This window comes from Hydra viridissima, unplaced genomic scaffold (assembly GCF_058129835.1).
Source record: "Hydra viridissima isolate aposymbiotic clone 2 unplaced genomic scaffold, HvirCarnegie_v1 scaffold_6, whole genome shotgun sequence".
NCBI classification, from domain to species: Eukaryota; Metazoa; Cnidaria; class Hydrozoa; order Anthoathecata; family Hydridae; genus Hydra; species Hydra viridissima.
In genome coordinates, this window is record NW_028324305.1 from 16,603,298 (window position 1) to 16,745,797 (window position 142,500).

The window sequence follows — 142,500 nt, forward strand, 5'->3', positions numbered from 1 at the left end:
CAGGTGTTGCACAGAAAGAGATGCAAGTTGTCTCCAGAAACCACTGAGAAGTTGGTCTTCATCAATGAGAACTTTGATCTGTTAAACTCTCTTGTACCAGTATGGAAGTACCGCTCCATGGAAGAGCAAATGAAGAGCTCTTCCATGGAGCGGTACTTCCATACTGGTACAAGAGAGTCTTTCTGGGTCAAGTCTAGCTGCTCTTCGAAGAGCAGCTAGACTTGACCCAGAAAGCAATCAAAATGATGATGATGATGATGATGGCGATGATGATGATGATGATGATGATGATGATGATGATGATGATGATGATGATGATGATTTAGCACAAAAAAATTAGAATGAAAGATTGGAAGCGGACAGCTAAAAATTGCTTACTCGGGTAGCATTCGAGGATTATTTTAGATTAGATAATTGATAATATACAAATAATCTTTTTCACATGTTTAAGGAATTGGATTTTTGAAATCTGGATTGATTATTAAATAAATCCAAAGGTATTAGCATATTTTTTATATATTTTGTATTTCTGTAATGTTACTGTTGTAATGTTACTGTAGCAACATATATGATTAAAATTCAGATTAAAATAGATTAACCATATCTGGTTAATATATTTTAATGTGAAACGCCGCGCTGGTGAAAAATTAAATTTTTAGTATGATTTGTTTCGACCATAAATATTTGACCCAATCTTTCTGTTGTGATATGTTCGATCCTAGAACGGAATTAAGAATTATGGCATTGAATTATTTTCTATTCCTTTATGTTGTAGACCATTAGATCATAGAAATTTATGCTACAAATGATTTACCCAACAAAAATTCTACTTTTCGTTCTACTTAACTTAATTTCTAATGTGTCACTGGACGCCATTTAATAAAAACCACTTTCAGTAATAAACATTAAGTTTGAGGAGACCGAAAATTTTGCTCTTCAAATCAAACTGAAATGCGCCTAAAATTTGTAAGATTGATTTTTCTTTAAAAATAAGAAACAGCAAACGTCTCAGATATAAAGTTATGTCAAAATGATTTGAAACGTTCCGAAAAAATATCGTGTGGTTTTTGAAACTTTTCGATATTTATTTTGTATTAGATATAACTATATGTTAAGACCACTCTTTTTATTAAAATTCAAAATCGCCTATTTTTTTACGTCTTTTTTTAGATTAAGTTGTTAAAATCGGCTCAGGCCGTTAGGAGGACAATTCAACTGTTTTTTTTAAATAAAAACTAAAGCACTCCAAAAAATTTTTCTTTCTTTAAATAATTATAACAGTTGTGTTTGGCTTAATTAAAATTCAGGTAAGTCCACTTTTTTAATAATAATAAATACCTGTTATGTAATTAAAATATCGTCTAGCTAAAATGTTGGGGCTAATTGTAGCAAATGGAAAATTTCGGCTTCGGTATCGGTTTCGGCCGAGACCGAATCCGAAATTTCGGCTTCAACAACCTTTTACTTTTTCTGTTTCGGCCGAAATTTCGATTCAAACCACTACACAGTGGGCCAGAATTCACTTTTAGTAGACAAAACTAATAACTGGTTATATAAAAAAGATCTCAGAGCCATTTTCGCACTGTTTTCTTATTTGAGGATTACGGTTTCAACGTTACATTACTTTAAAATCATGCTTGCTATGGATACCTAAATTGCTCAACAACATTTTATTACCAAAGTAAATATTAACAAGACAATAGAAAAAACTTTTAAAATATTTATCGTATTACCCATAATTACCAAATTAAGTATTTTTCATACCATGAATGTTGTGGTTAGGGTTGGAACTTTTATTTGGTTGATAGGGCCACCTGAAATGCCTAGCAACCATTCATTTTGCATAGTTGCTAGCTTAAGTGACTTTCTTAAAACAACGAAGTTATAAACTTGACTAATATGAATGAGACAGTCTGGTTGAAAACTATTTTATGTACTTGAAAGATTAAATAAATAGCAAATTATTAATTTTAGGTGTTGTTATATAGTTTCAAGGCTCAATTTTATATATCTTGAAACTACCTTTTTTCTTACCAACTCTTCTCATAATATTCTCTTTAAAATCTACAAATATTTATCTCTATAATTCTCTCATAGGGAGAACTTCTCAAAAGCTCCTAAAACTCTTTTTTAAAAACCAAAAATAAAAATTTCTTCAAAAACTCTTTCTTAATAGATTTTAAAAAATTCTCTTTTAAACCGCTACAAAGCTTTGTCAAAAACTTCCCAAAAACTCCCTAAGGTTTTCCTGACAAAATTTGTTTATCTGTATTTATTGAAAAGCTTTGCAATATTTCATCTCCAATTTAGCCTTACTTTTAAAGTATATCGACAGAGTTCTGTTAGCAGTTCTTGTAATGATGACAAAACTTGTATAGTGAAAAGACCATAGATGTCTTTATAAGGAAGAAGGTGCGAGGGCAGATAATATAGTCTTAGAGGTGTCTAATTGAAACATTCTGGGGTTATAAACGGACGCTCTTAAAGCGTTTGTTGAGGCTCTTGAAACGTTTGTTGAATTTTTGTGAACAACGTTTGGTGGTTATTAAAATGTCAAGTAAACTTTTTAATTTGCATTTTTCAGCTGCTGTATGATGCTGGGGTGGAGTTAAGCTCCATTATGTTCTTTTACACTGGGTTGTCTTCATTGCTGATTGTATTTGGAACAGTTTTTCTTTTCCCGTCCCAGAGTAGTTTGAAGAAATGGTCAACTGAAGAGGAACTTGATGGCCTGCAGCATTTCAGTCTTGATAGCACAACCCCACTAAAACGATTGGTTACGACAAATAAAACCTATTCTGCGTTTGATAGGTACTTTTTTTAGGTTTGTTACGGTAAGATATACTTTGATAAAATGATACATACTTAAATAAGATGATAATACCAAGTAAGGCATATTTATTTAAAATGATAATACCAGAAACTTCTTTTTAAGGATGCTTACTGCTCCTTTCAACTTATTAAAAAGTTTCGTAGAAATATTTTTAAAAATTTATAGTAAAAAGTAAACACAAGTCCCACTCTTGTGTTTTCACATTAAACTAACTCTAAAACAATCATAAAAGGTTACTTAACTTTTAATTTTACCCATTTATTAGAAGCACAATCAGACAGCTACCTATAAAATGGAAGAATGCTCTAACTTTATACTCCAATAGCAGCTGTAATCAGCCCTGTAACCAGCATCATTTTTATCTGAGTAGTAATCTTTTTTTAAAGACGCAAATTTTTCATGAATTATCCAACACTTTCATCATTTTTTTTTTCAAAAAATCATAATGCTTTACCTTTATTCCGCGTAAATTTCATATTTTCTATTCGAAAAGAAGAAATATGTAACATTTTTTATTTGAAGAGTTATATCTTACATTAAACTTTAACATTTTTGACCAAATGAACAAAAAAGCCAAAGAAATAATTGTCAAGAAAAAGCCTTCAAACGCTTTTTGTTATTTTCAACAATGATCAACAATAGTTCTGAGAAAAGCATTATGGGTAATGAAGGCCTAAGTAAACAATCATTAAAGTTTATATCATGTTCATTATGAACACAAAAGTTTAAAATAATTAAAATAACTTCATTATTGTTATTCATTTCACCTTTAGAAGCAATTCAATTATATCAATCCACTCTTCAGTGACATCCCAAGATATAGAAAATCTCCTAAATGCAGAAGATGACTTGGACCTAAGAAGCAATTCCAACAAACTGCCTGATAAACACACAAAACAAGGTAAAGCTCTTTTACTTTGCGCTTAAAAACTTTTTTATTCAAAGTTGGGTGTTACTTTATTTATTTTTGTTTTATAGCTTCAGTCCTTCAATCAGTTTTCACTCCACTTTATCTTATTGAGCTGGTATGCTTGGTGGCTATACACTTGAGACTTTTGTATTACGTTGGTTCTTTACAGCTAAGTTTAGAGAGATTGACCCAAAACGACTTGACTAAAGGTGAATGCAATTTTTATGAAATGCTGAAGATTAGTAGGCTCTATAAAACTAATACCACTGGTCACTTTCGGAATTGAATTTTTGATTAATTGAATTTTTAGTGAGTAAGTACATCAACATTTTTGGATATATTCAGTTTTCTGGGATAATCATCACACCATTCATTGGCCTAACTTTCAGAAGGTTAAAAAAGATTGAGAAGCAAAAGCTTCAAAAAGGGGAGATTTACATTTACGAACTTCGCTCTTCGATAGCACCATATTGTATTACAAACATCTTAGCCCTAACTTTCTGTTTGTTCGATCTTATTAACAGTATGAAGCTTCAGGTAACAAATAAGTTGCGTTTGTTTATTCTTTTGGTCAATTACTTAAAAACATCTTTAAAGTTGTTTAGTTACCTTTAATCTTAGTACGTCTCTGAATTTTTTAAGATACCGTCCTATATCCTCTGCACAGTTGTGAGAGGCTTCTTGTATGCAAACCATGCAACCTTCATCGGGATTGCGTAAGGGTCTTTTTTTTCCTATTTTTTCCCTTTTTTTGTTTGTTTCTTTATTTTGAAATGAGTTTTTAAAATATGATTTGTATTAACTATATTAACTTCCGTAGATACTTCGGTGCTCTTTATAGTATGACGTAATAAAAAAAGGTTCAATGCAGAAGTACTGTTGCGTCACAAAACAATTTCCAGTCAAAAGTTTCGTTCGACCGTAAATTTCCGCTGAAACAGTTTTTTAAAACGTTTGACAGAACGAATTTTAATTAAAACTGCTTAGGATAATTGTTTTTTGAAACCAAGCTCATAAAAAATGTTCATCCATAATGTTAATATTTTTCAAAAAATTCCCTATCATCAAATCAAAAAATTTAAAAACCAAAGTTTTAAAGATACCCAAAGGATTATAACCTACCTTACTCCTCCATCGAAAGCAGCTAGGCTAATAAGATGGGACAGGTTTACAAAACAGTCCTTTTGCAGGTGAAACCACCTATGGACTAACAGGTCACTAAAGACATATTTTGAGTGCCCTATTAGCTTATAGATGATTTCACCTGCAAAAGGACTGGCTTTGGGTTACTGCTCTCTTTCTAAGTATTTTGCTTTGGACCCATCATTAGTTTTCTTATTGTAACTATGGAATAAATTATAAATAAAGATAACAAGTTTATTAATTAAATAAAGATTATGAACTTAGTAAATAAATAAAGGTCACAAATTCAATAAATTAATAAATATGCATTAATTTTTAACGGAAACCCTCTTTCTCATTGGGTCCTTTTTTCGATTGGGGGCTACTTTCATCTCAACTTTCTCTACGGACTTTAAAACTCATAAAACTAATGAGTTTTAACGTCCGTAGAGAAGACTGTTACGCTACTTCTAACTCCGGAGATTGTGATCAGGCTTTGCCATGGTTATAAGTCTAGTTAAAAGTTTAAAGCAAAAGCAGTAACATCCACAGTAGCTGCTTTTAAATGGTTTTTAAAAACTTAAGATACATATGGGGCACCTGCCACCTGATTATCTAAAGTACTCTTGAACTAATTTCTATATATTAATACAATTTTTGACAAGGATTATGTAAAAGAACTAAAATGCAATGTTTTAATAACAGAATGTGACAATAAACTTATTGACTAGAAAATTTAAAAAATTAGGGCTCATTACGCGTAAGTTTTTCGGATTTTTTAGGTTTATATAACTGGATTTAAAAAAAAGTGTGTTGCTAATACTTGTCTTTAAGCATGAAATAATTATTATTAGATATTAATGATACTAGTGGCTGTTATAAATTGCTTGATCTTTGATCTGCATTTGAAAAATTAAAGTATCAAAATGCATCTTAACAGAAACTGAGTATAATTTCATCATGGGTAATTCAGACTATTTTTATCAAACCATGTTAACCATGCTCCTATAAGTTACTTTCACATCTTTAACTTATAGTATTTTAGATTACAGTATTTTAAACAATCAGACATCAATTACGTTACTGATTAATCTTTTGTACAAGCATCCTCAACTTAAAAACATACAAAATGTATGTATTTAAAAAACAGGCACTTGAAAATTTAAAAAAAGTTTTTCTCCGTGATTTAAAAAAATTTTGTGAAGAGTTTTGAAAGTAAGATAAGGAAGATGAAACCACAAACTTTTTTTCAAAGATGTCAAAGTTTATTGACGAATGCTATAAATAATTTAAACAGATAATACAACATTCAATACCATTTGAAAAAAATTGCTGCAACTGTTCAATAGTTTTTTTCTTTCAGATTTCCAGCATCTCAATTTGCAACATTACTTGGACTGAGTCAACTTATGGCGGGACTATTTGGGGCTTTGCAGTACGCCTTCTTTGCTCTAACTAATCATACCTTTGGAGGAAATTCCTTTTGGGTTAGATTTTATTGATTCTTAACCCTCCTGTTCCTGGTCCAGTTGTCATCATTTTGTATACCTTTGTACCTTTTTTTTATACAGTTTACTTAGAAAGGTGAATAAAAGCATATTTCACTTTTTTCTATTGTTGGAACCAATCTAAGAAGAATCATAAAATTTCAATTTAAAAAAAAGCATTTAGTGGATTTTTGTGGGGTTTTAACACAGTGGCGGGTCATTTTGACCCGAGGATAACAAGAGGGTTAAACTTTTTATAAGACTTTTATAAAAGTATAGACTCTAAACTTTAATGAACTAGCTTATTAAATAGTTTAAAAAAAATTTTTTTTTTTTTTTTATAGTCAAGCCTGATATTACTCGCTTTGGTTTCTTTCGGCAACGTTTACCCGATATATGTTTGGTGGATTTGTCGTAAAAAAGAATCTATGCTTAAGAAGCCTCCTCTAACTACTGAAGCGTGAGCAAGCAATGAAGATTAAGTCATCTAAATATTTAAAGTTAAAATTGTTAATGAAGCACTGGTAAAAAACGAAGATCGAAGAAGTTCACGAAAGAAGAGTTATCTGAAATTTAAGTTTTAAAAAATACGAGTAATTGAGTAGGTATATGACATTTGGTATAAAATGTTTTTGCAAATTCTTTTGAATATCTAAAAATTGTCTGTGAGGTGAGCAAATTAGACAATTACAGCGAATGGTTTATCTTTATGTAATGTAAAATTGTTTACTCGGGTAGCATTCGAGGATTATTTTAGATTAGATAATTGATAATATACAAATAATCTTTTTCACATGTTTAAGGAATTAGATTTTTGAAATCTGGATTGATTATTAAATAAATCCAAAGGTATTAGCATATTTTTTATATATTTTGTATTTCTGTAATGTTACTGTTGTAATGTTACTGTAGCAACATATATGATTAAAATTCAGATTAAAATAGATTAACCATATCTGGTTAATATATTTTAATGTGAAACGCCGCGCTGGTGAAAAATTAAATTTTTAGTATGATTTGTTTCGACCATAAATATTTGACCCAATCTTTCTGTTATGATATGTTCGATCCTAGAACGGAATTAAGAATTATGGCATTGAATTATTTTCTATTCCTTTATGTTGTAGACCATTAGATCATAGAAATTTATGCTACAAATGATTTAACCCATCAAAAATTCTACTTTTCGTTCTACTTAACTTAATTTCTAATGTGTCACTGGACGCCATTTAATAAAAACCACTTTCAGTAATAAACATTAAGTTTGAGGAGACCGAAAATTTTGCTCTTCAAATCAAACTGAAATGCGCCTAAAATTTGTAAGATTGATTTTTCTTTAAAAATAAGAAACAGCAAACGTCTCAGATATAAAGTTATGTCAAAATGATTTGAAACTCCTCTAACTACTGAAGCGTGAGCAAGCAATGAAGATTAAGTCATCTAAATATTTTAAGTTAATATTGTTAAAGGAGCACTGGCAAAACTTCTTTTTTTTAAAAAAAAAAATGGAAATCGAAGAGGTTTAAGAAAGGATAGTTATCTGAAATTTAAGTTTTAAAAAATAAGTGCTATGAAGCAGGTATATGATGATTTGGAAAATACTTTTAAAATTCTGAAAAATGTCTGTGAGGTGACCGAATTAGACAATTAGGGGAGAGTGGGGTATTGGCGAACAGCTAAGCGGGAATGCGAATTAAAGACAACTATAACTATATATTGATGATATTTATTGCTTATCATTTAGTCTAACTATTCAGTTAAAAACACTCAAAAGCAATTTTCATACATCTTATAAAAAAATAGAAAATTCGATCAAAAACAAAACCATTGGTGTTCGGAATTACCCTACGTACGTGGGGTAATTCCGAACATACCGTGGGGTAATAACAAACACTTTTGGAGTGGATAAAATGATGATCAAAGCAAATCAAACTTAATTGAAGCGCTAAAATATTATTGAATAAAATTTTAAACAAATCAAATGTTAAGAAAGAAATATCAACAAATTTTATTCAAACAAAATAAAATGTTACATCAATGAAATGTCAAATATCTATCAATGTTATTCAAACATATTGTTACTTCCATTTATTAAGTGCAAAAATCACAGAGAAAACCTCTAGATGTGCTTGCACAACTTGTGCACTTCTCGTGGGACCACGACTTACATTTGTAACACATAATCCAGTCTTCCGTTGGTGGATCATGATACTTTTCTTCACAAATTAAACAATAACAATCAGTTTCTTTATCATCTCTGGTTATTATTTTCTTCTTTGGTTCATTATTAGCCTCAAACTTATTAAAGTTGCTTCCTACCTTCTTTTTTTTAACAGAAATCTTTTTTACTTCTTGTTCCTTCATACTTTTCTTTTGCTCCTTGTCCTTTAAAAAATCTCTCATTGGAGAACTAGTGATAATAGTCGAATGTTTCTTTCTTAGACTTTCTCTGGTTTTCCTTTTTGGCAAATTAGGTACAGAGACAATATTCAAAAGAGGTATTGACTGATTTGATCTATTTGGTAGCAGTTCAGGGGAGACATTCATATCAGGTGACAGACTTACACTAGAAGGATTCAATGACAGATTAACTAACACTTCAGATGATTTGGCTTGAGTATCTGATTGATTCATTGCATTTACCTGGGATTCTGAACTCATAATGTTATCAAGTAATGACGTTTCAGGTGTAACGATACTTCTTGGAAATAAATCATTGAATTTTGTGGGATCTAACGGATAAATACCAGCTCCTCGAAATCCATTGACTGCTTTTTCAATATTGCTGAGACGATTAAAAGCTTTTGTAAATAGTTCAACAATTTCATATTGAGTAATTCTTCGGCCTACGTTTGCTGCCATAAAAATTTCACATTCCCTGTTATATGCAGATTTGAGTGGACCAAAGTATGTTAAATCTAATGGTTGCATTCTATGGGAAGTGTGTGGTGGAAGGGATAACAATACAATTCCATTTCCACGACAAAGTAGAAAGCAATCAAGACTAATATGGCTCTCATGGTTATCTAGAATTAATAACACAGGTTCGTCTTTGGTTGGTTTAGCAAATGACATAAAGTGATTAAGCCAGTCCACAAATAAATTTTCATTGATCCAACCTGAGTCACTGACCGTGGCAAGCATATCGACATTGCCTCCCCGCAACAACTGATCATTCATGCGTTTTCTTTTAAATACAAAAAATGGAGGAATATACTTTCCTGAAGCACTGAATGCACAAACAACTGTAGTTGTTGAACCCCTTTCCCCACTGGTTGCCATCCCAACTTGTTTCTGGCCCTTAGGGGCTAATATTTTGGAGTTTCGTTGAATATTAGAAATACCGGTCTCGTCAACATTATATATATGATTAGTGTCGAAGTTATAAGTTCTTTGTAAAGTTTCCAGATTTTCAAAAAACATTTTTACTTCTGTTGCATTAAATCCATTTATTCTGTTTAACGAAGTGGGCTCAGGTTTTCTCAATGAAATATTTGAATTTCTTTTTATGAAAGAATAATACCAGTCTTTACCTGCCAATTGGGTTGTCCTATTAAATTTATGGTTCAGGTTATTTTGTTCAGCAAATTTGAAAGCAATTTGTCGCACCATTTTAATTGTTAACCCATAAAAAACCTGGCTACATTTGACAATATATTCCTTTAACTCTTTTTCTTGTGCATCTGAGAATATACATTTTCTTCCACCTCTTGGTTGTGTTATGAATTCTCTCTTGCAGTGGTCAAATAAAGTGGTTTTAGGCACCGAATAAGCTAAAGAGGCTTGACTTAATGACAAAGTTTTATTGTTCACATCTTTTATGGCCCTTTTTAAATCCTCTAGTCTATATTTTATTTCAGTTTTTCTATTATAATTTTGTGGCATCTAAAATGAAAAAAAAAAATTTAAATAACATATAAATACATATATATATATATATATATATATATATATATATATATATATATATATATATATATATATATATATATATATATATATGTATATATATATATATATATATATATATATATATATATATATATATATATATGTTTATATATATATATATATATATTAATATATATATACATATATATTTATATATATATATATATATATATATATATATATATATATATGTATATATATATATATATTTATATATATATATATAAATATATATATATATATATACAAATATATATATATATATATATTTATATATATATATATATATATATATATATATGTATATATATATATATATATTTATATATATATATATATATATAAATATATATATATATATATATATATATATATATATATGTATGTATGTATGTATATATGTATATATATATGTATATTGTAAATGTTTAACTTGCTTCAAAATGTAATTTTAACTTTGAATAATAATAAACTAAATAAATAATTTATAATAACTTTATTTAAGAAACGTCCGTGTGTACACTAGAATACTTCGATATTTTCTCAAAGTATTTGAAAAGAATATAGCGTATCCAATGAGATATATTTAGTTAATATATATCATCATAGTCATAGTATTTAAATAGTCTGGAAACGCGGGTCGTCTTCTATGGATTTCGTTCAATAACTTGAACATTTAAGGGTGACCGGACTGAGAGTGCATCAAATAATTTTAAAATGACTTTTTCTGCCGCAGTTTCTAATAATTTAGATGAATTTGATGCTGTTTTAGCTGCTATTGATGAAGATTTGTTGGAGACTGATCCTAATTTTAGTTCAACTGTTGAGTTAGCTGTTGGAAATATTCCTAACGCAAATGAAGAGCGTGTATTTTTGTGTTTATATTGCGAAAAAAGATGTTTATCACAAGGTGGTTTAACTCGTCACCTCAATGCCAAGCACAAGGACAAGCTTATTGATAAACAGTTTAGTAAAGAGAAAAAAATAGCAGAGCTTATTCTTCATTCTAATTGCTTTCAAAATTACTTGATTCAGAGTGCAGAAAAGCTTGCCATAGATGAATGCTACCCTACTAAAATAAGAACTGAATTTAAAAATTTTAAATTGACATGTATAGAGGTCAATACAGCTTATTCTTTAATAAAAAGTATTATTGAATCATTTGATGGAAATGCTGAAAATTTTTACCCAGCTTTCTACAAAATATTTTCTGAAGCACCAAGTCCTTTTAAAAATCTTAGCCAAAACTGCACTCTTCTTTTAAGTTTTGAATCTTGTCTTGGCTCATCTGACTGGCGCCTCCTTTAATAATGATGTTTTAACATTTAAACATGAATCTTATCAGTTTACTGAAAAAGAAAAATCTATTATCGCTTATCTTAGTGGTTATGTTTTTGGTACCTTTTATCGTAGAATTAGATTTAGTTCTAACATGTCTAGTTTGTATCATAAACAGTGTTTATCATTTTTGCTTGCTGGTAAATGTACAGGAGAAACAATTTCTTTGCCAGAGCATAAACATGTTAATTTGCATGATAGGGGTGGTTTATGGAAAGTAAGTAAAGAGGTTATTTGTATCTTTACTACTGCAGAGTACCATTTTATTTCTATGGCAAAAAAGTCATCTCATACTATCAATTGCAAAGAAATAGTTGATACGTTAATTAAAGACTCTTTTGTGCTTGTTAACTTTTCAAAAATTATGCATAGTTCAACTGATAAAGTTCAAAAAGAAATAGCACTTAATTTATTAGAAGATCTTCTAACTCTGTATATACGTGTTCGTACATTTTCCTATGTGAAAGATAAGTTGCAAGCTTTCAAGATTTCTAAAAGTCAAACAAAATCAAATGCATTAAGAAAAGCAATTAAAAAAAAAGTCTCAACTTTGGAACAAGGACATTAAAGACTTGGCATGACTTGGACTTATGAAAACGGCTATTTTCACAGCCACATATCTTTTAAAAATATTAATAGCATATTACTAACTACTCCTGAAGTAGTAAAATGAATACTTAATGACTTACTTTTATGATGTATAAGTTTATGATATATTTCATATTGATATTGTATAAATCAACTTTGATATATACAATATCAATAACAAAATTAATATAATTGTTTTTTCAATTTTAAATTAACAATAACACATCTAATACTTTATAGTGTTACCATTTTTTTAAATTGTAAGATAAATTTTGATATAGACAGATCTTTAAAATTGATTATTTTTGACCAATACATTTATACCAAAAAATATTTTAAAAATAGTGTACTACATTTTTAAAAAAGAAAATAAGTCGAAATCTATATATGTTAAATTTTAAGTGAAAAATATTAATAATTGAACTCATCAAAAAATATTATCTTATGTTTAATACAGTTTTTACTTGGTTTAAATTTTTTTTTAACACGATTTAATACTATCACTCGTATTATCTGTATAGCTAATTACATTTCCAGTTACAGGAAGAAATACTTTCTGATTTCTTATCATGTTATCATTGTAACCAAAGTCATTAACAGATGGATTATCTTTTCGTGATCCAAGTGATCGTTGGCGTCCAAAATAATTTTCAATTGGATCCTGACAAAAGCGTTCAGTTAAAACATATTTTACATTTTGCTGCAGTAAAAACTGAACAGATTCTATAATTGAATGAACTGTAATCTTCAAACCTTCATATGTTTGATGGGCAATGAACATCTTTGATTTTGAAATTTTTGAAATATCTCCAGGATGCTCTTCAATAGATTTTAACCAATCTTTAAAGTATTGCAAAAAAACACTTTGTAACCAAAAAAACCTATCATCATTTAATGATGAGAATGGAGCTAGATTTGGTTTTAGATCAAATTTATGACCATTTAAACTTCTTATATTCATTATATCAAAGAAGCTATCCATTAAGGCACAAAACTTAGCAGTGCCTTCAGCTTCAGGTGGTCCGTAATGTAATAAAACTTTTGATACAGTAGAACTTAGCACTTGAGCAGCAAGTTTAACATTCATTATTGAATATGGCGTCAATTTTATATGTTCAAAAGTGAGTTTAGGCAAAATATGTAAGCCACATTCTCTGTCCTCATAAAATATATCAGCAATATGATTCCACAATATGAACATACCACCATTCCACATATATCTTGTTCCTTCTGCATTTTTTGAGTTAGATAAACAGTTACGAACTGTCTTAATTAAATGTGGTGGGTCAGATATAAAATAAATAAATCGTTTTTCTGAACTAAAATAGTTAAGGGTTCTATATGTGACATCAACATGCGGATTCATATCATCATCACGTGTCATGGTAAAATGCATTTTAAACAACTTGCGATTTGCAGAAGCTCCATCACAAGTTACAGCAATAACTTTTAAGGAATTTAATTCACAAATTCCAATTGCTTTCCAAAGCAATGGAAAAATTTGACAAGCGGTGGCTCCAGTTGTTGCAAAGTTAGCTAAACTAAATTTAAAAGGATTGACAATACTACGAACAAGAAATACTAAAACATGGGTAGCAAAATCATCTACTTTTGGCAAAGTTGCTATGTTAACATCAGCATCACCAAGATCAACATAACCCACAATCTCCCCAGTGTGCTTGTCCCAAACTAAGTTTTCCTGAATTTTCATTTCATCCATTAGAATGACAATAAATTTTTCTTGCTCCGAAAAATCTTTGGTTTTTTCTTTTAATTCATCAATTATTTCCTTATTGAATCCACGTTTAGGTTTAATGTAATTTTTATAATCACGTAAGCGACGACGACTTGGAAGGACAAGAAAACCTGTTCCTGATTTCTCATTGTAACGTATATCATCATACATTGCAGCAGACTTTGATGCCAGTGAAAGACAGTATCGAATTATTATAGGATGATATCTTACATTAGTTGGAGATAACCTCAAATATTTTTGCTGCTCCTCCCAAAATAGCTTCATAAAAGGTGAGATTTTGTTTTGATCTGCATTTGACATAATTGATATTAAATCATCACTTAAACTTGAACTGATAGTCAGGGCAGATTTTGAAATTGAATTTTGTAAATCAATGATTTTTTCTTTCAACTCCTTATTTTCAATTCTATAGTTTTGAATTGTTAACTTTAGGCGATCTGGAGAAGTCAATGATATTGGTGCATTAAGTTTAGCAGGCTTTTTCGCTACACTGTGCTTTCTTTTTGATGATTTGGAAGACTTAGAAATTAAAGTTTTTTCATTTATAATACAGTTATCACAACATTTCAGTTTGCTCAAAACTGAACATGTACTTGATCTGAAATACTCAGTTTGATAAGTACCATGAAAGTTAAATTCTGTTTGATTATATATTTTAGGGACACAATGTTTGATGGCAGACTTTTTTGCTTCATCGAGTGAGACTCCTGGACAAATACTATAACTTGAAATAACTTTGATCAAGTTTGACAAAGTGATATTTTTCATTGAACTGTCATAACTTTTATAAACTTCATGGGTTGATGGTAAACGCCAGGCATAAATGCGAAGTATAAATGTTAAAGAAGCATAAATAAAAATGTCTGTTTTTGTAACTGCATGAATTTCATCTTTTTCAAAAATATGAACGTGAGAAATATTATTATTTATATTCCAACCAGAAGGAAGATTAAGATGTACTATACGCTTAGTAAATTCTTCCATTGATTTGTAACATTCCTGGATTGAGTTTGGTTGAGTATTTAAATTGGATTTCTTATCAACTATGATTTCTGCAGATTTACGAGAAGTTGTGCTTAAAATAAAATTATCAATTCAAGTAGTTTATTTGCAATTATACAACAGTATAAACAAAAAACTATTTTCATATATATATATATATATATATATATATATATATATATATATATATATATATATATATATATATATATATATATATATATATATTCTTTATTATTTTTCAAAATAATTTTATTTTACCTTGAAATAGAAAAACTTTTTTGTGGTAAATTTATTTTTGGTATTGATCCAGGAATAAGTGTAGTTTTTAAATCATCTAAAATTATAAAAATGTACCTGAATTTTCTTGTTTCCAGTATAGATACCAACACAATGTTAATACTGATATAATATTTGTCAACTAATCCAGCTAAGTAAACTTTATATAAAATATAAAGTTTATTAGGCTCTATTAGCTAACATTTCAAATAAATATATTTTGAAGATAACGTATTATATCTGAAGTCATCCATCTAATTATACAGTCAATGAAATGCTTCCATATATTATAATTATATGGCATATACAAACCAATTTCTTGAAGCAGCAGATATATTGAATATATAAAATACTCCAATTTACTCACGACGAAGAAGTTGATCCTTTGTGTAATGACGTTCACAAATATAAAGATTTCTTTTTTCGATTTGAGCTTTTAATCCTTTGTCAATCACTCTGTCATGTGTAATTACACTTATTAACTTCTGTCTCCAGTTTGCACTATATTCGTCATCTTTTGTTGGAATACGAAATATAGACAATCCAACATGATTTCTTGATACTGAACAACCAAATATAGCGCAATTGGCTCCTGGCATTTTCAATATTTATCACAGAGTAAATGAAATTAAGTAGCAGCTAAGTACTATGTTTACAATTTGATGCACTCTAAAGTAGTCTGAGCACTAGTATTGAAAGGAACTTAAGTGTTATGAGAAAACGGCCCGCGTTTCCAGACTATTTAAATACTATGACTATGATATCATTGAGCATTTCTGATATCACACGGACGTAGGCGGTGACATAAGCGTTCGTTATTACCCGACTAAGATCGTTCGTTATTTCCCAGCGACCCAACCAAATGAAATTAAATGAATATATTGAGGTTGTATTAATATACCCTAAATATAATACGTGTTAAAAAACTCCATGATTATGATACTTTGCAACTACATAAAAAAAAGTTTAGGTTTTATATACTTAGTATAGCCAATACATAAATGTTTCGCAAGTAAAAATTACATGAAACAAAGAGAAAAACTTAGAATAGATCTATCGTGAACAACATGCGCATCTATACTACACTACTGTACGTCTGGAACTGATCATGGAACACACTCTCGCCAGGGGGAAAAAAATTTGTCAAGTTTCCTAATCGAACATGCCGTAATGACCTTGTTCGGATTTACCCCGCGTTCGCCAATACCCCACTCTCCCCTACAGCGAATGGTTTATTTGTATGTAATGCAAATGTTCTAGTATTAAAAAAGTAATAAATCTCCGAGTGAAGATAAAAGTTGTACAACTAATTAGAGGAATCGTAATAACAAATATGTTGTTAACTCTGTTGATAAGTCCAAGATATTATTGGATAAGTGTATCAACCTAGCAAGTTTAAAATGAGCATTAGATGATGGTGTTCCTAAACAAGATTGGATGGCGGTTTATAAAATGTAAAGAAGTCAAAAAAAGTTTCCTTGTGTTTAAGATGTTGTTTAGTATTTGGATGATGAACGTTAGATGATTGTGTTCTTAAAAACGATTGGATGATGGTGTTCTTAAAAACGATTGGATGATGGTGTTCTTAAAAACGATTGGATGATGGTGTTCTTAAAAACGATTGGATGATGGTGTTCTTAAAAACGATTGAACGACGGTGTGTAAAATATACAGAAGACTAAAAAGTTTCCAAGTGTTTAAAATGTTATTTACAATTAGTGCAGCAAATGGTGTGCATGGTCAAAAGCTAGCAAACCATTTGCTAAACTGAAACAAACTTTTTACTCTCTCAGTATTACAGAGTTTTTGAAAAGTTCTTTCGTTTCATTTGCAATTTTAAATAGAGAGTTTTTTTTAGTCAAAAATCGTTCTGCTAGATTTTAAAACTAACTTGTGCGCAGAAGGTAAACACCAATTTTTATATTTTAATTTAATTAGAGTTTCAGCATTCCTTTTTTTATGTCAACCTTTTTCTTACTCCGGCTTTGCCAATACTTTTTCAAGAGTTCTTTTTGAGAGTTTTGACCAAGTAGGAGAATAAAGATCTACTGATGATGCATGATTTTGTTTATCAAAGTTTATTTGAATGAACAATCGGGGAACAGGTAGTTATATATAGAATGGCTAGAAATTCATTCCCAGTAATTTTTGAACGTCCTTAGACGTCTGGTGGATGTTTATTGACGTCTAAGGACGTCAAATGTTTACTGGGTTAGAACTCATGTTTCGAGTGAGCTTTTAATAAACGAATCCTAATTTTATGCAATTAAACATTTGCAGTTTTTCTAACGATTGCTTCAATATAACGAATTAATGAAGATCTCCTTTGGTTGTTTTGTTAAATATGGTCCTTCCTGAACATAAAAATATCAAAATCTTCCATCATAAGGAAAAAATGATGAGTTCATTTTCTCTTTAATATGCTGACTAAAAATTAGATCTTTTGTCTTAGGAGAAAAAACATTAACATGAGAAAATAAACTAACGTTTGAGCAGTTATAAGGTTTACCGCGAGCAATATCTGAGTGACAGTGGTTTCAATATTTAATGGAAACTGCAAGATCTTTCTATATTAACGGATTAGCTCTTGGTCAACCAATTAAATCTAGTAATGCTACCAAATGTTTGCCTATTAGTCTAAAAGTTGTACAAGAACAAAGTGGATTCTTTCATGTTAGAAGAGAAAGACTTTTAAAATCAGCTTTGTTCAACATTTGTTCATAATAAGTCTTTTCAATAGACATGGCTGAGAAGTATTTAAAGACTGAACAACATGATGACAAACGCCACAAATATCATGAGGAAGAATATACTCATTCTCAAGAAATCCATAGAAAACTTAAATAGTAATCTTTTTTTTTATTTTTCTGGCAAAACTCCCCCTCTGCACTCGTTGAGTGCTAGGGTGACGCTGACTATTCAAATATGATTAAACTGATAAAGATTTTTCACCTGATTCAGGGATGCAAAATCTTAACAGATCTACCAAACATGGTTTCAGAATAGTTTAAAAAACCAAAAAACATTGTTAATTTTTTGGAAAACTTTTGCTAAAGAGATTATTATATCAAAAAATTTTAAATCAATTGTTTTCTTTTACAATCGAAAGGTTTTAATAATTACATAAGTATATTCAAAAGAATCCACATTCATTAAAACCATCAAAGTTTTTCACGGATAGCTATTTAGGATCTATTCTCCTTTCTATTAGTAGCGAAGACATGCAGCAAGATTCTTATCTTTTCGAATTTCCCAATTATTCGAAATAGCACCAATTATACTTTGTTAAGAATAAAAAGGTTGTCGTTAACTTAAAGAATTAATGTAATAAGAAGTTAATCTCACAGTGTTTGGTTTTTTTCGGGGAAAAGACACTCAAGGTGTCCAAGGAATAGTCGTAATGAAGAACTAGTGTCATGAGCTTTTTAAGGAGCTCTTAGTCAAGCGCTGAGAGTCTGAACTTCAAACTCGGTACCTTTATTTCAATTAAACAACAGGAATCACAATATTCAGATTAGAGTTTATGAGCTGAACAAACGTTAATTGAAACCAATTTAAGTAAGAAATTGATAGAGCAGGATGAAAACACGACACTTTTGTTCGCCGCAGGATCAGAAACCTCTAATTTTCAGACACTAAAAACCTTAGATTTATATTTGTTTCTGTATCTGTAAGAATGGGGTGTAGTCCCTTCCAAACAAAAGAGACTTTAATAAATAGTTTTTCGATTGTTTGACAAACTTTAATATTACGTTATTAATACCTAAACTTTTTACAATAATTGCAATCTTAAGTTTCTATAGTAGCAAATGAAGACTCCACGGGAAGAAACGGCAGGGTCACATTTTGAGATAAATCATTATTAAACTTTTAAACCTTTATAAGTTTCGAAGTTTTAGGAAAACTTAAAAAAACTTTAAATATGCATCAAACCATTTATTTGATTTGAATTCAAATACAAAATATGCTATTATGGTTAGTAAAGCTAGAAAGTGTAAAAAGTCGAAACTTTCAAAATATGACCCTGCCGTTTCTTCCCGTGGAGTCTTCAAATGGCTGCTGTAGCAACTATAAGCCGGCAGGCTTATCAGCAGTTACGGTATCAAAGATAAAGGTCGAATCTTTTGCATCAAGTTTTAGAAGTTATTTTTCAGTATCGACAAGAGTTAGTATCTGTTGCTGTAATCAAAAAAATTTCTTAGTAGTATGCAACATTGTAAATGGCCATTTTAAATCTGTCTTTGCTTTCTTTATTTGTTTCAATTTGAAATCAAAACAAATTATACTTCTATTTGCTAAACTTTTTAAATGAAAGTCAAAAAAAATGGCGAAGCTACTTATTATCTTTATAATCATCACATTATCCTCTGATGGTAGGATAATGTAATAATTACAAAAATGATAAGTGCCTGCCCCTCTGATTCATAAGAAACTCTACCAAAAGAGATTTAAGTTTGCTTTGACTTTGCAAAAGGGTTAAAGGTTAAACTCCATAGCGAGTTTATCTCAAAAGACGGCTTTTCATCAAACTAAGTTTGACTTTAAAAATCATAAAAGGTATGAAACAAATGAAAATATTTGAGAATAAATCTTTAACAGTACTAGAATTTTACCATCACTTGCGGTAGTCACATTAATATGCTGGCCCATAAAGCTTTGTACATATGATTATTAAATGGTATTAAGACCAGCAAACGAACACGGTAATGCTGCCAGCCTGTCCCGTTAGTAGAACTGCAAAATAAATTCGGTTAGCAACATTAAGTAACAGAGTATTAAAGCAAATGATAAAAAAGAAAATCGCATCTCAACCGTCGTTAGGCGCTAGATAGAAAATAGAATTCTCTTGTGGGTCTCAGTAAGAATATAGTTTTATAGCGCCATAAAATGATGAAAAAACAGCATTTGTCGACATACTGATATTGTACCTATAAAAGACTTGAGAAGAATTCATATACGGCTCAACAATATAGATCGATTGATTAAGGAAAAAGCAAGAAGTTGGTATTTCATTTTACAATTCTTTTTCTAAGTTTTCTCAATCCTTTTTTTTTTTTTTTCGCAGCTAACAAAAAACGTTCAAGAAAGGTTCGTAGAGCGTTAGAAACGGTCGGGCACGTTCTAAGAACGTTTTAAGAACTTTTCCAACGTTCTTCGAACGTACTTGAACGTTTTGTGTTAGCTGGGTGTGTTTTAATTCAGATGTTTTTCTCAGCACTGTTACCGTTTTAAGGGGATGGTTTTCTCTGCATGTGTTTCTAATTTAACTGGTCAGTGAGAGGCTTCCAAATTTAACTGGTCAGTGTTAATGGACTACATTTCACTTCAGATTTCTTTGTAACTTTGGATGTACTTGGTTTAAAACAGACACAATCTGCCGCTTACCATCAAATAGAGAGTTATTTACAAATCAAAAAACGGGGATTCAAGTCAGTTTGAATATAAAAAAAAAAAAGAGAACTGTGATATCTAACACTTACTACGATAACCGAAATGCGAGTTACTTTTTAGGGAAAAACACACACAAGACTCGATAATCAATCCGGAAAACCGGTCAGAGAACAACCTGTTCCTGACATTTTTCTCTTGTTTTTCATTTGATTTAATAAAACGATTTGGCGGGTAAATAGTTAATCAATTTCCACTGTGGAAAATATTACTTAATTGAAAGTTATCAGCTATCAATGATACAGGGCATATGCAGCGCATGTAAAGCAATTACATGCTGTTCGGAACACTTTTTGATTATAAATACTTTGTTTCTTATTTGTAATAGTATAGTAAGTACTATAATTTTCTACTGCAAAGGCCTTCCGCCAAATTATCTTCGCGGAAGGCCTTTGCAATAAAAAATTTTAGTAATCTTATAAAGGGCTCACGTGGAAACCTGACAACAGGTAATTCCAGTTCTATAAGAACTTCACTCTTTTTTTTACAACCCCGATGCAACTGCTTTTAAATATTGAAGTCTTGCCAGTGGAGCTGTAAATGTAAAAAGTGCACTACCCGAAAACAAATTGCAAATGTGCAATAATCTTGGTGAGCCGGAGTCAAAAACATTGGTTGAGAATGATTTCTTTAGGGTCAATGTGCGTTCTAAGTTGAACAAATTAATGTTTAACAAAAGAAGACTTTTGTTAAACATTAAAAATTGTTCAATTTAGAAAAAAAAAAACTTTAAATATTAAACTTTTTACATAAGCTATCCCTGCATCCGCATAGACTTTAAAAAGATTGTAGATATGCAATTGCAATCTTTAGACTGACGCAAATTTCTGCTAAGTTGAATGACTGTCACAATGGTATTGATTATGATTACACAATGTTGATATTGCTTTAAAAGATACACAAGATCCCGAGAATATCAGTGATCAAATTAAAACTAATTACCGATGTGTAAGAAGCTGAAAAACACTTAAAATCCGTTGAATTTCAACAAAAACTGAAAACAGCAGTTAACATTATGCTATACGTGGTATGAGGTACACTGTATTCATGTTAAAATTTACGCATAATTTACGTATAATTTACGCATAATTTGGAGGAAAAAGATGTTAAACATAGGTTTAAAAAAATATTCTTAGGGCACATCATGTTTTAATGTCGTGTGGGATAATTTGGTATTAGTTTCGTTCAAATATATCATGTTAAAAACGAATATAGTTTATTAGAACGAAAATAACATTTTAGAGATGCTCGCGAGTAACACTTAAATTACAGAATGTACAATCGCTGATCGTTAGTTAAAAAGGCTTCTTTTAACATACAACTGAATACTCAATTTCCCTTAATGAAGACCGTATTACTGTTAAAAAACTTAGATGATAAGTAAGTTATGGGAAAGAGTGAGTTTCTAAATTTCCTGTCAGCAAGTTATCGAAAAGTTTCTAAAAACTTTATTGAAATTTTTATTTCACTTTGAAGTGTGGTTTTGCAAAACTAAATCAGAATGGTTGATAGTTTGTCAAAGTAATTTTCATCGTTATTTTACCAGAGTTTAAAAGACTTTCAAAAGAGGTTGGTACAAAAAAAAAATATGCAGTCAAAAAAATAACCTCCAAAATATTCTCACGTTCAATAAATTTCATGGTTAATGCTTACGGAGCTTCCAACAAAGTTCTTGGGGTGTATAAATACTTACATATGGAAAAGTAGATATGCAAAGTATCGAAATCGCTTAGATTTGTCCGAGAGGTATCAAATTTTTAGGATTTTGATAAATACCAACCTTAAATTAGCAAGTGTGAACAAGGATATATTTTCTTTTAACATAAAAGTTTTTAATATAACGAAAAGATAAAAGTATAAAATTGAAAATGCTTTCCACTGAACAACATCATCATTAGACGTACTTTTATTTAATTGTTTTCTTTAATTTTTTGTTAATATTTTATTTTTAAAATGTTTCTTCAATGACTTCACAAATGTTCGCTATTGAAGTCGACAGTGCAAAAGTTCGGGTCTATAATCTTGAAGGAATTTGTTTAATTTTTATCTTGAAGCTCTGTTACATGGGAAAAAATGGCATGTATTTGATTTTATATGGCTATTTTTTGAAGGATATCTACATTTTGTAACAGCATATTGCACTCATTACCTATAAATTGACTGCCATAAAGGTTTGCATTTGAATGTTCAGCTTTGCAGGCTGAACCTTGCTTCTCATCAACACTGCAGCGGATTCTTGAACAGATGCTTAACAATCCCAAAAAAAATGAAGCTTCTTTTTTGGTATTAAATCCAGAACAAGTTCAGAGTTTTTACTAATGACCAAAGAAGCTTCAGCTATATTGCTTCTTCCTCAGATTTCTTGAGACTTTGGTATAAAGATTTTCTGAGTTAATGTCATATGAAATCAAGCAAACCCTTAATGTTTTTGTAGGATTTTGGAACTTCTTCTGCGATTGACATAATTAATTGGCGCTTGAATCCTGTGTCTTGCGCTGTCGAAGTCATCATTAATTTTAAGGTTTTCTGTTTAGGGTTGGATGTTTCATCAATTCCCTGGGATGTGTTAATAGCTAGAATTGTTTTTAAAAATGATTATAAGGTGATTTATTAAATATTCTCTTTCGAGTAGCACGTTTTTTAACTGTTTGCAATGAAGAGGAAAAAGGAAAAAACTCATTACTGAAAAGAATTTAATGAAAGAAATTAACCTGTTTTAGAAAACAAAGAAATAAATAATCTTTGAATACGATTTCATTATTTTTTAAAAGAAAACTTTTTTTAAGGATAAAGACAAATAGAAAAATAAAAAATTGTTGTTTACATGCAAAGATTTACTTACATGCAAATATTTATATACATACAATGATATTCGTTAACGGTTTACCGAATCTGCATGAATATAGGGTTATTATTATTTTTTTTGTTTTGTTTTTTTTTAAATGCAAATAAATCGAGTTTTTTAAGAAAAAGTTAATAAAACAATAATACTTGTTTAATATATTCCCAAGATAAATTTCCTTGCTTACCTTTATAGAATATTAAGATGGGGATGGGTGGGTGGGTGGGTGGGGGAAAATTAAGATGGGGGTGGTTTGGGGTGGGTAGGGGTGGGGAAGGGAGGTAAAGAAGGCACTTATCCCATTTTCATCCTCCTAATACACTCTGTCTGACCATCTACTTGCTCAGTTTCAGCAGAAGAACAGGTGTTTTAGGTCTCGTATTCATGTTCTCAAAGAATTGCATAAATATAATACACAAAATTTTTGTTTCAATTTTTTTATGACGTCGGAACTCACTTCACCCCAAATTTCTAATTATTAACCAACTTATGTTTTTATTTTTATATCACTCTACACATTTAGTTTTAAATTCTATAAAAGTTTGAATTTCTAATTTACATTCGTTTTGTATTTCTTAAAATTTCTTAAAATGCCTTCCACCACTATAGTTGTCTCTCCACTTAAATATGTTTCGATGGCTTTTTTTATTTATAGACGAAATCTTTCAGCCTTCTTTTTAATTAAAAACTTTTGCTTCCATAATGGTTAAATATCTCACAATGCTTAATTATATAGTTGACGTCATGAGCAGAACACCAATAATTAAGGACAGCTTTAAGGATGATGCTGCACAACATTAACTAAAGCAAATACGTTTGTAATTCTTACTGGAAGTTTTTAATTGGTAAGATTTACTTTATTAGATTTTTAATTCATTATTTAGATTTATTATTTACAATGGCGAATATTGTCATAGCAATTGTCAAAATGTCATGCTGCGATTTCTTTTTAACTATTATTTTTCATCTTTAGCAATAACAGCCTTACAATAACAATCATAAGTTTACCGAAGATAGAGTTCTCAAACGTTCAAACTTTACGAAGAAGAGCACAATGCTAATGTTAATCTTAAGTAAGGGTTCGTGTTACGCTTTTCCTCCGTAAAAGCAGAATGTCTGAGAACCCTAAACGTCGGTTTAATGTTTTTTAAGCACTTTTCTGAAAAAAGAGTTTAATTTTTTTAGCGTTATTTAATTTAGCGAAAAGTCCATTATGTTTTACCAAAGTCGAAGTAAAAATTATCTTATAACTCTGTTCGTCTTTGGTTTAATTGAGGTACTATTGTGCGGAGGAATAGTGTTTGGTTGGGCGAGTATCGTGATTGTCTTTAAAGCCAAGCAATTTTACTTCGACAAATGCATCGAAATCCCCTAAAAGAACTCCAACAATAGTTTTGACAACTTATATGATACAAAAACCCATGAAAATCAGGCTTTCGATTGCTTGTTACAAAACGATCAGTTGAACTTGGTGTTCACCATTGCGACGTCTTTTCTTAACGCTGCTCAATTTCCGGTGGGACTCTTTATTGATAGATTTGGACCAAAAACTACAAGAATATTAGGAGGGTAATATAAATATTACGAAACTACATTTATAACTTTTTTTTTTTTAAAGGTAAGTAAAAAAAAAAAGAATTAGTACAGTTGTGATGTATATTGGTGTAGCGGTGGCTTTGTGCCTACTCATGATTGGCTCACATTTTTTATTGGGAAGAACAAAAAAAAAAGCAAATAAGTTTGTAAATTATCATGAGCTGTCATTTTAAAAACCCTATGTTTCTCTCGAATACTAACTTATTGCCTTACCTAACTCACTAGGCCAGTGTCAATCCCTAAATTACCGTTGAGATTTCCCAATTTTCGAGTATTTCTAGTTTTTCTACAAAATTGACAGAAATATTATGAAACAGTATTTTAGCCTTGTATCCAATATTGAATTTTTTAATTTCTTATTTGATGAAAGTTATCTCAAACAACCCATTTATGAGGTTTATTGAAATTAAAACAAAAAGTCTGTAGGTACGAGGTTGCATTTGCACCACTATTTTTTCGTGCATATCATGAAAATGTTCACTGGTTTTTTTTTTCGAATTTCTCATATTTGATTTTTCATTTCATGTTTATAAATCATAGTGCTGTCTACGTGATTGGTTGTTTGGGATAAGGTCTTATTTCCAAAGGTAGGTTGTGTGAGTAACATTTGTTTATTGCTCAGCATTTGATTGCCAATTCAACATATCATTTTCTTCAAAAATTAATATGGTTCAATATCAGGCTAGAATACCGGAAAAGTCGGTTTCTTAAAAATTACAGTCGCCGAATGTATTTATAACTCTCATGCAGAAATAGTTTTAAACATCGTAATTAGAATTTATACATACATTTAAAACTTTAAAACTTAAATTAAGTTTTAAATTCAAACTTAAAAAAAAGCCCTTGCAATCTTTCAATTCTTTTTCACTCACTTTAATATTTTTTAAATTTTTTAATAAAAATTTCGTCCACGTTTGATAAAGCTTTCAAGTACTCACATTACAAAAGTTTAGTCAAGTTTATATTTATAGCTAACAAATGTTAGTGATAAAATTAATTACCTTTTCTGAGTATTCATTTTGTAATGTTTTGTTAGGGTATGAAGATTTCCTATTCCCAAGCTTCACAGCCATTGGTTTTGGTGGCATAGTGCTTGCAATATCAATTTTTCAGGCATATAAACTACTTTTTTACATTATATTATATAATATATATTATTTATATTACATTGTATATATATATATATATATACATATATACAAGATGTACGATGCTTTTTCGACTTTGGACTCGTTATATTGAAGTACTATCCCAACTCTAATTGCTCATTTTTTAAATTTTCTTTTTATGATCTCATACATTTAGATAACTGTAGAATCCCGGGAGTTAGTTTTTTAGTTTTAAAAATTGCACTCGATTAACTCCACCACAACATAAAAATTGATAACTCTCAAAGTTTTGTATAAAGGTTTTTTCTAATTGAAACAATATTCAAACTAAGTTATGGTCAGATGATTTACCAAATTAAGGATACTTATTTCTTATTATAGATAAGTAACATCGCTTTTTGGCAAATGAAGGCACTAGCGATGTGCAGTTTAAATGGGGCGTTCGATTCTTCGGCTGTAGTGTTGCTACTCTTTAAGGTCAGTCAAGATTTTTTTTTTTGCATGATTGCACTGCTCTAATCAACTAATTGAAAAAAAGGTATTAATTTGGTGGATGAATGCCATAAAAATTTAAAATAAAGTTTTTTTTATCAGTTGTTACACGATTACAGACTTGAGTTAAGAACAATCATGTTCTTTTATTCTGGTATTGTGTTTGTGTTAATTAACCTGGGAACAATCTTCCTTGTGCCTCCATATCACATTTTAAAGGAATGGTCAAATGAAAACGAACATGAAATTGCTGATGATACCGCGCTTAAAGAAATCATTCCAAAAGATGAAGAAGGAAGAAGTATTCTAACATTTGAAAGGTATTTTAAAAACTTAAAATGCATTTTTGCTGATTTATCCAGAAGGGGAAGTAAGAAGATGAAAAGAAAAATGATTTTAAATTGGTTCGTTGAAATTTTTTTAACAAAATTCAGGCAAAAATATTTTTTACAGAATTAGAAGAATTTTTATTGAAAAATGTTTTCCTTTTTTAGAGTTTCCGATGCACGAAGAAAATTGATGGAAGATGAAGATGTATACCACACTGAAATGCAGGTCACTTCAAAAGAAACGAATACTGATGACAAAAATTTGTCATTCGAGACACAAGGTTCAAAAAGGTTTTTGTTTTTTTTTCCAATTTTAAGCGTATTTTAATTATGAGTGACTTTATACCTAACTTAGCTGTGTTTTTTTGTTTTTTTTCTGGGTTTTTTTTGTAGCATCCGTAATCAATTCTGTCTTTACTTCGCTTTATCTTCTCGAGCTGGTATGTCTCCTTGTTATCCATTTGAAAATTTTATGCTACGTTGGTTCGTTGCAAGGTGCTTTAGAGAAATTGATGCCAAGCAATTTTAATGAAGGTGCGTGTGAACGTAGGTCACGGTAAAGTAATACTTTCTCTTCCCATCACCTACCCCACCCCAATTTCTTTTTTAGTTAAGTCAGTTTAAAGACTCATACTCTTTAATTACCACTACTGGATTAAACACATTTTGCTAAAAAAAAAAAAGCAAAAAAAAAACCACGAATTTTTCGAAAATATTTTTATCCTTAATTTTTTGGTTCAACCGTGCTTTGTAAAATTAACATCGCAAAAAATTAGCAATAACGAGACCATTTCTCAAATAAGAAGAGATGAAGCAAAATGAGGTTTATAAAAAAAGCAAAATACGTAATATAGTTAAATAACATTTTTAGATATGCTATAACTAGTACTCAAAAAAAATAGTCGTTACCCATCCACAATTATCATTAAAAAAACGTGAACCTTTCACCGTTTGAATTTTGCTAAAAAGTTGCTTGCATCCGCATATAGTTCTTAAACCAAAACTGATTGGTATAACGAGGAAGGTGACGATAGAAAATCATCATCATAAATTTCTAATTTTAAAAGTATCATTTAAAGATATTTTCATCTTATTATGAAAAGTGCCGAAAGTATGAAGGTGGACACAACGTAGCACAATTAACACTTGTTCAACCATAAAAAAAAAAATCACACAAACAATGTGTAAAATTTATCAACTGGAAGTTTATCTATTGCAAGAACAGGTTTTATATCTCAGGTGTCAAAATTTCAACTGAATTTGGTGTAAAAGTTGTAAACTGACTCTGGTTTCAGAATCTGATTCCTATTTCTGTAAGCAAAGTTTGCTCCAGATTTATTATTTGTTGGATAATTTAAATGATATTTTTTTACAAAGATGCTTCTTTCTTAATTAGAGCAGTAACAATCATAGCAGCCAAGAGAAATTTCCGGCCCCGTGGAAGTTTTCTTAAGGGGCCCTCATTATGATCAATTACATACCCAGGACCAAAAAAAGCGTGCTCTGGTCATTGAAAATGAAAAATAAAAGTTAATTAAATCTTTTAAAAGTCAAAACTATTTAAATATTTTAAAAATTACTTTAAAAATTTTTTGGAAACACGAGGGAACCCGGGATTCTTCCCCGTTCACCCCCCCCCCTCCCCTCTCGGCGGCCATGGTAACAATAACTTATTCTTATCTTCGCTTACGTGTGTATAATTTAATTCCACTTCTAATTAATTTTTTTCAATTATATGTAATAACAATTAATAAAAATATATAACAAAATAATTTTCATCTCTCAAATTCCGTCTACTTTAATGACCCGAAATTTAGATTATCATCAAAATCGATCATTGAAAAAGTAGTGAGTTACATATATTATATACATTGCTCAAATAACCTGTTAGGTTAATAAGTTGATTCGCCGAAGTAAACCGTTGTTTTCGAAAAGAAAAAAAAAAAAGCCACATATTTGGTGAAGAAGGTTTTTTGAACAGTTTAAAGGATTTTTTATGGGGTGAACCAAAAATAATCTAAAAAATTTTAGCGATAATTTTAATTTGAAGGTAGAAAATTTTTCAATAAATATATCAGTTCGGAATCCATCGAGTCTTTCGATATATACTTAACATACACCATAATATTTTTCTAGCCTAAATATAGAAAAGTGAGGCCTCCACTTTTAGTGAACTACTATCCTCTTCCAGTCCGCTCCTATTTTAGTACATAATTTGAATCACGCGAAGATTTTTTGGTGCAAATGCAAAGAGCACTTAATTACATTAAATAAAACGTCGTAATTTTTCTGAAAATAATTGTAATTACTAGAATGAGTAAACTTTGTTAACTTTGATAACAAATGTTGTTGATTTAACTGTTGCATATTTTTGGGTCCAAATTTACAGGAGAAATTATTTTATCGGGATATTAGATAAGAATGGGAAGAGTTCCGAAGTCCTAACTTTCCAGTGTACGAAATTCCTGTTACACTGGTCCTGATATGTTTATATGTTTATTGACGCGGCTGCGTAAATATAATTTAATTTAGTTTAAAGTTTTTTTTTGAGGAGATGTCCCATAAAAAAATCTAATTAAATACTTTTCTTGATAAGTTTATGCTTAAAATTTACATAACATTGGGGTGATTAATGAATACCAAAAACAAAAAAAGGGTAAAAAGCAAAGGGAAAGAGAATCTTAGTTAACGATCTTTATTTTAACCCTAAGTAAATTACCATTTGCAAACCACGTATTGTAATATTGCACGTTGGTATTCAAAAAATTTTTTGTTTTAAAACAGATTAGTTCTATGGCGTTTTATTCAGAAATCAAATATTTGAATTTTCAGTGAATAAGTACATAAACATATTTGGATATGTTCAGTTTTCTGGAATAATTATCACACCTTTCATCGGCCTCGCGTTTGGACGATCTGAAAAGCAAAATATCCAAAAGTTTACAAAAGAAGAATGGCACGCCAAAGAGCTGCGATCTTCCATAATTCCTTTTAGCATAAACAACGTTTTAATTACAGCTTTATGCTTCTTTGATGCTATAAATAGTATTCATTTACAGGTAACAGAAGATTCTTTACTTTAATTTTAGTTGTTTAAAGTGACTTTAAATCTTTTAAAAGATCTTTAAAATTTTATATATTATCTTTTTATTATATTTTATAAAACGCTTTTTTTCTGGGATTAAAGAATAAGTGCAAGTTTATCATTTTAAAAAATATAAGATCATTTTAAACAATATAAGATCATTTTAATCAATATAAGATCATTTTAAACAATATTAGATTATTTTAAACAATATAAGATCAAGAGTAATAGATTGTTTAGACAATATACTGTGTTTAAAAACATATAAATTAATTTCTTTAAGATACCTTCCTACTTCATCTGCACAGCTGCAAGAGGCTTCTTGTATGCTAATCATGCCACTTACATCGGAATCGCGTGAGTAACTGCAATATATATTGCTTGCAATATTTATCGCCTAATATTGCTGCTCTTCATTCGTTGCAGTTTTTGCCTTTTAGCAAAATCTTTGTTAAACTATTAAAACATGAACTTTAGGTAGGAGTTTCAATGAAAGTTTTACTCACATGCACTTATTTGAATATTAAAATTATTTAAATACTGACATTGTAATGTTTTACTGTGTTTTAGCCAAACATAATATTGCTTACCTTGGTTGTTGTTGGTTATGCACATCCAGTAAATGTTTGGAGAAATTATCGGAAATTGAGTCGCAGATGAACTTCTAGGGTGTTGTGCGAAAAGAAAAATATGCCCAGATGCGACTTTACATTTCGTCTGGTTAGAATTATTTTGTTCTATCTCCCATTTTAATCGTTGAAAGAAAGTTTTTGATTTTATTCTATAAGTAAAGATTACTTAAAATTTTAGAATTACTTTTTTAAAAAATAACTTATTTTCAAAATAACTTATGTTTAAAGACACTATTTAGAAAAAAAAAATTTAAAAATAAAATGTATTTTAAAAGTGAACATTACTTAATGAAATTAACAATTCATTTTCTTCCAACGTTTAAAATGGGAGATAGAACAGAATAATTCTAACTTGACGATTTGACAAAGCGGTAAAACTTAAAGAAGATTTTAGTGTATATGAGGCCTAAAGTGAACTTTGATGAAAAATCTCATTTTTTAGGCTATTTCTAAAGAGATAAAATTATTTTTTTTTTACTTTTATGCAAGTTTTTATCTTAGTAATAGAATTAATACAGTGTTGTTATATAATGAATTATGTGTGGCTGCAAGGAATGACATTAAAACTATAAGCACCATTTTTGCAAAACGGACAAAGTTTCTGAGAAAAACAGTATAACTTAAAAATAATGAATGCGTCTACGCGTGCGAGCAATCATTGCAAACCTGCTTTATGTGTTATAACCTTTAAGGTAGGCAATTTTTATTTTAAAAGATGCTGCTTTGTTAGCAGCTATCTTCAAGTTCGAAATAAGGATGAGCAACTTAGTATTTGCGAATTCAAAGATTACGATTAAATTGGTCATAAAGTATATTAAAAACATTTTGCGTGAGTGTTATCAAAGAGTTTGTGGATCCAAGATCTATTCATATAGCCCAACTTTTGTTGAAGATACTTATTCAATTAAAGAGAAATTTATTAAACGAAGCAATTAGATGACAAAACAAGTGTTCACTAATGCGTTTTTTGTTAATACTAATGTACACTATTTGGAATCTACAATTGACTCTTTTTCCGCAATTCAAGTTTTTCTTTCTCCGAAAAAAATGCAATTTTCTTAATTCAACCGCTACATCTTGGGTATCATTCAAGAATTATCTCTAAAAATCAGAAGTTGTCATGAATGTAGTGTTATCAATGGTCATTTTAATGTGGCTATGTGATGGAAGAGAAAGAGCTTCTAGTGTTTGATGCACCTTTCAATCACTCAACATCAGACTTTTTTTCTCAAGAAGTGCGGCAGCTGCCACATAATTGATGTTAAAGATCTAAATGGTAATTGCATACGCGAATTATCCGCGAATTCGTGTAACAGCATCTAGACACATTTTTTTTCGCGGTGCTAATTAAATTTGGATCCAGTTTTTCTTTTGCACAGCTTCATCTGATCCAGATCTAGTTATCTAAAAAATAAATGTGCAAACCAACTAAACTTTAATTGAAACGATGTATTATTTTTTTAAAAAGACAATTGAATGTTCTTGTTATATGTCTATACTTGGCATTTACGCTTAATTAGAACGCAAAATGTTAAGCAAAATATTTTTTTTCAAATAAAAGATTTTTACATCGTTTTTGTTGGCTTTTGCAATTAAGTACTTTAGATGTTAATTATTTGTTGCCAGAACTAATTCTAAAAACAAATATAAACACACTTACTGGGTGTTGAAAAATAAAACACAAGTTACGACTGATAATCCCCCACCCCACCCCCACCCCCTCTTTTCCTTGCACCATTCTCTGGATTCTAAAGACCCACCACAGTAACTTACCCCGAACCCTTCCAACGGATCTTGCTAGACCCTTGTGAAAAAAATCTTTGTTAAAAAAATCTTCCAACAATAATGACATATGTTTTTGAAAACTATAAAACCTCCAGTTTTAGAACTTAGAAGTAGAAATAATTCGCTGACGTCCTGGTGAAAAAACTTGCATTTAAATTTCATCATTTTCTACTGTCTTTTTACTTACTCAACATGATTTACTCATGAGCATATGCAATTTTGTTAACAAATGATGCTTAGTCAATCTTTCTTTAAAAGAGTGAGTTATAAATGACAATGGTCCTTGTTAGAATTTTAGAGTAATCTTTTTGAGCTCATTTTCTCAGAGTTGTTTAATGTTGATGTGTATCCACTCCAAAGCCTGTTATATTTGCCTTAGATAATGTTGAGAAATTCATGTCATGTATCCAATGAACTCGATTTTGTTAAAGACCAGTGAATTAAGCCAGCAGATTGAGAAGGGAAGAGAAAAGTGTATGCACATTGGAGAGAGAGAGAGTAAAAAGACTTCATAAAAACTAATGCTATTTTTATTTGACATTTTATACTCAGATAATTTGTTGGTATGTTTTACTAAAACATATCCTTTTGGTGAGACTCTCAAACCTATTTTGCTGTAGCCCTCTTTCTTTCTTAATTTTCATATAAAAAAAAAAACACTTCTATTCTTACATAGGAATTAATTTTTTTTTTAAAAATTTGATTGAGGTAATTCTACTACAAGTGTTACTAAAATTAGTTTATTTACTTCTCCTTCATGTTTTCGTTGCTAATACCCCTTAGTAACTGAATTTTCATCTTATTGATTTCTCAGGATAATCAAGTATATCAAAAATACATGTTAAAGCCCCCCTTAAAGTACATAATACAAAAAAAAAAAAGGAAGTGCAAAGGATTAAATGACTTTCCACAGTTTCTAAAAGTATTAACACTTTTTAAACTTGGGTATGATTCACAAGCATCTTTAAATCTATTTATTTTTTTCTAACATTTTCTACACTTTGGCACGTATACCTTTTGAAAACTGTTAATCTGTCATTTCTAAAGATCCTACAAAACATTTGTTCCTTCAGTGCAAAGCAAAACTTTCTTTTTTTGTTTGATTTCGTTTTTAACTTTTTCAAAAGATTTTTAGCAAAAGATTTTTAGCAAGTTTGAAATATTTTTTGTGCTTTAAGTCCTTAATCAAATATTTCCGATGTGAAATTTGTTAATTCCTGGCGAAGTAAAAGTGATTTTTGATGTTCTTTGCATGCAAAATAAACGATGGATGTATTTTTAACAATATACAAATAACTGTTGAAATATTTACATTCAGAAAGGTATAAGGAAATCAGATAAGAATGGTAATTACCACCCTCAATAGAACAGGTTGAGAAAATTTCATTCTTAACAAATAGGTAAGTAACTATCAAATTACTTTTCAACTTTAGTTTACTTGCTGATCAAACACTTTCTTATAGTGGTAAATGATCCATTATTACGAATATTGTGTGAGGAGGTAAAAACGAAAGTTTTTACTTAACTCATAAATATTCTTTATTCGAACGAAGAAAAGTACGAAACGGCTAAAACGCAAGGCGGACACATCTTCAATTGCATGAGAGATCAACAAAGTTTAAAACGGTTTTCACAATAAATGGGAAGAAACTCCTTTCTCTACACCAATAAAATGATAATAGTTCAATTTGTAGATTTTACGACAATATTGTAACTATTTTAAGAAGTCGAGACAAGAGACGAACGTTAATCAAAAGATAACTGGTAAAACCTGTTTCAGAGTAATATGACTCACAGGTCGAAATAAAAACACTAAACGAACTTGAAGATAAAAATTGTCTATGCTAGATTTAAGAATTATCTGCGGATACAGAAAAAGAGGATTTTCTCGGGATAGAGAAAGACATGAAAAAAAAAATTTTTTAGAGACGAATTTTAAGAGGTGAAGATAAGATTATTTAGACACTGCGCATGAGTTCGAAAAGTTTTAAAAGAGAATTTTCTTCGAATGAAAATTGGTTTCGTGTTGCTATTTGTGTTTGTAAAATATTAAAAGAATATGTTTGAGTTAAACAGTTTGGAATATTTGTTAAGTGTTATAAAAGACGAGAAAGGCCAGCAATAAGTATTATTATCATGTATACTTCGATTAAGGAATTAGTATATAGCTATTATTTGCATTTAGATTTTGTTGTTAAAGCTTTACGTAGATCTAAAGAGTTAGAAGTCAGCGAGTCCACCGATATGTTATGTGAGTCCACGAACCATTCACGAATTATAATACGAATTATATACAAATTACACAAGAAGCATATGAGAATACCATTTGACGAGACGCACACACCCACTATTTAACCATTTTCATATCTTTCTAATCCAACAAGAAGACGATAGAAGCATTTCATATCTTTCATAATCCAACAAGAAGACGATAGAAGCATTTTCATATCTTTCATAATCCAACAAGAAGACGATAGAAGCATTTTCATATCTTTCATAATCTAACAAGAAGACGATAGAAGCATTTTCAACTTTTAGATTTCGGTAATGAATGGTCGTAGCTTATTAAAGAAATACGGGATCTCAGCTTAAGATTTTTTACATTATAATGTGTCAACACGGAAGAGCATTTTTTATCTTTATTTTTAACATGAAACTGTTTAGCTATTTTTTCTTATGGTAGCGCATAATCTAGATATCTCATTTACATCTATATGTGATTGTGCTAGTTAGTAATCAATGTTGGCTAGGTTCTCGTTTGGTATCATAGTGTTTTAAATTGTAAAATGTAAATAATTCTTTATATAATTCTAATAAAACTTTTGATTTTGGTTTTGAAGGTATTGCACCCAAGTTGCAACCAAGTTGCATGAAGTTGCATCCAAGGACAAAACCTGCCTAAATTTTAAGGGAGATTGCTTTTGTTAAAGTCATTATTGTTCCTTTAGAAAAGATTACAATTAGTTTAAATAGTGAAATATATGACATTCGTTATCAAACTTATAGTCATGTCGAGCTGAATTAATAAATTGTACACTAGGTTAGGGTATTTCTAAAGAGAATTTTCTAAAACAAACTTTATAAATTATATGTGCGATGAGTAATTTTAGATGGAACGTTGCGTCAATAGCGTAGCAGAAAAACGCTACTTTTACCTATAGACAAAGTATTCTGTAAGTTGTTTTAAAATTTACAACGTTTGAAGAACGAAATTCTTCCAAGGAAGTTTATAAAATGTTTAACAAAAGTTACAATGGTTTTGCGATATAAAATTTCAATAATTCATGTGAACCGAGTGTAATTGCACGGAAAAACCAACACTGGAAAAAATTTTAAGAAAAAAAATATGAGCAAAAAAAAATTTCCGGAAGAAATTTTTTTTCTCAAATTATTGGTTTAATTAATTAAAAAAAATATTTGATTTTTTTGTTTTTTTTTCTTTCAGTCCAATTAAACTATTCGAACTTTTTTTTTTTTTCTTAAATTTGGGGCCCATTAAATTTTTTTAAACTTGGGGCCTTGAATTTTTTATTATTTTAGTATCAAGTTGTCAAGAACCTTATCACCTAAATTTTGCATGACTCAAAAATTTTTGATTCATGAACAGTTTTTTTTTTAACATTTATTGTTATCTAAAAGTAGAATCATTTAATCTACCAATCATATAATCTAGCTTAATCTATCAATCAAATAATTCAACTTAAATCCAATAGAAAACTTTGTGTTTTTGGTTGAGGGTGTTTTCATTTTCACCCATGAATATTATTGGTTTATTGGAAAAATATCTGATTAGTTTCCCATTAAATACGCATTGCATAATAAATGTTTAATATTTTTTTCATAAAAAATATAGAATCAAATGTTGGTATAAAATAAATATTACATTTAATGCATTTGTCACAGTGTTTCATTTATTGCAGATTTTTTTATAATATTAATATAATACGCAGTGTCCCAAAAAAAATGCATGCACACTTTGTTAATATATCCTTTCTAATTTGTTTACGTGTTATTTGCGAACAACCCATTTAAAATAATAGTGAATACAAGACCTAACTTGTTATTAATTATTATTTTATGGAAGATGGAGCAGCTTCTTTTCTATCATTGTGACTTGTAAGCTTACCTCGATGAAAATCTACAGATGGATTTGGCCTCCGCATTCTCCAAACTTCATACCACTAGATTTTTTTTAGGTGGGGATTTATCAAAGATGAGTTTTATTTTTCAAAAATGAAATGGCTCTTTATGTTTGCAATTCCATTGCTTTGCGTTATCAGCAATCTTTGAATAAAAATTGGGACAACTTCAGACACTTAAGCTAAGTAAAAAAATTGTCCTTTTAATCTTTAGTACATCTGAATGTATATCCATTTTACAATTACATAAATTGTGCATACATAATTTTGGCACACTTGGTTCATTGCTTTAACCCCCTCCCCTCTTTACACTGTCCATTCGGCTCTTACCATCAAGCAATGAGCTTGTATTTTAACTTGTACACAATATTAAAAACGTTTATGTAGCAGATAAAAACAATTTCTACATAAAACTAATCATTTCTTTCATAGAAAGAGCAATAAATATATTAAGTTATTAGCTTCTTAATTTTTTTTTTTTTTACTATTGATTATTCGGAATGAATTTTTCATTAAATGAAACTTGGTTTGAATATATGTTCCATAAAGCTACGAGATCCATAACGCACCTCCAATGAAACAATCTCTAATAAAAGGAAACGCTTCAAGTAAACACGGCATGCAGCTCCAATTAGATATTCTCTTAAGAGTTTCATGGCTTCTTTTACTTCACGCCTATAATAATAAAAGATAAAAAAAAAATTACTAACATTAAAACTTTTAACAAATGAAGGGATTGAGAAAGCCTAAAAGATTTTTAGGTTAAGAATAGTAAGACTTCATTTCCGACAAAAAAAAAAAAAACATTGCTTAAACATTACTTTGTTCACTTATTTTCAGACTAAATTTGATTTATTTCGCTTTTAAGCGTTATTTGCTTAAAAAAAGCACCTGTAATTGAGAGTACGTTATTTTAATAACACATTAAATTGTAGCAAAATGGAAAAAAGTCCAAATGTTTAGATTCTTTTGAAAGTTACGGAGTTGTTAACATTAATAATAGTTAAATGTTATTATTCTTTACAAACAAGTAATTTCTAGATAAGAAATCACCAATAAACAAGTTATTTACCAAATTTGCTCAAGTATCAGGCCTCTTTGTTATTGAAAGTGTTCTTATGGTATTTTCATCCTTGCTTCTTCGAAAAACGCTTCTACGTTTTTTAGACAAATGCTCTTCGGGTTCAAAAACGTTTTTTTCTATGTTAATTTGTACCTTTAATTGGACTTTTTGGCATTCTGTGCTGTAACATCGAATTAAAGAGTTCTCTTTTATCCTATCTATTTCAAGTCTTTCTGAAGTTTGAATATGGTTGTGGTTTAACTTTTTAGCCAAAAGATTTTCATCTTTATTATTTTTATCTTTTTCAGCTTCATTATTTGGTTCGTTTTTTTTTTTACGTTTCGTGTTCATTTTCGTTTTTTTGTTCGTGTTATCTACGTAATTATTCACAATTTGTTCCGACTTTTTATCTCCATCATTTGTGATAATCACTTCGATGGAATGTTCATCTTTAGCTAGAAAAACATCATTTTCAGAAATAGAAATACTTTCAGAAAAAGTATTGTTTTCTTTCAATAGCTGTGGTCGTTTTAAAATAGTCTTCTGAGTTGCCCCATTTCTTTGATTTAAGCTATTAAGGTGTTCACTTTCTTCTTCGCATGTGCTTAAAGATGCTAAAAATAAAAAAACGGTTTTTCTGTTTATCTTTTTAACTTGAACAAAATAAATAAGTTTCTTTAAATTTTTTTTTTGTTTAATAAGTTGTTTTTAGTACAAATTTAATGAGAATCTTAAAGATATTTTTAATTAAATCGAACACAATTAGCAGTCATTAAACCGAACACAATTAATAAAGATTAAGAAAGATTGAACGCGAAAGATGCTATTAACAAAAAAATGAGCAAGAAGTGGAATGAAACCTCTAAGCAAGGTAAAAAAACCTTAAAACAACAATTTTAACATGTAAAAAAAAAAGGAATACGAAATGATTTTTTCTTTGCTTTTTTTTTGAGAAACCCCCCCCCCCCCCTCTATCTTTTCCTACAAAGTTAGTTTGATCTACACTTAGTTAATCAAAAAATAAAAATGATAATAAATAAAATATTGAAAAAAAGTAAAATTAAGAAGATTTTTGTGATTAGTTTTAAACCATTCTTTCTCAAAGAGTCATATCTTTTATGTCGAGCCTGTTTGATTCGTCTCATTAAAATAAATCTATGGTTTTGGTTACTTTTATAGAACTCTACTAATGTAAACTTCGACTTATATATACAAATAAAAATTGAATAATACACAATGATACCTGCCATAGAACTATCGGAATCATTGACTGTTTTTATATCTTTTTCATAATTTCTTAACAAAGAGTTAGTATTTCTGCTGCATTCAACTTCAGCTTCTTGATAAACATCATCCTCAAACTTAATCAGTTTTTCTTTTTTCCTTGATATCCAATGCTGTTTTTCATTCGTTTCGAGTTCTGATGGAAGTCGAGAGCGATTTGTTTTGCCGAAATTCTCTGGCAGCAAGTCATCTGACAATGACGTCACCGTTTCTTTTCTGCTACCGATTGTGCTTTTTTCCCTAGTCAGGCTTTTTTCCCTTAAAACACTGCTGCGGGTCCACGGGTCTAAAACTATTTTAAAAGACGCCTCACAATGAATTGGTAAGTAAAATAGTTGAACAGCTCATTAAAGAAAATTAACAGATGCTATAAGTTTCGTATTTCAGACAGTTTCATAATCATTCTTACCCCAGCGGTCTTGCTCCGGATTTTTGTATCCCGCTATCGTGCACCATCGTCTAAATAAATATATCACTCCGCGTCGGTATGGTTTGCACAAAGTTGCATACGCAATAGGGTTGAGCATAGAATTGACAACTGCTACTCTCATTGCAAATAGATCCAATTTTTCCAACTGAGCTTTCTCACCCAACTGAGCAGAGAGAACAACAATCTATTTAGAAAATGTATTTAGTAAAGATTTAGGTAAAATTTACGCTGTTTGGTGATTACAAAAATTGTCACAAAGATTAGCATCAAGTGGGATTGAAATCTTTTTATTTTATCAATTTTATCATTTTATAAAAACTTACCAAAAAAGGAAGCCACGTAAACCAAAATATGACTATCAACACCAGAGTTAAATATGAAAACATTTTCTCTGTTTTCAAATTCCATTTGGCTTTTGTTCTAATTTTATTTGCCATTTTACGATGGCGCTTAATCAGCTCTCTGATCTTATAAAATACAATGACATAAGAGATTAGAACTACAATGTTCATGGTAAATCCGTACAATACTATAAACAGCGAATAACCAAAAGTGCCTCTAGAGTATTTGGAATAATCAAAGTGGCAATAAGCACCTTTAAAATATGGAATCATTCTACCTAATCCAAGCAATGGTAATGCCGAGTGTAACCCAGTGAAAGTCATTGCTATGAGTACGGATAATTTAATACTTTTTGTTGTCACGTAGTGTCTGTGTACAAAAGGCTTGACAATAGCCAAAAATCGCTCGAATGCCATGAAAGTCAGAATGAGCATTGAACCAGAATTTGTGGTGAACGCAATCCAACCATAAAAATTACACAAATGACTGTCTAAAAAATTGCATTTTTAAAAATCAGCATTTACAAGAAAAGTAAAGCGGTAGATTTTACATGACAATATTAAAATTTTTATTATTTAAATTACATTAGTTTAGTTTTAAAAAAATATCATTTCATTATTAATACATGCAATTGATTAAAGTACGTACGTCCACAAATCGTGTATGCGCATTTCGAATAGTTTACAATTACTTTTCTTTTCTATGAAAAAGCGCTTATTGCGATGGGTTTAGACAAGGCAACGCAAAAGTTTATTTATCAAAGTTTCAGTGTTAAAAAAAAGTATATTAAGTTATAAAAGCATTTCCCTTGCAACTACGACCGCTTAACATTATTTGGTAAGTGTCAGGACTATGATAAATAAAGCTGTAAAAATAATATGGAACGTACAAAAATAATATGGAACGTACAAAAGCTGTAAAAAAAAATATGGAACGTACAAATGAGCGGAACGAAGTTATCTTACCGATTGTCAAGTGCCATTCCGAAAGATAAATATACACCGTTATTGGCACAGGGACCAAGCCTTTACAAAAATCTGATACAGCTAATGCGAATACATATATGTCTGTTGCGTTTTTGTTCTTTAGTTTTGATATTACTGCTATTGCCAGCGCATTGAGCAGTATAATAAACACGTTTATTACAAGCAAACTTCCTCCTAAAACATTGTCGTGTATGCCAAACCCAGATGTATTTCGACTGTTCGACGATTTATTCATTTTTCGCTCATTTTTTCGTAAAGCGAAAACAAACTTGCCGGTATAATTTATCATATAAACTTTTCGTTATACTAATGTTCATCTTGCAATCTGAAAACAAAAGAGAAAAAAAAAGCTGGTTTTTTAAGGGAATTTAACAGTTCGATGTTTATCTTTGTATTCAAATATGTTTCGAACCATTGTCCACTATAAATAATACAAAGTCAAATAATAAACATCAGGCCTTAACTAACAAATACATTTTTTTAATAAAAAGCGATTTTTTAAAAAAAGAACTTTTAGATATGCGGAATATGTTATAATATTGCCACGTGTTTTATTCAAAACGTGTGTAACTTAGATTGCATAAGTGGAAAATAAAGTATATCAATAATTGTTTGTAACCAACGAGGTTCAAACTTTACTGGAGATAATTTCTACATGTAAATCAAACTTTGCTGAAAAATTATCTACGTGTAGACAAAACGTTAAACGAAATTGAAGCTTGGAATTCATAAGTGAGGTCATTATGTTTACATAATTTGATTTTGTAACAAGAGACAAGAGTGTTAGGTCAAAATAAATATTACAGTTTCATCAAACACATAAAATAAATTATTATAACAGCAGTTAAATGTACTATCATAGACATTAAACATCTCACGCTAGCATATTTTAAAATTTTATCTAGGTAATAGGAATTATAGTCGTCTTGGAGTCGAGGGTGTTTAGTAGCAGCTTCTAATATCAAAGTAAACGTGTTCTTATACAAAGATGATAACTTGATGAACGTAATGAAACATATATGAAACATATATGAAATATGCTCAATGAATTGCAGAATGTTGCAAAACGTTTTTTTATCTCCCTAATGTTTTTCAGTTGCACTTATCTCTCTGCATTAAAAATTTTTATAGCAGTTATTTCGAGATTTTTGAATGAAGAGATAAAGATATTTTTTGGTTTATGGTTTCTAATCTTTCGGAACGAAAGCATCACTAGGTTCACTATTCACATACATCTTCAAGTAATTAAGGCTGTATGGTTTCTGTCTACATTATTGGTCACTGGATCTTCTTGAAGTACAGACAAACGATTCTTTCGAAAATCATCGTAGGTTTGGAGAGTAGATGGAAGTCGAAAACGACCAATTTCAGTATCTGATGTTGATGCATTTTGCTGAGATAGCTCAGAATCGTTTTTCTTCTCCGTGTCTCGCTCCTTTTTCTCAAGCAATACTCTCCTGCTCCTTCTTGCGGTGCTTCTGCGTTTCCACGGGTCTATGACATAAAAAGTGAATTATTTTGAAATGCAGGATTACATAAAAAACTTATTTTCCAAAGTCCATTTGACTTTGACAAAATGATAATACTGCTTACCCCAAACATCGCTGTCAGTGTTCTTTGCTCCAATCACTGAAAACAATTTCTTAAAGGAGTAAATTATTCCACGCCTGTAGGGTTTACAAACCGAGGCGTACGCGATAGGATTTAGAATGGAGTTTATTACTGCGACGCGTATGGCGAACAAATCAAGTTTGTCTGGTAAATTCCGAGCACCTATTTGACTATATAGCACAACACTCTAAAACAATAACATCAAATATCTTTTAAAATTCCAATAAAAATAAATCAAGGAGTTTGATATTTTTAAACTTAACAATATTTTTTGATAATATTAAATGACAATATCGATTCGATAACATTGGCTAAATCGATATCACATACCGATTTGATACGATTCGATACGATTCAAAAACACTGACTATATCGATACCATATATCGATTCGATAACACCGGCAGAACATTTGTTTGCATCGATTGTCAAAACATTATGTCTTATTTCATTAGCTTACCTTACAGAGTAATGCTCAGAAAACAAGTTCGTAAATGAGTTATCATTATAATAAGATATATGAGATATTTATTAGAAATTTAAGTAAGAAAAAAGTTGTTTACTTAGGTCACCTTTTCTATATGGTTAGATACATCATACCAGGTAGTTATTTAAAGTGTAGATATGTATTGAGCTATTGCGTAAGATTGTCTGTAATTGGGAAGTCGTTTGTAAGCAGGGAAAACCCTCTTTAAAGATGGAGTTATAAAATTGCCTGAACGTTGAGTCGAAACGATAGAATATGCAGTATACTTGCTTGTGCAAAATTTTTTAGAATTTGTATTTACTGAATTATTGATATAATACAGAATGAACTTATGCAACAATTTAATACTTAAGTACCGTCTTATAAGAATATTACTTACCAGAAATGGAAGCCAGCTAAACCAAAAAAGTAGCATCAGCACCACGGTGAGGTAGGAGAACATTTTTTCTGTTTTCAAGTTGATCTGTTCTCCTTCCTTACTGTAATTATGAGACATTCTGCGGTGTCTACGAATTAAGTTCTGAATTTTGTAAAACACAAATCCATAACTAACAAATACAATAAGAATCATTCCCAGTCCGTAAGTTACTATAAATAAAGAATAAAAGGTAGTTCCTCGGGTATGTGTTGAATAATCAAAATGGCAATAAGCGCCTTTGTAGTAAGGCAACATTCTTCCTACTCCAATCAGTGGTAAAGCCGATTGAATAGATGTAAATACGATGGCGATGCTAACTGCTGTTTTTACTCGAATGATTGTTACCCATTTTCTGTGAGCAAATGGTTTAACAACTGCAATGAACCTTTCAAATGCCATTAATGTTAAAATAAGCATCGATCCAGAATTTATTGCGAAAGCAATGTAACCATAAAAATTGCACCAGAAACTATCTAAAAACAAGCCAACCTATTAAATAAACTAATCACTTTAATAGAAAGGATGAAAATAACTTTTAAAAAAATGTTAGAAATAAGAAATTTCGAAAAGAAAACTGTATATAGATATGTACAAAGAGTATCGCGCCAGATGAAGCTATTTATGGCCACAAAAATCAAATTTAAAGTTTACTGAAACAATAATGAAAATGCAAAATAACTTCAACAGCGATTAAAAGGTTCACAGGTTGGGCATTTGAAAATAAATATTTAGCTAAATAAATAATGCACTCAAATGCATATCCTTTGAAGTGAGTGAACTTCTAAAAGATGACCAGGGAATTTCGCAATATTTAACAAAATCAGGGCTGGCAACAAAATTTGGGCTGGATAATTATGACTCAGTTAACATACCATATTATCTTCGGTTTAAATATTTCATATTCTTACTCTTAGTCTTAAAAGGAAAAATACCTTTTTTAAAATCTTCAAAGGTCGATACTCTTTTTCTGAAGTTAAATAACTAAAATCTAGAAAAACCTATCGATGTTTTGAGAAAAATTTATCGATGTTTTGAGAAAAACCTATCGATGTTTTAAAATCTAGAAAAACCTATCGATGTTTTGAGAAAAATCTATCAATGTTTTGAGAAAAACCTATCGATGTTTTAAAATCTAGAAAAACCTATTCGATATTTTGAGAGCTTTAAGCATAGAGTATAGAGTTCTATGCCAATTTGTTACATTAAAGTTACGAGTCGAGTTTTGGACAGTTTTAGTTTTGAAAACTTGTAGAATTATTTTAGTTCATAACTCAAGCAATAATAAGTTTTACGTTATATAATTTACGCTAAAACAGCATTCCGGACATATCTAAAATAAATTCACTTCGTAAGGAAACCATTACAGTCGGCTCCAAAACGTTGATACGCCTATCAAAACTCCTTCATTCAAATTTAAGAACAGTACTTAACACGCATAATTGAAATACTTCGCATAGTGCTGCGAAAGATTTTATTATTGCTCTATTATTGGCCATTGCTATATTTATCTTTGTAAATCATAAATTATCTGAACATAGGAATTAATAATCCTCAACAAATAAATAAAAGTTTGTATTAAAATTGAACATGAAAGAGATTCCTAAACATACCTTGCACGAAATACCATTCCGTAAGATAAACATACACTGACAGCGGCACCGGTATTACTCCTTTAAAAAGATCGCACATTGCTAACGATAGGACAAATATATCGACTGCATTTTTGTGTCTGAACTTCGAAATTGCAACAATTACCATGGTGTTAAAGAATATAATAAGCACGTTAATGACAAGTAAACTGCCACCAAGAACGTCATCTCGGATTCCAACAGTCTTGTTTAATGTACCGTTCATTTTTGCTTCAAAAAAAATATTATACAGTTAAATTTACGTCTATATAATACGTCTATACTAAAATGTACGTTTCTCTTTAATTGTTAATTACTAATACCGACTGCCTTTTTGCTTTGACTAAAAATATCTTTTGCTTTTCTTAGATCTCTTCTTTTTTTCTCCCAGTTTTCGGTACCATTATTATGATTCCATTATTGGAGATACGTTAGTAAAGAGGTCGAGAAAGTATAAAACAAGATTAACATAAAGCTTTTGCTTTCCGCTTTTATATGTGCAAGTTTGCGAATGGCAGATACTCTCATTTTATTAGAAGGGACTAACAAGGTTTATATAATTAAAATTTCTAACAAATATCTTCTCAAAAATGAAATATACTCGTTTTATCTTAAAAACCGCAATAAAATGAACTTTTAAAAAAAAAAAAATACTCCTTAGAATTTAAGTGGAATTCCTCGCTCACGTTACAAGAAAAATAGAAGCACAATAAACAAGTTCATCTCCTATTTTAAACCCATGAATATAAACAATCTTCTGACAAATGTTTTTCGAAATTTTAAAATTTCCGAAAACTTACAAAAGTTTTTTTAAAATTCAAAAACCCTTTAATCACACCTTGAATAAAAAAAGAGAACATTTCGACTTTAAGTCTCTTATTAAGCGGCTCAAAGTATGTTTTAAAAATCTCTTTCCTCTTTGTTTTTGCTGAAAAAAAAAAATGTAAACTTGAACGGTGCAACAAAACGAGAAGTAATAGTAATACGATAACACTGTCAAAGGTTATAGTATTTTAGTTAACCAAAACAGAATATATTTATATGATCAATATTTATAACTATTTTGCTTGTTGTGATAGACTCAAACGAAACCAAACCATTTTAAAAATTTATCTTTATTTATTTGCCGATTAACGCTATTGAAAAAACATAATCAACTCTTGTCAATTTTTTTATATATATAAAATTATTCATATGAAATTAATGCAGCTTATTTACATAAGGACTTGATTTTTGTATAACTATTGAATTGGAGATATTGTCATCTAAAATCTAATAGATATATAATATGTACAAAAATATTAAGCACAGTATAGAATTAGACACAAACAAATAAACAGTTACACACAGACATCCATATATGTATATGTATATACATATGTATATATGAATTCATGCTTTCATTTAATTTAAAGAAACAGATTAACAAAGGATAATGATTAACAGTGATCACTGTCGTTGCTCCTCCAATGAGAAACAAAAATGTTTAAGTTAATCTTCAAGAAAATAAAGAGATTATCAGCAAACAACGATCAAATTGATGATTTTGCATAAAAACTGGTTTGAATGAAAGATAACCTCTGAAAACGGAACTGAAATTTTTAAAGCTTCCAGAGGCTTATTGTGTTGTTTTGCTCGTGTTAGAAATACTATTATTATTATGCTAAAAGAAAATATTTTTCTTAAAGCTGGGTTAAAAGTATGTTTTAAGAAATCTGTCATACTTTTACAGAGAATTCAAAATCAAGTAAAGTGCGAAAATAAGCATTTTTAAAGCGATTGTTCTTTTTCTTAATACTATGAAATATAAGCAAAGTCAGAAGAGAAGTGTCTGACTACAAGCAGTTGCCTTTTTGGATTATTGTTTTTTTTAATTATGGTTTTATGATCATGATATGATAATCAAAATTTAAATGATTTTGTACAGCGTGTTTCTATTTTCCATTTACTGAATTGTAGTTACGCGTGCCGAACGTTTTCTAACGATTGATATTTGATTGGAATCTCCGAATAAAACATATTTTATTGAATTAAGCTTCCGTAATATTTTCTGTAAACAAAAAAAAGATAAAAAAAAAAAAAAAGTAAACATAAAATGATGCACATTGGAGAGCATTGAATGTGTGTTAAGGAGCAATCCATATCTCCTTCTCAACTCCGCAACCAACAACATTTAATGCGCAACTTTGATTTAAGACAAATTTGACTCTATTGAACATTAATCAATAAATATAGTTAATAAAAAGACGTTAGATCCATCAAAAAGTATTTTTTCTAGTTCTCTATTTTTTTTCTCTATCTGTAGGCTTACAAAAAAGAAGAAAATCAACTGATTTATTATTATTTTCATTAAGCTCAGTACAGCAATATTCGATTGCACGTCCGTAAAAAGATACAGCTTTTTTCAGAATGGCTTTTATTGCAAGTGTAGACAGAGCAGTACATGCCGTTGTAAAATATAACATTTTTTCCGAGGTCGGGTTAAGATATTGTCTCGTCACTTTTAGTTCTTATTCAATTTTAATGAAACTCACTTTCTGCATTTATTAATTTACTCGTGAACTGCAGTAGATTTTTTTTTTTTTTTTTTACATAATTTTCCTTTTTCAATATTAAGTGCTCAAACATTTTGTGTTATCATAAAATTGCCCATCAAAATTATTCTCATATGGCAATAGAGTTTAGATTAATGACTTTTAGTGGAGAACTTTTCTTTATTACCGTGGTAACGGCGATACTTCGATAAAATATTTGCTCCTATAAACTGCGGTTTATCAGTTTATTTAGAGAAAAAGTTTCAATAAATCTGGATACAATCAGTAACTCTATTAATAGGCAAGTTTATATTTTTCCTTTATTTGATAAATCTTTGGCTAAAAGAACTCATTAACTGATATAAACAAAACTTTAGAAAAACAACTGCATTAAGTTTAAATAAATTACTTATATCAAATTACTTACTCGTCGTATTAACTGCATTGAGTGACTTTTTTTCAGTTAACCCTTTCATGCACCAATTATTTTTCTGTAACTAATACAACTCATAAAAAATCATTTATAAAGTGACAGTGGTACTATGAAATGTTAAATTTGACTTTTTTTTACAGCCTTTTTCAACTCTCATTTACAAAATAATATTGTTTTCAATCGGTTAGAATGCACCATTTGAATTGGGGAAGCTTAGCTTAATTTGTTGTTATACAACAACCCAGCGCATAAAAGGGTTAATGAGTTCTTGCCGTGACACAATGATATGACTATTAGCGTGTATTTGATTAGTTCACAACTGAAAAAAGGGTTTAATAAAATTAAAACTTACATTAACAATTTGACTTAATCTACTTAATTAAAATTGTCCCCCTTTTGCGGAGCAATTTTTTTTCACCAAAAAAAAAAAAAAAAAATTTTTTTAATTTTCAACAAGTTATTACAATATCAGAAAATTTCCAGTTTTAATTGGAAAATTTCTTATATTTAACTTGTCGAACACTAATTCAGCAGAAGTGGACAAAAATAGCATCGTTAGGGCATTCCTAATACAACCATGTAAATGTCTTTATCACGTTTATTGATTATTACATTTATCGTGATTTTATTAGGGGTAATATGGCTAATTAAAGTGTATATAGTTAAAATCTAAATATTTTATGTAAAGCCGCCTTCAAAAAAGTTTTTATATCACTTTCCGGCAGATATAGAGGGGGTTCTAAGGACGTTTAAACAGCATGTTAATTGGACCCTTTTCAATTCATAAAAAAGACACTTGAGTCTAAAAAAATCCTAAATCATCATTAATATATTTTAAAAAAATAGTTTTGAGTGTCTTAATCAGTGGTACTTAAACGCAGGCGCTCGTACATTTTAGTTGATTTCCATTTATCTAAATCTTTCCCAGAAATGAATGTATTCCAGGAAAATATTGACCTAGGTTGGAGAAAATACTCTGAGTGTATCTGAGAAAATGCTATTTACGTATTGCTGAGCTTCTTGTATCCTACGAAGACATTGGGAGGATTATCCCCATCGTCAAGCATTAAATGGATTTATTGCTTCGGATTTGCAAGTTCGTTACAATAACTTGTGCGTGCTTCTGGTTTGCAGCACCTTTAATTAAATCGGCTTCTACAAACAGTTTGATGCTGATCCCTGATAAAAGATGAAGATTTCAAGTCTTGAAACCTCTCCAGTGCAGATGTTGTCACACAATACTCCTTGAACCTGTCTTTAGCACTTTGTCTGGCAGCAGAGTTCTTGACCGCTGCAATTAACATATGGATTGACCATACCAACTCAGTTGCTGCTCGCAAGACAGATGCTGCTAGAGTTGCGGGACAATTGTTTAACTTAGCTACCGAGCAAAAAAAAGAAAAGTTGAAAACAACGACCGGAGAAGACGTAAAAACGATGATTCATTGACCCGTCACGTAAGTATATGATAAAACTGAAAGAAGAAAAGTTAAACAAAAACAACTGGCTAAAGACGTAAAGACGAAGACTCATCAACCTGCCATATAAATAAATGATGAATAGGTATTGCAACGGAAAATAACCAAAAACTATAAGCTCTAAAAAAGAAAGAGTTTTACAGGAGGGAGACGGATAGAAGGAGAGAAGAGGAGAGGAAGACAGAGTTTAAATAGAAGTAAAAAAGAGTTTTTAAGAAAGTTTTAAGAAAAATTTTAAAGAGAGAGAATTTTTGTGATTGAAAAACATTTGGGTAAACAAGAAAATTTATGAGTGAATAAAAGAGAAAAAAGGAGAAGAAATTTTTAATAATCAGAAAAAGTAAGGAATTAAAGAGAAGTCAGAAGAAATATTAATGAAAGAAGAATAACCCGAAGTTTTGGTCTTTTCAAAAAAATGATATTCATAAAAAAAAAGAAGAACAAAAAGAGAAGTAATTGATAAAAACAGCATCGAACACTACAAGCATCGAATACTACAAGCATCGAACACTACAAGCATCGAACACAACAAGCATCGAACACTACAAGCATCGAACACTACCAGCATCGAACACTACAAGCATCGAACTCTACGAGTATCGAACACTACGAGTATCGAACACTACGAGTATCGAACACTACGAGTATCGAACACTACGAGTATCGAACACTACGAGTATCGAACACTACGAGTATCGAACACTACGAGTATCGAACACTACGAGTATCGAACACTACGAGTAGAGTAAGAAAGTATTATTTGTATTTATACAAATGTAATGAATAAAAGAACGCTAACCATTACACACTAATAGAACGCTTATTGAGTTATATTGTATAATAGAATATACTGAGGACAATAAACACAAGATTAACCCTTTAACAATTAGACCTTGCCCATTCCTAACCAAACTATCCCCACATCATCAACCTTTATACCAACCTTCACATTTAACTTTCTAATAACCCTAGAACCTATACCTATCAAAATCCTAAACCTTACTACAGCTATAAATAACAAATAACACCACTTATAAAACATTTATTTATTAAAAACGCCGCCCTCACATTATTAAAAATTTCCTTTTGTTTTATGAAGTACGCGATGAAGTAGACTTTTTTAAAAAAGCATATCCCTATTAAAGATGACCAATTTAAGTTTATCTTGAAACTTATGTCTTTGATTTTAAAGTTCTTTTTACCGTGCTTTAATATTTACGTCTTCTGTACGACAACGAGCCCGGGTATTTGTAGTGCGCGTGTCGTAAAAATACGTCAATGTTATTTAAAAATAGCTTCCTCAACAACTTTTCAAAAGAGTAAGCTAAAAATTGGCTTCGGACATCCAGAAAACAATTCACTTCTTTTAATTATCTTAATATTGTAGCTTTTAAATCAGTTAATTACAAGGAAATATTCTGAAAGTTTTAAACAAACAAAAAACACGTGTTCGCACTTTTTAGACTGGTAGTTTAAATCTTTAAAACAAAAAAGAAATGCTCGATTATGTTATAAATTAGAGAAAGCAAGTAAAAAGCTTTTACTCTCTTTAGAACTTTATTATCCTCCTTTATGCGATAGTTCATCCCTCTGGGTGATTATCCTTAAATACTTCATCCGATGCATCCTAATACTGTGTCGCAAAAATGCAATTTTAAATATTTTAAAAAAATGCATAGCTACTAAAAATAAAACTTTAAATTAAATTTTCCATAATGTACAAATAATTTCCATATGTACAAAATTATTCTTTGTGATAGAGCGCTACATTTAAAAAAAAAACAAACTAAAAACCATTTTAAACATTTGGGGAAAATTAAAAACCATTTTAAAAATCTTTTTGTTATTCTTTAAATCAGAAGGCTGCAGTTTGATTTTCAGTGTTCAGTAAGGTTGTTTAAAGCTGAGAAAAATATACTCACGTACTTTTACTTTCCTGTTTTTAAATAGTAAGGACCTTTTTTTTATTCACTCATTTTAAGTGACCGTCCTTACATGCCACGCTGGCATTTCTTGCTATTCCTATCCACCTTTTCTATACACTGCCTAATTTGAAAATATATGCTGCATTTATAAGAAATATTTAGTGTGTGACGTCTTGTTTAACGTTTTAATTAATTGTAATTTAATTAATTATATTTTTCAATTTATTGTATATTATATTAACATTGTGTATTAGTTTTATATATTTTTTATATTATCATTTTATGAATATAATTTTACATATTAAATTATTATTACATAATAATTGTATATCAAATTAATATTATATTATAGCTATATATAAAATATTTATATATTATATTAGTTAATTATATTTAAATTTGGGTTTTAATTTATATTATTATCATAAATTTTTATTTCAAAAAATTTTAACTCATTCTTTTTATATTAAATTATTTTTAGTTTATCATTTTTGTTTCTAACGTAGACTTAGAAGTTTATTGCTGTCTTTATCCATTATATTTATATGTAGATAAAAGATCACATGGATAAAACACAGTTGAATTATTAATTAAATCATTACAGTGAGGCTTTGACAGTTAACTATAAATATATTTTAAATTTACTTTTGCTAGGTAGAAAGAAATTTACACAAAATGAAGCTACTATTCGCTTAATTAATGAAAACAAAAAAATCTCTGAATTTAAGCAAAATTTTTTGTGATATATAAACCCAGAAAAAGTTTGAGCACTTTTTAGCATAGTGATCAGTTGCTACTATAGGCAATTCTAATCATCCCTGCAATTTTATTGCAGTATACGCATGTTAAACGTCTTTGAGTAAAATAATTTGAAAATTATTTGTCGATTAATCAATAAACAAATTATACTGTGTTTACACTTTGTAAACAAGACCTTCTGCAAGATGAATATCTTTTTTAGGTACATTTCATAAATAAACATGATTTACAAAAAAAAAAAAATATATTCTTTCCAGAATGACAATTGTAAAATGTAACTCCTACTTTTTTCTCAACCTTCCTAAACCACTTTATAGATTTTTTAGTCCACTTATAGATTTTTTTAGAAGCAACGTTTTCTTCAAAATTTCTAAGTAATTCCCAAAAAATTTAAAAAAAAACAACCTTGAAACTTGCTTGAAACAAGCTTGAAACCTTGAAACTTAGCTCTTTTAACATTTACACATAAAAATGCAAAATGTAATCACAGTATTGACACTATTATCGACAACAACTTTCTTTCTAAAAGCGTATGTACTCACTTACCTAACTTAACGGATCTCTCGATTACTTCGAGGATAAATATATCAATTAATTTTTTTCCAGCTTCCAGTTGTTCTCCACTCGGCAGCTATTTTGTAACTAACAATATCGTAAAATTATGTTTGAAGAAATATGTTCTTCACTAAAAAAAAATTCACATGGCTACCATTTGTATCTGTTTTTTTCGTCTGATACAAGAGGGCTACGATTTCAGTAACTCGAAAAATTTTAACTCCAGAATAAAACATTAATAGAAATAAACCGATAATCGATTTTTAAAAAAACAATAACTGGAATATATACAATAAAACCGATTTTTGTAACTAATAACATAATGCTTTTTAATCTCGTACAGATTTGACTAATTGTTAAAAAAATAGTTTGAAAACAAACTTCGCTGTTGTAAATGTCTGTATTTCATATATGGCTTAGCCGCAAACAAATATTTGCTTCCTATGTTATTAAAGCAAGTATGTTCTTGTAAAAAAAAGTGGTTTGTTCTTAAGAAAAACAAAAAAGTTAGCAAATATTTGGGAGATATTTCAACCAGCAAGCTCTTATATATTAAGCAGAAAATCAAACGGGCTCGCTTTAAAATTCTCAAGTCTCACTTTGACAAAACCATGAATGTGAATCTAGATGACGAGGCAAAAATTTATTCGAATGCATACTCACTCTACCCAAATCCTGCTTACAAACTAAAGTGATGATATAGTAGCCTAAGTAAACTGGTGAGTATTAGCAAGACTAACAATCCACAAACAGTTGGTGTAAATACCACGCAGTGGAATGGCCTGAGCTTTTCTCTTAAAGTTACGCGTAACAGTTTGTATATTTTATTTTACGGAGCAAATTGTTTATATAATTTACATTTTTATGTGGCTTGATCCAGCTGCAAAAGGCCGTTATTAAAAAGTTGATAAAGTCAGAATTTGAGCGCAGTTTTGAAAAATCGGTTGTTTATTAATTGCGAAGGAAGAAACCAATAAGAAGTTTTAAGAAAGATTTAAAAAAAACAAAATGTGGGAAAAATTTTGTAAAACGTAACATTTTTTTTTCTTAATTTTTTAAAAATTTTACTATTAACACATTAACATTTCAAATATTCCGTTTTCTTACTAGAAAGAGATATAGATAGCTATTTCGTAATAGCTCATTTATGAAAATATGGTATAAAATGTTAGCTGTTATTTTCCCAAGAAAGTATAACAAGGCGGTACAGACGACAACATTGTCTATACGAAGCATAACAAAAGAGGTTTTCGTTTTAAAACACCTGGTTTAAACATCTTGGTTGATAATTTTAAAAAAAGCTAATTGTTAAAAAGAAAAGAAGATGTGTTTTAAATATTGCAGCAGAAAATATTATTTAGTAATTTAGATCAAAACTATATTAAGATCGAAAAGAGTTATTATATTTCTTTAAAACATGTGAACGTGAAATCCTATAAAGCATCATAGGCATAATCAAAACGAGGTACAAGCAGCAATTTTTATTTAGATGGGCATGGGTGCGAATAGAATCAACGATGAAATCAAAAAGAACCCAATTTATATTTTAAAAAATAATTCATATTTTTAAAAAAAGGATTATTTTCTAAATATAAAAGGTTGTAAGAATTTGGCTATGATAGGCATTTCAGAAAAAAAATTATTTTATTAGCTATAGAAAAAAACGATATAAATTACTATAATAAACCCACCCATAAGTAATGCCAGCCTTAACTGTATCAATAAGATGTGAGTGTGCGTGGGTGTTTCTATTAACAGTGTTCGATTTTAAATAGTTAATATGCAAGTACTTTGTTATAAACTGCAAAGGTTAATAAGCCCCCACCCCCACCCCCCTTTCAGTTTTTCATGGTAAATTATCTTTTTAAGTTGAAACATTTAATTAACTTCTAGAATGCAAAATTATGTGAACTTTTATTTAAAATACCTTTGCCTTATTTAAAGCAAGCTAGCGCTCTAACGCACCAGAAATATTTCTTCGTAATTTTGCGTAGCACAAGTTGAAATGTATCTCTAAATTTTAATCAGAAATCTAGAAAAGCTTTAATATTATTTCGTTAACTCAATTTCACTAAGAAATATCAAATAATGTTTATAATTGTTTATAATAATGTTTATAAAAACGGCCTAATGGCTAAGATTGGTTGCGAGCTGGCTAGGCCGGTGTGCTTGTATTAAACTGATACTTTTCTTTTTTTTCCGCCAGTTCCTCAAAGGGGAGGCAAACTCAGGGTCGACGTGCTTCTGGGTCTTCCCTGGAGAGGTTCGGGCAAGTCTACAAGGCATTCGCTGGCGGACCTAAAATATTCAATACCTCAAATAATGTTTATCAACTGGTTTCCATTATATAAGCATTATAAGGTATGGCGATGAAATGGGAATTTTCAACTTATAACCGGCCGGATTAAAAATGGAAAACGATATACCTGGTACATTACTTATAATTTAACTTTAACAACTTAATGACCATTTATAAGGGCTTGTTTACCAGAATTTATTGCATTTTGTTTCAACTTTTGAATAACTGTTTGATGGCTATGAACTAAAGAGAAAAAGGTTAGACTGAACTAAAGTTAGACTGCGTGAAAGTTATTAGTTAAAACATATTTAATTTATCTACCACATGATTAGTTTTAGTTGCTGAAAATTTAAAAATAAACTAATATCAATTAACAAGGAAAAAAAAATTTTATAATAAAGATGTTTAGCTTACATAATTGGAATAAAACATGTGGGTGAACACAACCGAAGTATTCAGTCAATACGTTTTTTAAGTTTAACGTCTAATTACCAGTTTTAAAGTCTTAAAATTCTTGTGTGAGAGAACAATAAAAATAGCTAGAATTCCACCACAGTTAGAAATCATTTTTTCTGTGGATTAAAAATTCTGTTTAACAAAAAAAATCGAAACTAACAGCTTTTAAGCTTTTAAAATTTTAACCCAAAAATATTGGAAACAAAAATCCTTTCCTGCTTGAATCCGTGGACTTACATGCTTGAATCCATGGACTTACATGGATTGGCAACTTTGAAAATTTAGGTTATAAAGTTGAATTGCTCGAAATACTTCTATCAAAACGTTCGTTAATAGATAACAATTAATTAAATAGCAAATATTACATAAAAAAAAGGTATAAAGATTTTAGTGTTTAAAATAAATAAATAATAATAAAAGTAATTCTATTTCGACCTCACAGTTTAGAATTCCTTTATTTATACGGAAAATCTTTGTTTAAACTTTTTTTGATTTTAAATTTATTTCAATTTATTCATTCTAAATAACGTTTAGCTGTAAACGAAAAAGCTGTGCGAAAAAATGGCCTAGCATGTTTAAGCTGTTTACGAAAGTTAAAAACTCTTTTAAAACTAATATGCATAGAGTTTTGCACTAAAGGCCACTGATTGTATTTCAGGTGGCGTGAATACAAAAACAATCTTAGTCAAAACAAAAACAAAAAATCTAAATTATATTTTTATAAAAAAAAGAGTTTAAAAAAATGAGCAATCACACGCTATCGTGTATATCAATATAGATATATCGGTTGTACCATTTATCGATTGTAAATTGATATATACTGATTTATATACTGGTATAGTCGTTGGATATAAATGATTCGATGTCTTTAAAAACAATACGAAGTTGAAGAAAATTACCTTTTTAATAGATCTATTGACTTCAAAGAAGAAAATCACCTTAAATAAATTACACACTGGATCTTATTAATTGTTACCTGACACATATCGCACACCTTTTATAAAATCATTGTAATTTCAACCTGTTAGATATTGAGAAATTTTAAGATTTCATGAAAAGTTAAGGCTGGCACATTTTTAAATAAAATGTCTATATCTATGGAACACCTAATTTCACGATTTTTTTATCCAATCAAGGTATTCAATTTCTGTTAATTCTGTGCATTAACGGCAGAGCTTGTTTTTTTTTTTATTTTTATTGTCAGAAAATGATTGCAAAAAAACGTTTTTCTATATTAAGACAGAAAAAAAATTTGAAAAACCAACATTTCTGACATTGAATTCGTTAAACTTCTTTCTTTTTAGTTAAGTCACGTTCTTGTCTTTTTTTATTATTTTTATTATTTAATTGGGCCACGGTCTTAGCTTCTTTTTGATTTATTAGGACTAATAAACAGTCAAGATTGGCTCTAAATAAATGAAGAGCAATTTAAGTTTCCTGCACAAGTTGTTAAACAAGTTCAGCAAAATGCATCTGTTTTAAAATGAAATTTGTAACAAAATACCGAAGAAAAAGTAAAATTAGTTGTTTGATTGAACTTTAATTACATTTTTAGTCATGAATTTTTTTTTTAATGTAAAAAAAAGAAGCAAAAAATGCTCTTGTATCGCCGTATTTTTAATGTAACCTCTAAGTAACAGGCAATTTTTATTAAAATTCAATCGAACATAAAATTAATTAATTTTTAACTTTAAGTCAAAAAGAGTATAAAAAACGCCATTTTTACATATTCAAATTAAAAAAAAAAACCGGTTTGATAGTAATTTGCTTGAACTTGTGTTTTAGGGGAGAGATTATATGCAATAGAAAAGTACATTCATTAGCTTAATAAATATACTCTTAAATGGATGATATGTGCTAATATGGTAAGACCAAAGATACACAGCACACCGATTATTTTAAAGATAAAACGTGCGACCAACGAAATAAATAATAAAACTTCAAAAAAATTTTTTTTTTTTGAGAAATTAATGATTTCCATGGTTACTTGGGTAGAAAGATATCACCCGAATGTTTCATTTAAAATCAAAATGGTAGCAGAAAAGTTAAAAAAATCCACAAAAAATAATTTGAACTTTGTATACATTTACATATTTAGTAAAACCTGAGGTGACCAAATATAATTAAGAGCATTTAAGAAGATTTAATAATCAAAAGTCAATGTGATCGCCATTTTGTTCTTCTACAGAAAGAGGTCTTCAATAAAATTGTAACTGTCTTCAAAAAAATAAGGTTCTAATGGTGACGTTGCTGTCATTCTCATCCACACTATTACTTTTGTTGAATGATTTGGCTCTTCCAAAAGTCTACTTGTTTTCTCTTTACGACATTATACACAATTGCTGGTGTTAATGGATCAGTTGGCATAAAAACTTGTAACATTTGTGAATAAAAATTGATCCATAAAGTATCTTCCATTTCTTCTTTAAACCATTGGGCGGAATTTAGCCGTTCTTGATTGTCATCATCAATGTCACATTGCAGTTTAGGGGATAGTTTTCTTTTCTTCTATTAGAGTTGCACTTCAGGAAAATGAGCATCTTTTCTCTCAACCCGTTGCTATAACCCTTTTATGCACCAATTATTTTTCCATAGCTAACATAACCCATAAAAAATCATCTACAAAATGACAGCGGTATTATGAAATGCTAAAGTAAACTTTTTCAACAGCCTTTTTCAACTCTTCTTTATAAAATAATATTGTTTTCAATCGGTGAGAATGCAACATTTGAATAGGGGAACCCAGCGCATGAAAGGGATAAGATTTTCACGTTGTTACAAGATTTTCTGTAGACCTACTAAGATAACCAAATCTGCCCGTTGTTATAAGATTTTTACTTTCCTGAAGTGCAAGACTCAATTATTTCAATAAACTTATAGGGCTTATTTTTTCAAACCACACAAGGTTTGGCATTTCCTCACCGCTGTGGTACTCCAACGGGATTTATAAACACTCGATCTTCAGTTTCAAGATGCACCATCTCAATTTCCTAACCTGAAGAAATCTAGACTGAAATAAGTAGCACAAACAAAATCCCTGATAAGGCATTTCCTTTCGCATAAAGTTGAACAATAATAGTTAACAGCTATAAAGGATATAAGTGTTTACTTTCTCTGCAAGTTTCTTTAAGTGTTTACTTTTTCTGCAAGCTTTTTAAAGTTTTTATTTACTTAAAATTTTTTTTTCGTATAAAAATAAATAATCTAGGATGCGAAGTTTCTGATAAATTTTGGTTCATTAAATTTTTTAACCAATACTCAACAGCTGTTTAAATAAAAAAAAAAAAAATAATACTGTTTAAATAAAAATCGAACAAAAAATCTTCACCGTCGAGCAAAACTTTTATTGGATTCCACTTTTTAAGATCAACAGTGTAAGTATCAAATTTTGAATAACAACCGTGTGTATCATTATAAATATGTATGATAAATATGTATTAATGTGATTTTTTTTTTTATTAACAAAACCTTCGATTGAAACCAATGCTCTTGAACTCTATCGAATTCTGCGGTCAAATTTTCTCATGTCTGCTTTACCCGGAAAAATTTCCAACAGAGGGGAGTTTGGAATGCTGAATTTCAACATTTTTTCATAGCTGACCGAGCAGTAATTGTTTCCACTCTGCCAAAAAAAGTCAGCTAAAATCTTTTTTTAGTGAATCAGTTGTTAACCAAGAAAAATTATCCATGTCACACATACAGCTTTATTTATTTTTAAAAGCTTTTGATTTATTTCTTTTTCAACAGTAACAATGGAAAACAAATATTTTGCCATTACAGAAAACATAATTTTAGCCAGAAAAGCCAGGTTGATCAATTTTTTTTTTTATTGTATGTATTTAACATTCAATAAAAAAAAATTCCCGAAAATTCCATTTCATCTTTTGACTCTCGTCAAAGTTTCTTATATTAGGAAGCGGGAGTTTTTAGGAAGGCGCATATCGCGAGGTTAGAATTATATTGTTCTCTCATTTTAAAAGTTGGGAGAAAATGAGTTTTACATTTTAGTAAGTAATGATTACTTTTAAAATAATCTTTATTTTTTAAATTTTTTTCTAAATAGTTTGATTAAACATAAATTAATTAAAGCGTAAGTTATTATTTCTTTAAAAAAGTAATTTTTGCTTTTAGAAAAAAATCAAAAACTTTCTCTCAACGTTTAAAATCGGAGATAGAACAAAATAATCATAACCTCGAGATGTTATGTAAATTATTAAAATGCCAGTAGTAAATAGATTTTTCAATTTTGCCCCATGCATTCAATAGAAACACATCGTTTAGGAGAGGTATTAAGTAACTTTACTTCTTAAGTAAAAAATATCCTCAGCACAAACACTCTCAAGCGATACTCTTTTAGAATGAAGAGCTGTAAAAACAAAAACTGATTCAGGGTTTTTTTTAAACATTCAAGTTCAACAGGTATTGTACTCCTTACTCTTAAAAATTAAAAGTAGTGTTGTGAACGTTTGGGGCTATGAGTATATCTGGAATAATTGTTGGTGGTTCTGAAATTCTTTTTCACGCTAAGATTTCTGTTGGTCAATGTTATTGCTAGGAATTCGATAAACAGGTACTTTTGAGCTGGCTGATTCACGATAATTATTAATCTACAGCATTTTATGACCATTCTTACTCAGGGTACATAGCATTTTTAAAGCCTAGTTTTTCATTTGTTTGTTAAAAAAGTTTTACAGTTCAGGTAATTCAATAGTATACCTGCATTTGTTTTTAATATGCATCGGCGTTCGGTTTTTTGGTTTTTAAAGAACAGTAACGAAAATGTTAGTTTTAAGATTTACATATTTAAATATACAAGTTAAATTTATTAACAAGTTTTAAAAAATTTATGAAAGAATTTGCTTTTTTAAATGCATACTGCGTTTTATTTTAATGAACTTCAGAAAATTCAAATTACTTTACAAGACTGATATATATGTTGGTTATTATGTTGTTATTCGTTTAAAAAAAAAAAAATTGAATGTCAATTGCTTAGTTTTTAAGTCATAACAAACAATACAGAGTTTCTTAAAACTCAACTTAATCACTTAGTGGTTTAACTTACTATAGAATAACAATTGTGTATGAAAGCTTTTCAAAATATAGTGGTTTAACTTACTATAGAATAACAATTGTGTATGAAAGCTTTTCAAAATATACGAACAATTACGAACAAGCTTCAGTTAAATTAGGGATTGTCATATTCGAGAAAACGGTAAAAACTTCACGTTTTCGAAACTTAAGAAATTTTTTCTCGAGAAATTCTCTCGGGAATTTTATACGAGATTCCCGACCTCGTGAAAAAAATTTTCGATTTTTTTTTTTTTTGTCAGAGCTTTTTTTTTGGGTTTGTAAGTGGTCAGCGGGAATGTTAAACGAGTTTCTTGCAATAATATTTTTATTTGGGGGTTTGATTTAGATTTTCAGTTAATAACGAGGTTTTAGATAAGAACGAGACTTTATCGTTAAACGAGTTTCTTTATTTAACGGGATAAATCTTGAAGTCAATTTATAAATTTTATTCATCGATGTCTCTGCTGACCAGTATAGCTAAATTTCTTTATTTAAAATAAAACTGAATAATGGAAAATTTAGTAGTAATGCTTGTTTTATATCAACTTTATATGGTTTTGTTAACTTCTTTTTTAATACTTTACAAAATTTAAACGTAACTTACAATAATATTTTACTCAAGCAAGTTGTAGTCGGCTTTGTTAGTTTAAATGTTAACAAATATTTGAAAAATTGATTTAAAACTGATCAACGTAAAAATGTTAGTTCAGATGTTTTTCCCGTTTTATACGGAATTCTCGAAAGGAACAAAAAAGTTCTCATTTATCGAGAAATAATGGGAAATCGAAACCAGTTATCGCATCCCAGAATGCCCAAAAAGTCACAAATATACTTAACAACTAAAATATAGGCATCAAGAAGCAACATTTCTTTCCAGTCACTTAAATTTTAAAAAACACAAACTATTCCGTTTATCTTTTTTTTTTCGGATTTTTTCAAAGTAATTTTAAGAACGGAAAAATTCACGTTTATCGGACTTTTTTTTTGAGGTTTCGATCTGGATTCAACAACGGGATTCTGACGCTGCTCAGTTAAAAAAAGTCTTTGTGCATTGTCAAGGTCTGTTCCTAGAAGATCGCGATTACATTATATATCACTAAATAATTATATTATGATATTTATATATATCACTAAATGTAAATATCATAATATAATTATTTAGTGATATATACTAATATAACAATATAATTAACAATGAAAGTTTGAAAAAAAAAAAAAAAATTATTTGTATTAAATATTATGCCATAATTTATTTGTGAGAATTTTTTTGCGGAATTTTTTTTTTTTGATGATATTTTTGCCTGGTTAGTAAGTAAACCTTTAACTTAACTTATCGTACTAATCAACAGTAACATAATAATAGTATTAATGACGATCATAATAGTATTAATTGTGTAATTGTTTTTTTTTTGTTGAAAGTGTCATAATTTTATTAATTGAAATTACACAACTTGTTGATTTAGTCTCATGAATATCTTCGGCAGTTTTCACAATGAAAAGGATTTTAAAGAGAGCTCAATTAATATTGTTGACTTTTTTTACCAGTATTATTTATATTTGGCTTTTTAACTCAATCAGACATCAGTCGCAAAAGTACCGTAGGGATATACAAATACTATTTTATACTTCTTTTTTTGGTAAGAAACCTTGGGAACTTTATCCAATTGATGAAAGTTGTGAACTGAAATTGGAAGGTTGCAATGTTGTTTACGATGAAAGTTTGTTTAATCAAAGTGATATTGTTCTTTTTCATGATCGAGACATGCCAAAGTACGAAGATTTATTGGAATTAAGCAAACTGCGAAATAGCAGACAACTGTGGGTTTACTTCAGTATGGAAAGTCCATTGAATTCATATAATTTTATCTACACGGATTATTTTTTCAACTTATCGTCGACTTACACCTTGAATTCAGATGTTCGCATTCCTTACGGTCAACATATGCGAAATAAAGGTAAAGAAAATAAATTTAAAAAGCCAATCGATTACTTTAAAAACAAAACAAAGAGCGTTGCTTGGATAGCAAGCAACTGCGCTCACATAGAAAGGCACATCTTTGTAAATGAGCTCATTAGGCGTGGAGTTGACGTAGAAGTATCAGGTGCTTGTTCACAGTACTTTGAAAAAGTATTCACTTGTTCGTCACATGATTGCAAACAAAGTCTAAGTCAATTTATGTTTTACATAGCTGCTGAAAACTCATTTTGCGAAGATTATATAACCGAGAAGTATTGGAGAAACGCAATTGATGCCAATGTAGTCCCTATTGTACTTGGAGGAGCAAATTACTCAAATGAACAACTTGCTATTCCGGGTTCTTTTGTGAATCCGTTTGATTTTGATTCTATAGATACTTTTGTTAGTTATATTAAACAGTTAGAACGAAATAGCGAAATGTATAACAGTTACTTTGATTGGAAACAAAATTGGTATGTTTTACCGTCCAAATGTCCATCATACGTCTATGATCTTTGCAGCAGAGCCAAAATGGGTTTTAATAAAAAAGCTCAGTTCCATGCATCTTTTGCTCCTGAGCTGTGTCATCAAGGAAAATTAAAGTTTTATGAATGGATGAATAACAAATGATATTTTTATTGTTTAGTGTAACATTTTCACCAACCTACCTTTTAAAAACACTACCAAAGTATGATAGTGAGTATATCCGCAGTAAGTATATCTGCAGCAATGAACAAAGTGATTGATGTTCACATTCTTTTGAATGTGGCCATCAATCAGGTTGTTCATGCTGATAACAACTGACCGTGGTGTAATAGCTTTTCTAGACTAAATTTTCATCCAGAAAGGGTTGCTTATTCCATAAATATTGGTTTTCAGCACCATATGCTAGATCTAATTTTGGACGCTCCACTTTCTCTCCCGCCTCCCTCCCCTTTTTTTGTTTGATTATAATAGAGACCTTTATGCTTATTAAGAAACGTATAAATATATAGGTTTCAAAATCAATGTAAAGTGCTCTAATCTGAAGTTGAAAAAACAGAAATATATAACAAATCGCTAATATTCGTCAAAGTTCTTCGATTTAGAGGGAGAAAAGTTGTTAACCTCATAGTGTAATCACAAAAAAAGCTATAAAACATCCGCGTGAAACATGTGATTCTTTCTTGTGAATTTTAGTTTTATAACAGAATTTACGTCTTCAAAAAAATCTTTATTATCATTTAAAAACAAAAAAAAAGCAGTTGAAAAGACAAACTTTTATCAAATAATAAAAACATAATTCCTTTATGCTATTTGCGAAAAAATGCCCTTAATAAATTTGTTTAGCTATGAAAATAGCCGTTTTGATTTACGCGATTCTAGGCGTTAGGGTTATGGTGTTTATTGTTGGTCTTCAAAGAGCCATGATACGTAGATAAGTGAAGAAATAAAAGCTTTTATAAGACATTCCAATTTAAATGACAGACAAAGCAAAAATAAATTTTCACGGGGGATTAGTATGAAGTATTAAGAGAAAGTCAATAACTTTGAATATACATATATTTTGAATATAAACAATTTAAAAAGTTTTAAAGTTCATTGAAGTATATAATCAGTAAAAGAGTTTTTCAACAAATTCTATTAAAATTTTCAAAGATATTCTTGACAACAAAGTAAGAATCCTGCTAAAACAAATTTGCGTGATAATAACGCTACTTAATTCCCATAACGTTCTATTATTCGAAAGCTTTGTTACAAAAAATAAAAAACAGGCTTATTACTTTTAAAAGATAACTTTTAGACAAAAGAATAATCATTACTCAAGATGGCGAATATTAGCACCTTGTTGTATATTTTATACTTTCAACATTAGATTAGATCAGTTTACATTCATTTTGAGACCAATGTTTTTATACAATTCTTTATCAGCATAAAGTTATCTATCATAATCAATAATAAAAATATGGAAGGCGGGGTGCGGGAGGGGTTGTGGTAAAAAAAATGGCTGCCATATAGTTTTGCAAATTCGAAAAATCAAAGATTTTCTAACAATTGAGATAAAAGACCTTGGAAAAAATCTTTGACTATTGCCAGCTATTTTTGTCTTTAAAATACCAACGAAGAATGTTGGATATTTAAAGACAAATTTTGACCTTAGAGTCTTTGAAATTAAATTGTATGTTGGTTTTTTGGGGTTTTTTTTTTGTAACTACATTTCAATTAGTTTGAGTTTTATTCCTTATGAGGCTTAACTTAAGCCTTTTTTTTTGTTCGGCATGGTGTGGATTTTTGTTTGAAATTAACACTAACTGTATTTGATTGGTCTGAAGAGAACATGAGCAATTTTATAAATGAGAGTTAACCATTTTTCAGTTTTAAAAAATATATATTAAAAAAAAAAAAATTTTAAAGAAAAATAGGAAAAACGAAGAAACAATAGCAGAACTGTGAAATTTCTGTAAATGCTGAACAACTGTTTTGACACTGTCAGTGTGAGTAAACCGTCTAGTTCTAGACATGCTGTGAAAAGAAGCAGGCATGTGTCTTTAAAATCTCCGACCTTTGTGAACTGCTACTGCAGAAATTGTGTATTTTTTGGTGAGTTCCAAAGTAGGTGATTGCTCTTTGGATGGTTCAGCACAATTACAGCATGTAAAAAAAAGTAGCCAGAGTTTACTTCTTGTATTACTGCTTCGACACCTTTACATATCCCCGCTATATTTGCGCCATTATCATAGTCCTGACCAATACAGTTTTAAAATTCTACATTCAGGTACTTTAGATCTTTCATGACACAATTTTAAATATCCTTGCCATTTTTCTTTGAGAAGCTATCAAATAAGAGAAACTTCTCTTCAATATACACTTTGGATCCATTGATTACGTTTAAATTTCTTGTATTGAAAGTAGTTAGTTCTCGATGGAAACAATTAGGAGTGGCATCAATGATAATTGAAAAGTACTTAGCAATATGAACTTCATTAATAATTGCTGTCTGAATAAAGGAGCCACAGAGATCAATAAATTAATTTGTATTTGCGTTGAAAGAAAATTAACTAGCAGGCGTTTATAACTCAATGAAAGGTACTGGGAATATTGAAACAATTTGTATTAAAAAAAAGGTCCAAATGGGTAGTATTGTTCTTGTCAATAGTGCCAATATCTAGTTTAAACAAAAAGTTCAGATTGGTTGTAGACACAGTCATTATATCCCTTGTTTGCTTTTTCAGTGTTAAATGTTCTAACATTTTTTGCTCTGCACATATTTCACTTATGTTACCTGTATCAACGCTATCAGTTAAATGCACTTAAGTTACTGCTGGTAAAGAAATATCACTATTTACACTTGTTTGTTTATTCGATTTTAATTCATCTAATCTCTTAGATGAATTAAAATCGAATAAACAAACAAAAACGGAAATTAAAATCACAAAGTAAAAAAATATAGATAGGTATTTTATACCATTTCTCACAACAATTAAAGCAAAAAATTAACAAAAAAAATTAATAAAAAACAGTGGCGTAGATAGGTGGGGGCGGATGGGGCGGCTAAACTTTTTTTGGGGTGGCAGATTTGTAAAACTTTTTCGCATCCTTAACTGATTACCATAACATATTACTTAACATTTTGCTTAAAAAGCATCAACTGGTTACTATAATTAGAAAAAGGAAACATTAATGAAGTGGTGCTAGATACAGTAAGCTAAGAGTTAAATTTATTTGATACAGCAAATAAGGTTCAATGTTCAGATATTTTCGTTGAATTAAAAAAACCGCTTTGAATGATGTTCTTACGCATGGCTCAATCTTTATAAATAATTTATCTTTACAAGATAAACTACTAATAAAGATATCACTTTAATAATTGGTCAGCATCATAACAATATTAAAGGTTGATAAAGTTAGATCAAGTGAAAAAATAGAAATAAGTTTGTCAGGATGATTACCCACTTGCAACATTCGAGAAACCACTTTATATGGAGGCGGCTCATTGATGGTATGGGGCGAAATATCTTTAACAGCTTGCATGCTACTTATGAAAAAATTGGAGACTTCGTGAAGTAATGAACCGTTCTTTCAGTGTTCGAAGAATTAAAAATTTGTCTTCTACGCCGTTGGTTGCTTGTGGTCTGCCTTGGCCAAGTTGTCTACCGTGATCATTGGTCTCTACAAACTTTTGAAGAACTCTACCGATTGTTGTATGAGGCACTCCAAATCTTCTACCAAATTCGCGATGTGTGAATCCTTCATTGGGCAAAGTAACAATTGCAACACATTCATCACGACTTAAATTTTGTCTAGAATGCTGCATTGCGAACAGATGTGTTGCTCAAATGACAGCTATCTTTTCTACTGTTAAAACAATTTAAAACCAATATATACTTTTTTTTTAGAAGTGAGGTTTAATTACAGCAAAACATGCTACTTATGAAAAGCTGCTGTAATTTTGAAGTTAAATAAGGAAAACGGAATAAAACCTACCAAAGGCGTAACAGTAAACATTACACAGGCCTTCAATGGTTTTCCTTTTTAAAATCTGAGTAACGTTTTTTATAGTTTCTGATGTGCTGATTACGAGAAAAATAATTAAAAAAATTCATCACGTCAGGATTTTTTGATATGGAATATTTAAGATTTTGCTTTAAAATGTTTGAGCGCCTACCTTTTGAAATGTCTAAAACGTTATTAATTTACTTCAGCTCAATTTTTATTTCATATAATTAGTGTAAGGGAACATAGAAATTAACGCCAATTAGTAATTTGTTAATGACTACATAATAAGTATTAGTAATTCGCATTAAACATGTCAAAAACGGGTCATTTTGGCTTAATTTAGTAATGAGCTCATTATTACATAATGATTTGGTAATATTAACTAATTGTTGTGAATATTATTAGAAAAGGGTGTAATTAAGATAAACCAAAGGATATTTGTATAAGTACCCGCACTGATTTAGAAATTTAACAGTTGAAGTGCGCATCTTGCAACATGAACTTTAAAATGGCATCGCGAAGTTGTTTAAACTCTCCTAATTGTTTCTGTTATATTTGCGGGAAATTTATGGTGATAAAACAACGAAACAGTATTACAGACTTTGTAAAAAATATTTATAAAAGTTATTTTGGACTCGTTTTAAGTAACCAAGACAAAACTTGGGCACCTCATAAAATTTGTACGACTTGTTTATTAGAACTTCGCAAGTGGTCAAAGGACAGAAAAATAGCTTCAAAATCGTTTCGCCTGTGCTATGGAGAGAGCCTAACGACCATGATAAAGATTGCTACTTTTGTTGTTGTGACATAACTGGATACAATTCAAAAAATAAAAGGGACATAAACTATCCAAACGTGTCATCAGTTACGCCTGCAATATTTGGCGATTCAAAAATGGTGCAGCCCCCGGTTCCAGCTCTACAAATAGAATATTCTGACTGTGATATAGAGGAAGAGGATGTACACCAATCTGATCCTGAATTTCATGGAGATTCTGACGCTTGTCAGCTCTTTTCACAGTCACATTTAAACGACTTGACAAGAGATTTGAATCTTCCCAAAGATGCAGCGGAACTCCTCGGATCACGATTAAATGAAAGAAATATGCTGGCACCTGGTACTTCATTTTCATGGTACCGTCACAGAGAAAAAGATTTTCTTCCATTCTTTGCTGAAGATGAAGATTTAGTGTTCTGTAAAGATATTCCAGGCTTGACGAAAATGTACGACATTGAATACGATCCTAACGAGTGGAGATTGTTTATTGACTCCTCAAAAAGAAGTTTGAAAGCAGTTCTTCTGCATAATGGGAATACATATGCCTCGTTACCTGTTGCACATTCTGTCCATTTAAAGGAATGTTATGAAAATTTGGAAAAGCTTTTGACTAATATAGCTTATGAGCAACACGGTTGGATGTTGTGTGGAGATTTGAAAATCATAAGCATGCTACAAGGCCAACAAGGTGGTTATACAAAATACCCGTGCTTTCTTTGCAAGTGGGATAGCCGGGATAAACAACATCATTGAACCAAAAAGGAATGGACTCCAAGAACTGAACTAACCCCAGGATTCAAAAACGTACTTAAACAGAGTTTGGTTCCCAGAGAAAAAGTTTTACTGCCACCATTGCACATCAAATTGGGTATAATGAAGCAATTTGTGAAGGCATTAAATAAAGAGGGGGAAGGCTTCAAATATCTGCATTCAGTTTTTCCATCTTTATCAGAAGCTAAGATAAAAGAAGGAATTTTCGTCGGCCCTGATATTAGGAAATTAATGTCGGATGAAAGGTTTGCTGAAAAACTTAATGATATCGAGTTGCAAGCATGGCAGCCATTTAAGGAAGTGGTGACAAAATTTTTGGGGAACAATAAAAGCTCCGACTATAAAGAAATAGTGGCCAAAATGATTTCCAATTTGGGTGTAATGGGTTGTAATATGAGCATTAAACTTCATTTCTTAAATTCTCATATTGATTACTTCCCAGAAAATCTAGGAGCCGTTAGCGAAGAACAAGGCGAAAGACTTCACCAAGATTTGAAAGAGCTTGAAGTCCGGTATCAAGGAAGATGGAATACCAACATGATGGCGGACTATTGTTGGTTATTGAAGCGCGACGATCCAAACCGGAAATTTAAACGAAAATCGCACAACCGAAGCTTCCAGGAGAAAAGGACCAGGTTCCACAAATGAAATTTAAATGTTATTTAGACTAGTGTTAAGTTTTTATTATATTTTAGTAGTTTTTTAAGTTAAAAATAATGTTCTGTTTTAAATATATATTTTTTTATGTGAAATCTTCTGTTTTTTTGCTATTTTCTATCTGTGCCTTTTTTGAAAAATCTGGAGGTGATAGAGAAAAACTAAGTACATATTCGTAATCAGCGCACCAAAATACCCTAGAATCAGCTATCAAATTCCAGATAGGAAGTTATGACTCTCATTTTTCAGGCCTGTGTTATTATCATCTTTGTAATTGATAAATCTGGGGAATACATAATATATTTCAAAATAAGACGGAATTTATGTGGTGCGTTAATTTTGGGGTTCAGTGCAGATTAATGTGTACTACGAAGGTCAATCCTTATCCTTTTATAAGCAAATTATTACGTGGTCAATTACAACAAAACCAAAAAATGCTAGGAAAGAAAGAAGAAGCTCCAAATTAATTATTAAAATTGTAAAATCCAGTAAAAAGAATTATTTCTTATTAGATATCAGGTTTAAAGGTAATAAATAATAATAGTTAAACATAAATTAGTATTAGATTAAAATTTATAAATATGAATTATAATTTATAAGTAACTATAAATCAATTTTTATAAAATTGATATTATGAACATTTGTGATGACGATAATTTGTTATGATGATGATAAATAACAAACTTGTGCGAATTTTTTTCGGTTGTTAAAAAAACCGATATATTCATTTTCACTACAAATAGCATGTAAAGAATTGAATTAATCGTAAAAAGTGTGAGGATGGAGAAAAGTTAAATACAGCGAAAAGACGTACTTACAGATACTTATTCACCCTGACAAATGAACGATATTAAAAAACAGCGATTAAGAAAAGACGTACACGAAGAGACTTAATCACCCTGACATATAAATGAACGATATTAAAAAACAACGATTAAGAAAAGACGTACACGCAGAGACTTATTTACCTGTCAAGTAAATTAATGATTAGTAGATATAGCAACGAAACAAGTAATAATGGAGTTCAAAAATTGAATTACGAAGGACTTCTGAATAAACAAAGAAGAATGAGAAAAAGGACTTCTCATAAAATGAAGGAGCAAAAGAACATCCTGAATAAACGAAAAAGAGAAGATGTCAGAAGAATTTTTAGAGAAAGAGAGTTTTTATTATTGAAGAATTTGAAATCGTTGATAAAACAGAAGAAGTAAAGAAATAAATAAAAGTCAGAAGAAAAATTGATTGAAGAAAAGTAAGTAGAAGTTTCACCATTTTTGATAAAAAAAAAAAAAAAAGTTATTTTTTTTCTATCATTATTAGCAATAATAATTACAACAATGACATTAGAATAGTATTGAATCATTGTACTTATACATAAATTAGGGTTTATAGTATAATGTAAGATTTTATGCTTTAAAGATTTAGAGGCACCTAAGTAATAAGAGGCCAATCCCAAATGGTCCTAGTGATACATAGGGACATCTAAATCCTTGCATAAAGGCCTGCATGAAACTCACAAAATTCCCACCAAATATCTGCAAATAGTTCCTACTTAATAATTATTTATCAAATTGAGTTAGCGATATGAGCCATTTTATTATATGCCATTTTATTTATCTTTATCAATCACCTTTATTGGATATTACGTTAAAAATAGTTACTAATTTACATTTATTTGAATTATGGGGATTTTTTTTTTCATAAATTAAAAAATGAATATTTTTTTCTTGAGTTTTACATAAAACCTCATCTTTGTAAAACATAATCATAAAGGTTTAAAAAAATCAAAACTGATAATGCTAATCACATTACTAATTATCGTATGATGTTATACAATGAAAATGGCAAGTTTGTTGAAGTACAGAGAAGAGTAATATTAAGAACCCTGAACGAGGTGTATTCCATGGGTTTCCGGTGTAAATTTTTTTGCCAAAAATTACCTTTCTTTTTGTTTTTTCGAACATAATTCATTTCCTTACTATACATGTAGAAGACGCTAACCTCTCCGCCGTATTTCAAAACGATTTTATTAAGCTTCAAACTTTGAATTGAAGTCATAGAGAGCTCTCTTGTCATAATCTGAAATGACTGCTTAGCTTTTATCCTTCTCATCAGTTTCAAAAGTTCCATAGTGTATCACCGATGTGCACATAGTACACCACCACCACCACATATAGTATACTATAGTACACCACCGATGTGAAGATAATAACTTATGTCTCAATATGCATTCTTGACCTTATTCTGCTGTAAGTAGTTTTCAGCAAAGTCTTTTGATCAGTGGAAAATGATTGGATTGGATAAACTCATTTTTTTCATTTTGCTCTTTATTTCTCATTTCTTTCATTTTGCTCTTTATTTCTCAATGTAAGACGTCAGCTCAACACACTGACGTCTTACATTGAAGCAAACATGTCATGTTTGCTTCAACGGTTCCAAATGTTTTGGATGAAATATTTCAGGATATCCTATTTTTTATATAAAAATTTTGAAAATAAATTGAAAAACAATACTTTTTATTTAACTCGAACTCAACAACATTTTGTAACTTAGTTATTCCACTAAAATTAAAACCTATTTCTCACAACTTAATAAAAAGCAACGATTTTTAAAAACTGAGAGGATAGTATTTATCCAAGTTATTCCATCACACCTCGTATGTATGGTATAATTAAAGCTCACAAACCTGAAAAATCCTATCCTATGAGAATATTTGTATCAACTATCGCCTTAATATGAAGTATCTAACTACTTTGTAAAGACAATACAACCTGTCTTAAAAAAAACAACAAAAAAACACACACACATTTGAAAAATTCTTTTGACAAAATAAACATAAAACAATTCTTTTGATTTGCAAAGTAAACTCTTGGAATATAGAAAAAAAACAAGGTTTAAGTTTCATTTGATATACTAAGCCTGTATCCATCAACTCCACTTAAAGAACCTACTTTGATTCTTTTAGATCAATGAAATAAATATGATTCCTATAAATGTTCAACAAAGCTTACTATAGCTTTGTTTACACCGTTCTTATTTCTTGTGGAACGAAGAAATTCATGAATTGGAGAATTACGGCCCTATAGGTCTTTTCGTTAGGAATTCATGAATTAGAGAATTACGGTCCTATAGGTCTGGCGGAATCTTTTCTACAATTGCAATAACATTAAATCCTCTTCTCGATTTAAAATCTAAGATACGTTGATGATAGTCATGCTAGGTTTTCAAAAATTCACGAAGCAGAGCAGTTCCAACTTATTTTAAAAAAACAACACCCTGTTATACAATATATTATCGAAATTAAAAGCAAAAATAAAAGTTTGAACTTCCTCGAAGTAACAATAATGAATAACACCAAAGGTAATGACGAGTTTAAAGTTTTACAGAAAAGAAGCTATTACAAATATTTAAATTAAACCTTACACGAATCACGACCTCAAAATTTTAAGCGCAATATTTAAAGGTTACGTTCACATAGCATAATCCATATGCAGTGATTTACACTTACAAAATGAGAAAATTTTTCTAATTCAAGTACTCAATGAAAATGGTTACGACGAAAGCCAGCTGGTAAACCAAATTAGAAAAAATGGTCTGTAAAGAACAATAAAATTCAATCCGAGTAGATGCCCTCCGTACAGTATCATTACCGTGGATACCATCGCTGTCCCCAAAACTAAGAAAAATATTTAGAAAAGTTGGATATAGAGTAGTTTTCAAATCGTATTTTAAGATAGTTGCTTACATGTAAAAATTATCACCCAATAGCCAACCTATAACTTATTTCATTTAATGTAACTGCTAAAAAGAAAATAAGGAGACGAAAGTTACAAATTAAAACTCGAACTAAGCAACATCTAAAAAGCTTAAACGAGGGCAAACATTATCGGTCTGCATAAGCCACCCATGGTTGTCTTTGCACGGAAAAAATAAATTGGGAGAAGACTCTTAAAGAAAGAAAGAATATATATATATATATATATATATATATATATATATATATATATATATATATATATATATATATATATATATTGCTGCTGTAAAAGGATTTTAAGTAAAAACACATTCTATTACAAAATCACAGTACATCTTCAAACGATGAAGATCTCAACAACAACAAAAAATCTGTTTATGGAGTCGTAGCTGGCAGACAACTTTATTTAAAGAAAGGAATTATTGAAGTTCCATTGAACTGATAAATTTTTAACTAACTTCCTCATTAAGAAACTTCTATGGTTGAAAGATTTCTTGCCTTCATCAAAAATTTAGGCAAATAAGCTTGACTAGTAGTTAAATGGTTAGAAGCGCAGGAATATAATGGATTTATTGAGTTAACTTCTAAATGCAGTGAACGTGACTATGTTTCCCTGGGGACTATGTTTTCTTCGCGTTAATTCTAAAACAGTGTGGCTACTAAAAAAGGCAGAGTTTTTTCCTTTTTTTTTTTAAAAAAAAAATTGAATAAAACTTTAGCTGTTTTATTAACACAATCGCCCTGAAGTTTAAACTATGATATTTTAACGATTATCAGTCAAACCAATCTTCACAACAATAATTTGTTATAAACTTTTCTGATTTAACATCATGACGTCATATAATATTGATATTTGGGTTGATTCATCGAAAGATAAAATTTTAAATTAGTTTAATTTTTTTTTTTTTTTTTATGGAATATATTGCGCTAACGCGGGAAGTTTTTAAAATTTTTATTAAGTTGTTAAAGTTGTTAAAGAAATTAAAAAAACTGACACTAAATAATGTGGTGGTGGATACGTTTAACGAAGCTTAATTATGATAAAAAAAAAAAAGAATAAGTTGATTTTTTCATCTTCAATTATGTTTTTTTTTTGGACTAATTTCTTTCTTCATCACACGCCATAATCACCACACCACAAATTATTTCTTAAGTAATATGACGTCTATCAGCTTAATTTCTTCGCATTGAAGTGATGTTAGATTGCTGCATTTCTTTTGTTTTGAGTTGTTTTTTTTTATGGTAAATGATTGACAACTTTCTTTTGTGCGATATTAAAGCGACAATATCATAAGTTCCTTCAGCTATTATCTTTCAACAGTCAAATTCTATAAATAAAAGCCATTGATAAGATTTGCACATGTCAAAAATACACATATTAAGTTTTGTGAAAAAAATACACAAAAATACACACGCGTTATTTTTTATTATTATTATTTTTTTACTCTAAGTCTTTTATGTTAATACTTTCTCTAATTAAACAACCAAATATAAAATTCTTAAAAACCAAAATTTGAAAAGTTAAAAATACGGAACATTCCAATTAAGCTTAATGGTTTTTGAAAATAATGGTTTTGTCGAATTGAACAAAATGCGCACGTGTTTTATTATAATATTAACGACTGCGAATGAGTGCTTTTTAAAAAGAGAAATAACGAAAAGTATACTTGGCAAATGTGTCTCATTAATTCTTTACTCGCCAATATACATAAAATTATAATGTACAACAAAAGGTGTTGAAATTGAGAGTTTAAGGTCGCATATGAAAATATGTAATTTTAAAACACAAATTTCGTGCAAACTTCTCTTTGTACGCATTCTGATAGACTTCTGGTCTTCGGCGACATGTTATTTACAAAATTCATTTTCTTGTAGATTAATCATCAACGATTACACCTACATTCGCTATTTAAGTCAGATAAGAACGTTTATGGCGTCAGGTTAAAACAACCACTACGTGAGAGTGGACTTTATTAAATTCAAGCGCAAATACTTCGTTGAAAACCCATCTTATCTACATAAAGTTAAGCGAAAATGCGGTTTTAAGCATTACTAGTTTGACAACAAGATTTCATAAAAGTTGATCGCTTTTTCTAAAAGCAAACACAGATTTATCTTAAAACGATTTGATAAAATATTTGAACGTTTAGTGGATATTTTTTTCTATTTGCTAAATATGTCCCCCCTCCTCCTTCAAAGAAAAACTTGTTATTTATTTTTGCAATCTGACATAGTTAAAAGATCTTTATGTTAAAGAAACAAATAAGCAAATGAATAAATAAAAACTTTTTGAATAAATTCGGAGTTGTAGTAAAAAAAAAAAAGGCTGCCACTATGTTTTAAAAATTAGAAAAATCCAGGATGTTATAAAAAATCAAGTTAAAAGACCTTGGAAAAAATCTTGAACTTTTGCCAGCCATTTTTGTCTTATATTGTATGTTTTATATTCTATATTTTATATTCTATATTTTATCTTATATCATATTGTCTAATATACTAACGAAACGTCGGATATCTAAAGTTAAATTCTGACCATAAAAACTTTGAAAGTAAATTGTTATTTTTATTTTTTATTTTTGTAACAATACATTTCAATTAAGTTTGAGTTTTATTCCTTATGAGGCTTAACTTAAGTTTTTTTTTTTTGTTCGACATGTTGTGGATTTTTGTTTGAAATTTACACTAACTGTATTTGATTGGTCTAAACACTGTATTTGATTGGTCTAAAGAGAACATGAGCAATTTTATAAATGAAAGTTAACCATTTTCCAGTTTTAAAAAATATATGAAAAAAAAAAAAAAAAAGTTTAAAAGAAAAATAGGAAAAACGAAGAAACAATAGCAGAACAGTGAAATTTCTTAAAGGGGCGTAGCCTTGAAATAAATAGAAAATAACTAGAACAAAACCCGTTGAATAGTTTTAGTAAGATTTTAAACATGCTATTTTATTCATTTCATTTTCTATAAATATCAACAAACCATTTTTTTTTGAGAGAGAGAATAGCTTTGCTTATCATTAATTTTACCTTTTATTTTATCTTTCGAAACGACCACATTAAATAAATATGTAACTTTAAAATCTATAGCCATAAGGTTGTCTTAAACGCAATTTAAACAAGACTTAAAAGTGACAACCCCCTTAAAGCAACGTATAAATCTTGATTGACGTAACGCAGATATTATTGTTTGTCTTTCATTAACGGTTCTTGAGTTTTATATCTACTTACTCGGTTCGCAGTGGGACATCGTCAATACCAACGCAACACTGTTGAAGAAAATAAACATTTGCAAGACTAAAACATTTTGCTACATTTTTCGCCGCATGCTTTTGGTCATCGACTGGTGTGGGGTGGATTTATATTGTGAATTACGTCGACCATGAATAAAAGCGATTTATTGTTGTATGTTTTTATTAGCTGGTGTGTTGGAAATATTTTGTCAAATGCTCGAGGTAATGCAATTTATACCTGTATTTTGTTTTGTGGCATTCATTTTTAACGTTTAGCGAATTGTTTTGTTTTTTTTTGTTTTGTTTTTTTCAAATTCATCAATTTAGAGCTTTTGAAGGATTTTCTTCTTAATTTTATTCTTAATTTAGATGTGTATTAAGTTTAATTCACAGAGTTCAGCTGATGGAAGAATCGAAAGCTGAATTATTCAATTAGCAACAATTAAATCCTTTATTTCATTATAGTAAGAGTGTACACAGTACACGTAACAAAACTATGTTTTTAAGTTTAACAAGTTTGAGTTATTAACTCAAGAATTTTTTTTTATAGGGTTAAAAGAATGTTGCAATCGAAGCAATTCGTCGCAATGCCGGTTGAGCTGCCGAGAAGTAATATTTTTTAAAAATGATTTTTACTATGAAGCTCTATACCGATATTTTTACCGACTCGAGTTTAATAAATACAGCTGAAACGCACCGAAATTAGTTGAAAACAAATACACATAAACATTTGCTTAGATTTATTTAAATTAAACCAGATTTTTAATTTTAACTTTAATGCTTTTAGTTTAAAATTAATGTTAAGAAATTATTTTTATTTATCGTTTTTTTATGGGTCTTTATTGTAGGTTGCAGTTTCGTCAATAAATTTTAGGCAAGCTAGTTTCAAGCGTCGCTTACACAAAATTTCAAATAGATGCACCCGTTCTGAGGTATTTCTTTTTAAAATGTCATGATTGACGTTGGTTAGAACAAATTTAGAAATTATTGTAAGTCTCGCACGAAAAATAATGGAAGTAAAAAGCGAGCCATATTTATTGCAAACTATCCGCAATCAATTTTAGCTAGGAAAAAAAAATAGCTATGATTCTAAGTTGTCATTTTTTTGATTATTCTACAGGATGCTTTTTGGAAAGAATTTGTTCTCACTGATTTTTGGAGACGTAAGTATTTAATCGTACTTTATTATAAATAATCGAATAAAATTTCTTCTTTTCTTATAGTTATGTATACTCTTTATAATATAGAAGTTAATTAGTTAAGAGAATAATAAAAAGTTAGCAATAACTGAATTGTTATGTAGACGGATATGCCTATCTAATCTATATTACATGTTTCAGTGTCTTGATAATTTGGATGTAAATATCTGTGTCTTTTACTTTCAATTTATCATTTTAAACAAAGAATTCGTTTTAAATTAAAAGTAAAAATTTAAAAGGATAGAGTTGGTTGTTAAAGAGTTGTTTTTGATATTTAGATAGGTACTCTAGATTTTTTGTTGTTTACTTTTCTGTCTTTGAACTTATAAACATATAAAACTGTGCACTTTTAATAAACTGTTTATATAAAAACTTTTTATCAGATTTGTCTAAGTGCACTTAAGCAAGAATAATAAAACAACTTAAATAGCTGAAAAAAATCATGTGTTATATGACATACTTTCAATTAATTTAGACAAATATTATAGTTTTTATTTTTATTTTAAATATAAAATATGAGCTTGTTATTTGTTATACTAACAATCTGTAAGTTCTCTATTTTTATCATAATTTTTTTTTTTTTTTCTCATAGAATTTCGTAAGGAAGCAAGAATTTCTAGGCAGAATGTTGCACATGATGTTTGTTGTAAGGAAGCAGTACATCCCTCATGTGAAATACAATGTCTTACTCTTACTACAAAAAATCGAAAGAAGTTAGAAAATGATAATTGTGGTGCTGTTAGAGAAGTGCGTAGATATTTAAATCTCATAAATGGATGTATGCATACATTACATACATACATACATACATACATACATACATACATACATACATACATACATACATACATACATACATACATACATACATACATACATACATACATACATACATACATACATACATACATACAAACAAACATACTTACATACATACATACATACATACAAACATACATACATACATACATACATACATACATACATACATACATACATACATACATACATACATACATACATATATACATACATATATACATACATTTTATATACATAAAACAAATATATATAATTTATGCTACCCAATAATATATGATATTATAAAAAAAGATAATTATGATAAATTTTTTTTAGCCTCGATTAGCACAATGTCTATACAGGGTGCAAGGTATTTGAGCTTTTTTTTTTTAATTGAGAAAATTAAGATGTTAACTCCTACTTTTATTATTTATTTCTCCTACTTAAATTTAATTAAAACAAAAAAATTTGTATTTTTTTTTAAAAAAAAAAAAAATATTTTGCAGCTGCTGAAAATTGCTGCATGACAACATTGAATGAAAAATGCAAGCAAGTTTGTATTCAGGTGAGTATTAAACAAACAAAAGTTATTAGTTTAGCAATTAAATTTTTTTTTTACAATTAACACAAAAATTTTATATTCTAAAGTATATAAATGGTTGTTATTCTGTCATATATTGTTTCATTGACTTGTTTGCAGCACTTTAGCAACCCAAGATCAGACATAGTGTCACTGCACAATGAGGAAATGGTTAACAAATGTGGTATCAATTCAAAAGAATTCACATGTGCATTTGAACATTCAGGTAAAAAAATTTTCTCATCTGCTTTAAATATAAAAGGAAGAAACTTTCTATTTAAAAAAATACTATATAGTCATGTAATTATGTCATAATTATGCCTTAGTTTTTTTTTTGTATTTATACTAATTTAACATTTTAGAATACAAGAGTTCTATTGGAGGTGAGTTGATATTGAAAAGTTTTTTATTGAATTCTTCGTGTTTGCGGATAGAAGAGTTTTTTGCATCTTTTTACTTTAAATCACATTGCACATTTTCTTCTTATTAATGGAAGTGGTTTGTTATAACAATTCTATCAATACACCATAGTGTGACCAATTATATCTGATAAGATTTGATTATTGTGTTAATCCTGTAAAAAGATCAATTAAGTAGATAGTGTTTAATCCTAATTAGAGTTATAACCCACACAATGAAGCAATAATCTGTTGGTAAAGTTTTAATATTTCAAAACTATTAGAAACATTAATCTTCAAATCCATGTGGTGTTCAAAAATTTCCAGCAGCCTATTATGTCTATGCTCAAAAGTGAAAGCAATGTTAATAGTTTTCTTTTTATCTTAAAAATCTGTGAAATTGTGTTTCATACATTTTGATTAAAATTTTTTTTGTCATCTTTCAAATTTAATTAATATCAACAACAACAATTAATCTGCACATTTTGTTAGTATTAATTTAATTTAAAATATAACTTGTATGACATGAACAAAAATGTTAATATTTTATTATTACTTTTTAATTAAATGTGTCATTAAGGTAAATGATAATAAATGTGTCATTAAGGTAAATGATAATAAATGTGTCATTAAGGTAAATGATAATAAATGTGTCATTAAGGTAAAAGATAATTGCTAAAAAAAAAGAACTTCCATTTCCTTTTTGTTATAACAAGTTTGAATGTAAAGAACAACAGAGTGTTTGATTAGAACAGTTCTTGCAAACATAAATTCCACACAAAAAAGTAAGAACAATTAATGCTTCTTTAACTAAAATGTATAAGACCCCCCCCCCCCCATGCTCTGTATTTACAACTTGGTAAATATGCTTACTAAAGCAAAATTTAATGTATGCAATGTATTTCTGACTGAAAACAATAACCTTATAAATAAACTTTTGAAGCTCATTAAGTATATGTATATTATATATATATATATATATATATATATATATACATACATACATACATACATACATACATACATACATACATACATACATACATACATACATACATACATACATACATACATACATACATACATACATACATATATACATAATTTTTGTATTGCAAAGTGTGACAATATTTAAACTGATGTTTCTTTTTAAGATTTGGAAAACTGCTGCAGTTTAGGTGAGAAAAAGGAATGCATCCAAGGATGTGAAAAGGTACTTATTACTCTGAAAATATAATCTAATTTACAACTTTGTCTTTCTTAAAATGAACTCTTAGAACTCTTTCTTAGAATGATCTCTTAGAATGAAGTCCTTCAGCATAAACATTGCAAGCAATTAATTGTTTGATTGAACAAAATGAGTTGAACAGTTTTGAATAAATACTATTCAACTTTCTAAACATCGATCTTCTATAAAACTTTTTATTTAGTTTTAGAGGTTTTTATTTTATTTACTGAACTTGAAATATAAATCACAATTTTAGGCAGTGAAGCAATATTATGATGTTAACATAATGTTTGGAACGTTGTCGAAACACTGTGGTCAATTTAATGTGGAAGTAAGTAATCAAAAAATTTTAATGCAACACAAAGAGAGAAAAAAAAGAGTGTTTCATTTTTATTTTCATTGATTATTTTAGTCATCGTTTTATGGCTGCGTTATTCAAAGTTTACCAATATCAGGTTGGATTATTTATGTTAAAGAATTATAAGTATGTATCTATGTATGTACTGTTAAATTATGTTTAAGAATTATCTACACATATTTACAATTACATGGATTAAATACACAATTTTTTTGTTCTGATGTTTAGGTCCATCAATGAGACAAAACAATCATCTAGATGTCTTAGAGAATGATGATATTATGCCACACAGAGGTGAAATTTATAATTTATAACTATTGTTATTGTTAGTAGTGTTATTGTTGTTATTATTATTGTTATTAGTATTGTTATTATTATTGTTGTTATTAGTATTATTATCATTTATTATTATTATTATTATTATTATTATTATTATTATTATTATTATTATTATTATTATTATTATTATTATTATTATTATTATTATTATTATTGTTTTTGTTGCATCTTGAATATGCATTTTTTAGGCCTTATTCAATTCCAAAAACCTTGTTGTTCTCAAGCAAAGAGTCCAAGATGTAGAAAATGGTGTGAACAGGTAAGCTTGACCTTTGCTTTATTTATTGATGCTTGAATTTACCCAGTTTTTAAGTTTATATTTTATGTATTAATAATTGTTTATATAAGTGTAAGGTTCTTATATTATAGGCCATCAACAGCCCCACATTGATGGGGCTTTGGGATACAATGTATCTTGAGTGCATCCAGAATCCAAAAGAAGTAAGTAATTGTTTCATAAGTGGTAATTGTAATCATTTTAAATAGATAATTTTAAAAAGCCTGTGCAATTTTTTTACAGGCTGAGCTGTCGAAATGCATGTCTGATGGTGAGTAATTTTTTATTTTCTAAAGCTTTTAACATCCTTTTTTTTTTTTTTTTTTTTTTTTTTTTTTTTTTTTTTTTTTTTTTTTAAAAAAATTTAATTTTTTATTCTCATTATGTATTTACTTTTCCACTTTAGTATTAGAACCATGTGAGTTAGGTTGCAAACCTGAAATGCAGTTTTGTACAAATATGAATAACAGGTTTTATTACTTTTGTAATTTTGTTTTCTTAGTTCAACGTTTGTTTTCTTAGTTCAACTTTTGTTTTCTTAGTTCAACTATATATATATATATATATATATATATATATATATATATATATATATATATATATATATATATATATATATATATATATATATATATATATATAACACAAATGATTATTTCAAAATTGTGCAATTTAGGCAATTGGATCTTTTTCGTCGTTGTAATAGTTACGGTGATAGCTCAGCTAGAAAGTTGTTAACCTTTTGGTCAGTTGGGGTGGTCAATATATTTGATTATAGTCTTGTTTTTAAAGATATAAACACTTGTCAGCCAGAACTTTTCAAGGTATGAAAGCAGTTAGCACTTTACGAAACATTTCCCTTAACAATCAAGTATTAGTTTGCAAACCTTGCAAAACGTTTTCAAAGTTTCCATATTACTCTTCATTGTCTTTATTTATTTATTTTTTTTTTAAGTTTTCAAATAAATAAAAAGTTGTATTTTTATGTTTTAAAGGCAATGGCTTGTTTACTTGCAGTTAGGCCATGTGACCATCAAGTTCCTCAGTTGCAGGTTTGCAGGTCTGTTTTTTCCTTCCACATCATCTGATGAGTTGCTATCACATTTAAGTTTTTACGTTTGATTATATGCTGTCACATTGCTTACACAATGCAAAATGAATGTAATTAACAAAAAAAATAGTAAAAACAAAGTGTTCACATTTGTCTTCAATACAAAAAAGAACAGATATTTTAAATAGCAAAAAAAAAATCAATCCAATAGTTTGAAAACTGTTTTCATAAAATTGTGAATTAGATTTTTTAAATTCCAAGAAACTTTTTATGTTTCTTTCTAAAAAAAACCTGATTCTTCTAAAAATGAAAAAATCTTTATTTTTTTGATTCTTGAATGACTTAAATTTTTTTTTTACAATTTTTTTAATAATTTTTCTTATGATTACTTATGATTTCCTAACCTCATATTGCATGAATTTTTTTTTGTTCATTTCACTGGTTTTCTTAAAGTGTGAAAATATATTTATTTAAAGCAAGTATGCTCCATTATTATAGACCCAATTTTAAAACTAATTTTTTAAAATGTGCATTTCACTGGTTTTCTTAAAGTGTGAAAATATATTTATTTAAAGCAAGTATGCTCCATTATTATAGACCCAATTTTGCCAATTTCCGAGTAGAGTCTGATGCCATCAATGAAGAACTTCTGTGGTTTCTGAATTAAAACCTGAACCAATTAGTTTTCACAGGCTTCTTTTGAAATCAACTGAATCCCACTTAGACAATTCAGCATGACAAAAATTGCTTATGTAAAAAAAAAAAATTTCCTCCAAAGTATGTATTTTTATAGTTTTTAAAATTGTATCATATATGATACAGCATGCATGTATGATACAACATTAAGATGTAATCGTGAAAAATTCAAATTGTTTAATATATGATACTCCATGCGGAAAGACTCTATAAAGATTTTTAATGCTATCCTTTTGTTTGAAGCAGTTTAACTGTTAGAACTGCTAAGTTCTTCAGTGTCAAATTTCTGTATTATTTTATGATCTGGTTATTGACATACTGCTCGTAGATACTTTACTATGTTTGTGTTTATAAGCTTTTTAAAAGCTAATTTCAAGTTTTTATATTATTCAAATTCTTTTTGCAAATAACCTATATGAAAACACTTAAGTCTAACAACTCCATTATTTTATAATTATCTAGAAGTGATTGTGAAGAAATGTTAAGTTTATGTCTAAACTTTGAGCAGAGCAGTCCAAATCTGAATGTTCAAAAAGTGTGCGCTGCTATGCTACCAAATGGAAATCAGACAAACTGTTTATCTGTGCATTCTTATGTTGATGCACCACTTTCTAACAGCAACAGTGCAGTAGCAATCTCTGATCCTGGTGAGAAGAAGCTTAGTTTTCTGGTTATAAATTCTCAATTAGTTACTTTATAGAATAATTTTTAATAGTTAATCATACTTGATCAAAGCTTCATTTATTTAGTAACGATACCATGTCATGGAAATCCCTGTGGACTGGGTGAAGTGTGTCTTATCAACCAGCAATGTGATGGTCGACAATCTAACATTCCTTGCAAACTCTATACATGTGTGCAAGGTAATTTTATTATAGTTTTTATAGTTATAAACATTATTTTCTTGTATTTGTAAATATTCTAAGTAATAATACTTGAAAATCTTTAAATTCTTTTTTTACAGGCTGTGCAGTTGGTGATGAAAGCAAGCTTTTAATACCTGTTGGTCATCTGGCTAAGGTATTAATGCAAATATTTTTATTTAAGTGTGTAATTTTTAAACTTTAGGATTGTTTGCTTTCATAAAATACAAATTGATTCTTAGTTAACTGTTGAAAATGATGAGAAAGAATGTTATCAAGTGTGTGAATGTCTTGCGGGGTTATCAAAAACAAGAAAACTTGCTTATTTCGGAAACTGCAAGGAATTTGGCTGTAATATGAAAAGATTGTGTAGAGTAAATAACAAAACACGGCGTAAGTTTTTTTCGAAATTGATTTTCGAAATTGAATAGGTGCATACTTGGTTTGCATAAGAACTTTAATTATAATGAGAAAAAAGTATTTTTGTTATTTCAAAATCTTTATTATCATATATGATAAAGCAAAATTTGTTTTAGTGAGCGGTGAATCATTTACAGATGAATGTAATGATTGTATGTGCAGTGATGGCGATATCTTTTGTACAGATCGTCGTTGTGTTGATTCTACATCAACTGGAAACAGTATGTCATTTGTTAACATTTACATAGATTCACATGTTGCTTTGCTTTTTTTTTTTTAATAAATATTTCCTAATTTTTTTTTTTTTTTTTTTTCATGTTTTAGTGCGACCTAGAAGGCATCATGGCTTTTTGTCTGGTAAGTCTAAAATTAATTTGTTAAGGTTTTCAATAAAATATATTGAAGAGAAATATAGTTCAGTTGTAGTCAATTGCAAGATTTGAACATAAATTTGTAAATCAAATTTATTAAATATTTTCAAAAATAGTTTCTTTTAAGCTGATTTTTTTTTCAAAGTCTTTATAACGAATTCAAACTATTTTTATTTGTATTTTTCAGTATTTATATTGCTCAAAATATAGAAAACATATTTTTTAAAGGATCCATTTGTGACTGTGATTCAGTTTACAACCCTGTATGTGCGCAGAATGGAATGACTTACCCAAATTCTTGTTTTGCTAGGTAAATATTATTTTAATTTTTTTTTCATTAAAAGTCTTAGAGTTATTAGTTTAGAGATAAATCTTTTTTGCTAAAATGTGAAACAGCGAAAAAAATTCTTCAATTCTGCTTTTTTCCATTTTAACAATGTGCTGTTGTAAAGATTGATTTTTGATGGTTGCGATCATGGCATCACTTGTATCATGACATACTTGACATACTTTGCACTACTACTCATGTTAGTAAGGATGAGACTCATGATGGGTGTCCAATAATTTTCTGGAATGTTAATGAAAAACGTTTTTTTTGGCATGAAATAAGTTTTATTATTCAAATAATCTCCCTAATTTCAATACACTGTCTAATATTTTTCCAATATTTCTATTCTATCATTATAAATTAATTCTGGTTTGTTTGTGTAATCCACAGCTGAAATGGCTTCTTTATTCAATATAAAACACTTTTAAGCAAAAGGCATTTCAGCTTTAGAAATAAGTAATAGTCACTGGGGGGGGGGGGGGGGCAAATCTAGTAATTGATTGACATTGGCCATTGTCAAAATGTTTTTCTGAGCTGATGCATTTAATTGATGTAAAATGATTTTTTTCTTATCTAACCCTGATCTAAGCTCACAAATATTTTGATCCAGTTCATACTAAATGCTAGTATAGTACTCAGAATGTTTTGATTTTTGTTTTGATTTTGATGTAAAGTGGCGAATCCTAGTTTTGTTAACAGTTATGAAATGCTATTATGCTTAAAATGATCTTAATTATTTTTTAAGCAAAATAAGATTAAGTATTTTTTTGTTTTATACAATTTAAAAAATCTTGAGGAGCAAGTCTTTTTTTTCATGTAAAATTTACATTACTTGGTCTTTTGAGATTCCTAGGGGTTTAGCTATTTCACTTATTTTCAATCTTCAATTATCAAAAAAAACTGATGTTTAATTTTTTCTAAAGTAAAAAAACACACTGACCTGATGTAAACAAAGAATAAACATCTAAATGAAAGTTTCCATATGTTTATATGAAATCTTTACCAATTGGAAGAAGAAAAAAAGGCAGACTATGACATTTATGTGTCATTCTAATTCTAACAACAACAAATTTCAAATTTATTATATTTTGTGTTCACCAAATAAACCTCCTTTTGCATAAAGGATGGTTTGTGTAATTCTAAGCATCTGGTCAATGCATGCAGGAATTTGAAATTCTTGCCAAAAGAGCATTAATACCCCCCACTTTGCTTCTTGTACCGAATGTAAATACTACTCTAAATGAGCAAAAAACCCTTTCTCTGCTTCACATTCAGTAAAATACAGTCACACATTTTTTTGAATTAATACTTTGACAAACTTTGGCTCATCATTCTTTTTTTTTTTTGAATTAATACTTTGACAACTTTGGCTCTTTTAAGTCATTTTCTAAGTACTTTTACCCTTCAAAGTTGAATTTTCTTGTTACCTTAAACTCCATAAAAATTTTCTCAAAGTATGTGACACTGAAATTTGCAGCTTTTATTTTGTTACTTCATTATACTAAGAAAAATTTGTCTTTTGCATACAGATTCATTTAAGTTGATAAAAAAAATTGTTTAAAACCGATTTATTGTACCACCATTGAAAGAAAATGAAATGTTTAAGTTAGCTGTTGTCATGAACTTTTTTTTTTCTCTCTAAAATTTTTTTTTTCATTTTTTATTTTTTTGGAAACTTCCCTTTAGATGCAGTATACATGATTCTAACCTACAGGGCGGTGACTGTCAAGCAAATGATCCTTGTGACCCAAATCCCTGTTCAGCTGGTTTAGTTTGTGTTCCAAAGAGAAATACCTGCTTAACTGCTTCACCCTCCTGTCCTCAATATAGTTGTCTTATCAACACCACAGGAACATTTTTTGAAGAAACAGCAAAGTGTCCAAAAAATGTAAGAAATTTTATCCTAATGTTTGATTTACACCTTTTTTATTTTGTGCTTTTAACAGCAGCAAGTCCAAAATGCTTTGTAGTACCACAGCAGAATTATTTTTTTTTTTCAACGATACATTTTAGATTGAGTATTTGTGTGGGTTTGATGGTGTTACATATAAAAATCGATGTGAAATGGAAAATGCTGGAACAACAGTTGACTATGTTGGACGGTGTGTATCTGGTGAAGTTAGTGGTATGTGATTTTAGCTATGCAGTGCTGTTTGTTTTAAGTTATCTAAAATGTTAAGTTGTATAAAGCAGTTTCATTTTTTATGATTTTTGGCGCAGTGGTTGCCTTAGAGATTTAAGTGTGCTATTAAACCTTGACAAATGATTGCATCTTACTTTTTTCAGCTTCTCAAGATCGATGCAAAAATGTTATTTGTCCAAAAATCCACACTAGTTGCATACCTGTGACTCTAGTGGGAGCCTGTTGTCCATTTTGTGGTGAGTTATAAAGCACTATAATTAGTTGTTGTTGTTGTTTTTATTGTTGTTGTTTTTATTGAACTTTCACTACTTTATAACATCTTTTTAGGTTCGTTTTTACGTATACTATATAGCCAACCCGAAATGAATTTACATCGTAATTATATTCGATATAATTCTATATCTGTTATTGAAGTCATCTCTAATCTAAGACTGTTGCTGCAAGCGGTAAGAAATAAAGACTAATGAAAATTTATTTTGTAGATTTGTTTGTGTGTTTTTTAAAGCTGTTATTTTCTTTTGGCTTGATATTTTTGAAAAAACTTTTAGAGCGCTTGTAACCTGCATGGACATCTCACAGTTGAGGGGGATATACTCGTTGTCTTTACTTCTTCGACTGTATCGCAGCGTATGCTTCGCATTTGTACTATTGAAGCTCAAAGATTTAATAAATACATTAACGAAAAGAATCCTAAAATAACAGCAAACTATTTTTTATCTGTACTGAAATCCTCCAGAATAAAAAGCGCGGGCTGGAACACAGCATCAAACTCAGCCGTTCTTTTTTATGGGAATTTTTGGTTGCCCTTTCTAATAACAATAGGTTCGATTATTTTCAACAGGTAGCCCTAAAGCAGCAGATAGTTATAAGATTTATATTATTTATTCAGGGAAATTTATTTTTGGAGTTGCATTTTGTTTTTTATGTTACTTTGAAAAGGGCTGCTTTTCTGCGTCGCTCTTCTCAGATTCTATTTTCTTTTTCTTTTGAAGTTTATACGCAAAATGCTTTCTGATAATCGCATTGCAATCGCTTAGCTAGAAGAATTATTTTTTTAAATTTTGTGAAACTTTCTACGCTTATATACTTTTATACTTTGAGCAGACGCCGTAAATTTGTTAAAGGATCTCTGTGAAAACGAAAAAACTAAATGTGTACATATTGTAAATAATTTTATATTTAGTGTATATATGTTTTAGCTTATGTATATAAAAAAATAAAAATTTACAATTTTTAAACTGTTTTACTTTATAAACGATAACCTATCGAAACTTCAATTTTAGACCATGCTTTTGCGTATCATATTCCACGTAAGGGAAGAATAATGGAAGATTTTATACTTATATGTTAATATCGGAGACCTCCAAATTAGACCATGCATGCTTTTGGGTATTATATTCCACGTAAGGAAGATAAATGGAAGATTTTATACTTATATGTAAATATCAGAGACCTCCAAATTAGACCACGTATGCTTTTGCGTTTCATATTCCACGTAAGGGAAGAATAATGGAAGATTTTATACTTATATGTTAATATCAGAGACCTCCAAATTAGACCATTCATGCTTTTGCGTTTCATATTCCACGTAAGGGAAGAATAATGGAAGGTTTTATACTTATATGTTAATATCGGAGACCTCCAAATTTGATTTTCGAAAGATTAGTTGAGTTAAAATTTATAAATTCATAAAAATGCTTATTTAAATGGCTGTAAACCGGAGAGTAATACAGATTTTAAGTCGTCACTGTTATCCTGGGATCCGATATTGCCAGCCTAGCTGATCCGAGAATGCCACCTATATAGGGTGATAGTGTACACATCCCAGGGTCACCTGGTGCAAATTTTAGATACGTCTGCGAGAAATTTGACTTCGAAATTTCAAAAACGGAAAAAACTTGCCTTCTTTTTGAAACTGCTATAAAATCCTACCGTTAATCATACACCAATAAAGTTTGGTGGTAATGTAGCCTAAGCCAATACCAAGATTTGGGTAAAATTTTATCCCAATTCCTGCAGTATAGCAAAAGTTATGGTAGTTTTAGTGTTGATTTATTGTTGATTTTTTTTTCTTTCAGTGTAAAATTTCTCCGATTATAGCCTATTGCAAGCCCCCAGGCCATGATTTGTGAGCAAACCAGAGAAACGTGTTGAAAACTTTGTGTATGTGATCTTCAACTGGTCAACATGTATTGTGTGCTGAAAAACCCATTTCATACATAAAATCAGCTAAAAATGCCTGGAGTTTCCTTCGTGCTTTATATTCAAAATCATTATCAAATGTACAAATAATAAAGTCCTATAAATTTACGCTAAAGGTGAGTTTCCACTCATCCGTTTTTGCTACGGGAAAGGGAAAGGGATGGGAAAATTAATCACTTAAGCATGCGTAGTGATCAATTTTTAAAATTATATTACAAACTGCGCACGCTCACGTGATTAATTTTCTCTTCCCTTTCCCTTTCCCGTAGCAAAAACGGATTAGTTGAAACTCACCTTAAGATTGAATTAATTTTTAAAATTTATTCAATTTTTTTCCTTTCTTGTAATATCTTAACACTCTTTCATTTATTTGACATGACATTTAAGTTGACACTTGACACTGGTCAACTGAACAGCCTTCGTTTGTATTCTGGGTGCGTTTTATCTCTTTTGTATTGTGACCAATGCTATTGAAAATTTTGATGTACAGTCTCAACAGTCTGTTCAATGAATTAAGGGCAATTGTTACATGTTTACAAAGACCTTGATTTAGTGGAATACTGTTTGGATTTTGGGCGTGATGCTTCCAAATTGAAGAGCTAATTATGTGGCTTTAAATTGATTAATCTTGAAAAAAAATCCTTTTCTAGTACATTTCCAAAGCATGAATTCACAGCCAAATTAAACTTTTTGAAAGCTTCAATGACAGCAGGTCTTGGGTGTTGAAAGTTTCTTCAGCAAGACATTGTAAAACATCAACATTTTTCAACAATTTCCTGCATTCATTGCCTTCAAACTGTCCGCCATGATATGGGCTTTGGTGAATGTGAAGCATGGCTGGCCACTTTTCAGCATCAGACCACACAGTTTTGAGAATTTTGAAGAGTTGATTGACTGTGCCCAAAAGAAGGTGGAATGATGTCTAGAATCAGTGTACCCTTAGGTCCATTGATAATTGATTTATGAACAACATTGCCAAACACTTTGCCCTTGGCTTACACTCCACCCGATTGTTTAAAAGACTTGAGATTCCTTTTGACTGAGTTAAGTGTTCTTAAACTGTCTCTGCAAGCAAGGTTCTTTGAGTCAATATTACACCAACAACAAGGATGTATGCTTGAGTGTGTCTGAAGTCCACAAATGTTGGCAACTTTCATAACATATGTAATAATCAACTTCCGAGCATCCGCATTGATGAATGACCAAACCTTTTGAACATTAGAGTGAATTTCTTGAAAATCTTCGGAGACTGCAACAAGAATTAATCTTCTCACACTTGTTGCTTTTGCTGTTCTGGAACTCAAAAATTGTTTTTTAGGTGGTGAGTTCGATGCATCTTGTTCTGTGGAACTCTTAGTAACACTGGCACAAAACTTGAGGAAACCTTTGCCTCCATCAATTTCTATTCGACAAAGTAGCCACCTGAAGTTTCACTAGATTGAATGACTTGACTAACCAGAACAGACAAATCTTTGCAATGAACAACAATATGGTCTGTGTCACAACCTTTAGACTCTGTGGTTTTGAGGTCTATACAAGTAAAAAAGTCCTTCAGTTGTTGACCAGCTTTTTGAAATTTGCATAAAAGTTGGGCTCAATCATCTTTTTGTCTGATGGACAGTTTTCACCAACTTTTTGATCCCATTGTTGGAGAGCCCAGTGTTAATTTGTAAATTGATGAAGTCTTGGGTTATCAACTTTGATGTGGCGGAAGTGATCTTGCTGGACTTGATCCTATAGAAAATTTGCATTCATTACCTCCAACAAACTTACTTTCAAATTATAATTTTTTGTTCAAATTATAATTTTTCATTCTTTTGGAGATGCTAACTTATTTTCAATCCCTTTGGATGCTATCTGCTCTGCAGCTTTAACATCTAATGACGCTAAATTTTGTATATTTTTCCTGAATTTTAACTGAGAACAATGATGTGGTAATCCTTTACCTAATGGGCTGAGGCAGGTACTGCATCTCAAAGCTGGCATTTGATTCACTTTCATTAGGTTCAGCTTTTTCTTGAAACCTAGACTGTCCGATTTTGGAAATCAAGCAGTCACATACGTGACTACGAGTTTCAGCTCTGACTCGGATTGTTAAGAAATCAAACAGCTTTGGCAAAGCAACATCCTTTCCTTCCTCTATTCGCTTTAGAAAGTTCTGCATAATTCACAAGGACCTTGAGGCACACGAGAGTCACACACATCAAGATTTGTCTGGTAAATGTGGCAAACTCTTTCAGCCTGAAAAGCAGTCATCTGTTGGCCACATGTTTGGAGGCAGCCCATGCAGACAAACCATGAGCAGAACACTTTCTGTTCTGCTTATGGTTTCTTGCCTAATTTGGCATCTTAAGAGTCAGAGGATTATAGCTGTGTCCCTAGACAAATTCAGCCATAACATGAAATTAAAGAATATGATTGACAAATATTAAGATTTTTGGTCATGTTATTTCATCAGGCTAAAGTGGGTGTATTTCAAATAAATGATGTATTGCTACAAGTAGAGCTACATATTTACCTAAATCACTCCTATTACTTCATCCTAACAATTTGCATACTATAAAAAATGAAAAAAAAAAAATTATTTACCACATATAACAATTTTAAATTAAAAGATTAGATAATTTTGGATATTTCTGCAAACGTTTCATTTCAGTGCTACAAAAACAATGTTTTGTTATGATTTTAATTTTTTATATGTACGTCACAGCGTATAAAAAGCAAAAATCAAGTTAATCATGTACGCTCTTATTAACGTAATGATGAGATGATATTGTTAATTCCCCTTGCAAAAACTCCTTTCTTTTAAAACACTTAAAACTTTGAAATTAAATTTAAGCATATCTTACGGTAGAGTAGAAAAAATATTCATTTTAAGAATAGTAAGCTGACCAGTGCTTTAAATTTCCTCTGGGCTTAATCCATGTGTAGTATAAGCGCAAGTTTACTAGAGTAAAAAAGGTCAAGGCTTTTTATAATTTACATTAAAAAATCTATAAAAATGTCTCAATTAACTTCCAAAGTAATGGTTTAGTTAAAAGAGTATTTATGGGGCGCTAAGAGCACTGTCATATATGGTTTTATATGTTGTCTCTCGGCTTAGAAATAGTTCGGAATATTGTCTCTCGGCTTAGCAATAGTTCGGGACTTTTCAACAATATCCACATTAAAAGAAATCTTGGGCCATCAGATCAGGAGAACGTTATTGTTGATGAATGACTCAACGATTTTTACTTCCCCCAAAATCTGGTATTTTTTTTATTCGTAAACCCTTTTGTTTATTCATTTCCACCATCAGTTTATTAATGAATTTGCCGCTCTGAACTTCACTAAAATATGGACACAACAGTTTAGCCGTGCTTGACTATCCATCGGCTTAAGCTTTGGAAGATCTTGGATAGAACCTTTATGTTGAATATTCTGAATAATTCGGTAAAGTGTTGCGCGCATGCTCTCTGAGTTAGAACAATTCAGCGCTAATATTCCAAGTAAAATGTTTTATACGTTGTTCTTTCCTTAATTTACCCAAAATTTATTTCCAAATTGTTTATTTTAAAAATCTGAAGCATTCAGTGGTGATCACAGAAACAGCACACCGAATGTTTTGTTCATTAGAGTTAACTTTTTTCCTTTATTAAGGAAAAAGAAATTAATTAATTCCATTTATTTGCTATAAATGATAAGAAAAGTATCATTTTTAACTGAAATATAACTGCAGTTACTTAAAAATACAGCAAAAATTGTGTGATGCTAAAAATTGTTCATCAAACAAAAAATAGTGCTATTTAAAAGTCTACATTAAAAAATTAAAAATAACATTTTGTTGAGTCGTCTTTTTTATTTACAACTGCAGCATATCTTAACGACACACTGTTAACAAAGTCTTTGTCATTGTCCGACACACCGTAGCATTCCAGAGTTTTTGAATTTTCCCTAAAACTCACGCTGTCGTGCATCAAAATCCGAGTAACAGGTAGATAATCATCAGCCCCATTACGTTTTGTAATATATCTTTGTATTTGTATTGATTGAAATTTCCATCAATTTTTACCAACGGACTGACATCATGCCAGGATATAGCTATATAAACCATAATATTAGCCCCACCGTGCTTCACTGTCTTTAGAGTATACAATCGGTTGACGAGAAACTTGATAAATCTTAAATCCATTCAATAACATTTAAAATTATTTTTCTTTTTTATACGGAGCAATTTTTGTTTCAGCCAATATTCAGTTACCACAAGATAATTAAATGTACGTTTCAAATAATATTTACAATGCCTCGTTCCAGTTCTCACTTAAAAACTTCATTTGAAAAACTTTGATTTTTAACAATAAATAGGATTATCCACATAGCATTTGCTATTTAATTGAACACGTTCACACAACTAAATTTGACAACAAAAAGTTTTTGTCACACTTTTGTACATTTATACCAAATCAGTAATGCAAGTTCCAGCTTGTAAGTTAGCATAAGAAGTGGTATTAAAACTAGATAAGTAGAAACGCGCTTTAAAATGCAATTAAAAGAAAATATATCTATGAATACCACTGCAATTCTGGAGAACCAAATGTTATCTTTTGTAGATGAAAATATGCCTCTACTGAGGACTTTCCAACAGGACAATAATCTCAAACATACATTAAAACTCATTAAATCATGGTTTGGTACAAATAAAAAACTGTAATTCAATAGCCTGTGCAATCTCCTGACCTAAAATCTATTGAGAACAATATGGAAACAACTTGATGATAAAATACATTTGCATGGTTGGTTAAGAAATGCTGAAGAATTCCATGAGGAAATTCAAAATGCCTGTTTACAAATTAAACAAGTTCAAGTTGACTAACTTATCGAGTCATAGACTCGATAAGTTAGTTAACTTGATAATACCTAAAATGTGGGACTTTAGTGAATGTTCTTTGTAAAACTTTATATATTTGAACAGCTTGTACTTATTACTATTTTTTTTAAAAGCCTTTAAATTAATGCATATCCTTTTTTCTATTTTGAGTCTCCTGATCTGATGGCCCAAGTCATTAATCAGTAATATATTATTACCACATATATCCAAGAAATTAGTAATGTATATCGAGGTAAAAATTAGATTATATTGACTGAAATGATATTTTAATATTACATATAAATTTAACCAGATATGATACTACTAGGAAAAGCGGATTCTGAGCCATTGATATATTCCTATACTTAAGCCTAGCATGCAAGATGGTGTCGTGTTTTTTTTCTCATTTCTAAAATAGTTTTCCGCAATGTTAAGGAATGGATCTGATTTTGTAGTGTCCAATGGCTAGCGTGTGAATACCGTCTTGTAATATGAATCTTTTATCGTCGTTAGCGCTGAGTGCGACTTTGTTGATTTCTTCGGTGTAGACATCGTGAAGATGTGATCGGATGACGTTCATGGTTGCAAGTTTTTCTTTCTTGTTCATTAAGCAGTTGTAATAATCTTGATGAGTGATATGTCTAACATCAACATGCTTTTGAATATTCTCCATGGTTTGTTATTTTTAAAAAACTTTATTCTTTAAAAATTTCACCACAAGGTATTGATAACTTCTTGAAAATCAAGCCCTTCATTCAATTTTTTTAAAACGTAAAGACACAAGTGACCACAATAAGAAGTGTTACCAAACTGAACTCTCTCGCTGTTATAATAAACCGAACTTTTCAAATAATGAACGAGCTCAATAAGAGGAGGCTGAGCGTAAGAGTCAAAACTATACTTTTTGTCTTCGTCTTTATACCAACACACCCAATGAAATCCATCAGTGCTAGAATCTCCTGTGTTGACAATTCCACATTCTTTTTTCATTGTCTTTTTTGGTAAATCATCCCTCACAAAAACACCTCGAAAGTTTTTCAATTTTAACTGTTTAGCAACCTTTATCAATTGAAAGTTAGTTAAAGCCTCATTAGGTAAAACAATTCCTTCTACGTCAATCCATTGAAAGTCGATCATTTTTTTAATTTCTTAAAAAGTTTATCCGAATTTTTTAACAAGCGAATTTCATAGAATGGCACCTAAAAAAGGAATGCTTGAGAAGGGCGAGTTTGGACCGAGTAATAATCCAGAACCAGCATATTTATAAACTTTTCCAGTTTTAATGAAGAGTCCATCACCGTGAACATTTTTAGTCCATGGGGTGATAAACAATCCATTTCCACCTAAAGTTTTTATCTTCATTCCTTTTCCATTTTTGCTCAGGTAAATAAGACCTCGCCCAGCGATTCCATCCACCATGGCAGAACCGGCAGAGGCTCCAACACCTGAAAGCAGACCAGTAGCTAGAGCTGGAACTACCTTTGTGGTAAGAGTGTTGCCTATCATACCTAATAACGGTAAAAGAGCTCCGATAAATCCGCCTTCGACTTTCGAGTTGTATGCAATTTGTCTTTTGCTCAATTTAAGAGTGACCCCTTTTCCAGTTTCATACGCTTTTTTAATTTTGTTCAATTGCGCATTAGTGATAGCTAGAACATGTTTACCGTTCAAGTCTTGATGAGAAAGCTTAATGCTAGTATCGGTTTTGTCTTGAATGGCTTTTTTAATTTTATCAGATTGGCTCTGCGAGATGTTAATTTTGATGTTTTGATAATTGCTCATTTTTTATGTATTAAAAAATTATTTATTTCACTTCTCGAATGTGATAACGTATTGTAATATTCTCTCCACGAAAATCAACCAAATCTCCATTCTGATCAATGATGCGAGTAACCATTGTTGAAATTTCAAACAGTTTAACAGGAAGATAAATCAAATGCATTGGTCTCTCGATGATTTTAAAACCTGGACTAACATTTGGATAAAACGAGTAAATGCAATTTAATTGGGTTCCATTAATATAGGATGATCCGATCACGTTGTTAACGATTCTGATGGTGTTAATGCTTGAAATTCTAACGATATGATCCGACTCGTATTCGGAATTGGAATTTAATTTTCTTTTAGTAAACCCTAAAACTGAAGAGATGCTGTTCTCCACGTTAAAGTCAATCAAATAATTCAAACCAAGTTTAATGGTTGATTTTAAAGTATTAAGATTGATTCCAATTTGAAGGTTGTTTGGAGAGTAATTAATTTTATTTGCAATAATATAACTTCCACGTTGAGCTGTTTTTATTGTGTTTAAAATAGACCTTTGCAAATACTCATTGATGTCTTTAATGTCATAGCTTCCTGATGGAATGATAATGTTCTCCCAATGAGCTCCATTGTTCATGCTATATTTGAAAGAATTGTTTTTACTGCTTACATTTGGAATGCTGTAGTCTCAAGACCGAGAAAAGCCATTTCATAGCTTTTTCCTTTCTCGAAAACGATTTTATCCAAAAAATCAGTGGTGATAACACTTGATTTTCCATCTACATCGATGATTATACCTGACATTTTTTTAAATAAGAATTATTTTTTTAAATTGTTTTAGAAAAATAAAAAATCGTCAAATCCGCTTCGGTACTTTTCCTCGTTTTTTTTAGAAGAGAGATCGATGACGACAAATCCGTGAGGTTCATTCCAGCAATGATTGCAAAAGGCTTTAAATTCTTCTATTTTTATATCGCAGGAAACGTGATCTTGATAAATGTGATTAACGCTTTTTTGGTCTTGTTTAAAGAGGCAAATAAAGTTAGCATTTTCTCTGATGGTATGTCTTGGAATCTCAAAATAGTTTTGAGCGAGGTAAAAGCAGTCGACGTTAGAGTGTCTTCCTCGGATGTAATATTTTTCACACTTGTTTTGATTGGTTAATTGCAAATCGTCAAAGATCATTAAATTGTTTTTGGTCGAGTCTAAGGATTCAGGTTCAGACACATCATCAGCCGTTTCAAAGAATTGACACTCCATATCATCATTGTCGGAATATTTTTTTGAAATTTCCTCAATAACATCTTCAGGGTTTAAATTCAATTTTTCCATTTCGTCTTGTACATCATCCGTTAACAAATCAACAATATCCTTTTTAGGAAGTTTATTTTCGAAGGATCTTTTGAGTATTTTGTATTCAGGTTGAAATAGTGATTTGCCAAAGACTTGCAAGCGGTTGTAATCTAGCCACCCAGGTCTTAAAAGTAAATTTAAGAGCAACGTTGTTTTTCCGCAACCGGACTTTCCAACGATGATTCCTTGTATACTTCTTGGTAAAAGCGCGCTGTTGTTTCTTTTGGTTTTCCCAACTTTACACGACAAATTCATCACTTCCATTTTTTATATGTTAAAAGTTTTTATATATGTTAAAATGTACTGCGTTAAGTGTAGAAGAGAGACTGAAACCATTCACTTGAAAAACGAGATCCCAAAAAACAACAGACCTATGTTGAAAGGAACTTGCGACTCTTGTGGGATAACCAAATGCAAGTTTGTTTCATCACATACGCTCAAAGGATCATCTTCAGAAACAAAAGGATTTGGTGTGAGTGATTTGAAATGGACGGATCAGCTTGCAGAGGAGCTTCATAAACCGGTGATTCATCATTTTAAAAAAAGAAAAGTGTCTGTGAATGACATTGATGAAATATGGGCTGCTGATTTGGTTGATATGCAATCGTTTTCAAAATTCAACAACGGCGTAAAATATTTACTCATGGTGATCGACGTGTTTTCAAAGTATGGATGGATCGTTCCGTTAAAAAGCAAAACAGGTCTTGAAGTGGCTGAAGCGATGAAAAAGATTTTTACAGAAAGAAAATGCATTAAATTGTGGGTGGATAAAGGAAAAGAATTTTACAACAGGCATGTGAGAGCTTTGGGTGTGCAATTGTATTCTACTGAAAACGAGGAAAAAAGTTGTGTTGTCGAGCGATGGAATAGAACAATGAAAGAGAGAATGTTTAAATATTTTTCAGCCAACAATACCAATTAATACATTGACGTATTGAATGAGATGGTGAAAAGTTACAACAACACAAAGCACTCTTCTATCAAAATGACACCAGTGGAAGCTAGCGATAAAAAGAATAAAGGTAGGGTATGGTGGAATCTGTATGGAAAGGATCAAACATTACCAGCAAAACCAAAATTCTTAATGGGTGATCAAGTGCGGATTGCAAAAAAGAAGTATCATTTTGAAAAGGGGTATACACCTAGATGGACTGAAGAGGTTTTTACAGTGTCAAAAGTTCAGTATACGAATCCGCCCACGTATAAAATCTCTGACGCTAACGGTGAAGAAATTCAAGGCACCTTTTACGAACAGGAGATGCAAAAGACACATCAAGACATATTCAGAATTGAAAAAATCATTCGCAAAACCAAGAGCAAGTCGTTAGTCAAATGGTTGGGATATCCAGACTCGTTTAATTCATGGGTAGATAATAATGAATTGTTAAGTTTGCAAAAATGATCTAAAAATTTATTTTTAATATGTAAAATGCATGCTCCTCACAAGTTTTTTAGAATTGTTGCCTCAGCAGAAGTCCACATTTTGGATTTGCAATTAAAAATTTTGGAAGAGAGGGTTAGAGAGTTGGAGGAAAGAAGACCAAACAACATTATTGTGTCTACGAAAACGTTAGATCATCCACCTTATTTCAACGTTAACGAACAATATGAGATTTTTGCTCAGAAAGACATTAAATTTGCTGCTCTCTCACATACAATGATAGCTTTATCCATTGGGCTGAATTTGGAGAAAGGTGTTGCAGTGATAACATTAATGAATAAAATTACTGATCAATTGAATTATAGAAAAAACGAAGTTATTATTTCAGAGTCTGTAGATGATGTTATTATGGACGTGAATAGTAACAGCAAACAGGACGTGATTGTTAAAAAAGGAGAAAAACTTTGTAAGATTAGTTACATTGATTTAAAATAGTTTTTTTTCTTAATAAAAATGGAAATATTGATTGAAAAACTTTATCCAGTTCTTCCATCAGCTCCTATAGAAGAAGGAGGACATAGTTACCGGTTTCAGAAAATAAGCGAGATACAAAAAGAGATAGAGAGTGAAAAAGCAAAGCGAGTTCATCTAAGCAAAAAGTATCATCGCGTGTTTAGAATCATTTCTAATGTGGATAATACGATGCAAGCCTTATGCATTGCTTTAGGTGCGACTGGAATTGGGCTTTTGTCAACCATCGCTGCTGCCCCTGTTGCAATTGCGTGTGAAGGTGTGGCTATTGGAATGGGGTTTTTATCCATTGTAGGAGGACAAGTTAACAAAAAACTAGCATTAAAAGTGGAGAAGCATGAAAAGATCAAAGTGTTGGCAGAGTCGAAATTGAATACGATTAGCGAGCACATTTCCAAAGCGCTGATGGACGGGAAAATAAGCGATTCAGAGTTTCAATTGATTCTTGATGAGCTTCAAAAGTTTAAGAGCCTGATGCAAGAAATAAGAACTAAAACAAAAAAGGGAATAGATGAAGTTACTAAAGAAAACTTGATCCAAAAAGGACGAGAAGACGCGATTCAAACGTTTAACAATTTGTTTAAAAAAGGATCAACGTAGTCGTAAAAACCAATTTATGTTTTTTTTCCACGTATTTTAAAAAGGATCAACATAATCGTAAAACCAATTTATGTTTTTTTTCCACGTATTTTAAAAAGATGTTTTTCTTTAAAATACAAGACCTGAATAAAAGGGATGAAATTGTGAAAGAAATTAATGACAGACGAAAGAGGATTTATCAGAACAGCGTGAATGACAACATTTCAGATGTTAATTTTCAAGCTGATGTGAGCAAGCTGATGTGAGCAAGCTGTTCAAGCCGATCATCGAGAGAAATGAAAAGATGATCAAAAGCCTGTCAGTCGATCAAAAAAAGAAAAGGCCTTTCGAAGTGAATAAAGTTGGAGATAAAATGTACATTGGAAAAATGGAGGTTGAAATAGATGGAAATGATATCATTGTTGGTGATGAAAGGTATGAAGGAACAAAAGGTCTTTGGGAACTGATGACTGAATTAACAATACCAAAGAGCTATACCGATGAAGATTTGCAAAATTATGAAAAAATTTTAATGGATAGTGATGCTATAAGATCTGATTCGCAACCGCATAAACCGAAATCATCAAGAAGACCAAAGTATCAGCAACTTATTGCTCCTATTTGGGAAAAAATGATGCGTATTGAAAAAGGTAAAAAAGGTCGTGGTATCATTATTCTTCCAGGCGATCCTAATGCGTTGGTGGAAAAGCTTGAATTGAGTGTAGCTGCATGGCATGCTGGGAATAAAGAGTCAAGAAATGTGGCTGTTGCTATTTGCGATGAGCTGTTGAGACAGGGGGAGATTAATAAAGAGGAATATAAATCGTTAATGAGGACTATTGATAAAATTATTTAAAAAAATTGTTTTATTTAAAAAAATGCTCATTGTGAACAAAAGAAGATATGTGAAAAAGAACGTTGTTGGTGGAGGTGGTATTGTAGACATGATTAAAAATTTCATAAAAAGAGCAGCTGCGTCAAGTGTGTCAAAAGCAACAGTGAATTTGCTTAAAAATGCTGTAACAAGCAAAATTGGACAAGAAGCGATTACAGCTGCAAAATCTGCTGGAACAGAGTTAGCCCTTTCAGCCATTTCCACTGCTAGAGATGTGGCTATTGACAAAGGTAAAAAGACCATTGAGAAATTAAAGACTGGTTCATCTATTCAAAGTAAGAAAATGTCTAAAAAGAACGCGATTCGAATTCAAGACCTGGTGAAAATAGGGCAGGGCATGAAAATAGCATGAAGATAGCATTCTGTTGCGATGGCTTGTTATAAACTTGCGATGGCTTGCGATAAGAGACATTTAAATGAATTAAATATTTTTTTTATTATATAAAAAATGATAAGTACTGAGCGATTAAGAGTTACTGAGAACCCAGAGTATGATATTGGTATTGAAAAAGTTGATTTTTTTGAGTACCTTCCAACCAATCTCGATTTAAATTCTTCAGGCACGATTACTTTTGAGATTGACTGTCAATCGATTCAAACAGTACCATCAGAGACTTACATTCTTATTGAAGGAGTGTTGAAAAAGAGCGATGGAACCTTTTACGATGCTAAAGACAACATTGCACTGGTGAACAACGCTTTGATGTATTTGTTTAATGATGTGACTTATGACTTGTCGGGAGAGCAAGTGGAAAGAGTGATGTATCCAGGTCCAGCCACCACCATACTTGGATTGATGAAATATCCTTATGGATTTCAGTTTGCTGATGGATTAAAGCAAATGTGGTATATGGATACGTCAAATCTTGTTGGAAATTCAGGATTCAATGTTAGACGAGACCACTTGTTTGCAGACACTGCATCCGTTGGAGCTTTTTCGTTTAAAATTCCGTTGAAGCACATTTTTGGATTTTGCGAAACCTATGACAAAGTTGTTTATGGGTTTAGGCATACCATCACCTTTACAAAGAAAGAATGTGATGATGCGATTTATAGAGCGGAGAGCGTTAGTGCAGGAATGATCAACCTTAAAAAATTCAGACTTTATATGCCTCGCGTTGAATTGGATATTTCGAAAAAGACTGATTTCATGAATTTAATAGCTCAAAAAATTCCCATTCAAGTGGCTTATAAATCAAACAAATGTGAAAGACAGCTTATTCCAGCCGGTCAAACAGAATTTACCTGGTCGCTTGGAAGAGTCACTGACAAAAGCATTCCAAGATTTATCTTGTTCGGACTTCAGACAAACAGTTAATCCGTCACTATTCGACCATTGTGATGTTAGCAATTTTTACGTGACTGTTAATGGAATAAAGTATCCAAATTACAATTACGACTTGAATTTTGGAGAAAAGAGAGTGGTTATGGCTTATTCAGATGCGTTCTCTTTTGATGAAAAATATTACGGCACAAATGAACTTGTTTGTCAATCTGGGTTAAGCTTGCTTGAATATATAAAATTATATCCGTTGTTCTTTGTGGATATCAGCAAGCAAAAAGAAAGAATGACGTCGGAAACAGCTGAATTAGTGGTAAACCTTAAATTTCGAACTTCAACTATTGCAAATACCGTTATTTTTGCAGTGGTGATCTCTGACAAACTGCTTAAATTTGTTTCAGACGGAACCAACATGACTGCTGTTTATTAGTTTTTAATCTGAATAAAAAATGGATAGCAAAACGTTAAAAGAATTGCGTGAATTAGGTAAAAGCCATGCGATAAAGGGTTACTTGGAAATGAAAAAGGATGAGCTTGTGAAAGCAATAAAAAACACAAGACCAGTCATTAGTAAACATTCTAAAGAATCATGATTTTTGAATTGACTTAAAAAAAATCTTGTTATAATAAAATGAGATATACAACATCGTATTTGAAAAATTTGTTAAATGAAAACGGCGTTAGTAAAACAGCAGATGATTTAATAACGTTGATGATGCTTGCGGTTGAAAATAATTTGATCAGTAAAGATGAGATTTTGGAAAGAGCAAAAGAAAAAAAAGTAAAGCCTCCTCCAAAAGAAAAAAAACCTGTTGATCCAAAAAGGGAATGGCTTAGTTTAGTTAAGAAAAAACCCATCACTGTGAGAATAACCAACATTGAAACGGGTGAGGTGGTAGAATACAAGTCTCTTTACAAAGCGATGGCAGGGACTGGACGTGGATGGAGATATTTAGAGCGTCGAGATGGAAAGGTGGATGATGGAATCAAGATTGAATTTTTAAATTCTGAAAAGCTTGAAAAACGTAAAAAGCAGCAAAATTGATTTTTTAACTTTTAACATGTTAAAAAATTGACTTAAATAAAATTCTTGGCATAGATAAAAAGATGGAAAGCATGCAAAAGGATGATCTTTTAAATGCTCTTGATGATAGCTTTGAGCCAACTTCTGATACGGCTAAATCAAAAAGTTTGCTTAAATTTCTAAAAAACATAAGAAAACTTCCAAAGGAACATCGAATCATTTTCAAAGAAATGGTTGAAGTAGCACCTTTTGAAGAAGTGATCAGAAATATAAAAGAAGACATTAATCTGCGTAATAAATTCCTGATAGGAACAAATTGGAAACTAAATGCTAGCGGACGTAATAATTGTCGTAAAATCACTGAACATATTAGAGAGATTAAAAATATGTATTCACGTCTTTCTAAATAATTTTTTAATTCTTTTCACGGGAGAATTAAAAAAACGGTAAAAACTTTTCGAAGAAAAAAAATATGCTGAAAGTGTGCCAAGATTTAAAAAAAATTGAATTGACTTAAAGAAAATCTTAGTATAATAAAAATGAGTATCTATTCTTCAAAACCAGAATTAATTGCTAAAGAGCGAAAACTTGAATGCATCGAAAAAAATTTTATTTCCCTTAATAAAATGGGTGATAAAACTGATGCTAAAAAGCAAAAAGCAAAAACTACCGCCAAAGAGCGAAAAATTGAAAGTGACATAAAGAAAAACCTTTCCGTAATAAAAATGGAAAGTAAAACTGTGAAAGATCGAAAAGTATCAATGACATCATTAAGAAGGGATGCTAAAGAAAGAGCTATAAAAGGCTATACCAGAATGACTAGGGAAGAGCTTGTTGAGGCTGTTAAAACAACAAGACCCATCATTGGGTATGGTCCTGCTACTCGTAGACGAACGACTGAGGCAAGACCTTTGCCAGTTGTTATGAGACCTGTCATTGCTCCTAAACCAACAATCATTCCACCAAGACCTGTTGTGGTAAAACCTCCTATTACTCCGAAACCAATTCATTTACAAAGACAGATTCTTGATGAGCCTGTTTCAGATTTAACACCTGTCATTATACCAAAACCAGTCATTCCACAGAGACCTGGACTGTTTTCAAGTCTGACGGCATGTGCAAAAAATGTGACGTCATATGTTGCAAATAAGTTTAATGATATTAAAGAATGGATAGATCCCTACGTTCCTGAAGTAGTCAAGAAGAACGTAAGCGAATCAGTGAAACAAATCGATAAAAAGATAAAGTCTATCAAATCACTTGTATTAAAAACAGTGTATAAACCTATCGCGTCAAAACCTTATAAAATAAAATTCAAGTTGACTAAACATTCAGCAGAGCGTGCTGTTAGACAATTTTCTTATAGACCTTCTTCTCATTACCAAGACCTTGCAGCCGTTTTTAATTTGGTAAGAGAGTCTGCTATTCAAACCATGGAAGGAGAAAGAAACACTAGAGTAAGAATTATTTTAACGTGTGAAATGAAAAGTGTAAGTATCATCACTGGTGAAGACGTGACTCGGGAAGCAACCTTTTCATCAAGATCAGAGATTATTCTAGCAGCTACAGATGTAAGAGAGTTAATTAGCGAAATGGAAGAGAAAGTCTTGGAAAGTAACACCAAATACAATGCGTTGGATCCAATTGCATCATGTCTAAGATTTTAAGAATGGATATTAACTTTACTGATTATGAACCTATCAGCGGTTCTTCCTATATTGAGCTGTCTAAAGAGCTGAAAGACAAAAAGGCTATTATCAACATGGAAAACGATGACGATCAATGCTTTAAATGGTCGGTCACTCGAGCGTTGAATCTGAAAAATATGCATAACGGAAGAATTGATGAAGACTTGGTTCTAAAATCAGAAGAGCTCCATTGGGATGGAATGGAGTTTCCTGTCAAGCTTAATAAAATAGGCAAGTTTGAGAAAAATAATCCCGACATCAGCATCAACGTCTTTGGGTATGAAAATAAAAAACCTTACCCTTTGCGAATATCTAAATTTACCGATCGAAAGCATTGTGTTGATTTGTTGTTTATTTCAAACGAAGACACTGACTATTACTGTCTCATTAAAAGTTTGAGTCGATTATTGTCTGCACAAACATCAAAAACAAAAAGAAAACAACATTATTGTCGAAATTGCTTGCAAGGCTATGACCAGGAAGAAAAGCTCCAAATTCATCGAAAATACTGCTATGATAACACCTCAGTAAGAATCGAACTTCCTAAAGAAGGAACAACCGTTCAGTTTAAAAACTATAACAAGTCTATGAAGGTTCCGTACGTCGTATACGCAGACTTTGAAAGTTTCATCAAGCCTGTTAACACTTGCACACCGAATTCGAAAGAGTCATACACTAAACAATATCAAAAGCATGTTCCGAGCTCCTTCTGCTATTACATCAAATGCTTTAACGACAAACTATACAAAGAAAAACCAGTCATGTACACAGCAGAAAGCGATGAGGATGACGTTGCTCAAAAGTTTATAACCAGTCTTGAAACAGACCTTAAAAAGATTTTCGACAAGATTGATTTAATAAAAAAGAGAGTGATGCCTGTTAAGGATAAAAAGAATTTTAAAGAGGCTACACAATGTCATATTTGCGAAAAAGATCTTGGTAGTGATAAAGTCTTAGACCATTGCCATTTGACTGGAAAGTATCGTGGAGCTGCTCATAACAAATGCAACTTGGATTATAAAATTCCAAAATTCATACCAGTCATTTTCCATAATTTGTCCGGCTACGATGCTCATTTGTTCATCAAAAAATTAGGAGGGAAATTAAAATGCATACCCAACAACGATGAGAAATACATCAGCTTCACAAAAAGCATCAAAGTGAGAGAATTTACTAATAAGAAAGGTAAACTAAAGGAAGTATGGAAAGAGCTAAGGTTTATTGATAGCTACAGGTTCATGTCAAGCTCACTAAAAGATTTGGCAGACAACCTTGTTAAAGATTTGTGTGATGAGTGCTCAAAATTAGATCCAAAGACGTGCAAAAAGAGCTGCATAGATAAAAAAGGTAAAAAATGCAAATGCAAAGCAAATTGTGAAGATTGCGCTTGTAGAAGATCTAAAAAAGGAGATATCATGTGTAAGAATCTAAATTCGCTATTCAGCGGAACAAAACGAGATTTGCTATTAGGAAAAGGTATTTACCCTTACGAATGGGTAGACTCTATTGAAAAGTTTTCCGAAACACAATTACCTCCTATCGAAGCATTCAACTCCAAACTAAACGACACTAAAATAGAAAAAGAAGACTATGCACATGCTGAAAACGTTTGGAAGGTATTTGGATGTGAAACGTTTAAAGATTACCACGAGCTGTACAACGTGTCCGACGTCTTGATACTTGCTGATGTCTTTGAAAATTTCAGAGACGTGTGTCGTACCTATTACAGGCTTGACCCTCTTTGGTATTACACCTCACCCGGTTTGGCTTGGGATGCAATGTTAAAACTAACTGGAATTCAGTTAGAGCTTCTAACCAATATTGATATGCTTCTCATGGTTCAAAGAGGGATACGCGGTGGAATTAGCATGATCTCCAAACGACATGGAACTGCTAACAACAAATACATGGGAGACTCGTACGATCCTTCACAACCTTCGAAATTCATTCAGTATTTAGACGCTAATAATTTGTATGGATGGGCTATGTGCAAACCTCTTCCTGTTAGAGGATTTAGATGGATGGCTGAGGATGAACTCTCCAATTGGAAATCCATGCCTTGTATTCTCGAAGTCAATTTAACCTATCCTGAAAGTCTACACGATTTACATAATGACTACCCTTTGGCTCCTGAAAGATTAAAAATTAATAAAGTCGACAAGCTCAAAAAATACATTGATCTCAACACCCAATTAAGAGCAAAAGCTAATAACGAATTTGAAAAATAATTCTTTAAGCTCATGAACAACTCCATGTTTGGAAAAACAATGGAGAATATTCAAAAGCATGTTGATGTTAGGCTTATCACCACGAGAAAAGAAGTCTTAAAATTGTCAAGAAAACCTAATTATGATCGAAATACCATTTTTGATGAAAACTTGATCGCGGTTCATATGAAAAGAACAAAACTCTTTTACAACAAGCCTGTTTACTTGGGAATGAGCGTCCTAGACATAAGCAAAACACTCATGTTTGAGCATCATTACGACTACATCAAGCCTAAATACGGAGATAGCGCGAAACTACTCATGACTGACACTGACTCGCTCATCTATGAAATCGAAACGGATGATTTTTATCAAGACATTGCTGATGACGTACTTGAAAAATTTGACACGAGCGACTTTCCTAAAGATCATCCCGCCATTCAAAACGCTGGATTCAAAGTAGGCGAAAATAAAAAAGTTATCGGAATGTTCAAGGACGAGGCTGCTGGTATACAAATTGAAGAGTTTGTTGGGCTTCGACCGAAACTCTACTCCTACAAAACCCATGAAAAAGAAGAGAAAAAATGCAAAGGAGTCAAGAAGATCGTTGTTAAAAATAAAATAGAGCATCAAGATTATTACAACTGCTTAATGAACAAGAAAGAAAAACTTGCAACCATGAACGTCATCCGATCACATCTTCACGATGTCTACACCGAAGAAATCAACAAAGTCGCACTCAGCGCTAACGACGATAAAAGATTCATATTACAAGACGGAATACACACGCTAGCCATTGGACACTACAAAATCAGATCCATTCCTTAACATTGCGGAAAACTATTTTAGAAATGAGAAAAAAAACACGACACCATCTTGCATGCTAGGCTTAAGTATAGGAATATATCAATGGCTCAGAATCCGCTTTTCCTAGTAGTTATGATCTACACTGAGGCTGCTAAGAGCAATCAGTATGTTGTTAATTACTGATACGCGATATGTTTTTAATGATACATACGCTTAAACGTTTGAAGCTGAATTAATTTTTTTTTCTCTAGTTTTTTTTGTTATATTTCTGTGTCAATATCTATCTTGCATAGAAAAGATGCTTATTCTACATTTTATCTAAATCAATATTTTTTTTGTATTGAAATCAAAATAGTCAGCACTGAACAATGTTTTTTTTAAATTTCAATGCGTTCTCTTCGTTTTGGTGGATAGTGTATATATATTAATCAGTAATATATTATTACCACATATATCCAAGAAATTAGTAATGTATATCGAGGTAAAAATTAGATTATATTGACTGAAATGATATTTTAATATTACATATAAATTGAGTCAGCTAATCTTGAACGCCAATACACAAGATATTTACATTTCGTACAGTTTTCATTTAAATATTTACATATTTAAACTTCTGTAAAAGTATAGAAATCTTTCCCGGACTTATTCTACAGAACAACTACGTGGCTTATTCAGTGATATATATTTTTTTCTTATATTTTCTCTACTTCTTTTCAAATTTTTTACAGGACAGTTTTTAGTACCGAGCGGCGGACCAGCTTTTTGAATTTCACAATGAAACTTAACGGTAATTTAGCTTGGCTTTAAGAGTCACTTATTTGTTATCAATTTTAGACAATTGACTAATCAGACGCAATTGATCGTGTTGTGGTATATTGTCGGGAATATGATGCAGTCAGTGATGTTAATGCATTGGCGGGCCACTTTCAGTTTGAACAGCCGAAAGTATTGGAATCATTGATCATCTTTGACGAAAATTCCAAAACACCAACTCAAAGACATGCCACCCAGATTGAGATGCTCCGAAAATTATTTCAAAGAACTTCAAAAAATAAATTACATCTGCCTACAAACAAAGTGCATTTTGTACAGACGTTAAACCCCTGATATTTGCAATTACGTTTCGCTTATACAATTCAAACCCATAAATTAACTAGAAAACAAAATTAATTTCTTTATAAAATAACAATAAGAGATGAAGCTCATTTTAACAGATTCTCATTTTAACAGATTTGTAAAGATCAGAGAAAACATCAGAGAAAGATATGCACTTTTTTTTTTTTTATCAAAACGCATAATTTTCTCTTATGCTGGTATCTCATTTTTTATTGGGGAAAAAAAAAGATGCACACAAAATTCTTGAATACTTGTAAAGCATATTTAGACAGCTACCAACCATAAAAAGTGAAAACTGGTCTCTTAAGTTATTTAAGACAATAAAATTAGAGGGTTAAAATTTGAAAATGAAGAACAAAAAAAAAAAAGACAACAACAACAACATATCGCTCCAATCAAATATTAAAGTTCATTGGCGTTAAATGCGAGAATTAAAACGCTCGCACAACGAAAGAGTATTAGCGTCAAAGTTATTTTATGCAAACTGTCATTAGTATAATTAGGAAGACAGCCATTTTTCCATTGTTAAGCAACTGACAATATTGCGACAATGACTCATTAAAAGCGCATTTGTAAATTCAAATCCTTACTACGAAATCGTCATAAAAGAAAGTTTTATTCGGCGCTGAAAAAAACCTTTTACTAAATCTTCGAGTAAACGAGAAGTTGCGGTGTGGTGTGAAGTGGATTGTAAGTTGTGATAGCGAACAAGCAAAAACGGTTTCTTTACTCTTTATTTTAATAAGAAATGTTTACTTATTGAAACTTTTGGGTTTGTTTTTCTGCGAGCAGGTTTTTCTTGCTTACAAAGAGTTTGTAGAAAAAAAAATTAGAATTTAAAATTCATAGAGGCTTTCGGAGCATTAAAAAAAAAGGTCAGCTTATTTTATGATCTCGTTGATGTTTTCCAAACTGTTTTTTTGTTCTTTTTTGTTTTGTGTATGGAGTTACTCGAAAATAGTATCGAGTGTAATTAAGACTTGCATAATGTTGGTAACAAATTTAAAAAATATCAGATTGTTTACAACCAGGGGGTCAATTCATTGTGATCTTTATTTTTTGATGCCTCTTGTTATTGCAGTGGTAGTTGAGGTGTAAATTTTTAATCAAATCATGAAACTGGTTTTAAATATTTGTTCTCAAAAAAAAAAACACACACACAAAAAAGAAGAGCATGGAGGCCAATATGAAATCTTGATGCTGTGTGCATCAAAATAAATTTAAGATAAAGGTAAATATTTCAAACCTCGGTGAACTTTTTTCCTATTTAGTTGTTTAAACTTTAATTATGTTTAGGATATCTAGTATTAATTAGGGTATCTACTTTCCCTTTTTAACATAAAAAAAAATATATCAATGTTTTAGTGATTATGATTTCCTTGAAACGATAGTTTCATAAATTTATAGTTTCTGCTCTGAGTCCAAAATAAATTAACTTTTAATAGCTTTTTTCTTGAGTCGAACTTTCCGCGTTACGGTTGTATGCTCTAAGTGTCATTTGAACGTAAAGATTCTTTTTCTAGAATTGATGGTTTTGAGGTCGGAGTTTAATTTAGGAAATTAAAAAAGTATTTACTTAAAATTAAAAAAGCATTTACTTAAAATTGTTTTACACCATTTTAAAAGGGATTTCTTTTAAGTTTGTTAAGAAATCCAGGGTTTTCATGGATTTTTAAACATTGAAGAAAAATCTTTTACAAATCAAAGTATACTTTAAAACTTCTCATCATGTTTCCGTTAATTAAATATCTATTGAATGCTATCTACTATTGAAACGAAAATGTTAACATAGCGATTAAGCGATCGTTGTTTTTATTGAATTTTTTTAATGAACATGCATTCCTCTTTTATTTCCAGTTTTTCTTGTTTGTTTTTTTGTGTTTTTTTTTTTAAAAAAACTTAGTCATAAATAATGCTTCGAATACAAATTATACGCCCCTGAGTGAGAACTTACGCAAAACTTTTACAAGTAGCAACTTTGTTGAAATAATATGGATGCAAAAATTATACACACAAATATATAATAACAGTAATAATAATGATAATAATAATAATAATAATAATAATAATAATAATAATAATAATAATAATAATAATAATAATAATAATAATAATAATAATAATAATAATAATAATAATAATAATAATAATAATAATAATAATAATAATACTAATAATACTAATAATAATAATAATAATAATAATAATAATAATAATAATAATAATAATAATAATAATAATAATAATGATAATAATAATGATAATAATAATAATAATAATAATGATAATGATAGTAATAATAATAATAATAATAATAATAATAATAATAATAATAATAATAATAATAATAATAATAATAACAACAACAATAATGATAAAGTAGTAAAAGTAACAGTAATAATGCGATCTCTGAGACTCCATCTTTTGACTAAAGAAATGTTTTTTTTTAAAAAAAAAAATCTTTTCTCAAGTTTTTGAAGTTATTATTTTAGTATTATTTTGTATTAGTTTAGCTTTTAGTATTTTACTTATTTGTTTTTGCTTTCCATAAATAGACGTGTGTGTACATGTAAGAATTTAGCTAATAAATCGGCCACCTATGGGTTTTTCAGCCCTTCGATCCGAGCTGAATACATAAGTGATTACATGAGCCTTTCACAACGAAAGCTTAAAAACTCGTGAAAAAGTCAGAAAAATTTCAATTGACTTTAAAACCAACTAATTCTTTTTGCGCACGCTTACGTACCATGCAAAAATTATCATTTGTTGTCTTTTATAACTTTTTTAGAATTAGTGCACAGTCTCTACTTATAATAGCTGAATTAACAACCTTAAGCATTTATTACATTTCTACAACAATGGATGCTAAGAGTATTAAAATGACATAAAGATTGTTGGAAATTAAAGAAACGCCATTATTATCACAGAATGAATTTAACAGACTTACAAAAAGATTTTATGTTTAAAGTTAATCCACACTATTTTAATTTGACACCTGGTATTTAGACCTTTTACATAAATGCTTTAGAATTTTAAAACACGCATACATTCAGATTAATTATTCTGTATATTTTATTATTTATATTGTTCTTTTCAGTATTCAGACGCAATCGACAACTGATACTAAGCATAATATAATGCGCCCATTCTCATTTCGAGAGAACATTTCAAGCATAAAACTTTTTGCAGAACTAGTTAGATACAAACAGTAGTTTAACAGCCAACAGGTGTTTTTTATCCGCTTTCTCCCCATCTCTAATGTTTTCTCTCCTGTTTTTTGGCTCCCCTCTCTAACTTTTGGCATCTACGATAAAAAGTAGCTTAACAAAATTTGATTATGTAATAAAATTACGGCATAAAGATTATTTTTTTAACAGAAAGAAGTGGCTCTTCCTTGACCTTCCTTAAAATTTCCCTTATTTCCACATGATAAGAATTTAGTAAATATCTTATTGTTTTTAAGTCTTTCTGAAGCAATTAACGTTATTCAAAAGATGGTTATCACCTTTCATATTCACGAAAGTCTCCACAAAAAATGCCTCTATATAATACTTGTTAAAAATCAACATTAACAGGACGTTAACAAAAACTTCATACATTTAACAACGTATTATAACATGTGTTTCTGGTTTCTTGTGTCAATAACTAGCATCGGCGTTTGGTTTTCCTGTTAACAACGAATAATAAAGAATTATGTACAAACTTCTATATTAAACTTTTAAAGTAAATCGAATTTTCTGAAGTTTTTTTAAAAAAGGAATTTTGATGCAACTCAAAACAGCAAACGTTCGAATGTTTCCATGAATCCCTTTTAGCGATTGAAACAAAACAATGTATGTCAGATAGCGCAATTTTTTTTTTAATTGAATCTTTTAACTTGGTATGTCTAAATATATAAATTACTTTAATTCAACTTTTTTCAAACGATTTTGAAAATAACAGAAGAACAAAACGCCGATTTTAGTCATTAACACGCTTCTTCGCTAACTAAACTTAGCCATTTTTACCCATATGACATATAGGGTGTAAAACTGCTTAAATGCGATACAAAAGTACGAAATCAGTTGAGCTGGTGACAAGTTATTCTTTTGATAATCACTTCACTGTTAAATGAGAAAGAAGAAAAGAGAGAGTGGCTTCGTAATTCAAATGAGAGGCATGCTTCCTTAAAAACTTTCAGGCAATCTAAAAGTTCATTCAGGCTACCAGTCCAATATTTTATTTATTGTTGCTATTACTAAAGCCGATGGTGAAACGGTTGGGCAAAAGAACCTGGTAATGTAAAATAATTTTTATTCTCTGATTATTCAAAAATTACTTTTGAACCTCGGAGGAACCATAAATGGTGACATTAAATTAGTAATAAAAATTGCGCGTAACTGAAATAAAAACAATTTAACGTATCGTCTGAGCATTAGTGTCCAAAATTTTTTTAAAAAAAAGCCTTTCACATTTGAACAGTATTTCTTTACAGTATTGTGAAAAAGTTAAGAGCCACTAAATAAAAAAATATATTTTTTTCAAATAAGTTTAATTTTTATTCTAAAGATAAAAAAAATACTCTTTTTTTTCACATTAAATAGAACATGAGAAAAAAGAAGATTTTTTTTTTGAAAATTAATTAATAGAACCTTTAAAAATAAGGATTAAATATTATGTGTTGATTTTTTTTTTTAATTTTTATTGTGAAAAAGTTAAGAAACACAAAGAATTTTTTGTGCTAAATGCGGCGGAAACATCTTTTTTAATTTATTTTTACCTTTTTTGTTTAAATATTTTATTAATGACCTGAGTCATTACCAAAAAACCAATAAAAGTATTTAATTCCAAACAAAAAATTCTTTTATTTTGAAAAAAATGAGCAGAAAAGCTATTACCTACGAAGATCGTATAAAAGTGGTCATTTTCACCAGGAAGGTAAATCCGCTCATGAAATTGGAAAAATAATAAAGCGATCACATAGTTCGGTGCTAACAATCATCAAAAGATTCAAAGAGACGAAATCTTACGTTGATCGCCATCGTTCTGGAAGACCGCATTTGACGACACCCAATAATGATTGCCTTTTAATCAGGTTGGCGTTGAAAAATCAAACCATGCCGTCGAATGAACTTAGAAGGGAGTGGAAGCTTTCAAATGGAAGTCAAGCATCGACATCGCTTGTGCGTAGGAAACTATTAGCTAACAATATGTTATAGAAAAAAGCTGTTCTAAAACCGCGACCAACCAAACAACAAAAAAGCGAAAAGAATTTTGCCAAAGCGTCAAAGAATGGTCTAAACAAAAATAGAGGACAGTAATGTTCAGTAATGAGATGAATATTGAGATTTGTAACCGAAAAAACCGAATTATTATTCGCAGTTAGTCTTCAGAAAAATATAATCTCAATTGTATCGTTCAAAGAACAAAACAAGGTAGCGGGTCGGTTGGAATATGGTGCTGCATGACATATTATGGTCTCGGTATGTTTAAATTATTTGATGGTCGACTCAACTCTATTTATTACGTCGATATTTTAAATAACAACTTGTTACCGTCAATTGATGCACTTGAGCAAAGCGTTCCGTTCATTTTCAAGCAAGACAATGCACCATGTCACGGGGCTAAAATTGTCTCTAAATGGTTCGAAAGCAAAAATATTGAGCGTCTAACTTGGCTACCAAATAGCCCAGATCTAAACTGCATTGAAAATCTTTGGAGTTGGCTTGATAAAAAGATTGCCAAGAAAGCACCTAGGAGCCTTGAGGAGTTGCGCAATATTTTACCAGCAATACTTGGAAATGTTCCCAAACATATTTTAGAGAATTTAATAGACTCAATGCCAAATCGTATAAATGAGTGCTTAAAAATTCATGGTAGAATTACGCGGTATTTGGTAAAAATTACCGGTTTTTGTTCTGTGGTTAATAACTTTTTCACAATTTTTTTTAAAATAAAAATTACCTACAAAACTTTAAATACATTTTTTTAATTTATTTAAAAGTTTTTATCATTATTATTATCTTTTATTTTGTTTATCTATTTTCTAAAATTTATTATTATCATTTTTTTACCAGAAAAATATATTCGATTAAATAAAAATTTAAAAATAAAAATAAATTATGATTTGTTTATTTGGTGGTTCTTAAATTTTTCACAATACTGTAGAACAATTTTTTCTTCTGAATTGGTAGCTTTTAAACCGCTTGAAGTCGTTTCTCCCCAATCTTTTTTTTTATGTTATCTACAAAGCTTTCTATAAAAGTTGATTTGGTTAGTTGATGGTGTAAGTTTGTTTTGAAAAAATGAGTCTGGTCAGGTACATATATATTGCATTCACTTCAATTTACTGTGTTTGACGTTCAGTTTCTTTCCATAAACTATGGTAAAAGCGCTTGAACCTTTTAAAAGTCGTTTCGTAAAGCTATGGTAAATAGGCATAAAAGTGATGGTGATATTTGCTTACAAAGGTAGCAATGACGCTAGACCGGGATAAATTAAATGTAAAAGTTATGTTTGTAATTATGGTGGTCATAATAATTATTAACTTAAAAAAAATGTAATGTTAGTTAGCATTTTTTGGTTTTAGTTATGGCGGAAAGGAATGGCTCTTCAATTAAGATGGTTATAGTGCAGTTTTTGTTTGCAATTGCTTTGTTACGCTTCAGCAAAGCTGGTAAGTGATTTTGAAAACTTAAGTAATAAAGGCTCCCTATAAATTTACAAAAATAACTAATAAGTTGGGAGAACTCAGTTTTTGAAAATTAGGTATTATAATTTATTTATCAAATCTTATAGTGGAATTAGAGTACACCACGAATTCGTTTCTTATTCTTCGGCAAGATCAAGTTACAACGCAAAATAACTACATCAAGTTGCGTTTCAAAACAATCGAAGCTACTGGATTAATATTTTTTGCTCAGGGGGCAAATAAAAAAGAATTTCTGTCTATGGAACTATTTAGAGGGAAAATTAGGTTTGTACAACTTGTATTATTCCTTGTACAAGCTGAATGTTAATTTTAATTCATAGGAATTTTTAAAAAATCTAGCTTTTTCTATATTATACATTACTTAAAAGTAATTAAAGTTAAAAAAACATGTCGCAAACTTTCAGAGTTGCTGGTAACTATGGAAACGGACCTTTGAATCAACTTCGTCCAATTGACGGTTATTTTGATATGTATCTTGGTAAAGATTTGGCAGATAATCAATGGCATACTGTTGAGTTTATTAGAAATGTACGGGAACATACTCTTTTCATTGATCGTGGTCAAGGAAAAAATGAAAAATCTGCCTTTATGAAGTCACCACCTACTTACCAGGAGTTAACAGTTACAATGGTAACCTTCCTTGGTTACTTTTCGTTCCAAATGTCAGAAATCAGTACACAGAAATCTTTGTCTCGAAAAGGGCTAAAAGGTTGTTTTTCGGAAGCTTTGTTCAGTCAATATTTGCCAGAAACAAATGGCATGAAGTACAACTTTGTCGAAAAAAATTCTCCTAAAATAACCACTGTAGGAACTGATATTCCTCGAACATGTTCAGTCCCTAACTACGCCCCAATGTACTTCCCTTCTGCTGCTGTTCACATCGCTCTGATACAAAACTATTCAATCCAATCACTAAAAATGGAGATGAAATTTCGTACTGTTGTGAACGAACAAATACTTGCAAACTATACTACTATACAAACAGCTGATAGAATTCAGTTAATGATTGATAGAAAAGGTCGAGTTGCGGTTGGTGTGGAATTCAATTCTAATATGCAGATCATTCAAACTGCCAAAGAAAACTACCATGATGGAGAATGGCATAATGTTTCTTTCGAAATTGATAATGTGCCTTCAACTGATAACACTTACATCCTCAAGTTTACTGTTGATGGCAAAACAAGGCTGTCAACTTTAAACAAAGTGTTTTACTTTAACGGATTTATAAACATTGGATTCGGTTTCACAGGATGTATGAGAGATGTAAAAATAAACGACGACGATATTAAGAGTGTACGAAGAGACTTGAAAGATACCAAGCAGTTTTTTACTTACGCAGATGCTGGTGTTATATATAACTCATGTAGCTTAAGGGACTATTGCAATCCGAATCCGTGTCAGAATGGAGCGAAATGCAATCAGACAGAAGATAACATAGTTTGCGATTGTTCAAACACTCTTTACGAAGGTTCGACGTGTCACAGACGTAAGTTTTTTTTTACATAAAACAACCTGAGTTTAACTTTTTTCGAGAAAAATTAAATCTAAAAGTTTTAAAAAACTTTTTAAACAATTTTTGTTTTCTTGATGATCGATGCATTAATATCATTCATTTAGCTCGCTTTAATTATACATGTGCTGGGGTGAGAAAATCAGGTGAGAGAAGGAGCGATGTTTACTATATCGACTTTGATGGAATGGGTCCAATGCAGCCTATCCTTGCCCTGTGTGATCTTGGTAAAACAGTTGAAACAACAGTAACGCAAATAAACAACACAAACTATGATGATAAAGACGTCACTACTCCTTCAGGTACTAATGTTTTTGCCGTAGACTATGCGGCAAACATCATCCAGATGAGAGAGTTAATCATAAATAGTGCTTTTTGCGAGCAGTATGTAAAATACACATGCCTAGGAACTCCCATATTTAGATCACCAGAGGGTCCACCTTCTGTAAGTTAATTTAACGAATCATTTTTTTGTTAGTTTCATGTGACTTGAATTCTTGCTTTTACTTCTGCAATTGTTTTTTAATAATTGTATTTTACTTGATTATTTATTGAATATCTTTGATTTTTTATTTTATTTTAATTAATATTGTAGGTTCGATGGATGGGAGGTGATGATATTCTACATTACTATTGGGGAGGTGCAAAAAATAATCGCGGTTATTGTGCATGCGGTCTTGATCAAACTTGTTATAACGTGGGGAAGTATTGCAACTGTGACGACTTAAATGCATTCAATAATCTTTTTGATGAAGGTAACTTCACAACAAAAGAGCATCTTCCAGTTCGTGAGGTACAGTTTGATCAAGTGTTAAAAGGCTCGGTCACGGCTAAACTACGTGTTGGTCACTTGAGATGTGCTGGGTTTGGCGCTAGAGATATTGGGGCAACGTTTAGAAAACCATATTCTTTTTTGTCGGTTTACTATCCTGATCAGCCATTTGACAATATCTATGCTGGTGGAGTTTCATTTGATTTTAAAACCTCTGTTGCTTATAACTACCTAACTTTAATACACGCCAACGGACCGTTTTCTGGTGATTATCTTAAGGTAATGATTTGGTCGAGGACATTGGTAAGAGTTCTTCTTAATTTCGGATTTGGAGAAATCAAACAAGACGTGGACATTGAAAAAATTGGTAGGTATCTTGATGACAACGAATGGCATGAGTTTGATGTGATGTTCAATATGAAAGAGCTAAACGTTACACTGGATGGGATTTTGATGATTCAAGGATTACCTCTACAAGATGACCCTGTACAATTTAATGTTGATGCAAAACCATTATATGTTGGTGGTAGTTATCACGATGAATATGGTTTTGTTGGATGTATTCGTAGTCTGGTGAGTGTTTCGACTAGAAATATGCTAAGTACAACAATATTTGACTGCAACCTTTAAATCACTCCCATAAGCTTTTGTTATTGTTTAAAATAAGTGATTTAATTTGACAAAAATGAATTGATTTTTAACTAAATTTATATTTTTTCTAAATTAGTATGTCAACGGAAGAGTTTCTGATATTCGTCAAATTGCTGAAGGTCAAGAAGATTATGGCGTATACCCAGGGTGTGGCTCCGCATGCATGTTATTAAACAAACCCTGCAACTATGGAGAATGCGTGGATCAATACGACGCATTTAAGTGCAATTGTTCAATTTCGCCATACGATGGAAAATACTGTCAAAATGGTAATAATCTTCAAATAAATCTGATAAATTCTGTTTCCGTTCTGCTTTAACAAATATTAAAAGTTATAAATAAAACACTAAGTACGAGCTTTGATTGGTCTAATTTGACTGATGAGCATTTGTTTAGATCTAGTTGCTTCTCGTGTGCAATTCTGCATTTAGAAATATTAATGGTAAATATTAATGGGAAATATTAATGGTAAATACCTGCATATTTTTAGAAACGCTTCCTAAGAAGTTCTCCAGTGATCAGTTTATAAATTATGATCTATTGAAAGGTAATAATAGTGTTAATGAACGCCTTGCACACGGCATTTTTGTTGTGGGCTTCAAAACAACCGAGGATAACGTGGCATTAGCTCAATTAGATGGTATGAATGACCGCCATATTTCTCTTGCATTAGCTGACGGGTATTTAACTCTCTTTTACTCGTTGAAAATAAAAGTTAGAACTTTAAGTGGATTGTTGCAAGATACAGAAACTCAAGTTTTACGTATAACACAACGCAAGTTAAACAATAACGAACACAACGTAGCACGGGTTAGAATTTCTTCTGAAGAAATATTTCTTAGCGTACCAAATTATGACTTAGAAGTTGGTGCAAATGCTACAGAGCGCTACATTGACGAACTTAATAAAAATTTGGGTACCAAGCTGGATGTCTTTGGAGTAGCAACAGCTTTCAGAGTTGGTCGAATCATTAATAACGGAATTAATCCCGGTCCTTACGTATTAGGCACTTCATACACTGGATGCATGAGTGGGGCAAAACTTGTAATGCATCCTCATGCGAACGCTACAATGCGTTTTAGGAAATCTATTGAGATTGATATGTTCAAACTACCAAAGCCTCTTCCATCAGACCCTGACCCAAATCCGACTGGTACCCCTCCAACAGATACTCTTGTTTGTGGCTTACCGCTCCCAATACCAGGTAAAGGTTATTTTAAATACCAGGTCAAATTTATTTAAAATTCTTGAATCCAAAACTTACTTTAGAGCTTTGTGTTATTTATTTATAATTCTTTGGTAATGTTTTGTTGACCTTAAACTCTTTGTTTTAACTAGGTAATTTGCCCACTGTTGGCCCAGCACGACAATTTTTCACTCTTTCACCCGGCTTAGATGATTCAGTAAATCTCAGTAAAGTTAATCCCATTGATCGAATAATTTTGTTCATAGCATTAATACTAGCAGTACTGTTTATTATTTTTATTGGATTGATTTTCTGGTGTGTGGAAAGAAACAGACTGCAATATTATCACCTAAAGAACGAATCAGCTCCCTCCAAACCCACACAGGTATATCGTAAAGTAGAACCTTCCCAATCAGAACCGAATGTAAAATTACCTTCCAAACAAAAACCTCAACAAAATGACGACGAAGAAAACTTCTTTTTATAATATCGAACATTTTTCTAGCGTATCGCTAGTTGTAGATGCGAAGTTTCTACTAATACGAACACTTGACTAAGAATTGTAAAAGATCTTCAAAATGGCATTAATGAAGATGCGTTTGAAAGATGTTTATAAACATTTGGAGTTTTCTACTGTAATTCATTGAAAATATTTTAAAGTTGTGCATTTTTTTTTTATTACCAAAAAATATTTTTACTTACGCTTTTATGCGTCGTTTATTTTGAAACTTATTTATATTTTAGGGTTTATTTTACGTGGTTTGGAATTCTTTACAAAAATTTTTTTTGAAAATACACTTTTACTATTTTTAAACGTATATTTATTAAAAGATTTTTTTTTTAAGCATTTTAAAATGTCGAAGTGAGTGCTTTATGAGCCCCGTTAAACGACTTTACAAATAATTTTCATGTTCTGTTTTTTCATGATTGTAATGATTAAATTATAATGATAATTATTTCGACTGAATATTTTCATTTTTACGTAAATTTTTAGGTTAAATTGGAAAAAAAAACGACAATTAATGAGGCAAAAAATGGAACAATTAATAAGGCAATATCATCTTACTGAATGTATTAGAAGGGGAGTGTACAGAGTGCTTAAAAGGAGAAGAACTTTTTATGTCAGCACAACCAACTTTGGTCATCTAACCAAAGTTCAAAAGTCCACTGTCATAATGTTTACAAATGGTAGGTTTTAGATGGAGTTTTTAAATGTGGCCGGTAGATTTGCAATTTCATGTAATCGAATATTTGCAATAGAATGAAATTTTGCAATTTCATTATCGAATTAATTTTGCAATTTCACTATCGAATTAATTTTGCAATTTCACTATCGAATTAATTTTGCAATTTCACTATCGAATTAATTCCTAAACAAGAGCTCAAGTTTATTTTGAAGTACATCAACTTTTCTAAGGGATTTTAAATGGACCAATCATAAAATGTGAGTAAACTTTTAAAATGTCTCGAATCTTGAAACTTTATTTTCTTTTATATTTTATCAAATTAATCATTTTTGCTAGAAACTCTAAATAAAATATAACCTTTTGAAAAATATTTTCACGGAGACTGCAAAATATTTAAATGTGAGTATTAGCATTTAAAATATAATTTGCTCAAAATCCTAAGCAATTAAATTACCTGTGAAGTGTTTGTTTATATTTCAGAATGGTATCGATAGTTGAAAGTATTATCTGAAATTAGAAATATAAATCTACCAGATCTCCTTCTCCCATACGTTTCTTTAGAGCTTCGAATTTAAAGTTTTCTTACTTGACCGATGACAAGGAAAACCTAAACTTATAGACCATTTTAGTTTACAAAATATTTTTACATTTATTTTATAAATATTTTGTAAATGTTTTTATAGAGAGAAAATTGGAAATTTGGTGATTTAAGAAAACGCAAAAGCTTTTTCTCTCTCAAAACCAACAAAATGACAAAGAATTATCGACAAAGAAGACTCAAGAAAGAAAACAACAAAAAGAATATATCAAATGAGGTCATCGATACTAAGAGTGCGCAAATATCAAAGGTACAACAATTGTATTGTAAAAAAGAAGTTTATTTAGTCGGACGATGATTTCAAGCGGCTTTTGTAATATCGGTAACGTTAAATACCTGTAATAATGTGAAAATATTTAACGGACTTTTTTAACAACACAGCATATGTTTGACACGGTCATATTAAAACCTGCATCTTAGATTGTATGGCCACTACGTCGCTATCATAGTGTGATAAAACACTTAAATTTTAAATGTACAGTACACAAACATTACACTAACGTAATTGCCCTGCTAAAGTTTCCATTTAAGTACGGTTTTTACGTTAGTACGGTTTCGTTTCCATTTATTACGGTTTCACGTTTTCATGATTAAAAATAAGTTTTTCCTCTGTTTCTGTTATTTTTTATTTATTTATTATCTTTATTAATAAAAACTTTATTTGATATAGTTTGCAAAAATTATAATTTAGGAATAATTTAAACTCATAATTATCATTTTCAAAAAATATAATAAAAAGAATTATTTTGTGTATTTATAGTGAAAGAACAACAGAACCAAGATGTGCCTCGTATCTTCACATGAAAGCAAACTGAAATGTACTATCAGGTATTGAGTGAGTCATTGCTTGCATCTTTACAAAAAATTGTATTTTAAGAAGGAAGCAGTATTTTCAATTACCAAAAAGTAGCTTTTGACACAAAACTTTATACTTAGAAAAAAACTTTTAGCACTAAAATAACAGAAGTATTTCACTGGTTAGAAAAGTATTTCACTGGGTAAAAAGAAATTGAAAACACCTGTCGCTGAAGAACAATCAATAATGCACAGTCTTTGAATGGTGCATCAGAAAGTGTTTTTTTTTTAAACCTAATAAATTATTGATTTTCTATTGAAAAGTATCAGATTGATTTAGCGCGTTATTGAGCAATTTCTTATTCAATCAAAACAACCATTTTTTTTTTTTCTAATGACTCACAATCAAATAATTTTGCATCAAAAGAGTTACTTTTAAAAAAAGATAAAATCTACACTATCGTATAATCATTTTTAAATTTATTTTTTTACTGGGCTTGCAAGTGTATTTCGTTGGTAAGATAGTTTAACCAGCAACCAATGCTTATTTAAAACTTCATTATACTTTATTATTCGACAACCTAACAAAGTATTCATTTTAGCAAAATTTATTTAAAGAAACCTCAAACGTTGTTTTGACTTTTCGATAGGTATTTACATGCTCAGAAGAAAGCCATGAGACAAATTGTATTTCAGTCGTTGATCACTTTAGTTGTTTTAAGCAATATAGAAGCGGGTAAGTCTGATAAACCTGTTTGCATGTCTTAAATTATTACAAATACCACGTATGTTTTTATTTATCATAAATAACATATGAATGTTTATGAAATATGGCTATTCCTCAAAATATATGTAGATATTGAAATTAACGCAAACGCATTTCGGGTTCTACGACAAAGCCAAGTGACAACACAAAAAAACTATATCAAGCTTCGGTTTAAAACAATTGAAGCTACCGGCTTAATCATGCTAGCCCAAGGAGCAGACCCAGGCCACTTTTTGTCAATGGAGTTGTTCAGAGGAAAACTAAGGTATTTAAAATGATTAATTATCGCTTATCATTTAAATGCCGTATTATTTGATTCAATTTCTTGCATGCCTTTTTAATTTATATCAAAATTGCTTCCGCAGCAGCTCGTCGACCGAATGGATCGACTTCAGATAATTATTTGATTTAGTCAATCAGGTTTTAAATTTTTCTCTAGAATTGCAGCTAATTATGGTAATGGACCTGTTAACCAGCTTCGTCCTGTAAATGGGTTCTATGATATGTATTTAGGGAAAGATCTGGCTGATAATGAATGGCATACTGTTGAATTCATACGAAATGTGCGAGAAAATATAATTTTTATTGATCGTGGACGAGGAAAGATGGAAAAGTCTTCCTTCGTGCAATCACCACCTACTTATATTGAGCTATCAGTCTCAATGGTAACTTTTGGAGGCTATTACTCTTTCCAGGCTTCAGAAATAAGTTTACAAAAATCTCTTTCTCGTAAAGGAATTAAAGCCTGTTTTAGTGAAGCATTGTTTAGTCAATATTTGCCAGAAACAAATGGCATAATGTATAACTTTTTAGAGACGAACTCTCCTAACTTTATTCATATTGGGGAACCTGCTCAACCATGTTCAAACCCTTCCTACACCCCGATATACTTCCCTTCTGCTGCCGTTCACATTGCTCTGATACAAAACTATTCAATCCAATCACTAAAAATGGAGATGAAATTTCGTACTGTTATTAACGAGCAAATACTTGCAAACTATACCACTATACAAACAGCTGATAGAATTCAGTTAATGATTGATAGAAAAGGTCGAGTTGCGGTTGGTGTGGAATTCTATTCTAATATGCAGATCTTTCAAACTACCAAAGAAAACTACCATGATGGAGAATGGCATAATGTTTCTTTCGAAATTGATAATGTGCCTTCAACTGATAACACTTACATCCTCAAGTTTACTGTTGATGGCAAAACAAGGCTGTCAACTTTAAACAACGCATTTTACTTTAACGGATTTATAAACATTGGATTCGGTTTCACAGGATGTATGAGAGATGTAAAAATAAACGACGACGATATTAAGAGTGTACGAAGAGACTTGAAAGATACCAAGCAGTTTTTTACTTACGCAGATGCTGGTGTTATATATAACTCATGTAGCTTGAGAGATTATTGCAATCCAAATCCGTGTCAAAATGGGGCTATTTGTAATCAGACTGAGGATGACTTAAAATGTGATTGTCAAAATACACTTTACGAAGGGTCAACATGCCACAGGCGTAAGTACCTTTATAATATTTAAAACCATATGTAAGTAAATCAAGTGTTTTTCTATACTATCCTTGACACGACATTTTTTAAAATTTCTCTACTGCTTTTGAATGAAGATTTTTTTTTCTCTATAAACACTCCGACTAAAAGTGCCCAATCTGACCTAAATTACATCAGTGTTAAATATTAATCTACGTTCAGTTTTGTAAGAGTAGAAAGTAAAATGGAAGTAAATTACCGATTAAAATTATTTCAATAATGAGCTGTTTTTAATAGCTGCTAGCTTCTAGGAATATCCTGGATCCAAATACGGTACCATTAGTTACACACGTTTGTATCAAAGCTTTTCTTTAGCTCGTTTTAACTATACTTGCGCTGGCGTAAGAAAATCTGGAGAAAAAAGAAGTGACGTTTATTATATAGATTTTGATGGCATGGGTCCTTTGCAACCTGTTCTTGCCCTGTGTGATCTTGGTAAAACAATCGAAACTAGTGTGACTCAGATAAATAATACAGATTATGATGATAAAGATGTTACTACCCCTTCAGGTACAAATGCGTACGACATTGATTATGCAGCAAATATCGTCCAGATGAGAGAGCTAGTTATGAATAGTGCTTTTTGTGAGCAGTATATAAAATACACGTGCCTAGGAACTCCATTATTCAGATCGCCTGAAGGTCCACCTTCAGTAAGTATACGGAAAAAAAAGTTGTACCGTTTTATTTTATTTTCCAAATATTTTTTTGTGCTGTTTTACTTGTATAGGTTCGATGGATGGGAGGTGATGATGTTCTACATTACTATTGGGGTGGTGCAAAAAATAATCGTGGTTATTGTGCATGTGGTCTTGATCAAACTTGTTATAACGTGGGGAAGTATTGCAACTGTGACGACTTAAATGCTTTCCAAAATCTGTTTGACGAAGGTAACTTAACAACAAAAGAGCATCTTCCAGTTCGTCAAGTACAGTTTGATCAAGTGTTAAAAGGCTCGGTCGCGGCTAGACTACGTGTTGGTCACTTGAGATGTGCCGGGTTTGGTGCTAGAGAAATAGCGGCAACGTTTAGAAAACCATATTCTTTTTTGTCGGTTTACTATCCTGATCAGCCATTTGACAATATATATACAGGTGGTATATCATTTGAATTTAAAACATCAGTAGCTTATAACTACTTAACTCTCATTCATGCGCATGGATCATTTTCAGGTGATTATTTAAAAATAATGATTTGGTCTAGGACACTAGTGCGTGTCCATATGAACCTTGGTTTTGGAGATATAAAACAAGACGTAGACATTGAAAAAATTGGTAGGTATCTGGACGACAATGAATGGCACGAGTTTGATTTAATGTTTAACATGAAAGAATTAAATGTGACATTAGATGGGATTTTGATGATTCAAGGATTACCCCTACAAGATGATCCCGTTCAATTTAATGTGGATGGAAAACCAATTTATGTTGGTGGAAGTTATCACGATGAGTATGGATTTGTTGGGTGCATTCGTGGTTTGGTAAGTTGTTAACAATTTTGTAATGTTTTTTTTTTTTTTTCCTTTGAAAATTCATTTCTGAAAATTTAATATTAAATACAGTACGTAAACGGTCGAATTCATGATATTCGTCAAATTGCTGAAGGTCAAGAAGACTATGGGGTTTACCCAGGCTGTGGTTCAGCATGTATGCTGCTTAATAAACCGTGCAATTATGGAGAATGCATTGATCAATATGACGCGTTTAAATGCAATTGCTCAATATCACCGTATGATGGCAGTTACTGCCAAAATGGTAAAGTTATTTTTGAAAGTCACCTAACCTAGTTTAAACTGCGTTTCTCGTAAACTTTTATTTTTATTATGCCTTTTGTTTTATTTTACAGAAATTATATTTGTTTTTATTACAGAAAATCTTTTAGCAATGTCAAAAACCTTTCTTTATGAAAGATGATAGATAATGTAAAGATGATGAATAGTTATGTAAAGCGTAACAGTATTACAGTATCATTTATAAACTATAAATATTGAATTTTGAAAATCATCTAATATACATTGATACCTTAAAGGCAAAAGCTTCTAGGCAACATTCTTGATGAAGATGATTTTTTTGTATACTTGTTTGTATTGTTAGTCTACTTTTTTTTCCAAAGTATGAACCTTCATATCGAAGGGTTAAGGTGTTTTAAGAGGAGAATTCCAGAAAATCCACAAAACCTTTTTGAAAAGAGATTAGTAGTTTTTTAGCTCTCCTGAAAAATTGTGAAAATTTCACTTAGCGCCTTTTGCTATTCAGGCATCGATATATATATATATATATATATATATATATATATATATATATATATATATATATATATATATATATATATATATATATATATATATATATAACTTTCTTTATTTTAGAAACCTATCCGAGAAAGTTTTCGGGCGAACAGTATATATCGTATGATCTATTGAAAGGAAACAATAGTATTACTGAACCTCTGGCAACCGCCATATTTGTTATCGGCTTTAGAACAAGTGAAGAAAACGTGGCGCTAGCTCAACTGGATGGTAAAAATGACCGGCATATCTCTCTTGCATTAACTGATGGGTTCTTGACTCTCTTTTATTCCTTTAAAGATAAAAGGAGAAATATAAACGGATATTTAGATAAAGAAACCAAAATTTTACGTATCACACAGCGTAAATTAAACAACAACGAACACAATTTAGCAAGGGTTGAAATTTCTACCGGTGAGATATATCTTAGCGTACCAAATTATGACTTGGAAGTCGGTGACAATATAACTGAGCGCTTTATTGATGAAAATAATAAAAATTTGGGTACAGAGATGGATGTTTTTGGAGTTGCAACAACTTTTAGAGTTGGAAAAATTATTGACTACGGCATAAATAGTTTTTCTTACACGTTAGCCACATCGTTTTCTGGATGCATGAGTGGTGCAAAACTAATTATCCATCCTCTTCCAACTTCCGCTATGCGTTTTCGAAAATCTGTTGAGTTTGATTTGTTTAAGTTAATACAAATAAAACCTCTAGCATCTGATCTTGATCCAAACCCAACAGGAGTATTTCCGACTGAAACCATTAACTGTGGTCCTGCTATGCCTGTTCCAGGTAGTTTGTTATTTTATATCTAAAAATAACCCTTTAAAGAAGAACAAGTAAAATTAGAACTTTTAAATTCTTTTTTTTTTTTTTTTTTTTTTTTTTTTTTCAGGCGCTTTGCCGACTGTTGGGCCAGCAAGACAGTTCTTTACTCTATCACCTGGCTTAGACAATTCAACAGTTTTGTCGAAATCAAACCCTCGAGGAATTATCATATTTATTATTATAGTCGCCATAATTTTAGGCTTCGGATTTTGTTATGTCATATTTTTTTGCGTTGACAAAAAATCTGTTGAATACGATAAACTTAAGAGCGACTCTCGACAGCCAAATGTTGCCAACAGACAAAAGAGCAAAGCCCAAAGTGAGAAGTCGAAGAATACTCAAAAAGCAGCTTCACGAACTAACAATCTAGATATGTTCCTTTGAAACTTGGTTAAATTGAAGTTTCTTGGAAAAAAATTTTATATGCCTTTTTAAGCGTTAAGTTTTTTTTACTTGTAAACACGTTCATCATACGATGATTTTATTTCATTTTTAATATTATTTGTATGATATTTTTAGATAAAAAATGACAAAAATTAACCTGGGTTTGCATTCGTTTTTAAAGGTTTGCTTATTACTGAGATATCATTATAATACTGGTATCTCAATTGAAAACTAGGATAAAGAAGCGTTTTCTTGTTGTAACTGAAATGAAACGGAGATGCCAATTTCCGTGGCTTGGTTACCTCAAGTGATGCGTCAAAATTGCAATAACTTTCTTTTCATTTTTTATTGCGATGACGGCTGTAAAAGGATTGTCCACTTTCGATTTAATTTTTTTTTTATTTTGGGTTACTCAATACATAAAAGTTTTAAGTGAATTTAATAATATCTCATCGCAATCTTAGCAAACAGACATGCTTTAATTTTTAGTTCTTTAAAAATCTTCAATAGGTCAATGAGTTGGATTGTCAATGGGAAGTGTAAGAAGCATATTTTAATAAAATGCATTTTTCTGGTAAGGTAACTATCGTTTTCTTTTCTTTTTTTTATTGACGTAATAACGCATTTGGTATTTGACAAAAATTACTCGGGGCGAATCGTAGCTTATTATGATCAGACTTGAAGCGGTAAAATAGGAGTCGACACATATTTTAAGCTGCGATTTCCTCATTTCAATTCTATTCAGAAAAGTTTCGCTTTTGCTTATTGACTGACATATTTTTTATACTTCACTTGCAAAGCTTTTTGCTGAAACTTTTTTAATGGTATAAAAACTCTTTTTTAACAATAGTATATGTCATTATAGAATATCATAGATGAGGAGTCAATATTTAGACAAACGTATATATTTATCTTGCTCTCTGTCTTTGTTGATATTTTTTATAAGTAAAGTTAGAAAATAAAGCTGTTGTTGACACAGTACATAGCAAGTTTTCAAACGTTGCACATTCATTCAAGATATGAAAAAAGCCGCCCAATTTATCATATAAAATCAACTGAATAGTTTTTCTTAATTTTCATAATGTTTTCTAGCTCTTTGTTCTTTGTTTTTACTTCAAGTTTCTTCAGTGTCAACTTTATAGCTGCTGGTAAGGTGGTTGTATAGATTAAGTAATCATTTCAGTCAAAATTTTTTTTAGGCTTCCATCCAGCTTAATTATATTTGAAGATCTATGTTTTTTTATATATATATACATATGTGCAGTTATTACATAGCATTAACTGTAACATTTTTATGGCATTTGTTAACTTTTTCTACATTACTTTTTTCCAGAAGTTGAAGTGGGTCCAGGTTCATTTCTTATTTATCGACAAATACCATTTGAATCACAAAAAAATCATATTAGGTTGCGCTTTAAAACTATTGATGCTTCAGGATTGATTATGTTGGCTCAAGGTGCTAACAAAAAAAGTTTTTTGTCTATTGAACTTTACAGAGGAAAAATTAGGTAAAATTATTCTTGGTTATCTGACTAATTGCAATAATAACAGAAAGCAAGTAAATATCCATATTTTTTCTAGTCTTCTTTATAAAGATCAAAAAATCTTTTTAAAAAAGTATTTTTTAAGAAAGATTCTTAAAATGTACAGTAAACTTTCATTTCAATTTTGTAACTCAAAAACTAATTTTGAGAAATTTCAACTATTATTTTTAGTAGAAATAAAATTTGGTTAAGGTTTGATTATGTGTTATTCAAAAGTATATAAAGTCAGAGTATTAAAGACCAGCAACATCTTGAAACAAACTTTAAGAAAAATAGTTATGATTCTAGAAGTTGAAGTGGAGCTCTGTAATACAAAATAGATAAAATAATTTTGTAGTTTTCAATTAAACTTTGACCACATTTTAAGAAAATGCTTTACCCTTTTTTGTGCATTTTTATGTATAGTATATTTGTTGTTTATGCTAATTTTTTATTTCTTGTTTCTTTTAAAATCATAGCATGGCTTCAATTTTTTTTTTTTTTTTTTAATTAGAGTTGCAGGAAACTATGGTGATGGGCCAGAAAACACCTTACGCCCTATATCTGGATTTTATGAAATGTTTCTGGGAATGGACTTGGCTGACAATCAATGGCATACTGTTGAGTTTATTAGAAATGTTCGGGAAAGTATAATATTTATTGATCGTGATCAAGGAAAAATGCATAAATCCAAATTTATGGCATCTCCCCCAACATATAATCAGTTATCAGTTACATTTGTGGCATTTGGAGGCTACTATTCTTTTCAAGAAATTAGTATTGAAAAGTCCCATGCTCGTAAAGGAATTGAAGCATGTTTTACAGAAGCCACCTTTAGCCAATATTGGCCAGAGGTTGATAGCAAAGAAATAAACTTTTTAGATTCAAATCCCAATATTGCAACTGTTGGGATAAGGAATAAGGTCTGTAATAATGCACCATACAATCCAGTTTTTTTTCCATCTTCTGCTATGCATATTGGTTTAATAGAAAACTATACTATTGGTTATATAAAGGTAGATTTGAAATTCAGAACAGTTATTAATGAGCAAATACTTGCAAACTACTCAACTATCGCAACTGCGGAAAAAATTCAGCTGAAGATTGACAGAAAAGGTAGAGTTGCAGTTGGTGTTGAGTTTGGTTCTGTTATGCAAACTATTGAAACTGCTAGAGAAGAATACCATGATGGGCTATGGCATCAAGTTTCTTTTGAAATAGATAATAAACCTGCAGCTGATAACTCGTATATTTTAAAATTTACAGTTGATGGGAAAACAAGACTTGCCACTCTCAGTAAGGCATTTTACTTTAATGGTCATTTAAACATTGGGTTTGGTTTTGCTGGTTGCATGAGAGATATTAAAATAAATGATGATGATATAAAAAGTGTTCGCCAAGACTTAAAAGATCCAAATCTCTTTTTCACATACCATGATGTGGGTGTGATATACAATTCATGTAGTTTAAAAGATTATTGCAATCCAAATCCTTGTCAGCATGGATCAAAGTGCAACCAGACAGAAGATAATTTGGTTTGTGATTGTCATAATACACTTTATGAAGGATCAACTTGCCACAGGCGTAAGTTGTTTTTTAAGTCTTTTAGTTTTTAAAAAGTTTATTAGTTTAAAAAATTGTAACTAACCATTAAATAATGTGTTTATCCTAAAATTGTTGTTTTTGATAAATCACTCAAACATTCTTATGATGAGTTTCAATAGTTTTTAGTTCATTTATTTCAATTTTGTTTATTAATTCAGACTCAGATTTAATTTAATATGGTATCTGGAATTTTCAAGGTACTGTTATTCATACTACACATAACCTACTCTAACACAGGCCTTAAAAAAGGAAATTTTAATTAACTCAATTGTTGTATGCATTTTATGCAGATACATGCTTTATGCAGATACAGTATGCTATGCTAATTTTTATATATAGTCTACTACAAACTAGTAGATTGTTAAAACAAACTTAATGACAGTGTTGTACTTTGTATTCAAGATTAAAAAATCTTTTCTACCCTGTTACTCTAGTAATATCATAAAAAAAAAATAAAAACAGATTTTATCTTACTTATTTTGTAATATTTTGAAGTGGTATTTAAATAATAGGTCAGAAGTTTGTTTTATCTCAAGCATTGGTTCTAACACTGGAAAAAGAAAAATGGTCAAAGTGCAATTTCAGTGAATACTTTTAGGAAACTTTGAATTCTTCACAGGTATTTATTAAGAAAAATAAGAACACATATCTAATATAACAGCAATGAAACCATTCAATAAGGAGCAAAAAAAGCTGGCTTATTTTAATGACACTGCTACTTTATGAACTTTAATATTTACAATAACTAGGAATGCTTTTCTCTATTTGTTAGCTATATTTAGTTAACTGTTGTGCAGATATATTTTTCTCTTATATGTTTTTATTTCTACTCTTGAAAAAGTTATGGAGTATTTGAGGGGTATTTGTGCTTATGCTTCCTCCTTTCTTTTATTTTGTATCAGTTTTTGTGTAAATGTTCTGAAAGATTTTTTAAAATATTTTTTAAATCCAATTTCATTTTGTTCTCCCTTTTTAAAGTTTTAGTTAAGTGTGGCATATCTAACTTAACAACCTTTCTTTTTGTGTATGTTTGATCAAGATTGGAAAGAGAAATTTTTTGCAGTTTTTTTAAAAACTGTTTGCATCTATATATCTGTCAATATTGAGGATCTATTGTGTAATTAAGGATCAGTCTTTCCTTCATTTTATTATCTCGTTTAATTTTATGTTTGTTATATTTAAAATGTCACACATTTTGTTAATTTTCATTTATTCACTTATTTTGCATGAAATTCTTCTTCTTGAAAAAGAGCAGTGTTTGTGAAATCAAGTAATAATGAATTTTAAATGTGCTTTTATGTTTGTGTATAAAAAAGTATATTGCTATAACTATGTATAGTTCTATTTGCTTTAACTTATATGAGGTTGGTGATGATGTCATTCTCAACCAAATTAAGATTATGAGCATAACAGGCATATACAATAAGAATTTTCTCTTTTTAAATATTTTGTTTTTTTATATTAGTTTTGGAAAATATCTAATTAAAAAAAAAAATCTCCTTAAATAGTAGAGAAAGAAATTAAGTGTTGTGAGTGCAAATAGCGATGTGGTTTAGTGATGTTCTAAAAAAGTAAATTTTATAGAAGAGCAATTTATTATCTTGTTTTATATTAATATTAAACTTTAGTCATATTAAACTGTATACATAATTTTCATGCAGGGATAAATATAGCTGTAGGCATGAGTACCATTAAAATGTCATTCTTCACCTGGTGTGAAAGTTTATCTTTAGTTTCAAAACTAAATTTTTTAAAGTGACTGGTTTTTTTTATTATTGGTTTAACATGTTAATACAAAATATCATTAAAATATTTTAGAACTTTAAATTTTAGAACAAACAGCGCAGTTTTTTTTTAAATTAAAAACTTGTCTCATATTTTTGCCTTAAATCCATACACAATTACAAATGAATATTAGTTATTATTGACAAATAGTCAGTAATTGTTCGCTTTGTAGTTGGTCATTATAACAATTTTTTGTTATTGGACCAATTACAATTTTATATTAATATTCTTTCACTGAATTATTTTTTTTTTTTTACTCTATAAATTTCTCAAATAGGTTTTGTTATTTTACTTTATTTTCCAGCTCGTTTTAACTATACCTGTGCTGGTGTAAGAAAGTCTGGAGAAAGAAGAAGTGATGTATATTATATTGACTTTGATGGTATGGGTCCCATGGAGCCAGTACCTGCTTTATGTGATCTTGGCAAAACAGTAGAAACTACTGTCACGCAAATAAACAATACTAATTATAATGATAAGGATGTAACTACAGAATCTGGAATAAATAATGTTGATATTAATTATGCAGCAAATATCATTCAGATGAGGGAGCTAATTTTGAATAGTGCTTTCTGTGAACAATATGTAAAGTACACCTGTCAGGGTACACCTTTATTTAGATCACCTGAAGGACCACCAGCAGTAAATTTTATCTTTATTTAGTTTTGTGTAGTTTTATTTTTACTGTTTTTAATCTTTGAAAGAATTTGATTGCATGAGAAAAAAGTTTACCAAGATAAAGACATATTTTTACTGAACAAGAAAAAGTTTATCAGAATAATTTACTGTTAAGTAAAATGAATTTCTCTTGCTAAAAGTTATGAGTTTCTCTTTATTAAATAATTCCACAATTATTTTGAGCACTGACTTTAAAAATGGTCACAGTAAAATGACTTCTTTTTATATAGTGTTGGTCAACTAACACAAATTGGTTTTTAGATCCTGAGCCAGAAAAAAGTTAATACATTTATAAAATAATGCACTATCTGATTGTTAATAAAATTTGTTCTTAATTATTGTTTGCTTGTATAACCTCTCCTTTATCCTTCTTGTATCTGCCTCAATAAATATTTTTCTAAATAATGACAGCAGCTCATAGAATTTGCCATCCAATCATTCCTCATGTACTCCCATAATTCATCAATCTCTTCTATGTATCTGAGTTTTTTTCCTCATTGTTCCAGGGATTTTTAATTGTATTGATACCTGGGCTTTGCACTGTCCCAGCCAAAACATTTTATTGATCTTCCAGCCATTGCTTGATATGAAGTATATTATGAATAATTGAATCTGATAGAATATGTAATGATGTGTGGTAGTTTTCCATCAGAGCCAACTTGATTAAGTTAAAATTGCTCCAGAGGATTTTGATTCTTTGGCAAAACAGTTCTAGTTTTTCACTTCATTTCTGAATTCTCAAGTTATAAATGAATTTTTTTGGCTTCTTGTTTTCCTTTTGTTTCATTTTTTTCTATTATTAGTAAAAATTTGATAAAAATACTTTATGACAGAGAGGTGACCATCAAATACATTATGACAGGTAATCAAATACATTATTGACAGAAAGGTGACCATCAAGTAGATCAAACCAGTGAGGTGATCTTCAAATACATTATGGTAGCGAGATGAATATCAATCTATTATTTTTTTAAAGTTTAATAATTGGTCTTAATTATCTTTCTCTCTAGACACGCTGGATGGGAGGTGATGATATCCTACATTATTATTGGGGTGGTGCAAAACAAAATCGTGGTTATTGTGCTTGTGGTTTGGAAGATAATTGTTTCGCTCCTGGAAAATATTGCAATTGTGACTCTTTAGATTCTTTTAGTGATTTATTTGATGAAGGAAATTTCACTGAAAAAAGTCATCTTCCTGTTCGTCAAGTGCAGTTTGATCATGTCCTTAAAGGTTCTGTACGCGCTGTATTAAGAGTGGGGCATTTGAGATGTTCAGGATTTGGTTCTAGAGATGTGGCTGCTACTTTTCGGAAACCATATTCATTTTTGTCAGTTGATCATCCTGATCAGCCATTTGATAATATTTTTGCTGGTGGAATCTCTTTTGAATTTAAAACTTCAGTGGCTTACAATTACATGATATTGGTACATGCTCATGGACCATTTTCAGGGGATTACATGAAAGTTATGATTTGGTCACGAACAATGGTACGCGTTAATATGAATTTTGGTTTTGGTGATATTCAGCAAGATGTCGACATCGAAAAAATAGGAAGATACATTGATGATAATGAATGGCATGAGTTTGATTTGATGTTTAACTTGAAAGAAGTAAATGTAACATTAGACGGCATTTTGATGATTCATGGTCTACCTCTGCAGGATAATCCTGTGCAATTTAACGTTGATGACAAGCCTGTTTATGTAGGAGGAAGCTATCACGATGAGTATGGATTTGTTGGGTGTATACGGAGTTTAGTAAGTTTTTTTTTGTTTAAAAGAATGGCCTTTCTTTCTTTTCTACAATTTTATTCACAATTCCTTATATTTACTATGTTTTTTAGTATGTTAATGGGCGAATCCATGATATTCGTGGTATTGCTGAAGGCCAAGAGGATTACGGTGTTTACCCTGGTTGTGGATCGGCATGCGTCTTACTCAACCATCCTTGTAACTATGGTCAATGTATTGACAACTATGATTCTTTCAAATGCAACTGCTCGACATCTCCTTATGGAGGAGAGTTTTGTCAAAGCGGTATTAAACATTTTTTTAACCTTTATTATAATGTAGTTAAATTATAAAAAGTAATTAAAAAAAAATTTTTTTTTACGTCTTAATATTTATTTTCTTACTTTTTTAGAAACATTCCCTAAGAAATTCACTGGTACTCAATATGTTTCGTACGATTTGAAAAAAGCAAATTTAACAGAAGAAATAGCAACTGCTACTTTTGTGATTGGGTTTAAGACCACAGAAGAAAATTCGGGGTTGGCTTCCCTTGAAGGATCTCATGATCGTCACTTCACCCTCGCGTTAGCAAATGGTTACTTAACGTTGTTTTATTCGATGAAGAGGAAAAAGAGAAACTTTGCGGGTTCATTAACAGATACTGAAACTAACTACCTTCAGATCTCAACGAGGAAGCTCAATAATGATGAGCATAACGTAGCCCGAGTCATTATTTCAACCGATGAAATATTTTTAACTGTTCCAAATTATGGTTTAACGGTCGGTGCAAATGTAACTGAGCGATTTATAGACGACATGAACAAAAATCTTGGAAAAGAAATTGATAAATTTGGCGCTGCAACTTTCTTCTCGGTTGGCCGTATCGAAACTATTGGAATAAATCCAAGCAATTTTGTTTTAGTTAACTGGTTTACTGGTTGTATGACTGGTGCAAAACTGGTATTTACAGTTGTTCCTAGCAATGTGAGTCGTTTTCCAAAACCTGTCGAAATAGATTTGTTCAAGCTTATACAAGTAAAACCATCCTCAAATGAGCCAGAATTGAATCCTTCTGGAGTTTTCCCAATTGATGGTCTTAACTGTGGTCCACCCCTTTCGACACCTGGTAAGTTAAAGTTTTTTTTTTTTTTTTTTTTTTTTTTTTTATTTGTTTCGTTAACTTATGATGGGACTTTAAAATCTGTTTTTGGTTTAGGGGAGCTTCCAACTGTTGGTCCAGCAAGACAGTATGTTACAGATTCACCTGGACTCGATAATTCTGTCTTGTTATCACCTGTTAGTATTTTAAATAAGATCACTATTGTAGCAGTCTCGTTGATCTTGACAATAATGTTTATTGGTTTTTCTTATCTAATTTACTCTTATATCGAATCTAATGTTACTAACTACAATCGCCTCAAAAAAGAAACGAAATCAAAAAAGAGTGAGGCTACTTCCGTAAAATCTTCTTCGCCACCTAATCGCCGACTTCCATCTGATTTTAAGGATCAGTTTTTATAAAGATTGAATGGAATTTCGGACATCAAAAGATGTCATTGTTAAACATTTTTTGATGGCATTTAACCGCTATGCTAAATGTAATTAAAACATTCACGCTCGCAGCGAAATTTTTGTAAATGTTTAATTATCTATATTTTCCTATTTAGATTTTTATTTTTCTATTTCTTGCTTTTTAGATTTTTTTTATTTTATAGTTAGAAAACAAAATAATGTTAATTTTTTTATCTTTATATATATTAATAATATGGCGTCCAAAGCATTTTCTGAGCTTTAAGAAGCTATTTCCGCTCTATAGCTCATGTACTTGGCGTTATGTAAAATACGGACATTTATTGAGAATTTGTAAAGGTATGAATTATTGTATAGTTTGGAATCTGGTCCATGATTTAATGAATAAAAAACTGCGTTTAAGAAGCCTTTTAATATTGCTCCTTTTTTTTTAAATATCACTATCTTCATTGCAATTTTTGAAGCATTTCTTAATGTTAAATACTTTCATGGTTTAGAAATAGCTCTTATTTCAGATTTGCGATAAAATGTCCGAAGACTTTTCAAAAATTTTAAATTTCTTGAAAACTAAATATGAAACGATTTTTCGAAGTCTTTATCAAATTAAATTTTATTTTAAAAAAAAAGATAACACAAATGGAGTCCTAAGACGGTTCTCTCTTCAAAAAAAATTTTTTTTTCATTTTGAAAGACTAGTTTTGAAGAGTTAACATTAATATCGTTTTGAAGAGAGAACATCAACATCGTCATCAACATCAATCTCCAATCAAAATAAAAAAACCTTTTTATGCTTCAGTAATATAAAATTTCCCTCACCCAAACAGATTGTTAAATATATGATAAATGATTTTAAAAACAAACTGTTTTGCTAAGTGGCGTTTAATATCATAAATAGCATGTACTAGCAAGTTCAATAGTTAAGGTGAGTTTCCACTCATCCGTTTTAGCTACGGGAAAGGGAAGGGGATTGGAAAGTTAATCACGTGAGAATGCACAGTGATTAATTTTCCGGTCCTCTTCTAAAAAATTAATCATATGAGCATGCGCAGTTTGTAATAATGTTAAATTACAAACTGCGCATGCTCATGTGATTATTTTTTCCATCCCTTTCCCTTTCCCGTAGCTAAAACGGATTAGTGGAAGCTCACCTTTTATGACTTTTTTATGAACTAAGTTTTCTTAAATGCGCGTATAAAAACAAAAGCGCGCAGTCTTAAATTGAATTCCGTTCATAGGCGCCGAGTCCAAGGGGGCAACAGGGGCAGTGGCCCCCCTGGAAGTTTATACTAATAATATATTATCACGGATTATCATGAGGGCGAAAGTTTCTATTCGCCCCCGTAATAATCCGTGATTATATTTTATTAGTATAAATTACTGGGGGGGGGGGGGGCCTTTCATCCAGAGTGAGGCCTAGGGTGAAATCTTCGCCTTAAATTCTTGACGCGCCTACAGTTATCTTCATATTTATAAGCTTTTCACAACTCCATCCAAAACCACATAATTTTAACATTGAAAAAACCTTTCTGGATTACCATTTTAATTTTATTTATCAGAACATCGCCCCAGCTGCAAATATTCCATTTACTTCCCATTTTATTATCAAAATAATAGTATTTGCAATACCTGGGGTCGAAGTTTACAACCAATTAAAAGCCGAAAAGTTACATCAGTTTACATCACGTCATATTCTATTAGAAAACCCTTTCGTAATGTTGAGGTAATGGTACAAGACAGTTTCCATATTTTAAGGTTTGTTTATACATTCTTATCAAATGTGTTTTTAAAAAGGAACCATGTGATTCTTTAAAAAATACTTAACCTTGCTGAAGTCTGTGATAATTAAATGAACTTTTATAGATTTAAACTTCTCAAAGGTCAACTGTGAAATCTTTGTATATCTTATAATTTTAAACAGCTCGTAGTTAAATTTGATCGATGGCATTATTATAGTTCATGATAAATGAACGTATATTGTCATGATTGATACGAAGTGTGGTTGTGTTGATAAATTGTGGTAATTGCATCACAAAAAATATGTCTTAAAAGATGGCAACATGTAGGTATAATTAAGTTATCAAGAGCCAGAACTTTAATTTAACAACAACTAAATGTTGTTGTTGTTTTCGTTGTTGTTATTGTTGTTTTCGTTGTTTCTTCTTACCATACATCTCTGACAAATGACAAATTGACTTATTCTTATAATGTATTACTTCCTTTACTTTCCAAAGGTTTCCTTAAATCATTTCATTTTGACTTTATATACTTTTCACTGCTGAGAAACCTTACCACCAGGTTGAACTTTGTGTCAACTAAAAAATTCTGCTCAATATAGTCTCTACTGACATATAGTATTGGGAAGCAATTAAGATTGAAATCAAAATTACAAGCCATGTTAATACATTTTTTTAAAAAAAGTCATTTTACCTATTTTTTATTTGTTAAAAGTTTAAAAACTGGGGTGATAAATCCTTGGGAACTACACAGTTTTATACAAAGTACATAGGTAAAAACAAAGTTTACAGAAAATGGCGACAAGTTTCAGTGTTTGTTTTAATTGTCCAGAACATAAAGGAGCAAGATCAAAAAAGTTAACAGCTTCTGAACCTAATATTCAAAAAATAAATGCTTTCCTTAATTACAAATATGATCAAAACTTAGCAGCGTATTCTACAATACTCTGCTGAAGAAACTCTATTTGTCAAACAAACCTTTACCGACTTGATAATGACAAAAATTCAAATTTACACCATCAATGTTTTGATATTTTAAGTAAAAATTTGATCTTTTAAAATTCTTTGGATTTTTGTATATCATTTTATGCATCTATATACAGTACTGTGAGCAAGTTTTAGCCCACTTGCTAAAACTTATGTTTTTTTAACATATTTTGAATTACAGCTTCTGAATATTTTTTATACAAAACAATATCTTATTTCAAACAATACTGAACACTATTTTAACAAACAAAAGCAATATTTATCAAAATTTTTAATAGTTTGACGTATTTAGATATCTAACATGTTTATTTTCTTTATATGCTGACATGGTGTTGTATTATGGTTCATTATTTGTTATGAATGCTGCATATTTGATGATAGTACATGTTATAAAGACACATTTGATAGACTTTGTGCTCTTAATATTATCATTTTCATTTCTAAGAACAAAACTTTTTCTAGTTTCCTCTTTTTTTTTTTGCATTGTGTTTAAAGTGTTATATTGGGTAAAATTCCACTCTTAGAATGTAAAATTATTTTTTTCCTTCATGAACAGGACTATTTTCAACAACAAATTGTCCATAAAACAAAATATTTAAGGACAGCTATTAGAGGAATAAAAAAAAATACTGGATCTCTTGAGGATAAAACTCTAAGTGGAAGCCCTCTAAAGCCTATAAAATGTGCCATAAAGTATTTTGAACATAATTAAGCATGTTTGGGATTATTTGAATAAAATTAAGGCCAATGTAACCCAAGAAATGTTGAAAAATGTTTCCAAATGTTAAAAAGGGAGTGCGTCAATATTCCACAAAATTTCATTACAAATTTAGTCAATTCCTAAGAGAATCGTTTCTGTAATCAATGCATAAGGCAGATAAGAATTTTCTTTTGTCTTTTTTTGTTATATTTAAGAAATTATTTTTAGATATTTTTGTTCATAATGTGTCTATAAACCAGATTTTTATTTCTTATTAAGTTCATTATATTTTTAAGAAAAAATCAAAAATAGTTTTAAAATTATGCTGGGCTAAAACTTATTCACAGTACTGTATGTATGTATGTATCTATCTACTTATAAGTTACAAACTTTGTAATATACTTTTACAAGGATTTATCATATTTTTAAGAAAAAATCAAAAATAGTTTTAAAATTATGCTGGGCTAAAACTTATTCACAGTACTGTATGTATGTATCTATCTATCTATCTACTTATAAGTTACAAACTTTGTAATATACTTTTCTTTTAAGTTTCCTTATTTAGCAAGATAAATCTCAGATATTTGTAAATATATTGTTTTAAACAATTGTTCTTATTTCTATGTGAGTTTCTTTTTTTATAAAAATTCTTGTCAAGTTATTTTTAGGTGGTAGAAAGCCTCATAATTGTTTTAAAAGTCAGGCAGTTGTAAGCTTTACTGATTTAGTGTTTGATATTTGGTGCTTTACACGCAGAACAGTTGTCTTTAAGTATTAACAAAACTAAAACGGCATAAGAAAAATTTTATGCAAAGGGGCAACATTTAATCTATCAACATGTGGTAACTCAGTTTAGATTGATTGTGTAGGAGTTTCAGATTTAAAATCAGAAAGAAACAAATGTGTGAAAATCTTTTCAGATGATGCTGACTCTACAGACTGTTCTGGAACTTTCTAAAGCAGAAATGCAGGTCTTGACTTCCAGTCTAAAGAGTTCAGACCAAACTGCATTACCAGAAATATATTTAGGAAATTTATAGAGCTCAAATTATTTGTTAAATGCTTTTATACTGCACAATTAGGTGTGTTTAGAGGAAAAGCTGGAGGAAGTAAACTATTAATGGCCTTTGACTTAATATGTGCTAACACTGTACTGAGTTTGTCTACACAATCTAAAAAATACGCCTGTTTATACTGTACAGGGTAATGCTCTTTGAGCTCTGGAAATTTTCAGACATTTTGAAGTCTATTACTGGACTCAGAAATGTAAAGATGATAAATGTCCACCCACAAAAATGTCAAATTATTATAATGTAAATAGTAAAAGATTATTAATTTTGATGAGAATCCTGAAAAATCAACTGTTCTTAAGATAGCTCCATCAAAATTGCACTTGATGATATGAGTGATTAGAGTTTTAGGCAAAGTATTATTGTTCCTCTGGGAATCTAGTTTTAAAACTTTGTTGTCTTGTCAAGTTATTTTTTTAGGCTTCCACAGAGTTGGATGGGATGAGAATAACTTCAATAAAATACTTAGAAAGTTATCTTGAACAAGCTGTGATAAAGAAAATCCTAATATACCAAAATCTGATATTAACTGTAATTAACTGTTTGCAAACTTTTTAATCAGCAAAAAATCAGCAGATTTTGGAAAAGATTTGAAGCCAGAATTTGAGACAACTGATGTTATTAAATCCCTACAAAAGTACATTCAGTGCCGGTTTTAGCACTACCAGCGCCCTGGGCGAGATTTCTATGGCGCCCCTAGCTCAATTGAACCCCATACAAAAAAAGGCTAATTTTCGCCCCTTTATATTTGGCGCCCTGGGCCATCGCCCAACCAGGCCCTACCCTAACGCCACCACTGAGTACATTCATAATGCAAACATAGAGGGATTAACCTTGTCAAAAGCATGAAAAACACATCACTGTGAACCACAAGTTCCATTTATAAAACATAAGATTGGGCTGGGAAATTTTGCAGAAAAAGCTGGCAAGGCAGTTGATACTAAATTTAAACCTACTTGGAAAAGATGTGAAGTCAGCGTAGAACATTTTAAACAGGGAGAAAAATTAAGAAAAACTGTTGTCAATTTTAACATAAGAATCAATAATATTAACCATGTAATTTTTATTGTAAAATATATGAATTGAAAAAAGGATGAAAGTTAACTTTTTTATAT

General features: G+C 30.3%; 11 protein-coding genes and 2 long non-coding RNA genes across 41 annotated transcripts in view; 9 read left to right on the forward strand and 4 right to left on the reverse strand.

The window, feature by feature from the left end:
• Positions 1-7,212, forward strand: part of LOC145190287 (large neutral amino acids transporter small subunit 4-like) — a 14,364-nt gene extending 7,152 nt beyond the window's left edge. The window contains exons 5-11 of the mRNA XM_090089820.1: positions 2,585-2,811; positions 3,607-3,734; positions 3,812-3,952; positions 4,054-4,280; positions 4,386-4,459; positions 6,229-6,352; positions 6,697-7,212. Coding sequence (XP_089945946.1) covers positions 2,585-2,811; positions 3,607-3,734; positions 3,812-3,952; positions 4,054-4,280; positions 4,386-4,459; positions 6,229-6,352; positions 6,697-6,816 — 1,041 coding nt within the window. The 3' untranslated portion in view covers positions 6,817-7,212. The remainder of the gene's footprint in view (positions 1-2,584; positions 2,812-3,606; positions 3,735-3,811; positions 3,953-4,053; positions 4,281-4,385; positions 4,460-6,228; positions 6,353-6,696) is intronic.
• An 850-nt stretch (positions 7,213-8,062) lies between these two features.
• Positions 8,063-10,223, reverse strand: LOC149887287 (uncharacterized). The gene has a single exon (XM_090089821.1). It carries the CDS (start codon positions 9,962-9,964, stop codon positions 8,444-8,446), a length of 1,521 nt encoding a protein of 506 aa, XP_089945947.1. The 5' UTR covers positions 9,965-10,223; the 3' UTR covers positions 8,063-8,443.
• Positions 10,224-16,977: 6,754 nt separating this feature from the next.
• On the forward strand, positions 16,978-30,856 carry LOC145190241 (equilibrative nucleobase transporter 1-like). Of its 11 annotated transcripts, none has more exons than XR_016453179.1 (13): positions 17,036-17,170; positions 23,249-23,316; positions 24,293-24,401; positions 24,757-25,125; positions 25,693-25,739; positions 26,189-26,265; positions 26,643-26,738; positions 26,856-27,073; positions 27,248-27,373; positions 27,476-27,616; positions 29,915-30,141; positions 30,451-30,524; positions 30,738-30,856. XR_016453179.1 is itself a non-coding variant. In XM_090089823.1 (13 exons), exons 7-13 carry the CDS (start codon positions 26,667-26,669, stop codon positions 30,745-30,747), a joined length of 858 nt encoding a protein of 285 aa, XP_089945949.1. In that variant the 5' UTR covers positions 17,036-17,170; positions 23,249-23,316; positions 24,293-24,401; positions 24,757-25,125; positions 25,693-25,739; positions 26,189-26,265; positions 26,643-26,666; the 3' UTR covers positions 30,748-30,856. The 11 variants fall into 11 exon arrangements, 4 of the variants coding, with proteins under 4 accessions (XP_089945948.1, XP_089945950.1, XP_089945949.1 ...); XR_016453175.1 differs by having other exon boundaries at positions 27,248-27,363; positions 30,451-30,644; XM_090089823.1 differs by having other exon boundaries at positions 27,248-27,363.
• Positions 30,857-37,129: 6,273 nt separating this feature from the next.
• Positions 37,130-41,560, reverse strand: LOC145190761 (rhodopsin, GQ-coupled-like). The gene is made up of 6 exons (XM_090090452.1): positions 40,808-41,560; positions 39,824-40,332; positions 39,480-39,684; positions 39,030-39,362; positions 37,796-38,400; positions 37,130-37,398 (listed from the first exon to the last, which is right to left on the reverse strand). Exons 1-5 carry the CDS (start codon positions 41,115-41,117, stop codon positions 37,805-37,807), a joined length of 1,953 nt encoding a protein of 650 aa, XP_089946578.1. The 5' UTR covers positions 41,118-41,560; the 3' UTR covers positions 37,130-37,398; positions 37,796-37,804.
• Positions 41,554-52,935, reverse strand: LOC145190764 (rhodopsin, GQ-coupled-like). Of its 2 annotated transcripts, none has more exons than XM_090090453.1 (5): positions 52,647-52,935; positions 44,954-45,202; positions 43,305-43,816; positions 42,422-42,626; positions 41,554-42,322 (listed from the first exon to the last, which is right to left on the reverse strand). In XM_090090453.1, exons 2-5 carry the CDS (start codon positions 45,195-45,197, stop codon positions 42,066-42,068), a joined length of 1,218 nt encoding a protein of 405 aa, XP_089946579.1. In that variant the 5' UTR covers positions 45,198-45,202; positions 52,647-52,935; the 3' UTR covers positions 41,554-42,065. The 2 variants fall into 2 exon arrangements, with proteins under 2 accessions (XP_089946579.1, XP_089946580.1); XM_090090454.1 differs by lacking the exon at positions 52,647-52,935 and adding an exon at positions 45,295-45,404.
• Positions 52,936-54,773: 1,838 nt separating this feature from the next.
• On the reverse strand, positions 54,774-55,664 carry LOC149887288 (uncharacterized). Its single transcript, XR_016453611.1, has 3 exons — positions 55,369-55,664; positions 55,082-55,197; positions 54,774-54,953 (listed from the first exon to the last, which is right to left on the reverse strand). It is a non-coding gene; the product is annotated as an uncharacterized LOC149887288 (long non-coding RNA).
• A 780-nt stretch (positions 55,665-56,444) lies between these two features.
• Positions 56,445-63,284, forward strand: LOC149887289 (lewis-type alpha-(1,3)-fucosyltransferase-like). Of its 9 annotated transcripts, none has more exons than XM_090091268.1 (3): positions 58,572-58,784; positions 61,470-61,539; positions 61,944-63,284. In XM_090091268.1, the coding sequence occupies exon 3, from the start codon at positions 61,973-61,975 to the stop codon at positions 63,065-63,067; it is 1,095 nt and encodes a 364-aa protein (XP_089947394.1). In that variant the 5' UTR covers positions 58,572-58,784; positions 61,470-61,539; positions 61,944-61,972; the 3' UTR covers positions 63,068-63,284. The 9 variants fall into 9 exon arrangements, with proteins under 9 accessions (XP_089947397.1, XP_089947394.1, XP_089947390.1 ...); XM_090091267.1 differs by lacking the exon at positions 58,572-58,784 and adding an exon at positions 59,704-60,048; XM_090091265.1 differs by lacking the exon at positions 58,572-58,784 and adding an exon at positions 59,704-59,980.
• Positions 63,285-75,184: 11,900 nt separating this feature from the next.
• Positions 75,185-88,394, forward strand: LOC145190759 (reversion-inducing cysteine-rich protein with Kazal motifs-like). Of its 3 annotated transcripts, none has more exons than XM_090090322.1 (32): positions 75,185-75,309; positions 76,114-76,326; positions 76,655-76,713; positions 76,953-77,036; positions 77,225-77,267; positions 77,896-78,050; positions 78,441-78,474; positions 78,611-78,669; positions 78,805-78,910; positions 79,047-79,067; positions 80,237-80,295; positions 80,567-80,641; positions 80,723-80,765; positions 80,897-80,962; positions 81,196-81,266; positions 81,377-81,448; positions 81,528-81,555; positions 81,691-81,754; positions 81,961-82,108; positions 82,280-82,344; positions 83,494-83,678; positions 83,781-83,894; positions 83,996-84,051; positions 84,137-84,287; positions 84,431-84,535; positions 84,639-84,671; positions 84,914-84,995; positions 86,700-86,901; positions 87,027-87,138; positions 87,300-87,392; positions 87,484-87,602; positions 87,705-88,394. In XM_090090322.1, the coding sequence occupies exons 2-32, from the start codon at positions 76,254-76,256 to the stop codon at positions 87,999-88,001; spliced, it is 2,874 nt and encodes a 957-aa protein (XP_089946448.1). In that variant the 5' UTR covers positions 75,185-75,309; positions 76,114-76,253; the 3' UTR covers positions 88,002-88,394. The 3 variants fall into 3 exon arrangements, with proteins under 3 accessions (XP_089946448.1, XP_089946449.1, XP_089946447.1); XM_090090323.1 differs by lacking the exon at positions 75,185-75,309 and adding an exon at positions 75,646-75,798; XM_090090321.1 differs by lacking the exon at positions 75,185-75,309 and having other exon boundaries at positions 75,813-76,326.
• A 19,674-nt stretch (positions 88,395-108,068) lies between these two features.
• LOC149887290 (uncharacterized) lies at positions 108,069-109,061 on the forward strand. Its single transcript, XR_016453604.1, has 2 exons — positions 108,069-108,193; positions 108,550-109,061. It is a non-coding gene; the product is annotated as an uncharacterized LOC149887290 (long non-coding RNA).
• A 327-nt stretch (positions 109,062-109,388) lies between these two features.
• LOC145190756 (contactin-associated protein-like 4) lies at positions 109,389-120,455 on the forward strand. 4 transcript variants are annotated; one of them, XM_090091293.1, is made up of 9 exons: positions 109,389-109,521; positions 115,400-115,486; positions 115,609-115,786; positions 115,927-117,008; positions 117,140-117,477; positions 117,628-118,377; positions 118,532-118,724; positions 118,946-119,659; positions 119,794-120,455. In XM_090091293.1, exons 2-9 carry the CDS (start codon positions 115,402-115,404, stop codon positions 120,126-120,128), a joined length of 3,675 nt encoding a protein of 1,224 aa, XP_089947419.1. In that variant the 5' UTR covers positions 109,389-109,521; positions 115,400-115,401; the 3' UTR covers positions 120,129-120,455. The 4 variants fall into 4 exon arrangements, with proteins under 4 accessions (XP_089947419.1, XP_089947420.1, XP_089947418.1 ...); XM_090091294.1 differs by having other exon boundaries at positions 109,415-109,551; XM_090091292.1 differs by having other exon boundaries at positions 109,473-109,706.
• Positions 120,456-120,619: 164 nt separating this feature from the next.
• On the forward strand, positions 120,620-128,193 carry LOC145190757 (contactin-associated protein-like 4). 2 transcript variants are annotated; one of them, XM_090091291.1, is made up of 11 exons: positions 120,620-120,829; positions 121,512-121,676; positions 122,187-122,254; positions 122,872-122,957; positions 123,078-123,252; positions 123,427-124,505; positions 124,852-125,189; positions 125,267-126,016; positions 126,098-126,290; positions 126,905-127,621; positions 127,725-128,193. In XM_090091291.1, exons 3-11 carry the CDS (start codon positions 122,208-122,210, stop codon positions 128,039-128,041), a joined length of 3,702 nt encoding a protein of 1,233 aa, XP_089947417.1. In that variant the 5' UTR covers positions 120,620-120,829; positions 121,512-121,676; positions 122,187-122,207; the 3' UTR covers positions 128,042-128,193. The 2 variants fall into 2 exon arrangements, with proteins under 2 accessions (XP_089947417.1, XP_079923768.2); XM_080067642.2 differs by lacking the exons at positions 120,620-120,829; positions 121,512-121,676; positions 122,187-122,254 and adding an exon at positions 122,596-122,737.
• A 285-nt stretch (positions 128,194-128,478) lies between these two features.
• LOC145190758 (contactin-associated protein like 5-3-like) lies at positions 128,479-137,294 on the forward strand. 2 transcript variants are annotated; one of them, XM_080067645.2, is made up of 8 exons: positions 128,987-129,189; positions 129,375-129,549; positions 130,079-131,148; positions 133,259-133,596; positions 134,643-135,392; positions 135,479-135,671; positions 135,778-136,491; positions 136,582-137,294. In XM_080067645.2, exons 1-8 carry the CDS (start codon positions 129,123-129,125, stop codon positions 136,884-136,886), a joined length of 3,612 nt encoding a protein of 1,203 aa, XP_079923771.2. In that variant the 5' UTR covers positions 128,987-129,122; the 3' UTR covers positions 136,887-137,294. The 2 variants fall into 2 exon arrangements, with proteins under 2 accessions (XP_089947423.1, XP_079923771.2); XM_090091297.1 differs by lacking the exons at positions 128,987-129,189; positions 129,375-129,549 and adding an exon at positions 128,479-128,620.
• A 1,223-nt stretch (positions 137,295-138,517) lies between these two features.
• The window catches only part of LOC145190243 (uncharacterized), a 15,541-nt gene continuing 11,558 nt past the window's right edge, over positions 138,518-142,500 (forward strand). The window contains exons 1-2 of one of the 3 annotated variants that reach the window (XM_090089934.1): positions 138,563-138,647; positions 138,814-138,954. Coding sequence is in view for 1 of the 3 variants with exons in the window: in XM_090089937.1 (XP_089946063.1) it covers positions 138,619-138,647 (29 nt within the window). In the remaining 2 variants the exon portion in view is untranslated. The other 2 variants (XM_090089937.1, XM_090089933.1) reach the window with 2 other exon arrangements.

Coding starts and splice junctions, on each gene's coding strand:
- LOC145190756 (XM_090091293.1), top strand. CDS start 115,402: ATGGCGGAAAGGAATGGCTCTTCAATTAAGATGGTTATAGTGCAGTTT. Junction 117,478..117,627: donor CACCAGAGGGTCCACCTTCT/GTAAGTTAATTT, acceptor TTAATATTGTAG/GTTCGATGGATGGGAGGTGA. Junction 119,660..119,793: donor CTTACCGCTCCCAATACCAG/GTAAAGGTTATT, acceptor TGTTTTAACTAG/GTAATTTGCCCACTGTTGGC.
- LOC145190758 (XM_080067645.2), top strand. CDS start 129,123: ATGTTTTCTAGCTCTTTGTTCTTTGTTTTTACTTCAAGTTTCTTCAGT. Junction 129,550..130,078: donor CTTTACAGAGGAAAAATTAG/GTAAAATTATTC, acceptor TTTTTTAATTAG/AGTTGCAGGAAACTATGGTG. Junction 133,597..134,642: donor CACCTGAAGGACCACCAGCA/GTAAATTTTATC, acceptor CTTTCTCTCTAG/ACACGCTGGATGGGAGGTGA.
- LOC145190761 (XM_090090452.1), bottom strand. CDS start 41,117: ATGATAAATTATACCGGCAAGTTTGTTTTCGCTTTACGAAAAAATGAG. Junction 40,333..40,807: donor GGAATGGCACTTGACAATCG/GTAAGATAACTT, acceptor GCAATTTTTTAG/ACAGTCATTTGTGTAATTTT. Junction 38,401..39,029: donor TTCCGATAGTTCTATGGCAG/GTATCATTGTGT, acceptor TTTTATTTTTAG/CATCTTTAAGCACATGCGAA.
- LOC145190241 (XM_090089822.1), top strand. CDS start 26,667: ATGAAGGCACTAGCGATGTGCAGTTTAAATGGGGCGTTCGATTCTTCG. Junction 27,074..27,247: donor AGTATTCTAACATTTGAAAG/GTATTTTAAAAA, acceptor TTCCTTTTTTAG/AGTTTCCGATGCACGAAGAA. Junction 30,142..30,450: donor TAAATAGTATTCATTTACAG/GTAACAGAAGAT, acceptor AATTTCTTTAAG/ATACCTTCCTACTTCATCTG.
- LOC149887289 (XM_090091271.1), top strand. CDS start 61,973: ATGAAAAGGATTTTAAAGAGAGCTCAATTAATATTGTTGACTTTTTTT.
- LOC145190764 (XM_090090453.1), bottom strand. CDS start 45,197: ATGAACGGTACATTAAACAAGACTGTTGGAATCCGAGATGACGTTCTT. Junction 42,627..43,304: donor TTAGCTGGCTTCCATTTCTG/GTAAGTAATATT, acceptor TTATTGTTTTAG/AGTGTTGTGCTATATAGTCA. Junction 42,323..42,421: donor CACTGACAGCGATGTTTGGG/GTAAGCAGTATT, acceptor TTTATGTCATAG/ACCCGTGGAAACGCAGAAGC.
- LOC145190759 (XM_090090322.1), top strand. CDS start 76,254: ATGAATAAAAGCGATTTATTGTTGTATGTTTTTATTAGCTGGTGTGTT. Junction 76,327..76,654: donor TATTTTGTCAAATGCTCGAG/GTAATGCAATTT, acceptor TTTTTTTTATAG/GGTTAAAAGAATGTTGCAAT. Junction 82,109..82,279: donor GTCAGCCAGAACTTTTCAAG/GTATGAAAGCAG, acceptor TATGTTTTAAAG/GCAATGGCTTGTTTACTTGC.
- LOC149887287 (XM_090089821.1), bottom strand. CDS start 9,964: ATGGTGCGACAAATTGCTTTCAAATTTGCTGAACAAAATAACCTGAAC.
- LOC145190757 (XM_090091291.1), top strand. CDS start 122,208: ATGTGCCTCGTATCTTCACATGAAAGCAAACTGAAATGTACTATCAG. Junction 125,190..125,266: donor CGCCTGAAGGTCCACCTTCA/GTAAGTATACGG, acceptor TTACTTGTATAG/GTTCGATGGATGGGAGGTGA. Junction 126,017..126,097: donor TTGGGTGCATTCGTGGTTTG/GTAAGTTGTTAA, acceptor TATTAAATACAG/TACGTAAACGGTCGAATTCA.